Source organism: Carettochelys insculpta, chromosome 1, assembly GCF_033958435.1.
Source record: "Carettochelys insculpta isolate YL-2023 chromosome 1, ASM3395843v1, whole genome shotgun sequence".
NCBI lineage: Eukaryota > Metazoa > Chordata > Testudines > Carettochelyidae > Carettochelys > Carettochelys insculpta.
This window is the reverse complement of record NC_134137.1, coordinates 279,274,704-279,411,622: the sequence shown is the minus strand read 5'-3', so window position 1 is coordinate 279,411,622 and position 136,919 is coordinate 279,274,704. Positions and strand designations below refer to the sequence as shown.

Below are 136,919 nucleotides of genomic sequence, written 5' to 3'. Positions count from 1 at the left end.
AAGTATCAGAAGGGTAGCCGCGTTAGTCTGTATCTACAAAAACAGCAAGTCCTGCGGTATGTGATAGACTAACAGATATTTTGCAGCATAAGCTTTCGTGGCATAAGCATAAGCATAAGCAGTCTGTATCTTCGAGAACAACAAGTCCTGTGGCACCTTATAGACTAACAGATATTTTGCAGCATAAGCTTTCGTGGGCAAAAACCCACTTCATCAGATGCATCTAACTTCTAACCCCCTTAGACGAAGGGTCAATGGGCACAAAACAGACATCAAAACACTCCAGATCCACAAACCAGTTAGTCAACATTTTAATGGAATGGGACATTCTGTCAATGACCTAAAGGTATGTGTGTTACTGAAGAAGAATCATTGCACTGTTTTGGAAAGGGAAGCAGCCGAGCTGGCTTTTATATTCAAATTCGGCACATTAACACATGGTTTAAATTATGACGGGAACTTTCTGAGTCACTATAGGGGCTCATCTGCATACTTGGCTCAATCTAATTCTTGACCTTCCCCCCCACCCCTCTACTCTCTGATTTGCTCACCTTGATTATCTTTTTCTGATTTGTCCTCCTTGCTTACTGTTTTTGGTTCTCTGTGCCTTAAATATTGAGTCTGTTCTGGTCTGGCTATGGTCTGAAGAAGTGGGTCGGTCCCACGAAAGCTCACCTAATAAACTATTTTGCTAGTCTTTAAAGTGCTACTTGACTGCTTTTTGTTTTGATAGTGTATAGACTAGCACGGCTTCCTCTCTGTTACAGTCATAATGCAGCTTGAAAATTGTGTGGGATGTTTGCAAAGAGACATGGAATAGATGCTATGGGAAGAATAGGTGTTGGCTAGATTTAAGGAGGAATAAGATAGGTAAATTATGCTCAGCCCCCTATGAAGATACACATCTCACAGAGCTGGAAGAGACCTTACAAGGTCATGAAGTCCCGTCCCCTGCCCTCTTGGCAGGACCAAGCACCATCCCTTTTTTTAAAAAAATCTATTTGCCCCAGACCCCTAAACGGCCTCCTCAAGGACTGAGCTCAGAACCCTGGGTTTAGCAGGGCAACGCTCAAACTGCCAAGCTCTTCCTCCTCCCCTGAGTGTGCGGCTTTGGTATGCTGCCAGGAAAGAACTTGCCTGTGAGCAGGTGGGGTAGACTGTGTTTCTCCCTATTTCTCCGAGGCCATTAGATACTTTGATAGGCTGGCAGTGCTGGTTTTAGTCTCCTCTCCCTACTCTATGCGTAGATTATCTCTATTTTAGGTGCACATAAAGGTCTTTGAACAATGGAATCTAAGCTCTGGTAGCATTTCACCAAGGTCAAGGTTATGACTGATACTTGAAGCAAAAGTAGCTTCAGTCTCTGGTATCTTCATCTGCCGCTGCTGTCCTGAATGTGACTTGCAACTGGTTTTGCTCCATGAGGATGATGCCATGGAAAACTAACCAAACACTGAAGGCCGTGAGCTTGCACAGGGCTCGTGAAGGTCATGAGCCAACACATGCACCTCCTGGTGATAAAGTGCAAAAAGCAAATGATCCAGTTTAACTCCCAGAACACAGTGTAGTTTGCAGGGCCAGCAATTAGCGAATGCATTGTTTTATTTGGGATCCACCTGCAACTGCTAAGTCAGAGACAATACTTGGTTTCTACATGTTACCATTTCAGAGGAAAGCAACATTGTAAGAATGCCCTCCCAGAGCATATCCTAATCAAAAGGACCTCAGAAACCCCCATCCCTGGGCCACCCAGGGACTCTGACACCACCAGCTGCTGGCTGGCCCCTTATCTCTCCGGCCTCTGACATCTGGGGAGTACATGCCCCCTTTGTGCTCCCCTATGCATCATCACTGCTCTCTGCTCAATAATTATGTGAGACTGAGTGAAGTCCAGTGACTTGGGCACCCACCTGGGTGCTAGGAGACCCAATGTCCAGCTCCTTGTTCTAGTCACTCTTTTGTTATCCGCAGTGAAACATCTTAACGGGACAGACAGAAGGAGGTCCATGACAGACTACGCCAGAGCTCAGAAGCTCAGTCACACGCCTGTGAAACCCCTTTTCAAATCCTCTCTCCCCCTCTAGCAAAAGAGGGAATTGAACCTAGTTTTCCACCATCCCAGTGAGTGGGCTAAAAGTTATAAGGTCAGCCTCTTCTCAAACCATTTTGCAGGGAGCAAGGCAGATGCCTAATTCACTCCCACACAAAACAACTTTGCTTTAGTGACTAACCCTCCTGACTCCAGGCAAGCAGAGATGTCCCATTCATTGGGCGAACTGAGGCAGGTGGGCCGGGCCCTGTGCTTTTGGGGGCCCCATGGTAGCTGCCCCAGCCATCCTATGGATAGGAAAGGGAAGGATTACCTCAGGCAGGGCACAGTGGCAGCGGTGGGTGGTGGCAGCATTAGAGCGTCACCTCCCCTTGTCCCCCCTCTCCCCACACTCACCACTTCGCTCCACCATGTCCTCCTGGCCTGCTAAGCCCTGCTTCTCAGAGGGAGCAGGAAGGGGCCTCCGCTCCCCACCGCCTGTGGAGAAGCAGGGCTCAGCGGGCCAGGACAGTTGGGCAGAGAACAGCAGGCTGCCACTTGAACCGCCCATGGGGTGAGTGCTTGAGAGGTGGGGCTGAGAGGCAATCCCCTACTGCTGCTGCCACTGTCTATACTTCCCTACTCCAGGTATTCCCAGACTAGTTGGTTGGGGAGGGGAGGGGCAGGGCAGGGTCTGCCGTGCAAGGGCGTGGCCCCAGGCCCCACCCCCAACCCCCACCCCAGGACAGCCCTGCAGCAATGGAGTCTTGTTCACGGAGCACTAAGTAGAGACCAAACCTTCTCTGCAGCCCAGATTTAGGCATCTATTCTTGAGCACGGGAGAGAGTTAAGGACACCAGCATCTCCTATCAGCTTGATTAGGCAGCTCGCCCCGCCCAGCCTGTCCTTTCTGCCCGTAGCCCACCCCTCCCTCCCCTTTCCCCCACTAGAGCCCATCCCTCACAGCCACCAGCCCTCCAGCCCCCCAGCCTCCAGCTACCCAACTGCCCCTGGTCCAAGAGCCTGGGTGGGTGGCACACCCCAGCCCCCAGTTCCAGAGCATCAGACAATGCAGCCCTCCACCAGCCCCAGAATGCCAGGATGTAAGGTGAGTGGCATGGCCCCCCACCAGCCCATGTACACCCCTGGACAGGCAGCATAAGCAGCAGCTCCACCCACCCAGACAGCTGGGGCTCCAGCCGTAAGAGCTGCAGAGTGCCATCAGGAAGGAGCCCATGGGCAGGACCACAAAGGGCTGTTTGGGGAGGCACAGCCTCTCCCAGTCTTGGATACTCAGGGCCCTTGCCACCTAGTGTGCTGGCTTTTGTGAATCGCATTCTAGGCACCTGTCTCTCCCCATTCATTGCAGAGGGAGCCCAAATGCCTAACTCAGGCTTTGTGGATCACAACTTTGTTCACAGGATTTTCTAAGCACCTCAAAGTTAGGTGCCACAATATTCAGTGTTGCCACACTTAACTCACTTTGTAGAGCTCACCCACCCAACTTTTATACCTTAGTGAAAATGGCAGATATAGCACAGCACTCAAAAGTGCTGATCTCACTGCTTCGAATTTCTCTGGCTGCTTCCCCCACCCTAAAATCATCTCACTTTTCACTGGCTCAAATCTCAGCCAAATAGTTTTCATCTGGGCCTCAGTCTCTCTTGGATGCTGAGTAAGTAATCTAACTGCATAGGCAGGATTAGAACTTGAAGAGAGAAATATGTAGCTTGGTATCAACAATATTTTGAGGCAGCATAACTTGTATTTCCTTACTAACAGCTTCACCTGTAGTCTTGACATGAGGGGTGACAAAAGGGCATCTTGTAGAGTCCGCAAGACACCCTCTGAGCAGATGAACGGGTGTCTAATACGACTTCTGGGATCAAATAAAAGGGAAGGGAAAGCACCATTCTAAAGAAACGCCATTTGTTCATGTAGTTGCATCAATAAAACCTCTATCCATTCCTACACCCCACTTCAAATGCCTACAGGGAAATAGACAAATAATCAGGGCTCATGAAAGGCAGCTATGCATCTAAGAGGAACAGAAGGGAAACTTGATCTTCCTCCATCACCAAGGAGGCCAATACCAACAGCACAATTTCTGTACTACACCCAAATGAAATGGAGTAAAAAAGCTGCAAGTAAACCAAACATTGCTGAAGTTGTTTGGGGTATGTAAACATTCACACGCATGCTTAACATATACTGAGGCTTGGTATGCACTAGGGAATTAAGTTAATTCATCATCATCAACAACAACAACCAGGGGCTCAATGCCCATTCGTGGCCAACGCCTCGCTCACTATTTCCTTCCATCTTTCCTTGTCCAGTGCAGAGTGGCTTAGTTTCTGTAAACTAGCTCTGCACCAATCTACTATATAATCTACCCATTCTCTGTGGGGTCTGCTTCTCCTATTCGAACTGTCCATTATGCCAAATACCAGGGTCTTGACTTTTCACTTGTTCATTCCGCAGATATGCCCAAATAGCTGTGACTTCCATTGTATAACCTTCTGCAGTACATTCTTTCACCTGTAACTTCCTATATAATTCCTCATTGGTGACCTTCTGCATCCATCCTTTTCTCAGGCTCTTTCTCTAACAACTCCTCTCAAATGCCAATATCCTTCTCTTAGAATCTTTCATTATCACCCATGTCTCACATCCAAACAACATGCTGCTGAGTACATGTTTCAAGATGCTCAGCTTCATTCCTAAGATAATCACTTTGCTCTTCCAGATCCTATCCTTTGCTTCAAACTCGTTCTTGTTTTTGCTCTTCTAGTCACTATTTCCTTCTTACAATCTAGATCATACATCATGTTGCTCCCCAGTTATGTGAGCTTCACTACATTCTCTAGTTCGATCCCATCTACATTGATCTTCCTTCCTATTTCCTTATCTCCAAATACCATTGTGTTTGTTTTATCACTGTGCTTAATCAGTCCGTATCACTTCCCTTCCTCATTTAATACGTGCACCGTTCTCGCTAGCTTCTCTTCATCTTCCTCGATGAAAGCTATATCATCCGCGAATGTCAAGTTGTTAATTCTCATCCTATATACCGATATCCCTTCTACCTCTTCCTTGATCTTGTGCATTGCTCTCTCTTGATGAAGATACTTGGGGATATTGGATCTCTTTGTCTTGTACCTCTACTCATTCTAAACGAAATTCCCAAACCTCTGCATGTTCTCACTGCTTTGTTGTTGATATCCTTTAACAAGTGTATCAGTCTGCTATCCACTCCGTACAACTCCAACACCGCTGAAGCCATTTTCTGATCCTTACTGTTAAATGCCCTCTGAAAATCGACAAAGCAATTGTAGATGTTCTTGTTCTTTAGTCAGGCTTTCTCCGCTATTAGTCTTAGTGCCAATATCTGCTGTATGGTACGTCTATCTTTCCTGAATCCCATTTGTTCATCCACTAGATGTTTTTTTATCTGCAATCTCAGTTTCTCCTTCAGTATCATCATCAACATCTTCCTTAGATGAACTGTTAGGACAATGGTTCTGTAGTTCTTCCTTTTTTGCATATTGTCACTAGCACAGATCTTGTCCATTCCTTACGTGCCTTCCCCTCTTTCCATGATATATTACATAGTTAGTGTATTTCCTGAACCATACCTTCTCCGCCATATTTTATCATCTCTATCATGAGTCGACGGAAAATATGCAGTTCTAACTATGGCAATTGCAATGGATGTACCTATCCGTCTACAGAGGGAGGTTGACGGGAGAAATTCCCATCAATCTCCCTTACTCCTCGCAACATCAAGGAGTACAGGGGTCAACTGCCATCCTGAGATATTTCAATTTTGTGTACCTCTATGAGGTGCACAAAATCGAACTACAGCTCAGCGCTGGCTGGGTCGATCTTCCTGGTAGTGTACACATATCGTCTGTGGAACCAAGATCACTTCTTTCTATATAAAAACAAAAAAGCAGTCCAGTAGCACTTTAAAGACTAACAAAATAATTTATTAGGTGAGCTTTCGTGAAAATTCCTCTTCAGTAAAACGCAGAGTTTCAGGTCATTAACAGAATGGCCCACTCCATTAAAGCGCTGGCTGACTGGTTTGTGAATCAGGAATGTTCTTATGTCTGTTTTATGCCCGTTAATTCTTTGTCTAAGAGAGTTTGAAGTCTGTTCAATATACAAAGCATCTGGACATTGTTGGCACATGATGGCATATATGATGTTAGTTGAGGAACATGAGAATGTGCCTGTGATTCTATGAATAACCTGGTTAGGTCCAGTGATGATATCTCCAGAATAGATATGTGGACAAAGCTGGTAACGGGCCTTGTTGCAAGGAAAAGTTCCAGGATTGGTGTTCCTGCGGTACAGACTGTGGTTGTTGGTGAGAATCTTCATAAGGTTGGGAGGTTATCTGTAGGAGAGAACAGGCCTGTCACCTAGGGCCTTCTGGAGTGTGGCATTCTGATTAAGGTTAGGTTGTATGTCTTTAATAATATGTTGCAGTGGTTTGTGTCGGGGGCTGTAGATATTGACCAGTGGTGTTCTGTTATTGGCTTTTTTGGGCCTATCTTGGAGTAGCTGGTCTCTGGGTATTCGTCTGGCCCTGTCGATTTGTTTTTTTATTTCTCCTGGTTGGTAATTCAGGTTTATGAATATTTGGTAGAGTTCTTGTAGTTTTTGGTCTCTGTCAGTAGGATCAGAGCAAATGCGATTGTACCTAAGGGCTTGACTGCGAACAATGGATCTAGTTGTGGGTGCAGGATGGAAGCTAGAAGCAAGTTGGTAAGTACAGCAATCAGTGGGTTTCCAGTAGAGCATGGTAGTGATCAGGCCACCCTTGATTTGTGCTGTAGTGTCCAGTAAATGTATCTCTCGTGTGGAGTAGTCGAGGCATAAGTTGATGGTGGGGTGCAGATTGTTAAAGCCTCTGTGGAATTCTTCTAGCGTCTTTATTCCATGGGTCCAAATCATAAAGATGTCATTGATGTATTGTAAGTAGAGGAGGGGTAATGGGACAAGAGCTGAGGAATCATTGTTCCAGGCCAGCCATAAATATATTAGCATATTACTGAAGAGGAATTTTTCACAACAATTTGGAAAGAGAGGCTGCTTAACTCTCTGTTATATTCAAATTTGACACATTAACATGTGGTTTGATCTAGGATGGGAATTTTCTAGCTCATTGTAGGGGCTCTTTTGCATACTTGGCTTTATCTAATTCTTGACCCCGCCCCCCTTCTGCCCCTCTGCTCTCTGATTTGCTCACCTTGATAATATTTTTCTGATTTGTCAACCTTCATTACTATGTTTGGTTCTCTGTGCCTTAAATATGGAGTGTGTTCTGGTATGGCTATCGTCTGAAGAAGTGGGTCTGTCCCACGAAAGCTCATAACCCAATAAATTATTTTGTTAAAGTCCTACTGGACTGCTTTTTTTGTTTTGATAGTACATAGACTAGCACGGCTCTCTCTCTGTTTCTGTTCTTACTATATGTTTATACAGTGCCTATTACTTTGGGGCCCTGATCTGATTATGGCCATTGAGTGTGGCTGTAAAATAAATAAAAATAATAAAGCAATTTTGTTTAAAATAAAGAGTCCTCCACTTGCCACGTCCCCAGGTTGACGATGTGCCGACCTACTCCGGGTCCCGTGGGTGCGCGTGGGGTGTGATACAGCGGGGGGAGTCGGGTGGCCCGGGACCAACCACCCCACCTTTATAGCAGCCTGATATAGTGTAGCAGCAATATGTGATTCAGTGTATTCACTTTAAAACCTAGGTTTCCACAGTATTATGAGTACCAGGAACAATAACACTCCGATTGTGAACACCACAATGCCCTGTGGCTGTTTTAAGTCCCAATAATTCTCTATACAGACCCAGCTAGACCAGCTAGTGGTATTTACCAATAGTGATTTATTCATTTATTCGTAACTACAATTACTTAACACTTGTTATATATATATATATAGATAGATAGTTATTTATTTGGCATAAGCTAAATACTAGGTTACATATAACTATATATAATTACATGTGACTTACCAATAACATCCAATGCTCCCACATCTCACCAATAACTACGTTACAGTGGCCCTTCAAGTCAGAGATACGGCTTGGTTGGGACCTTTCGTGGTGGTGACGTCCGGGTGATCAGGCCGGGGTCTGCTGTCTGGACTGGAAGTTGCTAGCCTCCGCCTTGTGTCCAGGAGCCCACACCCTTATTCCTGCTAAATCACCTTTTATACTGTTTCTTACTTGGGGGTTCGATACCTGGCCAATTAAAGCGTTTGTTACCTAATTTGGGCTTTCTATCCTCCTGGCCTGTCAGAACATGTTACAAGATTTCCTCTGTCCTTGGTCTTTTTCTGAACCTCCCCATAGACCCTCTGATGTTGTACAACCAAGATGTTCTCTTTGGGGGGGCTTCCAGCTACTAGCCCCAGCTGTTCTCTTTGGGGGCTTACTATCTGCTTGTCAGGATGTTCTCTTTGGGGACTCTCCAACTACTTGTCAACTTTCTGATTTCTTTCTCCTGGCCTGACTTCAGACCTTCCCGCCGCTGTATGATAGCATTCCAAGATGGAGTGTATGGTCATTCTGCCTTGCGAGTGAGGCCCGGCCACCAGGTGCTCGTGCTCCCACACAGGTAAAGGCCTCTGCATAGGAACACTAGGCCCTGGTATCATTCCCATCCACTGCAGAATCAAGCCACTTAAGTCTTCCAGCTCCTTTTCAGTAATGTCCCCAGCAGAGCTGTCCCATCCATAGGACAAACTGCGAAAACCACCCCAGACCCATGCTTTTGGGGGCCCTGCAACGGCCACCCCATCCTACGGATGGGAGGGGTGTATTACCTGGAACAGGGTGGGCAGTGGCAGCCGTAGTTGTTGATGCCCCTGGGCTCCTCACTTCTCCCTGCACTCACCACATGCACTGTGCTGTGTCCTCCTGGCAGCAAGGCTCAGAGGGCCGGGAGTGCAGCACGGCAGAGCACAACGGAGCAGGCTGCCATTCACACAGCTGGCATGGTGAGTGTGGCGAGGGCCTGAGGTGCGGCTACACCCTGCTGCAGCTCCTGCTCCTGCCACCAATGCCATCACACCCAGCCCCATGTAATCCCTGAACCAGCTGGTCAGATAGGAGGTAAGAAGGTAAGGAGACAGTGTGGGGACAGAGCAGAGAAGGTGGCCTGTGGCATGGGAGGGTTGCCCTGGGCTCCACACCTTGGACACTGGAGGGGGAGGGTGTTCCTCAGGCCCTGCCCCTCCCTTGGGACAGACCTGGTCCCCAGAACTCTACTATAAACTTGTCTCCCCATTAGACTCCTTGCAACCACTCCGATCCATCACAAGATTATCTAGGATGATACTAGGTTATCTAGAATGGTATTCAGGCTTCAGAACTAAAACCCTTACTTTGCAATTACTGCTCTTACTCATCAGCCGTATCATTCATGCATTCTGCAGCCTGACGAAGTGTGGTCCACGTCCTGCTCCATGGTCCGTCTATTGATATGACAATTGCCAATCCCAATTTCCTGGGGACAATTCACAATGTCTTCCTATCTGGAGGAGTTGTGCAAGTGAAAATAACAGGGCTTCTTATAGCTGCTGGGTACAGTGTTCTTTCCCTCTTTCAGTTTGCAAGACAGGGCCTGCCCCTCACCAATCCAGCTTAATGGATAAGGTGGGGGAGAACAAAGAGAGAAAAGAGGAAATGGAGACAAAGAAGTGCTTCACTTCTCCCCAGCTGCTGAACAGGGACTCAATCCAACAAATCTTCCATGTTGCCTGCTGGGAAAATGGGGGAATACCCTCTTTTTTACTTGTTTCTCCCCCCCACCACCCAACAGCTTTACTCTTTCTGTAAGCAGGGGAAGAGTCCTGCTATTGCGGGGAACTTTTCTGGCTTACAGATTAACCCAGGAAAATGGGCTAGTAAAAAAATTGGAGGCCTCATTTCCACTTCCTTTACTCAGAAGCATGCCTGACCTCAAGGGGTCCCCTTTCAGCCCCCTGTGTGCAGAGTCCTCATAAACCCAACAAGACTGTGTCCAGGATTCCTGGGGGGCCTGACTCCCAGCCTTGCTTTGTTCACTTAGGAGAGGGTCTCAAGTGTCTGTACTCTTGGGTGCTCTCTCTGCACTGGATCTTTCCTTGGATCACAGTTCGAAGGAAACCCCATTATTAAGCAGCAATCAATTTCCCAGTGACAGTAATATCCTCCTCCAATGATCCAAGCAAGTGGGACATGACTTCTCAAAGGTCCCGTTGTACATTAGATTGAAAAGGGTCCACAGCAATTCTAGAATCTACATGCTAAGTTTTTAATTTATTAAGTGAGAATACACAAATCAGAACTGTCACCTGACCAAATCAATGTCTGACTATGTGAAGCCTAATGAACATATTGGCAAGCAAAAATGATGCATCTTTTCACCTTCTAAGAGATGCAGGCAAAGATAAAAGAGCATAATTCTTTGGCTGATTACGTACTATGTACTGCATATTCCCTCAACCTTATTGGCCAGACTGCCCTGAATTGTTGTGTTGAAACTTTCTTTTTTTCAAAAAAAAAAAAAAAAAAAAAGATTTTATTTCTCCAAGAATGGTACAATTTTTTCTCTGCATCAACAGTCATTGGATGATTCACTAGCAAACGGATGTCCAGTGCCCAAATCACTCTAAGAGACTTGGCGGACTACAAGTGCCGAAGCTGTAATTGCAGTTGTTATGGGATACGCAACACCCTTGAAGCTCTAAAGAGCATCAGGATGATGAATCTCAAAAATTATCAGCAAGAAAAGACTTAAAGATCCTAAATGTTGCAAGACAAACTTCGGAAACTGATATTTTGTGTGAGGTCTAGGATGATATATTTCAGCCATTCAGCCGGTGCAGTCTAAGCTTGCAAAGTACTCAGATTAACACTTCTACTGCTGGTAAAGCAATAAGGAGTCTTGGAACTGTTGTTCGACAAATGCGGGATAGTTTTGATGAGTATGAAATTGAAAGGGGCTGCAAGGACTGCTAAACCGTGTGTGCTGACAATTTTTCACATATTATTTCAAGTTCCAAAATCAGTGAAGCTGTCAAACATTTGTGTCAGAAGTTCCCAGATGATCTCTCAAGAGATGTAACTAAAGAATGTCTTCAATTTGTTCAATTTGTATCGCTTTGAGATATAGAAAGATGACAAAAGCAAGTCTATTTGGATGGACTGAGTTATGACTGAATTCAATATGATAGAATGGTTCCCAAATGTTGACACCACATTATAGTTGAATTTAGGGAAATAAAATCGGGATTACTTAGTTAACCACTTAAATGTTTAGTGTAACCAGTTAACTGATTTAACAGGAGAGGCAGCCCAGGGCTGCTTCCGTGGGGCTGAAATGCCCCCCCCCCACACACACCAGTAGGCCCTATGGGGCTAGATCAGCTTCCTGCCCAGGGTGGGCGAACGGCTCCACCAGCCTCCAACAGTCAGCCATAACTGGTAAGCGTCATTCATTTAAGGTGAGGCTCACTGGTTAACCATTAATATGCCTAGTTGTATTTTGTCACTAATGATCACAAATGGTAGTAGAGAACGTTCCTTTTTCCTTCTGACAAGGGTCAAAGTTTTGTCCCTCTTCGACATGGGGAATAAAACTGTCACATCTTTGAATTATGATAACTTCATGACTTTGCTGCAGTTAAAGCTCGGAGAACTCCACCATGAAGCCTCTAGGATGTCCATGCCAGTCCCAAGCCTGGACAGAGGAGGAGGGTTGGTTAGATGAGTGACAACGCGCTGACAATGAAACAACAATACAAATGAAATCTGATGCCAGTACAATTAAATGCTAAGAAATGCCAGTTCACACATTGCCCCGATAAACAATGTCCATGACACCAATTGTGATCGGGGTGGGTGGGTGAGCTGGCTACTGAAAGAAAATTACAGCTACATGGTAGATTGGTGCAGAGTTTATCTACAGAAACTAAGCCACTCCGCACTGGACAGGGGAAGATGGAAGAAAATAGTGAGGGAGGCATTAGACACCAACGGGCGCTGAGCCCATGATTGTTGATGATGATGATGAAAGCTAGGAGGAAAAACTGGTCTGTTGGAAGAATTGAATCTAGTGAGAGTATAAAAATGTGTTACCGTTACATAAATACATGTGTGTGTAGATAACTACTTGATGTCGTCACATTTTTGTAATATGTAAATCACACATAGACTTCTCCCCCTCATTAGCCAGAGGCCCCTTTTAACCTTAATCCAATCCCAACTACCCACAGGGTGGGACACTAACGCTCCCCAGCCAGGTGATTTGCAGAGCGCTCTCACGGCTCCAGTGAATAGAGATTGGCAGGCACACACAGAGACCAGATCCAGCCCAGGCCGAGATGAAGAAACTGAGAAGCGCATGTGCAGCCACAGCCGTGCAAAGCAGGGAGAGCAGCAAGTTAGCAGGAATAAGTATCAGCGAGGTAACCGTGTTAGTCTGTAGCTTCAAGAACAACAGGAAGTCTTGTGGCACCTTATAGACTAACAGATATTTTGGAGCATAAGCTTTCATGGGCAAAGACCTGCTTCAGCAGTTCTCAAACAAAAGAATTTCAAAAATCAAATGGAGAAGAGAAATCTCTGACCTGCAATTTATTTGCAAATTTGACTCCATTAACCACGGATTAAACAGAGACTGGGAGTAGCTGGCAGTTTACAAAGGCAGTTTCTCTGCTCTGGGTGCTAATGTCTCCCCATTAGACTCTGACAAAGGCTCATATCCCCCCAACTCCCAACCCTGATCTGACTTGTTTTTTCCTCTTTTGATAAGTGCTGTTGATACTGGGCCATTTCCACCTTGCTGAATAGACCTTGTCAGCGCTGGCCCTCCCTCTTACTGGGACCCCACTCTTTAAATACCCCTCTGAAACCACCACCCCCCTCACTCATGCATCTGACGAGGTGGGTCTTTGCCCACGAAAGCTTATGCTCCAAAATATCTGTTAGTCTGTAAATTACCACAAGACTTGTTGTTCGTGGGAATAGGGTCGTGCGCACGCGCGGAAAACTTGCATCACTCCACATGTAGAGCATGAGCTGCCTGGAAGAGCCTATTATGAACCGAAAGGCTTGGGCAGTCAAAGTCATTTTCCCACCCATGTTCTATCCCCCAGAACTCTGTGAGGAACTAGAGCCACACACTGGCAAGCCACTGCCTTCTGGTCCACCCACTTTTTCCAAACCCGCTTTAGGAAGTAAGTCCAGCTAGATAGTACGACCCACCGTGGTCTGTCCAATTAAAAATAGGGCATTGTTAATGTCATTAGTCGCTAAGCAGAAACAGCCCGTGCGCAGGCGCACCGGGCCAGAATTGCTGAGCTTATGACTTCATCGCCTGTCGCCGTTTCGGCCGCTCCTTCGCTCGCTATGGGCGGGGCGTTCCCCTCGATTGACAGCTAATCGCACCACTAACCCGCACGTTGCTGAACCAATGGCCTCAGAGTATCAAAGTCTCCCCAAAGGCGGAGCCCAGAGGAAAGTGGGTTCAACAGCCGCCCCAGCAGTCGGTGGATGGGCGGCACCGCCAGCCAATCGCGTGTCACAGCTGGGGGGCGGGGCTGGGAGGTTGCTAGGAAAACTGTGGTGGTCGGGTTGGGGAACATTTGTTGTGGGCCGAGTTTGAAGAGCGCGTGGGGGCCGATCTCCCCTTCCGTGTCTCCCCCGCTCGTCGGCCATTACCCGCCTCCTGCCCCTCGCCTCCTCCGGGGCCTGGCTTCTTCCCGCTGCGCCCCTCCCCCCCGTCCCCGGACCGACCCTCACCTGCTCCCCCCCTTCTGCGCCCCTTCCTCCCTTCGCCCCTGCTTAGCCTTTTGGGGACCTGTAAGGCTCCCCCCCGCCGCGGTCCGTCCTCTCGGGCAGGGCTGCAGCCATCCCCGCCACCACAACAGTGCCAGGCCCCTCTGGCAGCACCGTGGACCATGGTGAAACTAGCCGCCAAGTGCATCCTCGCAGGTGAGCTTGCCATCTCGAGTTCAGGGCTCAGTTCGGGCCCACCTCCATGCAGAGCCTTCCCAGCACCAAGGGGCTCGCTAGCTGTAAAGTGCAATAGTTGCTTGAGCGCCAGCCAGGGTTGCCAACCCCAGAAATGTCATATACGGGGAAAATTTACGGACAGGCCGATTTTTTTGGGTTTTTTACGGACGTCATTTTTATACTATATTAAGACCACATAAATGGCCAAAAGTGACAGGTAATCATAGTCATTCATACATGACAAGAACAATATGCTATTTAACGCATTTTCATGTAGTTATTCGTGCTGCTTCTAACTCGGCGGGATAAAGTAGATGATAACATCATGTGGGTCAGGTGATACGCATCATGTCATTTCAGCCATTGAGCTAAATGAACAACTGAAATGTCCAATTTCCGCCTCTCCGTGGTAAAATGGCTGAAGCAGCACAGAAGAAATTTAATTGCTAGAGAATAATTGCTGTTTTTTGAAATTTTATTGCACTTTTGTGAAATTTATGGGCACTTAAATTTTTTTACGGACTTTATGGATACCTCCAATTTTGGCTAATTTTTTACAGATTGTCCATAAATTTACTGACAGTTGGCAACCCTGGCCCCAGCACCTTTTTCTTTACAAATTAAGTGCCTTTGAGGCTGGGTGTGCCACCTGAACCAAAGTAATGGGTGAGCCAGGGGGCTGAATAATGCCCCAAAATTCTCCAACCTTTTAGACCACTGGATAGAGCCTCAGTTGCTTGATTCCCTGAAGTGCTCTGTCAACTAGATCAGAGTGCCTCTCAACAGTGCTGCTTCATTTTGTATAGCAGCCATCATTCCAGAGGCACCAACTTTCTCATCAAAACAAAAAAGCAGTCAAGTAGCACTTTAAAAACTAACAAAATAATTTATTAGGTGAGCTTTTGTGGGACAGACCCACTGCTTCAGACCATAGCCATACCTGAACAGACTCAATATTTAAGGCGTAGAGAACCAAAAACAGTAATCAAAGTTGACTGCTTTTTTGTTTTGATAGTATATAGACTAGCATGGCTCCCTCTCTGTTACTATCCAACTTTCTCATGTTTGTGAGGGGTCAGAGGGTGGTGTTGCTTGACCCCTGCTCTGCCTAAGACTCTGCCCCCTTTCCACCCCCACCAAAGTTCCACCCCTGTTTCACACTGCCCACTTTTCCTGACATGTTCTTTCCCCCTCCTCTGAGCACATGTTACCCACCTCCGGTGTCTCCGGCATGCCATGAAACAGCTGATGGAGTGGCAGACTGTCCGTGAGTACATCGGTCCTAGAGCTCCCATGGAGTCATCTAAATTAGAGCACAGGCACCTCTGCTTCATACCCATTGTACTCTGGTGAGACTGTCGTTAAATACAGTTGTATAAAAAGCTGAAGGTAACAAACTGGGAGGAACACATGAGGAAGATATATTTTCAGATGAGATATAAAATCCGATGGCAAGCCAATTGAAAGATACAAGATCGAAGAGAAAACTCTCTTCACAATAATGGAAGGGCAAGAGAAGCAGAGTAGGGTGCCAAGACCAGTTTCATGAAATAGGCTGGATTATTCCCATTTTTGCTAAAGGAAAAAAATGTCAGGAGGAAGGTTTGTAATCTTGGAATAATCAAAGGGGGTGGGAGAAGTAAGGTGTTAGTCAAGTGTGAAAATAAGAGATAGGCAGATGTGTCTGAGGAGGCTCTTCTTGCTGCATGTTTGGCCAAGACACTGTGGAGGTGTCGTGAAGTATGTACGGTTGAGTGTCATCAAGTATAAGAATAGGAAGGCATCAGATGTAGAAATAAGGTAACTGAAAGGCATAGGTATAGTTCCACTTCTGTGTTTGGGGGAGGGGTAGCTCCAGCTAGGAAAATCATGCGTCTGGCAGGGACCAAATTCCATGTGTGATGTCCCCTATACTTCCACAAACTACACTCATTATGAAAGTAGTTAGATGAAATTAAATATTCTCACTACCTTGTTGTATTCTGTAATCTCCAAAGGGGAGGGGTCTTCAGGATGAAGAGGAGCCACAACAAGTTAAGGGAGCTGGGAGGGAATGCAATTAGGAGCAAAAACATCAGAGGAAGAACAAGAAACTCAGGAGAACCTACTCGTTTGGGAGAGAGAAAGGTTCATATTGTTGTGTTGCACTGAGGTCAAAGAGAATTAGAAAAGTCTTCATTAGCAGAAAGAAGATCGCTAATTATACAGTGGACAATGATTCCTTTGTTATTTCCAGGGAAGATTTACAGGCAAGACTATTGTTGTGTTGAGCTATTGTTGAGAAAAATGGGAAGATGAAGGTTAGGGAAGTAGTTAAGGTGAAATGAATGTATTTAAAGAAGGTATAAGCAGTACTCTTTTTGAGAAATGGGGATGGTATTGGAGGGCGATAGAATTACTAGCATTAGGAATAGTACAATGAGCGATGGTAGAAAGATAGGCAGGCAACGTTAAATTGCTGTAATAAAAATTAAAATGATGGATTGAAATGCAGGGAAAGAATGGGTCAAGGGAAGAGAACATCACAAATGAGGCATGCAGTAGTGTTACAGCAGTGTTGATCCCAGGCTGTTAGCAAGACAAGATAGGTGAGGTAATATTTTATTGGAACACTTCTGTTCCTTTCCTACCCCCACAAAACAATTTATTTTCCCTGCACCACTGCTAAATGACCCAATAATCCTGTTTCAATATATGAAATAGAATTAGTACTCAAAGGGCAGAGCAACAAATCAATGTACCTAGCTTACTTTTCCAGTTACATTAAGTTCAGGCTTAATTTTTCCCAAAACCTGTGTCAGCTATGCCCAGGGTGAGAGAGACAAGCTTTCATGCATACCCCGAGTTCTTCAGATACCAAAGAAGGTCTCTGTATTAGCTTGAACGCTTATGTCTCACCAGTGGGAGCTAGTACAATAAAATATATTACCACCTATCTTGTCTCACCAATGGGACAATCAGATGGAAAGAAAACAGCAAAAATGTATCATGAAACATGGAGGTAATAGTATGTTAAATTATGCAATAGTCTCCCCAGGGAAACAATAGACTAGTCAAAACACTAGAAAACATACTGTAGGGAGCAAGCCTGAATTTGTCCAGGCTGAGCTAAGTCAACAACTCCCAAACTTTATTGGTTCATGTACTACCTTCTTAAGAAGTATTTCTGAAGTGAACTAGATGACGAAGCAGCACATTGCAACAATCATGTTGTGGACCGAATTCAGCTTTAGGGTAAACCTGTAAAGCTATCTGTATTACAGGATTTCAAGACAGTGACTCTGAAGCCTAAAATGTCTGCTCAGCTAATGGCCGCGTCTACATGTGCATGCTACTTCGAAGTAGCGGCGCCAACTTCGAAATAGCGCCCGTCACGGCTACACGTGTTGGGCTCTATTTCGAAGTTGAAATCGACGTTAGGCGGCGAGACATCAAAGTCGCTAACCCCATGAGGGGATGGGAATAGCGCCCTACTTCGAAGTTGAATGTCGAAGTAGGGCACGTGTAGACGATCCGCGTCCCGCAACATCGAAATAGCAGGGTCCGCCATGGCGGCCATCAGCTGAGGGGTTGAGAGACGCTCTCTCTCCAGCCCCTGCGGGGCTCTATGGTCACCGTGTGCAGCAGCCCTTAGCCCAGGGCTTCTGGCTGCTGCTGCGGCAGCTGAGGATCCATGCTGCATGCACAGGGTCTGCAGCCAGTTGTCGGCTCTGTGGATCTTGTGTTGTTTAGTGCAACTGTGTCTGGGAGGGGCCCTTTAAGGGAGTGGCTTGCTGTTGAGTCCGCCCTGTGACCCTATCTGCAGCTGTTCCTGGCACCCTTATTTCGATGTGTGCTACTTTGGCGTGTAGACGTTCCCTCGCAGCGCCTATTTCGATGTGGTGCTGCCCAACGTCGGAGTTGAACGTCGACGTTGCCAGCCCTGGAGGACGTGTAGATGGTGTAGTGTGCACATGTAGACGTAGCCAATGTGTAGCAAAGAAATTGGCTGTAGGAATGACTGAGAGCTGTTCAGAATGTCCCCAGGTTCAATCAGCACTGGTCCCTGTGAGAACCATGTGGAATGTTGGAGTTGAAGGGTTCAGTGACAGATGATCAGAGAAGGTTGGAAGAACAGCTATTTGTGTAACAAGGAGGTGGAGCTGCTGTGTACACACGCTTCGTGGAACCTGTACAAACAGCACTATTGCTTGTTGCAACACAGCTCATGAAATGAGCCCCTATTTTCTGTTGTTTTCTTTTTTAGATGCTTGATTTTACAGATTATACCCATGCTGTAACATAGGCTTTCAGCTTCTGCTGTTCAGCATATTTACAGCAGCCCTCAGTTTGGCCTGTGATTTTGTCAGCAAATGTCACTATCCAGATCAGTCTTCCTGCTCTAGATGCATATGTAGCTTTCCCTCTCTGCCTTGAAACATAATGTTCTATGGTAGGGTCAAAACTTACTCCCTTCCTGCGGTCATCTTGAAGCGTGTCTTTGCCCACTAAAGCTTATGCTCCAAAATATGTTAGTCTATAAGGTGCCACAGGACTTCTTGTTGTTCTCAAAGATACAGATTAACATGGCTACCTTTCTGATATGTATTAACAAAGTGACTCAACACAAAATATGAACTGTTGGTTTGATTGCTTCCTAGGATCCCTTCTTATGAACCGTTCAACCTAAATAGTTTGTGAGGAATTAATCCCTGACTGATTGACCCTTTGCTTCAGGCAGGCCAGCACAAAGGAGATGGAAATTATGCATAACTCCACTGGGAACATGAGGGAAGTTTTGTATCAGCTTCACAAGAGACCCCGATGTGAAGCATTTTTCAGGGAGTGGCCTGTGGATTCTTAAGACATGGCAATTCTGTCTCACTGCAATGGTCCATAGGAATTAATGTAGCAGGAGCTAAACTAGAGCAGCCCTGTGGGATAACCTATACTCTGGGACAAAGCAGCCCCTAGCAGCCCCAGAATAGGGGAGGCTCAAGCCACCTCCCTATTTTCCCTGCACCAGGCTTTGCTACTGTATGGGGGTGAAACAGGAGGCCCTTTCTCACTTCCTGTATGTCCAGGATGGAGCTAAACAAGTCACCTGTATAAGGAGTTGTCTCATATCGACCAGCAAATAACACCTGCTAATTGTGGGAGTGTTCCTAAGCAAACTCTATCAGCATATTACAATATCCCGGCAGCATGAATGGCCTGATCTTTCCCCAGCACAAACACACTTGGATTTGGGGAGATCTGTAATCTTGGGAGAGGATAATCCCATATCCAGCCCTCTTTCCCTTCTATTCCAGTTTTTTCTTCATGTTGAAATATGCCTGAGTACCAGAATAAGTTTGTGAATCTTTACTTGTCCATGCTAGAAGGAACAAAAGGCTGACCTGTGAATTTCAGAATAAATGATAAGTCTGGTGTGATGTTTAGGGTTCCTCTGGGCTATGGATATCGTAGACACCTAAAGCCAGCCCTGCACATGCAAGAGCAACACTCGTTTTACCACTTAAACAATTGTCCTATTTTTTTTTTACTTTTTTAACTATAGTGACTGCTATAAGTAAAATTATAACTGCAAATAAAAAGCTCTCAGCTTTGATAGAAATGAGGTTAAGTGCAGGAGAAATGCAATAGTTTCACCTTGGTTTGTCACGTCCTTTGGTTATACAGGTGACTCAACAGTGGGGAAGAGTGCCCTGGCCCAGATGTTCTGCAGTGATGGAGCTCATTTCCCGAAAAACTACACATTGGTAAGCTCTGTGCGAACATATGTCCAGGAAGGGGACTGACGAAGGACACCGGGCTCACTCTGCTATCGGGTTACTTCTCTAAAAATCCATGAGTGAAAAACAGGAAACTCCAGGACAGGATGAATTATTGAGGGCAGTTTTAGCTGTGGACGGGGCTTTTCACTGATGCATTAGAGTGTGTGTCTAGTAGGGTTTTCTGTCAAAATACTTACATATACCAAGCTATAAAGAGAAGCTGACTGGCATCCTAGTAGGTTTCTATGTACATAGGGAGCTGACTTCAAAGCTTAGAATAAGATAATGGTGACAGTTTCCTTCTGCGTCAGAATCTTAATAAGCTTGTGTGGTCTTAGACAATTGCCCATTTTCATGGAACTCCAAGTGAAAGGGATTTGCTGCAGGAGAAAACTGCTTTCTCCAAATAGACTATCTGAGAGTGAAATGTGTGCTGTTCACTGTACAAATATGAAGATGTGCTTCATGACACCAGCCTAATGGGATCTAAAGAAACCATTCCAAGAGGAAGAGGATGCAGTTTGCAGCCCTTCCATATGAAAAAGATTAATGGTGATGGATGTACAGAAGCATGATGAAAAATAATTTCTGTCATATAAACTACAGACCAAAAGGAAAACTGAAGAAATAGAAGAGACAGAAAGAAAAAGGGACTGGGGGAGGGGGGAGAGAGCAAGTAAAATAGAGAGTGGAAGAGACATAAAAAGAGGACCTCTGAATCCTGTGTGTCAGCTGAAACATAGCACCTGTGAAGGATCACGTGGTCAGTGTAATTCAGGAGGGTGCTGTGGAGCAACCAAGCAACGAGGAACCGGTGAGTCTTGACCCAGTCCTAGATCCAAAGTTGTCAACTAATAATCTGGTATGTGAGCAAATCTCTAAAGGCTGGTTCTTTTCCATCACCTCTCCCCATGTGAGCAAGTCTAGGGATTGAGAGCATCATTGACTGTAACAAAATTTAGAGAGACAGGGCCCTGAAGAAGACCTCTGTGTAAACTTGAAAGCTTGTTTCTCTCACCAACAGAAGTTGGTCCAAGAGAAGATATTACCTCATCCATCTTCTCCAATATCCTGGGATTGGTTCAGCTAAAACAACACCATAAACAACATGTAAGAAAGTTTGCCATTAAGATGTTAGGAATAGTGACTGTGAAGATGGTTCTCCACAATCTGTTTGATAGGATTCTGGTGATCTAAGAGAATTGCTGTACCCTAGAGCACAGTATGTAAGTGAACCTCTACAAGCCCTGCTGATTAGTGTTTTCTTGATTCTGCTTGACAGACAACGGGTGTGGAACTGTTGGTGAAGACTGTATCTGTTCCAGAGACGAGCGATAGTGTGGTGAGCCATGCTGTGTCACAGATAGGGGACAGAAAGAGCCCTTCAATGCACTAAACTCAACTATTATATGAATGTCTGATATGTCACATTCCCTTGGATAGACTCACCAGAGCTTTACTATTAAGTTGCATTAGGAAACCAGATGCACTAATAATGCACTAAGATAATACAAATAATAAAAAATAGTTGTGTGCAGTCGCCAGTGTTCCTCCTAATCTTTTCCACTGATATGTGGATATTTTCAATCCATGTCTGGAATAAATTTTTATGTTCACTGAGGTATGTGCACATGCACCACAAAAAGAAACATAAAATCTAGCTGTGGGCACTCTGCTAATTGGCTGGGTGGCATCAGAGTTTCTCTTGAATGACTACACAAATGCCCAGCTAGCAGGGAATGCTGATAATAGCTGATTTTTACAGTTATCACTTATTTTTAAAATAAAAATGTTTACATATGCAACTGCAAGATAACCTTTTAAACTGAAGCTCTTACCAATCTAGTTAGGGCCCTGTAGGATACTCAGGCATAATTCCCATTCCCTAGAACAGCAGAGTTCAGGCCCTGTGCAAACTCCTTTATGGTAATGCTCGGCACTACCATTAAGGTAGAGGTATACTAAGGTTAGCGTCCCAGTCTCTTGTTCCACAGATCTAGTTGATGCTCAGAGCAGAGATCAGGCCTGGTGCACTGCAGGGTAGACGATTTCACTGTTTATGTAGGAAATCCAGCTAGTGGTTTCACTTACCCTCTGGGATAGGTGCATTGTGTAGGTCATGGACTTAGCCACTTAGGCATGAGGCTATTTTGCTGTGGTTGAACAAGAAGCAAGTTTAATAGCTTCTGGCATATACCTCACTCAAACCCTCCCCCGTATTGAATCTTAAAAATATAGGGTTGGAGGGGACCTCAGAACATTATAAATTTCAGACCCCTGCACAGTGGTAGGACCATGTAATCTAGACTATTTCTGGCAGGTGTTTGTCCAACCTGTTCAAAAAACCTCTGATGGAGAGGATTCCATAATCTCCCTTGGGAATTTGTTCCAGTGCTTAAATATCTTGTAGTTAGAAAATTTTTCCTAATATCTAACCTCAATCTCCTTTGCTGTAGACTAATTCCACCGTTAGCAGACATGGAGAACAATTGATCACCATCCTCTTTATAACAATCTTTAATATATTTGAAGACTGTTATTAGGTCTCCCCATCCCACTCAGTCTTTTCTCAAGACTAAACATGCTCAGTTTCTTAAACCTTTCCTCATAGTCAGGTGTTCTAAACCTGTTATCATCTTTGTTGCTCTTCTCTGGACACTGTTAGCTGAGGCCTCACAGTGCTAAGCAGAATGGGACAGCTGCCTCCTATGTCTTATCTACAACATTCCTGTTAGTGCATGCCAGAGTGCTCTTAGGCTTTTTTGAACTATATCACACTGCTGACTCATATTGTCTTTGTGATCCCCTGTAGCCCCAGAGCCTTTTCATGGTCTGCCACCAAAAAACTTTCTGTTTTCAGGAACTCTTCCTTTTTGACTCTGCGGGCAAAGAACTGTTTTCTGAGATGGTGGAAAAACTGGCAAGTATCACATAAGAGTCTTCTGCACCTTTTGCTGTGAAAAGGATCTGAGCTACCCAGTCTGGCAGATTTAGCAAGCCTTGGTCTGAGTGGGAGGAGTGGAACTACCTCTTGGCTACCTATGGTCCCCGTTCCTTTGTTTTCTAAAGCTTGTCAGAATACTATAGGGAATCTTTTCCAAAGGAAGGGAGACGGTATCCCGAGGAAGCTTCTTTGTTTTTAAAAAAGAAATGGGATTACTAAACTGAAATAGCTGTGTGAATGTTTTGGGGGTTTGTTTGGTTGTTTGGTTGAAGCTTTTAGAGAAACTTCCAGTTTGCCAGTTCTAGAATATTAGATTTTTGCCTTCAGCCTGGTGTTTCTGTTCCACAGAGACTCTGCCTTCTGCCAGGACATAGCGCAATCTTTGACTTCTAACACTCCAGCAAGTGTGTCCCTGTCCCCTCAATATCAGGGACCTTTTCATTGTATCATCTGCTTTTGGTGCCTGGGGTCAGGTAATTGAGTGTGAGGTCCCCTTATAGCACTTGTTTTATTTCTCTCCTGGAGTGTATGTCCCATACAGACACTTCTCTGGGATTGTATTGGCCGTTGACCACACCAGTTTCATTAGAGCCGACAGTATATCTCTCTTGATGTACAGTGGGAGCAGCCCAATGCCCTGTGTATTGTGTTTGATGTCACCAATGAACAGTCTTTCAACAGCTGTGCCAAATGGCTGGAGAGGCTGAGGGCATGGACATCTGGAATGTACCTTCCAGGTAGGAGATGGAGAGATTCTTTGCATTGATTCTTGTTTTGTGGCATTATCTCTTTTCCACTCAGATGCGACATAAAATGTGATCTTAAATCCAAGCCAAGCATGATGGCTTCTTCCAACTAACGTGGTCTGAGAATAAGACAGACAGGGAACTGCCTATTCTAAGTGATTCCCTGTCTGTCCTCTCTGATGCCATCTCTAAGCACTCCCTCGCAATCCAGTTTTTTTCCTCCCATTTTCTGACTCACCCATCAGGTTTTTCAGTATATATTGAGAGTAATTTTTTGTTTTCCTTTGTTTCACGTTTTTATAGGCGTCTTAGTGGGGAATAAAGCAGACCTGATTGGTCGACGAGTTGTGGAGCAGAAACGGGCACAGGAATGGGCTGAGATCCATGGCCTGCAATACTGTGAGACATCAGTGGTGAGTGTCTTCTCCTATATCCATCTGTGGAAGTTTGTCTCTTCTCTTTTGGGGACTCTGTTACAATCCTGTAAATTGGGAGGGGGGCTTTTGAGCATTTAGAGCAGAAATAGTTCAGTGCTTCCTCCCTCCATGTTTATAACCTCTCTTCTCTCATTACAGAAGGAGATGGAGAACGTTGAAGCCCCTTTCCACATCCTGGCAAACTCATTCCACCAACTGTACAGAGAGAAGGTGGAAACCTTTCACTCTCTGGTGTGAGAGCCTGGGGGATAGCAGCTTGCTTAGCCATTGAGGCATTTCTTTGAGTCCAGAAACACCTGATGGCTAGCATCCCACAGAGCAGATGATGTGGAGAAAAGTGAGAGATGAGGTTTTTTTCTTTTTACTTTTTAACATTTCCTGACAACTCAAATTAAACCAGAAGTGAATATGTGGAGAAACGGCCTTTCTGAGGTTGAGATGTTGTGTTCTTTTAATGTCTCCTGGCTTGGTTTCTTCTCCATGGAAATTAGTGGGGAGCAAAAGATTGGAAATTGTTAGTTTCTGCTTTGAGATGGCCCTGTGTTGTCAGAATGACTTTCCTGCTGCTACATACAAGGATCAGATGTTTTGTTGGGGTTTTGAGATAGGGAAGTAGTTGGGAGAATAATGGGCATTTCTCACAATGGGCAGCCCAGCACTGACATATCTGAAGGAAGCAGGAGTGAGGAGGACCTTGCACCTTGAAAACTCATTCACTGGCAGGGCTGGAATAGACTTCAGGCCCAGTGCCTGTGCAGATGTGCCCATCATCTGTGGCATGAACTGTGACGTGCAGAAATTCTTCTTGACTGAGGTATGGTTCAGAGATGTGCTGACAGATTAGGGACTAGCATATGTGATGCTCCCAGGTTCATCAGCTTGGAGCCCATGGCACTGCTGATGTAGTTTGTGTCCCTAATCTGTGTTTTTGACTTCTCAGATTCTAGTTCTTACTCTGACATGTCTCATTTTCTTTGCCTGTTAGAAGCTGGCTGCCAGGAGCTTTTCTTCTGTACTTCTCCTAATTTGGTAATGCAGTGCCCTCTGCTGGCTCCAGGTCACAAATATGCCCAAGAAGATGCCACTGTGAGGCAGTGAACACAAACTGTATTCCTGTCTTCCTTCACCACTTCCCAGATACACTGCCTTTATCTTGAGGAGGAGTCCCCAGGCTTCCAAGTAGATCGTTTCTCCTGCTGTCCCTCCACTTATCCTTCCCTCTCACAGTTTTCCTTTTGTTTTGTTTGCATGTGGGAGGGGTGTCTGGGGGATGGGGAGTATTGCTAGCTAAAGTCAGTAGTGTTACCTCCTCTCTAGGACCAATTTTCCAGTCTCTCAGGTAAATGTAAACCTCATTTTGTTCAGTTTTCACACACCGTCTCACATTTCCTAACATCACTTTGTTGTGGTATCACTACTGCAAACAGGACACAGGAGAAAAAGGTCATCGGGCTTTAAACTATTGTGAGCCTGCAGAGGGACTTAGCCAGATTGAAGTATGGGGTAAGGAGGGACAACATGTCTATCCAGAGATCTTGTCTGTAGTATAATACTGGTGTAGCAGGTGGGAGAACCCTTTCAAATCTCCAGTGCAAGGGAAACTATCCATTCAGTTCAAGATAGGATGTAGCTCTTTTATTCCAGAAGAGGGTGAAATGCAGAAACTCATCTGCTTCCAAGGTCACAATACCCTCCCTTGGACAGGGGCAGGGTGAGGACTGATGTTTCTGGAGTTTTCACAGTCATTTCTCTGAGCCAAGCTTTCCAGGGTGGGTTAGATGTAATGCATCTTTGTGGGTTAGATGTAATGCATCTAAGTAGGAGATGTGGAGGCAGGAGCCAGCCACCTCCAGCTGCTATGAATAAGATATAATTATTTTAATACTGTGCTGCGTTAGTCAAAGAACTTCAGAATGCACGTTGACTTGATGGCCCCTCCTACAGTTTTACTAGCAATGTGCTTATGGTACGTGATGGATCTTTTCATATTTTAAATATCTTCCCAAATATGTCTTTGCCACGTATAACATGATCTGTGGAGAATTAATACCTTCGGAGATGAGTGATAAGGGGAAATCCACATGATTTATATTGTGAAACATCTTTCTCTCTGCCCCAGAAAAACTTGCCAGAGCTCTTGATGACTGAAGAAAAATTCTGAGTATGCTCAAAAGTTTCTCTCTTCCCAACAGGAGGTGGTTCAGTAAAAGATACTACCTTACCCACCTTGTTTCTCTAATATCCTGGGGCCAACAGAGCTACAGCAACACTGTCAATAGCTCTTAATAAAGAGTCTGCGACATGGAGGTGGGTGACTGTTTGTCACTGAATGAAAGCAAAAACTGGAGCATCTAATTAGAAGAAGGCTTACAGTGACAATTGCTGATTTATAAAGTAGCTGCTTCTTATGGGCTAGTGAAGAAAAATGCATCCCATTCAGGGAACGATGTAATGACTAAGAGTAAAAATGTGTTGTCTAGCTAGCTGTAAGAATTCATCTGTTGCCCCTTTTCCTCTTTGCATAAGCTATGTCTGAAGTTTAAAAAAAAACAGGTTATGTTTAAAACATATTGACTAACAGGTTTCAGTACACATTCTGAGCACTAATGTAGATGTGATTTAATGTCTTTTAAAATATTAGTTTTAGTTGTAGGTTTCTTTGTAGATGTTTCCATAACTTTTCGTTTTTACAGATAGAGTTGTTAACCCTAAATCAACCCCTTTTACCTCTGGGAGAGGTGATCCAAATTTGTCTCATCTCTACCCTTTGACCTGCCAATTTGGGTGACCCTTTCAGGAGCTGTAGCGCCCGCTGACATAGCTCTCTGGGTCACTGGGACGCACAAGCCACCTCACCACAACAAAAAATGGACCACTGAGTGGTCCACTTGACATTCAAATCAAGAGAAGAAAGTGGAGATGGCTAGACCACACTCTCAGAAAACCATCATCCAACCTAGTCCATCAAGCTTTCACATGGTACCTGCAAGGAAAATGCAGAAGAGGAAGACCTCGGACAATGTGAAAAAGACGTACTGAGATTGAAGGACAACACCTGAGATACACCTGGGATCAGCTAGCGGTTTTGTCCCAAGGCAGAGTGAAGTGGAGGAGGCTTCTAAATGACTTATGCTCTACCTGGAGTACAAGGGCTTAAGTCAAAGTAAGTCAAAATGTTAGCTGGTCATGGTCCTCCAAAGGGAGGAACTCCAGTTTGCCTATGTTTAGCTAATGAATTTCAAAGGCATTATGTCCTGTCTGTTCTAGTATTTTCAAACATGTCAGCTGAGATTTTGAAGTACCACCAGTTTTCCTAGTGTAAACATGGCCCAAATGACAAGATTGGTAGTGGCATGGAGACGGGCTGCCTGAGAGCTGGTGGGTTGAAGGTTCATTGTAGCAGAAAGGCTGTGGGTACTCAATATTTCTGTGCATGAGGAAGCATGGGGTAGCTAGGTGGGCAAGGGGCAGAGCATGAAGCAGCATAGTGCATAGAATACGTGAGGGAAGCGTTGGGGCCCATATTGGGTTCCCCAGGCCTTTTGTGATGATGTTCAAACCTACATTCCTTCCTCTTTGGAGCATTGACCTGCCATCACCTCTTCCCCAGGGTTTTTGTCCTCTGCTCCTTTTGCATCCAGGGGGGAGCGGTGAGGAGGCCAACAGAGAAGCTGCTTGCTGAACAAGAAATATGGCTATCTTCATGCAACTCCAGCACTTCTTCCAACTGTGCAGGACTCTAAATTCCCAGGGCAGACTTTTAAAAGCCAAGACAGTCCCAGCCAAACCAGGATAGCTATATAATCTTTGGAGTAAAAATCAAATAGCCCTGCACTCACCAAGTTCCTTTTAACTGTACGTAATCCTTCAATCTCCTATTTTTCCCTATTTGCTTGCATAGCTGAGCAAGCACTTCTTTTCTTCTCTGAGCTCCCCTCTCAGCTTTCCAGTGGCTCATTTTTATAACCCTGTTTCACTGAGCCCCTCGTTAGCTATTTTGCTGCTCACCTCAGTATGAAATATCACAAGTTGTTTCTGTTATCTGTCTTTGTCATTTCCCCACTAACTGTCGCAGAATACCAAGTGGCATTTCTTCTCAGCAAGGTTAATGAAAGAAAAACAAATCTGAAGGTTTCAGGCCAAACCATTTTGGAGAGATGAACCAAAGAATGGTTACATGCATTTTCAAAAATGAGTTTCCAGTGACATTTAAAAAACTAATGTTAAAACTCTCTTTTTTTTTTTCACCACACTTTCCTGAAACATTCCACCCTGGAATAGGCAGCAGCATGTAAAAATTTAGGATGATTGGCTTCTGTTGCAGAAGATAATAGGAATTTAAAAACTATGCTTACAATGAGAAGTTTACCTTCATGCACAAAAATGGAACAGTCACTGTTGCTCCATAATAAATGGCTGAACATCCTGAAACAGGGAGGTTAGAGTAGATTCTTCAAGATGTTAATTAATTTGAGGCACTCAAATGTTCAGAAAGGATATCTTGTAGATAAATATCAAATTAATTATACTCATTGGTCCAAATTCATCATTGTATAACTCCACTGATTTAGAGGGATGGATTTTGTCTTTTATGTCTTTTGACTCTCTCGGGTAAGGTTCCTTTGTACAATTCATATCTTGAGCAGGATCAACCTTATAGACCTGAAAATATATATGCAGTGTGCAGCCGTGGTCAAAAAAGTGAACAGGATGTTAGGAACCATTTAGAAAGGGCTAGAAAATAAGAGGGAGAATGTTTTATTGCCCTGATATAAAACCACAGTATACCTGATTAGTGCATACAGATATGGTCTTTTCATATCAAAGAGATATATTGGCATTAGAAAAGGTTCAGAAAAAGGCAACTAAAATGATTAGGGTTTGGAACAGGTCCCATACGAAGAAGGATTAACGAGACTAGGACTTTTCAGCTTAGAAAAGAGGAGACTAAGGGAGGATATGATAAAGTATATAAAATCGTGAGTGGTGTGGAGAAAGTGAATAAGGAAAAGTTAATTACTTGTTCCCGTAATACAAGAACTAGGGGGCACCAAATGAAATTAATGGGCAGGAGGTTTAAAACAAAAAAAGTTCTTCACACAGCGCACAGTCAACCTGTGGAACTCCTTGCCAGAGCAGGCTGTGAACGCTAGGACTATAACAGGGTTTAAAAAAGAGCTAGATAAATTCATGGAGGCTAGGTCAATTTAAGACTATTAACCAGGATGGATAAGGAACGGTGTCTCTAGCCTCTATTTGTTGGAGGCTGCAGACGGATAGCAGGAGAGCGATCGCTTGATCATTACCTGTTTGGTTCACTCCCTCTGGGGCACCTGGCATTGGCCATTGTCAGCAGACAGGATTCTGGGCTGGATGGACCTTTGGTCTGACCAGTATGGCTGTTCTTATGTTCTAATGTCAGAAGGTGCAATGTTGTTGCAGTTGAGAGAAAGAGGGTACTCCATGTGGGAAATACAAAAAATGGTTATGTTGCAAACTATCGATTCAACTGGGTGCTGTGCAGGCTCTCAGCAGGAAATAAACCATCCCAATTAGGAACTGCCCCTCCAGAGTAACTCAGAGACTGATGTAGGTGCCAGCAACAGGGAAGATCACTCCATTTCTGGTCTACATGACTTCTAGTTTCTGTCTTCTGCTCAAAGCTGAGGGCTCTGCTTTTGGCACCGCACCTAAAACATATAAGTGGGACCTACTTCCAGTTGCCATCCAGCCTTCCTGTCCCTCTGCGCTGGGAGGTCTACTGTGATGAGTCCTGTGCTGGTATCAGAAAGACATTTCCATTCTTTGCATTGTCACTCCTGGAGACTCCTCTCTGTCTGCACTGTCAGTTCCCTCTCTCACAACCTGAATGGGTGTCTCATTCCTTGCCCTTCTCTCCATGGACAGCTGCCAACTACACCTGTTCTTATCAAGTAGAATGTGCTCCAGGATGACCAGGCACATGATGCTGGGATTGTGCTGCTTTGTGCTAAGGCAGTGCCAGAACTTTCAGAACTGAAGGGGAGGGCTGAGGAGTAGCTGTAAGAGAGCTGTGTTCATGGGCCCATCCTTCCCTTTACCTAGAGGGCCCAGGTTCCTGCTGTTTCCTTCTGTCGTTGTCATCTTGCCTTGAGCATCCTGTCCTCTTGGCTACTGGCCCATGGTTCTTGACCAAGAACAACGAGAGCTGGGGTGGGGAGGCGGGAGTAAGCTGCTCAATTGTAGTTAAGGTTTCCCAATCCCTTCACAGAAAAGCTTCTGAGAGGGGGTCATTGAGTATTGGGGTGCAGCCAGACTGCCCTGAGAGCCCAAGGGTGTCGTTTCATCCCAGGTGTATTCCCCTGGTAGGATGGCCCCTGGCTAAGCACTGGCAGCCTGGTTCTGGCTCTGCTGACATTGCTGTAATGTAACATTCACGGACACTGGCTGTTCTCATTCTGACTTGGAGTAATTTTTCCCCCTTGGGGGAGTTTCTCTCATATTTCTGTCACAGCCTCACATATCTCCTCCCCTGGAGCAGTTTCTCAGCAAAGCCTGCATTTGGTCTTTTTCCTGGTCTCTGAGATCAAATTCAAGTCTGGCAATGTTTATAGGGGAAATGTGACAGACCTTGCGTGTCAGGCTGGGGTCAGAAATGGGGTCAATTTGATGAGGTTCCCTCCAGCCAGATATGCATCAACCGAAGAAATGTGGAGCCTGTAATTTCTCTGCAGTAGTACTGGAAAAACACCCACTGCCTGTCCTAGCCAGCAAGGGGCATTGAAGGAGCAAGAGGTAGTGCACAGAGGAGAATGTTGAGAGGGTTGAGTAACTTCCGTGTCTCAGACAGCCAGGGGAATTGCAAAAGCAAAGGGGAAGGGGAATATACAGGAAGGAGTCAATCTCTATCCCGCCTCACAGAGAGCACCTGGGGAATTGAGTGGAAGCCAGGAGATGCATGGGGAAAGTGTTAGTTTTCCCCCAGCTCACAGAGTTCAGTGTGAAGAACACAGTGGGAGAAGGAATGCCTGACTTCTGTCCTGGGGACCTCAGGAAACAGGACCAACACTCCTGCTTGGGCATTTTGATCTTGGAGTCTGGCTCAGCAACGTTCAAGACTGGGATGTCTGGAACAAGGTCTGTGTGAAGGTCTCATAGCTGCAAAGGATGTGGCAGTGATGGGTTTGGGCTGAAGATGTCAATGCCAGGATAAGAGCAAGGGGCGCATTGCCAGGGTCAGCATGGGACTGTTGGGAAGCTGTGTAGCATAACCACGTGTTCCTATGCTGAATACAGGACACCTTGTAAAATTGCTCAAGTTTACTGGCAATCAGTCAGAACTATGGAATAGACCCCCACCCCAACATGCTATAAAAATTTCAGAGACCAGGAGGTCTGTGGTAGGGTTCTTGAGCTCTGGCCAGCAGGGCTCAAGCCAGGTTCATATGGTGGGTCCATGGAGGCAGTGCTACTGCCACCCCAGTTCACCTCTGCAGGCCACCTAGCCTGTTCCATTGTGGCTGGGGGAGGGAGGCTCAACCAAAAATTATACCTCAAAGAGGGGACTCAGTTCAAAAAGTTTGAAGACTGTTCACAGTGCAGAGATGGTATAGCTCACAGTGTAGAAAGAGCAGTAGCTGGGGGGGGTGTGGTAGCTCAGTGTACGGGGAGGGGATGAATAAGGACTGTGTGAGAGCAGGGGGTAACTTAGCATGCAGGGAGGGGGTAGGTAGGTACAGTGGGGGCAGAGGGGTAGCTCTGGGGGCAGGGTGAGGGTGGCACAAAGCATAGAAAGGAGTAGCTAGGCCCTTTACACAGACAGGGTAGCGCAGGGTGCAGGGAGGGGATAGTTAAGGGCTGTGTTCAGACAAGGAAGTAGCCCAGAAGGCAGGGAGAGGGTAGCTAGAGGCTGTCAGGGCTCTGTCCCCACTCTGACACTCCGAGTGCAGAAAATGGGGGCCTGCAAAAACTTAAAAACACCATGTCTATACACAGATTTTACTTGAAAACTTCCGAAGGTTGCAGATTCCCTGGACCCTCAGGCATAGGGCTGCCACCACCCAAGTGGGAAAAGACACCCTATCTCAGGAAGACACACTCAGGACATCTTCCTGTGGGGCACCCCAAGCTCTTAACCCTCCCTCAGGAGACAGCTTAGACACAAAGAAGTATAATTTAATAGCTGACCTTTTAGTCTAAGGCATGAACATACACAGACTCTTCATAGGACACAGGTATCAGATCAGTTGCTTAAGAACCATGATTTATTCACAAAACAAGGGAAAATAAATCATGGGCTGCACACAGAGAAAAATATTTCCCTGTGACTCACCTTAAAAGTTACAGGGGGAAAATCTCAAATCAGAACAACAAAAAGAAACAGCGAGCAGCAAACTACAAAATAAGGTAACAAGCAAACAGCAGTAGCCAGTCCAACCAAATTCAAAATAACCATAACCTGATCACATCTAACTATACATTTCCCTTTTACTTACACCTCTATGGCTGATCTTGAGACAGTAAGGATATTTATAGGATTGATTTCAATTGCCTGGGAGACAGCCTTCTCCTGTTTTTTCTCTGTGCCTTCCCAGCAGACAAAAGCCCCATAAACTGCAATTGTTCTCAGTTCAAAAAAGTCACTCCACTCCCATCTGCTCACCTTCGCTCAAGTTACCTCAGGAAGAGATTAACCTCTTCCTGGTACTCATTCATGACAGAGGCTGTGCACCAGGAGGGCTCCCTTACAGTTCTTGTTCCCAGAGGGCTCTCAGCTGTATAGCCAGGTCCCCTGCCGCTATGGCTCTTACCAGCTGTGTGAGAAATGGGGGCTGGGAGCTGAGGGACAACTTCAGCCCCACTGCACAAGCAGCAGTGGGAGGAGAGGATGAACATCCCACACTGCCTGTGCCATAGCACGAGCCAGCAGAGCAGCCGCCCTGCGCTGCCCAGCTCCAGCTTCCTGCCCCCAAAGTATATGGGGCAGGGATAGAAGGAGATATGGGGTGTGGAACTACCCGTGGAGTGCCCAGCAGTTTCACTGCAGTTTTTTTAGGGGGCACATCCCTGGGAGCTCCCAGGTCTGCCCATGGGCTCAGTAGGCTTCTGCAACACAAGAAGCCCCAGGGATCTGGGATTCTGCCCTGCCACTCCCAGCTTCAGTGGCTGGAAGGGTGATGACAGGATTAGGGCTTCAGCTCTGTGGCTCCTGCCTTCAGCCCCTTTGGGGTTGCCCCAGCTTGGGCATTCAGCCCTGCAGCTCCTGGCTTCAGCAGGTGGAGAGAGGGGGAACATCAGGGACCAGGGCTTCAGCCCAGAGAAGAGGGTGCCAGGGATCAAGGTTTCAAACCCACAGCTCCTGCTTCAGCCCCATGTGGGCCACTGGGGCTCAGGTTCTGGGTTTCAGCATTGGTGCCCAGTGGCCCACCTGAAAAGGCTAGTGGTCCCCCATTGAAAACCCAGCTTTAGGTTTCAGATGGGGAGGGGTGACATACATGCCTGCCCCCCACACACCAGACTAGCACTTCTACCTGGTGTTGCCTCTTTCCACCTCTCCATCCAGCTGGAGGCCACCATGTGTTCTCACTGATCATCCACCTCCTGCCCACGCTCACCCACCAGCCATAAACAAGACGGGGTGAAAGCTGTGCTGACTGACCAGCAGGAAAGTGGAAAACATAGGACAATTTGCTCATTTTTTTTTAGCATGGAACACCTGCAAGAGGCTTAAATATGGGACTGTCCCATTAAAAACAGGACAGAGAGTCACTCCAAGGATGTGGGGCTGAGGCAGTGCATGTAGTCTCCAGAGCATGGGCCTGAGTCATATCAGGACCAACAACGTGGGTTTGAGATGACATGAGTAGGTTCAGGAGGGGGATACTGGAGCTGCAGGCAGTGGTACCAAGCTCAGGGAACAAAGCATGGAGGATAGGGTCAACGAATGATGCTGGAGCCTGGGAATGTAGAGCTGGAATGGGTTGAGGCCATTGTGGTGAAAGCCATTTTAGCTGTGCTGGAGATGTGGGTTGAAATCTGTCACAGTACACAAGGCCTGTGAATAGAGTTGAGTAGATACCTAAATACATATTCCATAAATATTTATCTCAATTAAAGTATCAGTTATCTCCAGCCATGTCTGCAACCCAGTTTCAGTGATCCAGTCATGCAAATACAGAAAACAATTTGTAAATTCATGTGTGAATTATTTGCCCCAGCAACCTGAATATCAATGTTATGGTCACCCATTCAGAGAGAAGAAACGAGGCCACATGACACATACCCAATCACAACTAACCCTTACATCCTGAATTTTGAGTGCTGCATACTCACAGGAAAGACTTCACAATCAGGTCTTACAGAAAAAGAACTCAGTAAGAAATATTGTCAAATTCAAAAAATGCAAACAGAAAAAATGGCTAAATTAAATGAGCAAATTACTTCCCATAAACAATTCACCAAGGTCTGCATTTATTGTCTCAAAGGGATTGCTGTGTTAGTCTGCAGCTTCACAAAAAAACTCAGCAGTCCTGCAGCATCTTAAAGAGTAACCGTTTATTTACTACCTTTAAAATGCTACGGGCCTGCTTATTCTATTTTATTTTGTGTACTTCAGTTGTTTGGTCTTTTAAGTCTAAGCAAGCTGTCACTGACTCTTTTTGGCTTCGTTTACACGGTGTGCTGCTGCCGGCTGGGTCATGCAAATGAGGGCACTTGACAATGGAAACGGAGTGCTCATTTACAAATCACATGCTCCATTTGCATATTCTCACATGGTGGCTGTCCCGGCAGAGGCTTCAGTCGCCACAAAACAAGCCATGTAGGTGGGGTCTGTTGATGAAAACCCCCCTTGTCGACATCCCCTTATCCCTGACAAAAATGAGGGATAAGAGGCTGTTGACAAGTGGAGCTTTGGTCAACAGAACCCCATCTACACGGCTTGTGTTGTGGCAACTGAAGCCTCTGCTGGGACAGCGATCATGCGAGAATATGCAAATGGCACCTGTGATTTGTAAATGAGCACCTCATTTGCATTGAAGTGCCCTTATTTTCATGACCCTGCTGGCAGTAGCACGCCATGTAGATATAACCTTTGTGTTTCAGTAGGTTCGTGTGGACGTGGTGCACTGTTAATAGAACTTGTTTTTGTGGAGATGAGGTGGGTTCAACATGAGCATTTTGCGGCTGGGAGCAGTGGGTCTCAGAAGCCCTTTGGAGGGTGTCAGGAGCAAAGCCAGTTGATGAGGCAGTCGGAGTATGGGGTCCAGAAGAGATAGCCTTGTGGCATGGGGATGGGGAGGTTCACAGCTGGTGTGCACGTGAAGACACTCATACTGGGATCAGTGTGAATTTGTTAGTGGTTGGCACAGGAGGGGTGTAGGATGAGACAAGGTTGGCGACAGTGTGGGGACCTTGTGGCAATGCATGCATGGCATGTAGGGGACCGTGGCCAGCATGATGGGTTGGACTCAGATCTGTGTGGAGATATTTGGGGTGTAGGAGAGTGCTGGTCTGGGAACGAGTAGGGAGCTGTGTGGGGTGAACAGCTAGGGATGAAAGGATAGTGCTAGGCCTCACAGAAAAGCCCCTAAACTCAGAGGAATAAAGCTCTTTCCATCCTCTGTGCTTTGCCCACCCACTGAAAGCCCCAGGATATTTCTCTTGGGCACGAATTGAGTCATTGGTGCTGCAGCTGACCCTGTCACCTGGGCCTGCCTAGTGGTGTGGCTTTTATTGTTCCTTGAGAGGGGAGACGCTGCTGAGCAGAAGTGACAGGGCCTTGCAGGAGAGACCGGGCAGAGCACGTGGCTGAGAAGGAGTCTGTTGGAAGTCAGGCAGTTGTATTTCCAGCTTCTTCCCAACACCTTTTATAGCATGGGCCGTGCCTCCCGCCCACCTTTCCGCTGCCGAGGTTATCCCTGCGTGCCTTGGGTGTGCTGTCTGTGCCACACCTCCTGCATGGAACTCCTTGGAGATGCCTGTGCCCCGCCCAGTACCCATCCTTCTGGAGTCCAAAGCCGCAGCCCGGAAGAAGCTCTCCACACCCTGGCCCTACGCTATCATGCCTGCCACTCTCCACCTGATACCCAGCGCTCAAATATTGGTTGGCTCTCTGGTCTGGCAGGAGACTGGGCGGGTATCGGGGGCCAGGACAGTTCCCAAGCTTGGCGTGTCTTTATCTCGGTGGAGGTGTCCCAGGCAGACACCCTTTCACCCCCACCATCAGGCTGCACTCGTTTATTATACCATCTGCTTTCTCAGTGCTGGAGATGATGCTGGGGATACGTGACTTGGGGCACTCAGGCGGAAGCTGGCCTGCACAAGGCCGGCCATGTGTTTGCCTCCTAGCAATGCAGTGGTCAGCAGCGCATTCTTTGCTGCTGCCTCCTCTCAGTATGGGAGAGAGAGAGCGTGGGCCTGGGTGTGTAAGAGGCAGAGAGATGGACTGTGTAGAGGTGGGAGAGGGAGATGGACAGCGTGAAGGAGGGACAGACAGATGGACAGTGTGAGTGAGAGGAATCAAAAATGACTGATGGAGGGAGAGATGGGCAGCTGGACTGTGCGGGGGGGAGAAAGAAAAGGACTGGCTGGAAGGAGGGGAGAGAGGCAAATCTTCCAGCTGCAAGCAGGGAGCGAGAGGGACTGCAGAAAGGAGAGAATGTAGGGAGAGCATTGCCAGTAACCGGTGGGTTAGAAATGCCTGAGATGAATGGATGGTCGGAGAGCGAAACAGTGTGACAGAGGCTCTGCAAGCAGAAGGGAGAGGGGCTGTGTGAAGGAGCAGGTGAGCGAGAGGAGGAATGGGAGGGAGATGGTGAGGGTGCATGGGTCAGAGGGTGGATATGGGGAGGGGCCCTGAGCACATATAAGACAAGAGAGACTAATAGTCTGTGCATCCTTCTGCGTGTGAGTATTTGAGGTTTCCTTACTGGACACACACAGGAGACTGCAAGGCAGAGTTTGGACACTGGCAGCATCTGTCTCCCTGCTTGGTTCTAGTGAGCAACACTCAGGCTGAGTTAGGCTGAAGTGACAACACAGAGAAAGGAGTGCCCAGGCATGAGTTCAGGGAAAGTAAACATCCCCTGGGCATGAGCACTGGCCCCTTTGCCTTTCTGAGGGCTCTGGGTGCACTAGAGTATGACGCTGCTGACTAGCTGATTCTGGTATTTCTGCTGAGCCATTTGGGTGCGTTTAAAATGACAGAACAGGTTTGGTTTTTGTTGTTTTTTCTCACTCTGTACCCCCAGTGTGGAATCGTTTCTTCTCCCAGCCTGTGGCAACCACCCTGCTCCTTCCTTTTTTTTTTTCTCTGTCTTTTAGCCACCATCTTTCCTCTCTCTTTGCATCTGACTCTTTAAGGCTATGTCTGCACAGCTGCTTTATTTCAAAATAAGCTATTCCAGAACAGATTTTCTGGAATAGGTTATTTTGAAATAACTCTGCTACACACAGAGGCCACGTCTACACTACTGCAATCCTCCGGAAGATCGTCTTCCAGAAGAGCACATCAGCACCTAACATGCAGCCCGAAAGAGCTACCCATCCTTTTGGAAGAGTGTGTCCACACGGCCATGCACCCTCTTTCAAAAGGACGGGCCAGCAAATGCCCCAGACGGCATCACGTGGCCAGAAAGCACTTCCAGGAGCACCAGCCACACAGTGCTTTAAAAGGCCCCTCCCAAACACCCATTCCCCGCACATGGGGCTGAGGCCTGCTGAGCTGTTTACAGTGAAGCTGACCCTGTGCTCAGTTCTGCCCCTCGCTTGCAAGACACATGGACCCAGAGCAGCTAGGAACCCCTACAATTGCCCAGCTACACCTGCTGGCTACCATCCTGGCAGTCCTCCTCCACCTCCTGAAGTGCTGGAAACTCAACCCCTGGGGCCCCAACCCACCACCGCCCCTGACGAGGCCTCCCAGGCCCATCCAGCAGGTCTGGACCAGGTCGTCCTGATGGAGGGGGACGACGTGCGCTGGCTGCAGATTTTCAAGATGAGGGGGGACACCTTCAAGGAGCTCTGCACCTGGCTCATCCCTGTCCTCCAATGCCAGGACACCCGCATGCAACCGGCCCTGTCCATGGAGAAGTGCATGGCCATCACCCTATGGAAATTCACTACCCTGCTCGGCTACCACTGCATTGGGTAGCAGTTTGGGGTGGGCAAGGTAACTGTCAGAGTTGCCATCTTCCAGATAAGGCACACTCTTCATCCTGGCCTGGCACAGGGATGTGGGAGGGGGATACTAGGCAAGGGAACCCTTGAGGACCTGAAATGCAAGGGGATGAGGTGGGGGTAAGGGGAGGCCCAGCCCCAGGGGAACCAGGATGCCCCACCCCCACACAGGATCCATGCTGGAGGGTCTGCCCTGTGAGGGGGTGTGCCCAGAGGGCTCAGGGGGAGGGAGGGCAGGGGCTGGGAGCAGGAGGAGGGCAGCCTGCAGGGGCCAGGGGAAGAGGGCAGGGAGAGGGGGCCCTGGAGGAGGCAGTGGCACCCTTGGTCATACCCACGACTCTGTCTGCTCTCCATTCCCTGCAGGTCATCTGAGGCAGCAACCAGGTGCTACTCCGGAGGCTGGTACGCGTCAGGGGCCTGGATGCGGCTGTCTCAGGGCTCGCCACCTTCACCTTTCCCCACTGCTTTGGGGTGATCTATGGCATGCATATCATTTTCAGGGCCCCAGCACACAGCAGTGACCATCAACAAGAAGGGGTACCATTCCATTGTGCTCCAGGCCCTGGTGGATCACTGGGGGTGTATCATGAACATTTATCTGGGCTGGCCAGGGGGGACACATGATGTGCCCGTCTTCAGGAACTCCGTCCCAGCCCAGAGAACGGAGGCTGGGACCTATAGCTGCCATCGGGAGTGTGCCATGGAGAATGTTGCCATGCCACTCTGCATGGTGGGCAACCTGGCATACCCCCTGCAGACCTGTGGCCCTACACAGACCACCTTATGTCCTCCCAGGAGGTCTTCAATGCCTGCCTGGCCCGGGCACACTACCCCGTAGAGTGCGCATTCAGATGCTTGAAGGCAAGGCTCAGGTGTTTCCTCACATGCCTCAGTGCTGGGGTAGAGAACATCCCCTGTGTTGTGACAGGCTGCTGCACCCCCCACAACCTAGTTGAGGCCAGGGAAGGGACCATCCCCCAGGGCTGGATGGCTAAGGCTGGACCTGCCTACAAGCAGCCTTCCATGGCCCCTGACCGCTACCTCAAACATGATGGGCTGCACATCCGGGAAGCCCTCTGAGAGGCCTTCCAACATGGGGCAAAGTGACCTGCACCTGGGCACCCCACACAGCACCCCTCCAGCGTAGATGGGGCTGGCTGGTGCAGGAGGTGTGCCAGGTCTCTCCTGGCCCTCAGATGCCACAGCGGTAACAGAGGATGTAGAGGAGGGGAAAGGGAGGGGTCAGTCCCCCAGAGTAGCGTAGGAGGCCATGCTCCTTGCCCACTGTGGCCATGTGCCCCACCTGGGGTTGGGCCATCGTCCATGTGGCTGGGTGTGGCCCTGCCCCCCTGGAGGATGAGATGTTGCACACCTACCAGAGGCTCCCTCAAATAGGTCGGGGGCTGTCTGGCCCGAGGTGGTCCAGCTGGAGCAGGGGACCTTGGTGACCAGGGACCCCTCAAATGAATCATCCCCAGGTGGAACTCCTGGCTCCGGGGCACTGGACAAGCTGGAGGGTTCAGCCTGTTCCTTGCCAGGCCCCGTCGCTCCCTCCATGGCGGATAGGGACTCTGGGGCTGCTATGTCCACAGGGCTGCTGGGTGGGGAGCTGTCCTTGGCTGCAAGGAGCTTCCAAAGCTCCCTGTAATAGGGGCAGCTGGCTAGGGGCTGCCCTGACTGCCTAGGGCTGCGCGGGGCCTGCACGTACCCCTGACAGAGTTCTTTTACTTTACAGCAGACCTGTTGGGCTGTCTGGGCAGGGTGGCCTTGGGCAGTGATTCTGGTGGCATTGTGGCAGTGGCTGGTGGTGTCCTGCAGGACCGCTTACTGCTGTCAGAGCCCCAGGAGGTCCTGAAGCTCTGCCTTGGTCCAGCAGGGGGCTCGGTGCTCTGGCCAGACTCCTGGCTGCCCTCCACTGGCTCAGTGGGAGGCCCTTCCCACCCTGGGCTGGCTAGCTGCTGGCCATGGTGCCTCTTGCCACCTCAGGGGTGCCTCTGGGGCATGTCTGGCAGGGCTGAATGTGCTCACAGCCTCCACGCCCTCAGCTTCCTGCAACGGGTTTCTGGGTCCTTGCAACATTTAAAGTGGCCAGGGCAAGGACCAGAGGTCCCCGCTAGTGCTGGCCAGAGCGTCTCTGTGCTTGGGCTGGCCACCGCCAAGTTGGCAGCTGGCTGGCCACTGGCCATGACTGGTGCAAGCAGCTGGCCGTAAGGGCGTGGTGCAGAATAGCCTGTGACCTCAACCATCCGCCTGCTCTGAGCTCCATGCCCCAGGGACCCAGGGTCATAGTGGCTGTACACGCACCTGAGGTCACCTGGCTACCCAGCCGTTCCAGGGGAGTCACACCGTGTGCCCCCAGACAGGGCTCCCTCATGTTATCAGCCTTGGTACATACTGAGGAGCCCCCAGGCTTGCATGACCTTGAGGCCAGCTGCAGGTTGCACTCCCTGTGCATTCCAAGGGGGGCCAGTGGAGCCGTCTGCCCAGTGCAGGGAAAGCAAGGCATTGCACATGGCTGAGCCCTGGGCTCCAGAGACATGGACCTCCTGCCTCCCTATGCCCACCCGTATGCCCTGACCTGGCTGCTGGCCTCTCTCCTGACTGCACTCGCATATGTGTTCCAGGTGCTGATGAATGTTCTTGTACCCCTTGGGCCAGCAACCCGGCTCCCACCAGGCCCCCCATTCCCAGCATCCATGGTTGCAGCCCCAAGGCCGGCCCAACAGGGCAGGACCAGGTGGTTCTCTGTGAGTGGGATGGTGCCTGCTGGCTGCGGGGTTTCCGCATGAGAAGGGACACCTTCATGGAATTCTGCAGGTGCCTCACCCCCAGCCTCCGTCACCAGGACACCCGCATGCTGCCCATGGTGACTGTGCAGAAGTGGGTTGCCATTGCCATCTGGAGACTTGCCACCACACACAGCTACCAGGCGTGGGGCAGAAGTTTGGGTTGAGGAAGGCAGCCATAGGCATTGCCCTCCAGCTGGTAAGGCATGCCCAGCTCCAGCCCTGGCACCGGGAAGGGAGGCAGGTGGTGCGGCTTGGCCCCAGGCACCCGTGCTGCCCCAGCCGAAGTCAGAACCACTGCCTTAAGGCTTTCCTGCCTGGGGAGGGATTTCCTGGGGGTCCTATGGGTGGCGGGGCCCACAGGGGGCAGGGGCAGGGGCAGCTGTGTGCCCAGCCAAGAGTGTGCCCACACTCCATCCCAGACAGGTGATGGCGGTCGTCACCCACATGCTGCTCTGGGGGCTGGTGCACGTCGGAGACTTGGATGAGGTGGCCGCGGGGCTTGTGCGCCTTGGCTTCCCCCACTGCTTTGGAGCGCTCCATGTGATGCACATCGCCATCCACACCCCGGGTTGGGGCCCCAGCCGCTACATGAGTCACCAGGGCTTTCACTCCATCATGCTGCAGGCACTGGAGGACCAGCAAGGCTACTTTATGGATATTTGCGTGGGCATCCCAGGCCTGGCCCATGAGGCGCATGTGTTCTGGACCTCCAGCCTGTACCACAGGATGGAAGCCAAGACCTTCCTCCCACAGTACGAGCATGTGGTCGGAGATGTGCATGTGCCCCTGTGTGTGGTGGGTACCATGGGCTGTTCCCTGCTGCCATGGCTGATGCAGTCCTACTCCAATTGCTACAAGCCTTCCCAGGGGCTCTTCAATGGCTGGCTGGCCCATGTGCTCACCCCTGTGGAGTTTGCCTTTACAAGCATCATTTTGGAGCCTCCTAACATCACAAACATGGGGGTAGAGGACATCCTGCAGGTCGTGTTGGCCTGCTGTGTCCTGCAGAACTTCATCGACAGCAGGGTCCCTTTCCCCAGGCCTGACTGGGTGAGACCATACCCGATTATGAGGAGTCCGAGGCAGCCCCTGGGCCTGAGGAGGCCCCTGTAGTGCTCTGCATTCGGGACACCCAGTGCCTGGAGTTCTATGAGGCTCCATGAGCAGTCGCTGGGCAGCCAGGGCTGGGTTCTCATGGCCACTGGGTGCTGCAATAACTCAGCCCCACCACACTCCTCCGTCCATCCTCCCCTCAGCCCACCCCCATGGGCAGGAGGGTGCTGGCTCCTTGACAGAGGTTTACATATATTGGCGTGATGGCCCTTTTGGGGCACTAAGTAACGTAATCAAATTAGCTAGCTCTTCGTATGAAATAAACAATATCACTGAAGTAAGTGCACGATGGTCGGACTGTGTCATTTTCTCCCACCTATGCATGGGGTGCCCCGTCTACATTGGGGGTGGCATGGGATGGGAACATGGGTTCATGGGGGGCAGTCCCACACAGGGTGCAACCTGGGCTCCCATGGGGATTGAGAGGGCAGTAATCCCTCCACCGGAGGGGTGTGTGGGTCCCCCCGGTCCTTGGGTGATGCGGCTGTATGGATGGCCGGGTAGGAGGAAATGGCACAGTGGTCAGGCAGCCAGGCACGGAGGGGTGTGCCCCCAGCCTCTCTGGGGAACAGAGTGGAGGGCAGGGGGTTTGCCCAGACATAGGGGTCCCTGCATGGGTGACATGGGGGCTGTGCATGGCCGATCCGTTCCTCAAGTGCTCTATGTGGACATGCCAGGAACTTCCCAGTGAGTCCCTCGCAGCAGGTTGAAGGCGCGAAGGGCCGGGCAATGCAGAGGGTGCCATGCATGTGGTGCTCATGGGATGGGAGCTGTGAACCCGTGACCATCGCCCAGCATGGCCCCTTGGCATCGCAGGGCTGCTGTGTGCTGTGCATGGTAGGGGCAGAGGTGCAGGTATCCACCCCAGAGGCCGGGGTGGGGCCGTGTTGGCGCCTGGCTCATGTCCCTGCTCATGCAAGGCCATCTGCCAGTCTGAGTGTGGCTGGAGCACAGGGCTGTGGAGTTCCACTGGTGCTATTTAGAGGATTCTTACAAAAGATGTTCCTGGGATCTTCCAGAAGAGCACCGCCATCTTCCAAAATGCATATCGAAATAGCACTCAGCTATTTTGAAATGGAGCGTCCACACCCAATAGACCTTATTTCAAAATAAAGCCCTTGGATGCACGATGGCTTATTTCAAACTAGGCCCTCTTCCCCGTCTACACAGCCCCTGTTTTGAAATACCTATTTCAGAACAGGTGCTATTCTTCATAGAATGAGGTTTACCAATTTCAAAGTAAGCCATCCACTAATTCAAAATTATTTCAAAGTAACGGGTGCGTTGTGTAGGCCCTTGCAAAGTTATTTTGAAATAGTGGCCATTATTCCAAAATAACTTTGCTGTGTAAACATACTTTAACTGTCCCTTTCTTCTGTTTTCTTCCTCTCTTTTTTAGTCTCTGTCCTTCTCTTCAACTTTCTTACAGCTTAGATTTCTCTCAGTCTCTCATCTTCCCTATACCTTCCTCTCCTCTTTGTTCCACACGCTTTCTCTCCGAGATCACACGTTTTTTTCTTTTGCGTCTTTTTTTCTTCTGGTTACGCTCTTTCAAGTCTCGTTTTCTCTGCTTCGCCCCTTTATCCTTCTCTCTCTCTCTGGCTGTCTGCCTCCTTTCTCTCACTCTCTGGCTGTCTCTCTTGAACTGGGTTGTGAATTCTATCAGCATCAGAGCAGGGCAAACTGTAAAACTGAAGTTCCCGGAGGGCCAGGTTGTGATCATTTTATTTTAGCAGTGTCCTTGGATGTAGAAAGGTGTTTGAGGGGGAGGGGCAGCATGTGTGCTGGGTGACAGAAGAGAGGGGAGTGCAGGCCAGAGCAAATGGAGCTTAAGACTAATATAGGTCAGTTGCAGACAGGAGTCCCTGTGTTCTTTGTAAAAGAGGAGTGGCTTGTTGCTTTGGGCTTGATTTGGGAAGATGGCAACTGAAGAGTTTTACCCAAAGGAGGGCTGGGTCAGAGACACAAGTGCACACAATCAGAAACATGACGTGTTACCCAAGGATGCAACTACTAGCGACCAGGATGGGACCCCGACTCTGCACAACTGGCTGCTCCTCTCCAAGGCTTCTCCCCAGCTCGGAGAGTTTATGGGAATCTCCTGCAATTCCAGGCAGCTGGTTCTAATCCTGCTTCTTCTCTTCAGCTCTGAGTCCTGTGCTCTGAATATGGAGCCCGAGGCATTGCCGGCAGACCCCTCCCTCGTGCCCAGGGCTGCGCCTGCCAGTTGTCTCAAAGGGAACAGCTGCAAATAGGCATCCAACAGTGTACACTGGCCTGTGAAACTCCGAGGAGAAAGACACCGTCCCCAATTTGGTATTGCAGTGAAGTGGCTGGGATGTGTGTTCAAGCCGCCCTTTACGGGATGAACTGCCCAACCGGGTGTCAGACCGTAACGGCGAGCAGAGATTCTCCTGTAGATCTTGTGGCAAAAGCCTGGGATTTTGGAGCGGCAGGGCCAAATTCTGTCCTTGGTGATGCTGTGAAACCCTGAGTTGCCATTTTGGGTTGCATAGCGACATCTGTGAAGTGACCTTATTAGCCACAGTATGTGTGAACAGATGCCTCTATCCCATCAGACAGCACCTAAATAAGTAGCCAGAGTTCCAGAGGTGCTGAGTTTCTGTACTTTTCTGTAAAGACAGCTGGAATTGCTGTCTGCTCAGTGCTTTTGAAAATCAGTCCTCTGCTTAGGTGTTTAAATAGGAAGATAAGACATTAAGCAGTTTTAAACGAAAAAATCTTGGTCCTCATTCCTAAAGAATAGAATAGTCGTAGCTATGACTACTCTCTACAACAGATTTTTATACTGTACCTCTTGCCATGTATTTGAGGACATCTGTAGTGTCTGACATGCTTAGCACAGTTATTTTATATGGGTTCACTTTGTGGTTCCTAAAATTTTGAATATAGGATTGTGTCATCTGACATATTTTCAGGGTTGCCTCCAGCAACTGTCTATCTACAGATCTACAAACTCCCATTGATTTAAAAGGAGCCAGGGCTTCACCCATTATGATTTGAGTTTCTATATGTCTGACCCCTCTGAGCTCCCATACTCATAAAGTTCATAAATAGTCTTTCGGTCATATTTCTCTGGATATAACAAAACAGCTGTCATGTAGCACTTTAAAGACTAACAAAATAACGTATTAGGTGATTAGCTTTCATGGGACAGACCCACTTCTTCAGCTCTAGGGTTTGGCCACGAAAACTCATCAAGTAATAAATTATTTTGTTAGTCTTTAAAGTGCTACATTACTGCTGTTTTATTATGTCAGAATACAGACTAAGACGGTTACCTCTCTGTTATTTCACTAGATGTTTTCCTGTGCAAGGTCAGATGTGCACTTACTAATGAATTCTGGAAGGTCTGCTGCTTTTTGCTTTGGCTTGTGCACTGTGCACTTTTGATATTCACATGACATTTCTTAGAACATTTCCTGTGTCCATCATTAGCTCTGACTTGCACGGCTGGACATTAGAGAAATTAGTGGATCTGTGTCTCACTGCCAGTCCCCTTAGATAGCAACTCTCTTGTGGCAAGAGGGCTGGGGATGGCCTAAAGGGAACAGAGGAATGTGCAGGTGGCCTGTGACAGAAAAGCCTGCATCACCTCCAGTGGCTGTACTGGGAGAGCAAGTCTGTTCCACAGGAGGTTCAGTTGATGAAGTTTATATGATTCTAAGAGGCTCAAACGCAGGGCCATGGCTTTGGCAGGTGAAACTGAAAAGGGTGAAGCTGTACAGGTGCTTTTTCTGCATTACTATGATAGAATCATAGAAGTATAGGAATGAAAAGATCTTGAGAAATCTTCCGGGCCAGTCCCCTGTGTCAGGACCAAGTAAACCTACAACACTACTGGCAGGTGTTTATCCAGCTTGATTTTAAAAGTTTCCAGTTATGTGGATTCCACAACCTCCCTCAAAAACTTGTTCTTGGGCTTAGGAACCCTTATAGTTAGCTGGCTTTTCCTAATATTGAACCTAAATCTCCCTTGCTGCAAATTAAGCCCATTATTTCTTGTCCTACCTTCAGTGGACATGACTTGTTCCCTTAAGTCCCTAGTGTGAATTCCAAAAGGCCCTGCTAACGTAAATAACCATAAATCAGCTAAATATCTTTAATATGTTCTTCTCTGCCTTTTACACAGGAAGAAGATCTGCTACCAGTAAATACTGATCAATGTCACTGTGAATAATCCCCATTTGTAGGACTCACTTCTCCCTGATATTTATTTTCCTACTTATGCCTCCAGGAAGCCTTTCAAAATCCTTCCATTTAGGTTCATTTAGGAGATTTCTCTCCCCCTCTCCTCACTCATATTCTCTCTCTTCCTCTTGATTACTGATATATTTACATGAAAAGAGGGACTGTGTTTCCTTAACATCTCATCCACTCCTGCATGTATTTCTCCACTGACTTTCACTATTTTCTGTGGAATCAGATCCTAAACCTGATCTGAAGGTACCAACCCCACCTCCTGAAGTGTAAAAACAATACAGGGCTAGGGGATCTTCTCACAGCAATCAATGGGAGTTTGGGCATTGGCTTCCATGGGTGTGAGGTTAAACCTTCTTTATCTAGCCTTACATGGACATGTGCTGCTCCCCCAGTGAGGCCCCATGCTTGTGTCTTCTACTTACAGTGGTTTCTGGTCACCTGATAATTCCACATCCCATTCCCAAAGCCCCTGACAACCATGGGCCTGGCTTTTTCTTCTTTGCTGGTTCTAATTCAGCAATTCCACCATTATCTCATCCTGTCCATGGAGAGGGGTAACTCAGTGGGTTGAGTATTGGCCTGCTAAATCCAGGGTTGTGAGCTCAATCCTTGAGGGGGCCATTTTAAGGATTTGGGGCAAATAGATTTAAAAAACCAAATCTGTTGCCGTGAGTGCCGGAGACTGGACTCCAAGACTTCTCAAGATCCCTTCCAGCTCTGTGAGATAGGTACAGGTATATCTCCCCAGGCCATTCTGCAGCACACCTTGGTCTGAAGTACATTTCTAGGGTCCTATGTGGCTGAGTGGAGGTGTGGGGAAAGGCAGGTGGTTAGGGAGAATTTGATCAGAAGGTTGAGGCTAAGAGAAGCTGGGACAGGTAGAGTTTCATGGGGTACTGGTCTGTATGTGGACAGATGGATTAGGTACATGTATAGGGGAGTGAGAGTAGGCAGTGGGGGTGGTGCAGGCAGGTGTGCAAAGCAGAGTATGGGGGGTGGAAGTGTAAGGAGAATTAGACACCTGTGGAGTTGATAGTACACGCTGTGTTTGCACGGCAGTGTGGGGAGGGTTAAATATGCTGGTGGGAATGAGGAAAGTGTTCTCCCCCACATTTCTTTGTGAGTCCTGCCCAATACATCAGTGTGTGTGTGGCCCACAAGGGATACTTTAGCAATTGCTGTAATTCTGGCTGGAGTGACTGAGCAGCAGCCTGCCCTCTGTTAGAGCTAATGGGTTACATCCATTGATTTCTTTCCTATTCCTATTGATCAGGCAGTTGCTGAACATACAAAACCCAGCACAGCATGGAAAGAGGGAGAGAGGTAAAAAAAGTTCACATCCCAGAAACCCAGTGCTGTGGAGAATTTGCCATGGAAGCCCTGACCTTCTCCCCCGCCTGTCTCACCCAAAGCAGGAACAATACTTCCCTGTTGGACAAAATCCACCCACAAGGCCTAAGAGATGGCACAGAGCTGCATGTGGCTAAAAAGGGATTAGAACTCGTACAACACAGAAAGGTCTATTGGGGGAGCAGCCTGTGCACTCTTTCAGAAATTCCAGAACCAAGGGGCCATTTAGACCATTTCTATTTAAATCTCACCCTTGAAAAAGTAGAGTTCTCACCAAAGAAAAGAATGTGCATGCTTGCCTGTATTTGGATGTGGGTGCATGTATTGGGAAGAGATCAGAATTAGTTTCAATTGAAGAGTGACTTCTCCTCTTACGCAGGGAAAAGGATAGGATGGGGTTTGACTGGAAGCAGTCAGATGGGGGCAAAAATTCAAGTTGTAATGGTCAGAGAGAAGAGAGACTATGACTAGAAGAGGACAAGGGAGGCAATGAGGGCAAGGATGAGAGGGAGGGGGCATTAGATTAAGAGTGGAAGACAGTACAGCCCTTATCCCATCCTAGGTGCTGTTTGTGCTGGTTTTTGATAGTCCATAGTACTCATCTTTTTCCCAGAGATTTATTTTGGTCTGTGATCTGGTAGAACAAGCAGAATAGATCCTAAAAATCGCAGGCCAGTGAGGGGTTCAAAAGACACCACTTAAATTCTGAAGAGCAAGGATGGTGTGTTAGCTAATGCATGGCAGGTAGGAGGCAGGAGATTGATGACTGGGCTACACTACAAAGTTAGGATAGCTTACCTACATTGCTCAGGTCTGTGAAAAATGTCATGTCTCCCATGCAATGTAATTAAGTCAACCTGAGCCCTGGCAGAGCCACTGTGAGGTCGGCAGAAGGATTCACACAGATTTACTCTAGTGACAAAGGAACTCTCTTTGTCACTGTAGTGTCTATGCTGCACAGCAGCACTATTTCCTGTGTAGACACACTCCTCATTGCAATTCCAGCTCTGCCAAAGACTTCTTGTGTGACCCTGAGCTAGTCACTTAGCACCTCGTCCAAATCCCACTGAAAAACTCCCACTGACTTCAGTGCAGCTGGCCCCTAAGCTCTCTGCCCCTCAGTCTCCTACATCCAAAATGTGGTTAATAATATTTTTCAAGAATTGTATGAGCATAAATGCATTAATATTTGTAGTGTACTTAAGCACTATGGTGATGGAGGCCACATGAAAACCTAGTCAGAGGGTGTGTCATGTATTCCATCTTACCTTTGCTCAGATACATAGGGTACATCTGCACTAGTGGGTAAATTGACCTGGTCAGAGTTGATCTTCTTGGGGTTTGATTTAGAGCACCCGGTGGGGACATGAGAAATCAAATTATTGGGAGTCAACAGTCATCCCCTGTACTCCTCAATCTCTCAAGGAGTAAGGAAAGTTGAGGGGAGAGTTCCTCTCTTCAGAGAGAACAGTCAGTTAGGTTGATTGTAGATACATTGATTCCAGCTACATGATTGCTATAGCTGGAATTGCATATCTACAATTGACTTTAAGGTCTAGTGTAGACGTGCCCTTAGTTTTCTCTGCTATGGCTGCACTCCTTCCTAACAAATTATTTTTTCCTCTCCCTCTGGAGATGGCTCTTTTGCTGCCCCAATATCACTCCTCTAGGGAGTCCTACAAGGTTTCATTCTTGACCTTTTTCCTATCCATGTTCTTCCTCTAAGTGATATTAGGCCATGGAGTTACACTGCAGACAATTTTGCTCTATTATATATATGTTTAATCTTGAATCATTTCACTCACTTTTATGCTTAGACAAGGAGGCTGGGAGTCAAGACGCTTGGGTTCCCCCAGCTATGTCAGTGATTTACTGTGTAGACTTGACAAAAACACACTTAGCTTTTCTTTCTGCAGTTTTCTCATTATTAAAAATGTGTATAATAGTTCCTTCCTCATTTAGCTGTTGTGAGACTGATGGTTGTAACATACTGTGAGATATTGGGATGAAAGGCTTTAATGAAGTCATGCTGTTACTAATGCACTCTCGATAGCTTTTGATACCAGTAATCAATGTTCCCTCTACTTTTTTTCTATCCGTGGTCAGAATAAACTTTGTTATGTGCACCAATGCATGTGTGGATGAGCACCACCAGTAGAAACATATACTGCCCACTGTGGGTGCTGTGGGTGCTCTGCTAATCAACTGGGCAGCCTTTGAATCTCTCCTGGGTTGGCTACCCAAGAGCTCGGCTTACAGGGAACACAGCTGATGATGACTCTTCCCTGTTCAGTCTCACCCATATCTTTTTAGGACTTCTTCCCTGATCTCTAGATGAATATCTCAGAATGAGGCATATCTTTTGGATAAAAGGAACCCTCTTAAGAATTCATCCCCTTCCACAACTTGGACCTCCCTCTTACTCGCCCTGTCTAAAACCTTGACAACATTCATCACTCTGACTTCTGCTTTTCCCACATCTCATATATCTGCACTTCTGCCTGCTACCATTTCCATGTTGCTGATGAATACAACTGCCTCAGCAGTACCACTACTCCATGTTTACATCTTCTCTCAACATGACTGTAGCAACTCCTCCATTTCTGGCCTTCCCACATCCTTAGATTTCAGCATATTCAGAATATCATTGCCTGGCTCCAAACACCTGCCAAAAAGCGATGCTGCATCACCCAGTCCTAAAACATTTCCTCATCCCTTTCCTAATGTAATTTAGAGTTACTCCCTCTGCCTTTAATGCTCGCCTTTGACCTTGCTTCAGCCCACTTCATGCATTTGTCTCTTTCTTTTACACCTTCCCCACATCCTTTACTGATGAAGGAGAGTCCTTCTCTCTCCTCCCTCAAATTGCATCACTTTTGGTGCAAGAAACTTCTCCTCTTCTGTTTCTGCCACCCGATACATATTTTCTTTATCTTTCCATTTTATCGCTCTCTCTGTCATTTGAAATAGCACACAAATCTTTTTCTCCATAGCCTATTACGTTCTCTCCCACTACTCAGAAGTTGCATCAGATAGTTCTGTTTGAAGCCAATAGTAATGTCTTATTGTAGCTCTGTTATAAAAATCTGTGCCTATGTTGTTATTCTGCAATGCATTTTTGTATAAAAATATTTCTTGCTATAAAAGAGGAACTCTACACTGCATCTGGCCAAAAGATGAGCAGCAGCAGCTGTGTGCACATTGAGATTTTGAGTGATTACAGAGATTTTGTTTCCTTTTCCTCTTTGCTCTAGTTAGTTCCATTCCTCTATCTTACCATTGAGGATGGTAGAAGAATTATTCAGAATGGTCCCAAAATATATAACAAGGATAGCAGGAAAGGAAAATTGTGTCTGAATGTCAGGAAAAACTTGGTTAGAATCCCTAATAGAGCATGAACACCTGCAATGTCCATTCCAATTCCATGGGAATTGTGGGTGTTTGTCATCCTGCCAGAATGGCCTATAGCACATTGCAGAATAGGCTCCAAAAATGGGAAGGAGCACCCATTGCTTGTGTCTTTTGGAACAATATTGGTCAAAGCACTAGAAAATGCAATGAAGGCAACAATCCTTTGCTGATGTAGGAGATCACCTAGACGAGCTAGTAGGTCTCTTTTGTTTCTGATTTCTATGATTCTGCTAATATAAATGTAATTAGAAACAGAATTCCCTCCTTTCAACTGCATTGTTCTTGTTTCGGTTTAGATCTGTGGTTTGGATTTGATTGGTTCGGGGGGGAGGGGTTTCTGTTATGTTTTATGTTATTGTTTTTTCTTCTGGTCTTTTTTATTTATGTAATGCAGTTCCAGTTGTGCAACTGGAACAATGGTTAGCACTTATCCAGTAGTCTGGAGCCAAATGCTCACTTGTATGGACAGAGCCTAGGTCCCAGTAAAATCAGTAGAAGTGAGGTAACTAAATATCTTTGAGGATCTGGGCCTAAACTCCTTGAGGCGGAGCCTATCTTTGTGTACTGTGTTGCAAGTATAGCATCTAGCATGAAGAAGTACTAGTCCATGCCAGTTCTATGCCACTGCTAGTTATACAGTTAATAATAATGAATTATACCATGTTGCGATAAGCATGTGTAGGATTCATGATCCTCAAATTTGTGTGGCAGGGGGCATGTGTCTGGGTGATTGCAGTAGTAAACATACATCTGTAGGTTTTGCATCTGTTGTTCTGGTAGGGTCTACTGCTACCTTGGGTTAGTGCGTCTTGACCTGTGGGGAGCTTTCTTCTGATGATGATCTTGGAGACAAGGAGGAGTGTTTGAAGGCCAGAAAAGGGGATTCAGGAAAGAGTGCTTTCAGGGTGTGGTCCCCATCAAATATGGGCTGTAACTTTTCTATGATACTCCATATAAGCTCCAGTGTGAGATGGTAGATGACTCCTAGGAGGTGCGATGAGCGGGCAGAGGTGGGAGGTTTCTCCCTGAATTGAAGCAGGTTCTCTCAGATCGTCTGTGTGGCCTATTCTATTATGTAGGCTACTGAGATAGAGTATCCTTATTCAATGAGGGCAGATTTAAGCACACAGGACTTTCTCCTCTGAGCATGTTCTGTGGTATCTGAGTGCCCATGGATATGTTATGCTACACATTTAATTCTAGTAATCTCTCTCTACCAGATCTCCTGGCTCAGAGCCCTTCACACAGCCAGCTGCTCTGTTCTCTCCAACCTCCTGCAAAGAGCCAGAGCAGATTCTGGGTGTAAGGAAACATTCCATGAGGACTGAAACAGATAGACACACACAGACACAGACACACAGACACACACACACACGGGGTGGGGGGCGGAGAGAAAGGAATGAAAAATGACTGCACAGAGTGGGAATGTAGCAGAACCACTACCATGGTCCCTCTCCTAGAATATCCCTGTCACAGTTCTGGAACCATCTTGTGGTGGTGCAGGGGGTGGATCTTTTTGACAAACGGACTAGCTAGGGTGACCACACAGCAAGCGTGAAAAATCAGGGGTGGGGTAGGTGGGTAATAGGCACTTATATAAGACAAAGTCCCAAAAATTGGGACTGTCCCTATAAAATTGGGCCATCTGGTCACCTTAATGCTCACTCCTGAGTAATCTTGGTGGCCCAGCTTCCAACCCCCAGGACTTCCCTTGTGATTATAGCTCCTCTCCAAAGACCCCTTTCTGGCAGCCACAGCCTCTGTCAAGGGGTATCTCTCCCTATAGGAGGCTATTAGAACAAAAAAGCAGTCCAGTAGCACTTTAAAAGACTAACAAAATAATTTATTATGTGATGAGCTTTCATGGGACAGACCCACTTCTTCAGACCATAGCCATACCAGAAGAAACTCAATATTTAAGGCACAGAGAACCAAAAATAGTAATCAAGGTTGACAAATCAGAAAAATATGATCAAGGTGAGCATATCAGAGAGCAGAGGGGCAGAAGGGCAGGTCAAGAATTAGATAAAGCCAAGTATGCAAAAGAGCCCCTATAATGAGCTAGAAAATTCCCATCCTGGTTCAAACCACGTGTTAATGTGTCAAATTTGAATATCAAAGAGAGTTCAGCAGCCTCTCTTTCCAAACTGTTGTGAAAATTCCTCTTCAGTAAGACTCATCCTTTCAGGTCATTAACAGAATGGCCCATCCATTAAAGTGCTGGCTGACAGGTTTGTGAATCAGGAGTGTTTTTATGTCTGTTTTGTGCCCATTAATTCTTTGTCTAAGAGAGTTTGAAGTCTGTCCAATGTACAAAGCATGTGGGCATTGTTGGCACATGATGGCATATATGATATTAGCTGAGCAACATGAGAATGCGCCCGTGATTCTGTGACTAACCTGGTTAGGTCCAGTGATGGTATCTCCAGAATAGATATGTGGACAAAGCTGGCAGCGGGCTTTGTTGCAAGGAAAAGTCCCAGAACTGGTGTACCTGCGGTATAGACTGTGATTGTTGGTGAGAATCCTCATGAGGGTGGGAGGTTGTCTGTAGGTGAGAACAGGCCTGTCACCTAGGGCCTTCTGGAGTGTGGCATCCTGATTAAGGATATAGGAGTCTAGTCACTCACCTGGACTCCAGGTTTGAGGAAGGGGTCTCTGGTGCCACTGGACTTCCCAGTTACTACCAGAACAAGAGCGTACCAACTGTAGTGGGGAGGGGGAACATTCCCCCTGCTGAAGACAGTGCAGAAGAGGCAGCCAGACAGGGGTGGAGCCCGGTGGTACCACCTGAAGCCAGAAAAACGCCCATGGGGCGGTGGACCCCCCCCATCCCCTCCCCTCACGCGGAGGAGAGCAGGGGCACCCCAAGCCAGCGGCTTGGGCTGGGAGGGAGCAGGACACACTCTCTGCTCGCCTGCCACACGGCTTGGTTACCACGTCCCAAAGCAAGCACGTGTGCTCCCCGCAGGCACAGAGGTACCGGTGCCCGCTGCGCCCAGCTGCCGCGTGTCAGCCCCGGGACTGATCCGGGCAGGCTCTGCAGGGAACTGTGGGGGGCGGGGGGCGCGGGACTCGCTGGCCAGGCTGAAGGGGTTCAAAACTCAGCCACGAAACCAGGCTTGGTCCCCGGGTCCTTCCCCACGTCCCACAAGGAACGGCGGCTGGGGCAGAAGGGAACAGCCGAGGGAGGCTGTGGCTCCTGCCCCCGCCGGTGCCAGACATCACCCGTCACTTGTTGACAAACACCTCCTGGGCGGTGTTTGGTGTTTGATCGCGCCTTGGCCGGCGTCGCTGGGCTCTGAGGAGGGGCCGAGGCGGGGGTGGGGGGTGGAAGGCGGGGAGCGGCTGCTTCGCGGTGGCTGGGTTGGCGATTTAAAGGGACACGTCGGTTGGGTTGGGGGGTGATCAGAAGGACGCTGGGAGGAGCTGGGGCTTTCTGGAGACCCTGCAGGAGCTGGGCTCTGCGCTAGCTTTGTGGGGCGGGGAGACACTAGCTTTGGTTTGGGAGGCAAAGGGGGAGCCCCCTGTTCCCACCCCTACTCCGTGAAGCCACGTGGTTGCGCCGTCCGTAAACTTTACTTCCCTGGCTTGGCCAGGCTGATTAACGCTCTGGGTCTGATGTGTTTACTGGGACAAGCAAGGCCATCTGATGTCGTGGTCAGTGGAGCCTCTTCCGTGGGAAAGGGACAAGAAAGGGAGAAGACAAAGGAAGAGAGAATGTGGAATCGAGGTAACCTGTCATTGCCTGGGTGGGCAAAAAGGGTTAGACTAGAAAATTAGGCTCAGACCAGGCCGTGTGGTTATTTACTTGCAAAGCTGGGAAGCGGGTGTTTTATTGTAGGTCAGTCAACTCGAGGGCAGAAGGCAACCGTCAGAGATTAATTTATACCTGCTGCAAACTGCTTTGTAATTCTCTCTCGCTCGCTCGCTCTCGCTCTCTCCCTCTCTGCTACAAACTCTTTGGCTTTCAGCAGACCGCTGAGAGAGCCTCTTAGAAGCAGGAGCTCAGCGGGGGGAGGGGCGGGAGGCCAGGCCAGAGAGTGAGTTGTGAAACTGCAACGTGGTAAGTCAAACCCTCCAACTGATTCAACTTCCTTGCACCCCCCCGCTGGCAGAAAACCAGGGACCCTGAAGCGACCCTTCTGGTCTCTTGTTCGCTGAACTATGAGGCCGGCCAGAGAGCAATTACACGGGAAGCATCAGAAGTGAGATGAAGCCCTTTTCTTCTCTTTACTCCCTTAGACTGAAGGACAGCTGCACACGTAGAATGAGGAGGTGAAGGATGTAATTAACCCGGGGTCTGTAATATAGCTCGGGGAGAGGGCACGCTTTCATGTCAGTGTTGTGCAAAGGTCTAGACCTGATTTCGGATTCGATACAAGCGGGTTACGTCTGACACAGGAAACTGAAATCCACCGGACTCCTCTGGGTTCCAACCAATGCCCCTTTCTGCCAGATGTAGACATGAGAGGGGCATTCCTTTTTGGAGATGAGGGGATTCAATTCCCAGCAACTTCTTCTTTAAAAAAAAATCCCTTTGGCGACTAATCTTTGCAAAATGTCTGCTTGTGGGAGCAGCCTGTGGGATCCCACGGAGAGCTGCAAAGGGAGAGAGAGACACCCGGAGGTTATCCACGATCAGTCATGAAGAGACAAAAAAAATGAGGGGCGGGGGGAGGGGGCGCCCACTTGTAGCCAGCCCGAGAATAAAGGAGACCAAGTGCTTTAAGAAAAAACAACAACAAATGAATGGCCCGTCCGCGTTACATCCCCCCGTCTCCTGGGCAGAGAAACGCCGGATTGAAGTTGTGTGCTGGTCTCATTGTGATGGGAGGGTTGTCTTTGGAGCGCTGGGCACGTAGCGCTGGCATGCGAAGGAGGCTGGGCTGAGAGCGAGCGAGCTCCAGCTACGCCTTTCTCCCAGCTCCTAACGCCAGGGGAGTGATCGTCTCGGGGTGGGGAAGAAGAGGGGTAAAAACCGGAGAGGACCACTGGGAAGGCGAAACACCCCCCCGCCCCTGCCCTTCCCGCTCCCCCGAGCAGAGCTGGGCCACTCGCCTTTGCAGGCGCTGGGGAAAGGGAAATAGGAAGGGATAGGAAGTGGAAGCGCAGTCCCTACCCCCGCTCCCGGTTTCCTATCCTCATCCCGGGCAAAGGGACCGGGAGCTGTTCTTCAGCACCGCGGCGAAATCGGTGCGGGGGAGCTGTCCGGTTCAGCACCACCCCGCTCATGCAGTAGGTGGGAGCGGAGCGGAACTCCCCGGGGAAGAAAGACAGAGGCAGCAACTCCTGCAGCACAGCACCGGCTCCCTCATTGTCAGAAGCTCTGCCAAGAGGAGGAGGAGGGAAATCCGTCTCGATTCTCCGGGAGAAGCCCCCCCCCACACACACACATCCGCGCCCACTTTACCAACAACAACAACCGCGGCTGCTGTGGGGAAAGCCATGGAAGGCAAGACCTTAGCACCTGGACAGCTGCAATCAAGGGCTGGCAGTATACTGGGCCGTCTGGGTTGGTGGTAGGAAAAAACGAAGGACGGAAAGGAAGGAGGAATTTGAGCCCCAAACAAGCCAACCACCAAAATCCAAAGGAAGATAACTGAGGAGGAAAAAAAGGGGTTTTCATGGCGCAGGCTGCAGAGCTAAGCAAGAAGCCTGAAGGTTGCATCTCTGCTCTTACCATCTCTAACTGTCTAGGTCCAGCTAATGAGAGATTGTGTTGAGGATGCTGCTGTGGCTGCTGCTGCTCCCCTGTTCACTGTGGAAGCCATCTCCAAATTAGCCATTACATATGGAAACTGGAGACCAGAATTTTAGAAAAAGGGATTAAGGCATCTCATTTGGGGGGGGTTTCTCGCTTTCTTATTTTGTGTTCTTTTCTTTTTCTTCTTTTTTTCTCCTTTCTTTTTTATATTACAACCGGAACGTTTCTGATTTAAAAGGCAAGCCTCTTCCCGTGTGCTCCTTATCATTTACACTGTTTTCCGTGGGCTTTCTTACCTCCCTTTTTGATATCTCTCTCGATATATGCCCATTATATTAGTAGTGGAATTATTATTTTGTTAACACGCTCACCCCAAGAATCAGCAGGCGGTTGGGTATTTGTATAATGAAGAATTATGGGGCTCTTTGACAGAGGTGTTCAGATGCTTTTAACCACCGTTGGTGCTTTCGCTGCCTTCAGCCTGATGACCATAGCTGTGGGGACCGACTACTGGCTTTACTCCAGAGGGGTTTGCAAGTCTAAAAGTGTCAGTGAGAACGAAACCAGCAAAAAGAACGAGGAAGTCATGACCCATTCTGGATTATGGAGAACCTGCTGCCTGGAAGGTATTTGATTCCGGATCTCCTCTTTCTCCCTCCCACCCCCCACCCTTCCCCAAATAAATCTCTCCACATTCCACCATTTTTCACTTCATGCCTTCCACCGTGGAACAAGGGCGGTTGGGTTAGTTGCTCAGGAAAGACAAAGCTCTAAAAGGGGTGAAACGTGCTCCCTACTCTGTTCCTTTGGCCCTCCCCCCCCCTTCGAAGCCCCCTGCTCGTCGGAGTAATCTATGCATTGTGTCAACATCAAGAGACCCTGTTCAGAGCAGCTCTGTGATCCGCCTCTTTCCGGATCATGATTGCCTGGGAAAAGCGAGGGAAAGGCTGCATAAGTGCTGCACGGTTGGCTATAATAACAGAGCCAAACAATTGCTCTCCTTGGCAATTTGCGTGCGGGGGAGGGGAGGGGTTGTAAGTCTGGGAACTGAGAGAAATTGCAAAAGGCCTCCTAGGTAAATATCAAGTTCCCTTTCTGCGGTGGGAGGACGCACCTGACCCCCGCGCTTGTTATGTCTGAGCAGCCTGGTTTGGAAAACAATGATTCCGCTGGGCTCAGGCAGGGTTCAAGAGCATTTCATAACGTCTCGGAGCAGCCACGCGCGGCTGGGGTGGGTTTTGTTTTTGCGGGGATTTCTCCCCGCCCCCACCCCAGGAGTGTTTGTTCTCTTGAAAGGCCTCCTGCGCCGTCTAAAAATAAATAAGGCTTTGCACAGCCGGGGTATAACGTGGGGAGACTAAACAGCAACTCAGCGACCCCGGAGGGGGGCAGCTCTTATGGCCACGGGAGAACCGGCACTGCAGCCAGTCCGTGGACTCTGACGCCGGTGGGGGGCGGGGGAGGGAGGCCAGCGATTTGCTTTGAAATCTGTGCTGGTTAGTGCGGCTCTGGGTGCATGTGTGCCTTGGGGGGAGGGGCGGTCTTTACCCCCCCTCCCCCCTGCAGGAGAGGGGCACGGGGGCGAACGTGTGGTGGATGGCGGGAGACCCACATGCAGCATTTCAGCGGCTCGCTCGGGTCGAAGCAGGAGGGGCGGCGGGGCTGGGAGCGAGACAGATCACGGGCATGTGTGTGCGCGTCTGCCCGGGCCCGCCTTACCCGAGCCAGCCCGGAGGGGAAGCGGCTAGCGCGGGTGGAAAGGCGGCCCTGGAGGTTTGGGGGCCGGGGGCGGCGGGCAGGGACTCAGCGGTGCGTGTCCTAGCGCCTCTCCCCGAGCCCGGCTCCCGCGGCTGTTTGGAAAGCGCCGTGGTGTGGTGCGCCCCCCCCACCCCCACCCCCACCCCCACCCCAAGTGCTTGGTGCAAGCGGCTGAGTGGCGGCGGGACATGTTTGGAATCCCTAAGTGGCTTCATTAAGCGCGGCCGGGTTTGACGCATACTGCATTCCGCGCGCTCCCCCGTCCAGCCCGCGGCCGGGCCCCGCGTTCCGCAGCGCCCCGAGCCAGCCAGCCCAGCCATCGCGGGGAGCGAATCGCGGGTGGGTTAAGCGCACCCCTCCCCCGCCACACACACGCACACACGCACGCACGATCCATAATTAAAAGCCTCCCCGGCAGCGCTCCTCGGGGTGGAGTTGGCGGGGGGGGTCTCGCCTTCAATAAACACGTACCAAAGCCAAGCGTTGCGCTGGGGGCAGCCAGCCGCTCCCGCGCTGGCCCTGGCCTGGGAGACGCAGCCGGGCGAAGGGGGAAAGGGGGAGCTGGTGTGCACCCCCAGGGTGTGCGCACCCGCAGGCGCGCGCCTGGGCTACACAGGGGGCAATGGAGGAGGCACCAATCCTCCACCCGCAGCGGGACTGGACCCCAAAGGCAGGGGGTCCGCCTGTCCTGAGCTGGGCCCCCTGGGAGATTACAGGCTCTGGGGGACTGAGGTTAAAATTCCGTGATTTCTCCCCCAGGGTGTCCAGCCCTCCCCATGTTAGGGGCTTTGTCCGATTTGGCAGCTAAACCTTTCCTGTTGCGGGGGAGAGTGTCCCTATTTCCATCCACTCCCTCTTCCCCCCAATCCCCAAACGTGCCGTCAGTCCCTTTTGCCCTCACTGACATGCTCAGGGTCTTTCCCAGGCTCTGGGAATGGGCTGCAAGGCTTGGCAATTGCAGCCCAGCACCAGGGGGTGAGATGCAGACGGACAGACAGACAGCAGGCTGACTGGCCCCTGCAGGATCCCCCCTTCCCAGACTGTGCTGGCCCAGCTTAGCACCCCACTCCTGGCAATAATTCCCCTCCCCTTTGTTGAATTGCTAGGCCACCGAGTCGTGTGAACCTTCAATGGGAGAGGAGGCTCTGCCCCCCACCATGGGCAATGCGGAGGCAAGCAGGGAGGGTGCACACCGCCATGGCTCTGCTGCTATTTAACCAGCCCTGCTGCTAACCTTGGCCCTTCTGAGCTGCAAGGCTGGGCAGAGCTTGCACTAGCACTTAGAGGGATCGCGGGATAGCAGGTGAAGGTATATTGGCTGGCAGCAGAGTGCCATCCCAGGGTTTAGGAAAGGGGCTGTGTTTTGCAATACTAACACCAGGAGGACTGGGCTTTGGCTGGGACCATTCAGCAGTGCCTTCTGCTTCCCTTGGCCTGGCCTTCCCTACTGGGAATTGGGCAGGGTTGTGTTTCTTTTCATGGTCCCTCCCAAGCTGAAGGGATTTCAAATCTCCTTGACAAGAGGGTCTGTCTAATGGCTGCCAACGAAAAGCAAGGTGTCGTTGGCTTCTCATCTCTCTGGGGTTTTTAGGAGTGTGGATGGATTCCCTCCCTGTGTCCTTTCTGGAGAGAGAGCTAGAAACATTTCTCTCACTCAGAATATTTGAAAGCTGGCTGTTGGGGGACAAGACCTGTTCCCCTCTTTGCCACAGAGTTCACTGGTGGCCTAGCACCCAAGGGAAGGGAAGGCTGAGATCTCACCTGGGGGCTAGGCTAGACCACCCCAGCAGACGCGTCTAACCTCATGGTTCTGTGATGCGCAGGAGAAGTGGAAAGGACAAAGATGGTGCTGCACTGGAACCCCCCACAGCTACAAGGTGGTGGTGAGCTGCAGTGAGACACACTCACCATAGGGTAGGAGTTTTCTCATCACCTTCAGTGGGCTTTGGGTCAGGCCTGTGAGGTAAAGGGGGACCACTGGTATATGAGAAACTATGCTGCTGGAAAACTGAGGAAGTAGGCCATGCATGTGCTCAGCTTACTGGCAGGCAGATGCTGTCCAGGCCACGAGCATTGGGGAATTGCCTTGGTCCTCCCAGGATTCAGTGAAATCTAGGCAGGTGCTGGGAAGTGGCGGAGAAAAAAACGTTGTAATAATTTGAGGTTGATTTTTAATTTTAGAAATCATTTTGTAGGTATTTATTTTTATCAGGCCAGCCATGGTTGGATCCCCCCAATGGATGCCTCCATTCCAGGTTCCTTCCCTTTCATCAATCAGTGTCAGTGATCACCTAGAGTTCCCACTTGCTCTTGTCCTTATCTCTCGCTCGGGTATTTATGCCTCCCAGTTACCATTGTGTCAGCCTCTGTAGTCAATCTGCTTTTGGCTCTCTCCACCCATTCCGCTCCCTGCAGTGATCCACCTCCCCCATCCTCATCCTGCGGTAAGAAGGAAATTAGTTTCTCTGGCCAAGATTTCAATAAGCAATCAATGATTTGGGGGAAGCAGGAACATGCTTTTCAGGGCGCTTTGGGAAAATCAATCTCTTTAAGGTATCTCCAGTTAGGCACATTGAAACTGTTCAAGCGCTCAGAATCCCTAGTCCCTTTTGGAAATCTTGGCCCTTTGTTCCTGCTGTGTAAGTGTTCCGTGCCTTTCAGACTGTAGCTTAGCTCCCCACAATGGATTCCCAAACTTATGCTGGAGACTCTGCTGTGCTGGAGTGAAAAAGGATTCCAGTCCCAATGTTCTTTCCTGGCAGAGGGTCCTATCCCCTTTTCCTCCAGCCCACCAAGGAGCTTCAGTCCAGCACTAGGAGAAGAGGGTCTCTGCTCATGTGAAATACCAAACTAGTGATGCTTTTTGATCTTCCTCCAGGAATCTCTCTTTCACAGAACTGTTCTGGCTAAGCAATTTCCTGTGTCACTTGAGAATCTTAGTGCCATTTTTCTTGAAAGGGCAGAGACCAGCCCTGCCAATATAAAAAGTATGCACTTTTTAAATTGCTCACTCACCCAACAAGCAGCTGAGATCTGCAAATTCATTACACCCATGGATCTGCTAGTCAACCCCTTTTCTGCCTTTAAGAAAGTTACTAATCCTCCAAACCATTCCCCGCTTTGCTAGGAACCTTTTGTCTATTTATTATTTTGAATGATACTTCTGGCCTAACTGTAGATTTCCATTACTAGGGACTAATTTGATTTTCCTGTACAAACCACATGACAGCAACCTATTGTGTCCTATTAGGAAAGTGCTAGAAAATAAGACAAAATTATTGCAATGCCACTGTATGAAGCCAGACTGTACCCACACCTTCAATCCTGTGTGCAGTTTTGGTTGCTCCATCTCAAAAAGGATAGAGTGGAACTGGAAAAGGTTTAGATAAGGACTATAGAAATGATCCAGGGTGTGGAACGGCTTCCGTCTCAGGAGAGGCTTAAAAAATTAGAGTTGTTCAGCTTAGAAAAGAGCCCTGAGGGAGTGGGGTGGATATGAGAGAGGCTGATGAACTCCAGCGTGGTGTGGAAAAAGTTAAAGAGAAGTGTTATTCACTCTTTCACGCAATGTAAAAACCAGGGGGTCACCCGATGAAACTGAAGCCGGCAGCTGGAATACAAAAAAGAGGAAGCACTTTTCACACAATGCACAGCTCACCTGTGTAGCTTATTGCCATGGGACGTCCTGATGGCTAAAGGTATCATTGAGTTCACAAAAGAACTGGATAAATGCCTGGAGAATAGATCTGTCGACGGCTATTTGCCCAAGATGGCCAGGAATGCAATCCCATGCTCGGCCCAGCCCTAAGCCTCTGACTCCCAGAAGTAATGACAGGTGAATCATAATTTATTGCCTTGTTCTGTGCAGTCCCCCAGAAGTGCTGGTACAGATGCTGGCAAGATGGACTATGGTCTGACCCAGTCTGACAGCTCTTACAGTCTTAAATAGCAATGAGCTGTGTTTTGTAGTTCTATCTTGTTATTGGCTCTGTCATGTCTTTATGATAAGAAACAGGACAGCTCTTGGAGGCTTTTTTCACTGGGGAGGAGGGAGAAAATAGTCCAAGGAGAAAAGGCATGAGTGATGCGTGCAGGGTTAGACATCCCGGTAGATCTCACTGGCGTGAAGACACGTAATTGAATGGATGTTGGTGCAGAAAATAATTCCTGCCTAGAGACCCTTCCCGAGGAAAATTAATGAGCTGATGTGTTTCTCTTTCCAGCTTCTTCTATCTGAATGGTACATAGGAGTTCAGTGCAATTTCAGGGTTTGTGAAAAGGAGAGGTTACCAGCAAAGTAAAGCAGGGTACAGGCAGGCATTGGATAAGCTTTCTTTGGCAGTTCTGGCAACATACCTCATCCTTGACTGGTGTAGGCCTCCAGTTGTTTCAGGCCTGGGCCACCTCATGGCTTTGTCATTGTACACTCATCTGCTCCTCAGTTTCCTGCTCTGGTCCCCATACCACTTCCTTACACACACCACTCTGCAGCCCTTTAGACCTGCCTGTTATTCCAGTCCTTGGCTCACCCAGCACAGGCAGTGCCCCTCTGTACTGACTAGGAGTTCCCCTTGCTCTTCTGCTCCTGGACCTCCTCTGAGCACACACTGTAAACAGCAACCAAGTAAGTCCAGGTCCTTGTAACTTCAAGGTCCAGGATCACAGGAGGCCTAGAAGCAGCGCTGAGTCTGAGCCAGAGTGGCCGGTGATGGCCTGTCCCATAGCAGATCACTGTTGGCTTTCTATCTGCTAAGGGGAGGGAGGGTCTGGACTAGCTGGCTGCTTTTTCATTGTGAAGAAGATCAAGGCCTCATGAGTGTGTGTGTGGCGGGCAGGGGGAGAACCACATTTCATCATGGTGAGGAACAACAGGCAGGCGGTTTGCATAAGCAGCCCTGCGGATTTGGTGGGTTTCGTCTTCCTCTAGGCTTATTTCATAGCTGACTGTACATCATGGCAAGTCGTGCAGCACTTGTATGATGTAGGTTAATGTCCAATGGGCTGAGACCAGCAAACTCATTTCATTTGCATAGGTGCTAGAACGAGGGCTGCTGAGAGGGTGTCACACCCCTAGCTTGAGGTGGTTTCTACCGCACACAAGATTTACAGTTTGGTTCAATGGTTCTCAGCACCCCCCCTCTGCCCCCAAGTACTAATTGTTCTAGCGACCCCGTTAATCTGTGAGCTGTGACAGATGAGTGCTCTCTGCAATGGTGAAGGGCTAGGAACTGACTTCTAAATTGCTCTAAAAGAATAAATATGAATCCTCCCCCGGAGGGAGAGGAGAATAGAGTTAATATTGTCCTGAAATGCACCAGGAACTGCCTTGTTGAAGGAGTGGGTGGAAATGGAGTGGGAGGGACACAACGATGTAGTGTGGCAGCAGTAACGCATAAAGAAATTACATGGGGGATAAGATAAATGTTCTCTTTTCCAGAGACACTGAGAGCTATTCTTGTGTGATGTTTCCATTTTAACCCCTGCATTCCTCCACACACCCCTCCATCCGTTCCAGTGGTGTATTGTCTAATCCAGAGCCCTCCCGTGGGACAAGGGACAGGAGGCGGAGGTGGCAGATGTTGGCGAGTTTTACATGAGCACCACTCTATTGAAAAACAAAACCCAAAGGGCATGGCAAGGCTGAGAGCAGGAAAGCCTCAGACTCTCCAGTCACTGCCTCTGTGTTCAGAACAGATGCTCACAGAACATGCCCTTTTCATCCATGGGGGGGGGCCATGGCTCCTCCATTCTGCACTGTCTCTGCCCTCGACATTGCGCTATTTGGCAGGGACCCTGCTCCTGCGCATCACACACAAGTTCCTGCCCGTTCCAAAGGGGTTACGCAAGAAAATGTGCTTCGCTAGAGACTTCGGCGCTGCCCTCCCCTTTCCCTTCTCCCAGCGTGATAGGGTGTCTGTCAGGGGAAACGTAGAACTCACAGTAAATAAAATTCCCCTCAAAGTTGGGATCTTTTTCCTTGAATATGTGACTTTTCTACCTCCCTGTTCCCAGCTGTTTCCTTTCCCTCCATCTTTGATTCATTCTAGCCATCTCCATTTTATTTTGTTCTTATTTCTCTCTGTTGTTTTCCATTTTTATTTTCTTTTTCATCTTCTTCTCCCTGCTGTCTTTCAAAAGCAGCTCTCCTTTCCCTTTGCCGCTTCTCTCCTATTCACTTCAGGTTCTCTGTTGTCCATCCCCAGTGCCCACCCCACCTCATATTACATGTTCCTGTCCCCTTGCTTTCCCTGTTCTGTTCTTAGTCCTCTCTCTGGCCTCTCTCCTCTTCTCTATTCCAGTATCCTCCCCACCCCCCATCTCTGACTCCCTTACTGAAGGACCCAACCCTTTCGAACCTGTTCCTTCTCTCCCTCTTCTGAGTTCTCCCAGCACCCCAGCCTTTGTTAAATGCTTCTTTACCAGTCTCCCCTCTTCTCTTTATCTAGAGCCCTCTGTTTTTCAGGGGTTAGGGTGCTCACCTGCTGGGTGGGTGCCCCTGGATCAAACCCCTGCTCTGCCTGTCAGGTGGGTCTGTGTCGTGTGAGAGCAAAGGCCTTGTAGCTGATCAAGAGGCCATTTGTAGGGCCTCTTGCTCATTTTTCCCTTTACCTTCAGCTGTTGCTCTCCTTCCTTCTTTCCCCAAAAGCTCTGTTGCTGTTGTGAAGGAAAAGATCCCTCGCTTCCCTGCTCTCCCTCCCCCATTGCCTCCTCTTCTCCCCTCAAGGGAAGGCTGCCACCTCTGAGAGTGCGAGACCTGGTTCCCCACTTCTTCCCCTCTCTTGTGCCAGTTCCCCACAATTGGGCCAGTTCCTCCCGTTTGCTGCCTCCAGCCCTGTGTGACTGGAGACCTCACTGGCAGCTTGGAAGGGCTTTGGGCTCAGCTGCAGGCAGCCAGCCAGTGGGCCAGAAGGCGCTCACGGCAGCCCTCAGACATGAGTTAGTCCAGGGTGTTACCAAGAACAAGGGGTGCCATGGCCACAGCCTGAGGTGACCGTTGAACTGTGAATAACCTACAACCATCACGGAGACATGCTCTGGCAAGCATTTGTTCCCAAAAATCTTTCTACTGGGGAGGTTTTCTTTGCAAGGAAGGAAATGAAAAATGAGATTAGCCCTGACATTTAAAGAGTTTGGTGGGCGGGGGGTGAGGGCAAAGTCTGCAGGCTGCTGCTTGACCCCAAATGAACAGGTAAATGAAAGACAACCTGATGACAGCTCTTTGTGGATAAAGCAATGCACATTTGAGTGGGGTGGGAACTGACCCCCTCATGCACCTTTATAGGGCTCCACATAAAAAGCATCAGCTCAGGAGAAGTGCTGGGTATTCAGAGTTGGTATCTCAGTGAAAACTGCTGCTTGGTGCACAGTTGCGGGCAAAAAAGCAAACAAGATGTTAAGATGCACAAAGTATAGGAGAGAGAATAATATGGAAATGAGAGTGCTTTTATATACATCAGTGGTGCAGCTCTCTCTCTAAAAGACTGTTCAGTGCTGGTCTCCTCATGTAAGTTATTGCAGAACTAGAAGGAATTTAGAGAATGGTGAAAAAATTATTAAGGGCATGAAATAAAACTCCCGTATGAAGAGCGATTGAAAAGCCTAGGATTGTTCACCTCAGAAAGGAGATGACAGAGGGGAGTCATGATTAAAGTACATGAAATAAGGATATGGCTAGATACAGTAGGTTGGGGGCACCTCTTCTCCCTGTACTGTGACATGTGGGGCCATGCAATGAAACAAATGAAATGAAAAGCAACCAAAGGAAATAGCTTTTTCACTTGAGACGTAATTAAAGTGTGGAACTCACTGCCACCCAAAGTGGCTGAAGCCAAGAACCTAGTAAAATATGATGAGTGAATAAACATTATGTGGATGACAGGAGTATTCAGAGTTGTTGTCATTAATGATTATAAACATTTCACAAGGATTCTGAAACCGCGTGCTTCCTGACTTAAGCCAACCTCTCGTTAGAAATAAGAATGAGACTTTGATGGGAAGAGATTTTTCTGTCATGGTGTTATTATACCTTCCTCAGAAGCATTAGTGTTCCTTGCTGTCAGAGACAGGATACTTGATTGGGTGGGCCACTGGTCTGTTCTATGTGCAAAATCCTGCTTCCAAATTCTAGCCCTGTTCAGTTGCATCCATAGTTTTAAGTAGCCTACATTTCTGCTGGTATCAATGATTGTCCTAATTTCACAAACTGACAGCAAGACTAGGTCATTTCTATCATACTTCTCTGGGAAGGGTCTGGAGACAGAGGGCAGTTGGGGTATATGGAAGTAATAGAAGTCTTTTCTTTTGTTCTATTGCGTAGAATGAGTGGTCAGCAATGAAGGTAATAGACCTGTGCAAATAATTGTTACTCTGAGACTCCTGGCTGCTAGGCAAGAGTGTAGACTTTGGTCCTCTTTGCCATCAGGACTGAATTGGATATGAGGTGGTCTCCTTTCTGTTGCCTCTGTGAGAATGATTACTGACCTGGCATTCAGTGCCATGAAATAATGTCCTGGTTTCATACACAGCAGCAAAGGGCCTGATTTTCCTCTCACTCCAACGGAATTTTGGAGTTACTCTGCTGAAGTTAGCAGAGGTGTGTTGCTTTTTACATCAGATGCAAGTGACAGGGGAATCAAGCCAATATGGTGTGGAGCTTGTGTTTAGTGAGTGAAACAGAGATCACCACCAATGTTCTCCTGTGCCTTTCCAGCACACCAGGGGTAAATTCAATCCTGATGTGAGTGGCTGCAACACCAATAAATTCAGTGGAGTCACAGATTCCCTTATACCAGCAGTAAATTGGACTCCTACCGGTGTTCCCTGTAAGCTGAGCACTTGGACAGCCACCCAGGTGAAATTCAGATGCCACCCAGCTGATTGGCGGAGTGCCCATACCTGGCAGCATATGTTTCTATTGGTGGTGCATATCTGCACATGCCACAACAAAATTTATTCTGCCCATGGATGGAAAAAATTAGAGGGAACCCTGACTCCCCACTACTCCTTTTTGGGAGCTACTGCTATTTACACTCACATCACGCTGTCTAGAGAATTCTGAAGGAGACTAAAACAAATTGGCTTCTCCAGAGCACAGATGACTTTACAAGATCAGCAGCCGGATTTTGAAAATATGCAGAATGGCAGATGGGACAGTCTGGCTTTGAGTCTCTGACCACAAACACACCACCCTTCTCTCTGGCTGCTTCCGTCCTTCCTTCTGAGCCTGTGTCTTTCATTCTGCTTTCTTCACTGACATCTCTCCCCATCTCATATTATGCTCTTGTGCTTAAGGGCACAGTCTCCCCTCCTTTTCCACTTCATGCATGCACAGGTCTCACAAGGGGGATTTTCATTCACAACAAGGCCCGGCATAGGACACGCAGGAAGCCAAATCCATTGCTGAACAATGTACTTCCTGAAGTTCATACCCCATCCCCAAAACCTGTAAGCAAACACTCTGCAGAAGTATTGTGGACTTTATTGTGACGCTCATGTCCCACAGACCATACACTGACACCAGTCAGCTATTCGAGACACAAAGTGAGGGTGAGCTATAATGTTGAAAAAGTGGCCGGATTTGGGCCCACGGTGTCGCCTCTTTCTTGTTCAAAGCTAAGGATTTTTTTCAGCTGTCTGGTTTTTGCTAGAAGCAGCCAAACCACAAATAAATCAAAGATTCAACATGTTGTATAAAGCAAACACCGGCAAATAAGAATAACACAAGCCAGCTATCTCCCCTGGGTGATTTTTATCCTTCATTTTTCTCTTCCCATTCCCCAATTTCTCTTCTCCGTAACCATGTGTCTTTTCTCCGTGTCTGTGTTGCCTTCCTACCTATCTGTCTCCATCTTTTCATTCTTCTTAAACTTGCTCTTTCTCTGAACTGCTCTTGCTTTCTCAGGCCCCGTTTATACTATCAGTTTAGCTACTTTGGGACTGATCACACTTCAGCAGAGAGTGGAGACAAGGACACATGCTGGGCAGCACCAGTTCAGCTAACCGTGGTTAAGTGAGGGTTAAAACACAGCTAGCTGAGCTGAGCCACTGTCGAACACAGATTGTTTATACTCACAGCTAAATTGTGGCTAGCCCCAGTGCAGCTAAACCAATTGCTGAGAACCAGCCCCAAAACAGGGCTATTTCTGACTGAAGACAAGCCTAAGATATTTTCTTGTCTGAATCAATTTTTATCTACTCCTACCGCCACAGTCACCGATCCACGTAGAATTTTAATTATCAGTTTGTTCTCTCTGCCCCCCTGTCTCCTGCCTGTCTCTGATATATACCGGTCCCAGCCCACCCACGCAAAACCTTTTGTGCTCTTGACCCAAGATTTCTAATCTTTTGGTCCTCTTGCAGTGTGGGTCAGAGCTAGGGCCCGGTTCACCCTCCAAATGCAACTGGCAAGTGTAGGAAGGTGAGAGCATGAAATTGTGGAGAGCCGTCTTCTTTGAAACTGCAGATAAGTTGAGTGTGCTGCTGTTAAATTGGAGGGTTTGGGGGCTTAGTGTTAAGTTCATCTCCTACTGCATGCTCCCCTCTAGAACTGGACACAGAATGGGTAGGTTTTAAGAAGCCAACCAGAAATTGCTACTGCAGCTTCGTTTAGATCCTGAACATTACCTTACCCCACAGTCCAAGGCTTTAGTATTGTCATGGCTTTTTGAAGGTCAATAGTAGAGCCAGGGCAGGGGCCATTTTTAACTTATGTTTATTTCTGAGAGGGAGAGCGAATGAACCGCGATAAATGTTCAGCAGGGATCTGTTCAGCTCCAGACCTGCATAGGAAAGGGACAGAGAAAACCGAGGAAGAGGTCTTCTGCAGGCAGCTGCCTCTGTCCCATAAGGTGTCACCGACACAAGGAAAGGTGTTGGAACAGGGACTCTGAAGTCGGGCGAGCAAGGCAAAAAAAGAATGTATAAATACTGCTCCTCTGGGGCAAAGAGACAGACAAAAGGGGGAACAAAGAAGGGGAGGAAGAACTGAAAGAAGCTGGGGATGGGGGGAGCGGTTTAGAGAGAAGATACATTGTAATGGGAACTGACTAAAGCAGCCTGGCAATGTCCCCTTAGGTGAGACGCCGCTTAAGAGGCAGATGCACTGGTGGAACTGGAGGGTTCCCTTTCCTTTGAGAAATGACTTTGGCTCCTGGCAGAAACAGCTAAATAGGGTTTGTGGGGCAAGGACTGTACCTGAAGGTCAGCCCACGGGGGTGCAAAGATGAGGTAGCTGAGTTGGGGAAAGACATCCCCTCAATAAATCCTGTTTTGTAAACACAGCCTAAGAAAGGGGAAAATTCAGGAGAGACCAAGGGGCCCTGGTCACAGCACCATCCCAGCCATCTCGTCTCAGCCTATTGCAGCCAGCTGCAGAAGACCCTAGTGCTTCTGGGGAGACAGCACAGCTTGGGCTATACCCCTCCCCCCCTTGCACCAGTGCTATGCCTGTCCAGTGGCCCTGCCGCATCTGCACAATGAGCACAAGAGAGCCAGTCATAGGGCAATTGGGAAGTTAGTCCCTAGACTGTCAGAGATGGAGACATGTACCTCTCCATCTCTGTAGACAAGAACCTACTAGAACCAGCCACCTGCATGTCTGCCAGACATGAAGAGGTTTAACAGCAACCCTGTCCCCCAAATCCTTCTCTCGTTCCCCCAGTGTCTGCCAGAGAGGGAGGCATTTCTCTCTTTAAATTAAGAGGAATTTCACAAGCCACATCAACGAGAATGCAGAGTAAAAACTGTGATTAAACTTGGGGACAGCAAAGACAATGGCTAGTGGTCATTTAATAGACTGGTGTGGGACTTTTAGATTACTGAAAGAATGGCCATTTGTTGTCTCTGCCTGAGGTGTTGCTTTATGGCCTCCATCACTGCAGTGTCTGACCACCTCACAGGCTTTAATAGATTTCTCCTCACAACAGCCCTGTGAGGTAGGGCAGTGCTATTAAATGGAGAACAAAGGTACAGGGATTTCTCCTCACAGAGCCCCTGGGAGGGAGGGCAGGGCATTAGACAGGGGAACCGAGCCACAGGGGAACCAAAGGACTTGTCCAAGGACACTGAAAAAGGCTGTGGTGGGGGAAGGTCTAAAACTCAGGGCTTTTAAGTCACAGCCTCAGGTCCTACCCATAGCAACCCCTCCATTCTATGGTATGAACTGCCAGCTTGTTCCTTTAGCAACAGGCATACGTGGTTGTGGAAGGACAGATGGGGTTTCCAGAAGTTAATCTCAGGGGCTGGGTTGAGATCACAGGACAGTGTGATTATACATAAGTGCACATGACAAGGACAGCTGCGGGGGAAGTTAAGGCACTCACCATTTCAAAGAATACTCTGTGTATGGAGAAGCAATTCCAGAAATGGGAAGATTTTCCCCTGTCCCCACTCCCCACACTGACCAGAGCAAAGAGTCTTTTCCTCCCTTCTATCTGAGAAAATAATAATAGACCTCTAGTTACTCTCTGATCCATTTCCCAAGATTGATTGTTTTTCAGGTTGTTCCCATTTGCCAGCTGTTTGATGCCCTGTGTGAAATGAATGGGCTGATCTCATTTTAGTTCCTAATGGACAGGTCTCTTAGCAGGTTCCTTGGCATGAGTTAGGTGCCTAAAAGGGAGCTGAGGTCTTTTGAAAATCTATTCCCACCTGTGAGTGCTGAGCACTTGGGAAATTGGGCCCCATGCAATGTTAATTCACCATCACAACTGGAGCTCTCATTTGCAGCCTCAGCAAAGCAAGGCCAAGGGTTGAACAAGCCAGAGACCGGGATCCCATATCACCTCTACACATTGTCCCTCCAGATCAGGGAAGAGGCTCCTTGAAGAGTCAACACTGGAGCACTGCTGCCCAGACGGTTGCTGCTCTGGGGATAAATAGGCAAGTTGAGTCTCTAGGGTTGTCGGTACAGCACCATGTACCAGCGCAAACTCATTTGATTTATGAAAACTAACCAGTGAGGGATTTCTGGCAAAGAAATGCTCTTCTGTGAAAACAAACAAAAATCTGATCTGGACACAGCCACCTGTTCAGCTCTTCTCAACATCAATTATTCTTGGTCTCCTTGATCAGTCTCACTGAGAGCACTGGAGCTTTTGTGGCTTTCAGAGACCTGGCACCACCCTCCTTGATTCCTTGAGGAAAGGGTGGAATTAGATTCATGAGCCAGCTGGTCCTTCTCCAGTGAAAAAGCCAGGGAAAGGGGCTCAAGGAGAAGAAATCTCCATGGCAAGGCCCTCATGGAGATCCTACCATGTTGTTCTATTGGTGGGAATGCTGCATTTCCCTACAGAATGGGATCCAGTCCTGAGCTCTGCGTTTCCTCTGAGCTCAGTGTGAGGAACTGGGCCTCCCCAGCAGTAACTTTTCCCAAATAAGGTACTCATCAGAAAGACTAAAAAGAGGCAGCAATGGAGCATCAAGTCAGCCTTTTGGAATGGCTGGTGAAAGGTGCTGACTGTGTTTTATGAACTGCAATGTCAAGCAATAATGTCTTCATTTGTAAACATTGAGATAATGCTAAACACCTGATAGGTGATCAAAAACGACCTTTGCTTTCAATGTTGTGAATTTTTCTACGTGCCAGTACTCTCTGGAGTGGTCCCTGATCTTCCCCTTGTTAACAGACTGGGAACGTCTGTTCTTTTCAGGGCCTACTGTAAGTCTGTTATAATAGTGCCCTTTCCCATACTACTGATTCGTGGCTCCAGGGTCTCTCATCAACATTTAATGGATTAGGGGTTAAGGCCATACTAAACAAGAGCTGGGTTGTGGGTATAGAAGAAGAGGGTGGGAACAAAAAGGAATTGGCTCAGATATGGGGGAGGTATGGAAATGAAGGAGGGGATTAGTTCAGTGTGCAGTAGGGGCGCGTTGGTGGGTGAACTAAGATTAGAACACACAGGAGTAGGAATGATAGTGGATTAGAACTGGGTTGAGAAGACACAGGGTAGAAAATAGGCAGGGCAGGGGGGCAAAAAGGAGATAGATGTTATATGTGAGAGGAGGGATGAGCAGGGCATTGGGTATTTGGTCGGGGGCACAGAAAGGAAGGTAGACAAATTTGGAAAGGTTGTGTCAGGAGTGGCTGGAGGAGGAGTAATTAGATGAGTTGTATGGGTTGGAACTGTGATATTGAGGTAGGTTTGTTCACAACAGATCCCATTAGTTTGCTGGTTCCCTTCATCATATGATGTATCAGAGTAGCACTTGTTCCAGGACTAATGAAGGGAGCAGGTATGGCTTTAAGCTACCTTTACATTCCTCTGGTCCTGAAGTTGACTAGGGGGCTGCTTTCCCTGTAAAAGGAGCAGAGGGGCAGCCACCCAGGAGAGGTGTAAATGCTGCCCAGCTGATTAGCAGATGGTCCACATGTGCTTCTACTGGTGGTTCACATCAACACATGCCTTGGCACACATAACAAAATTTATTCTGCACATGGATGGGAAAAATTAGCAGGAACCCTGCATGGGGGTAGTGTAGCTCTCTGTGGACAGTAATGGACAATTCTGCTCACCAGGCAATCACCGGTTTCCCCTTTTCCTTGACCACCTCATCTGCACAGTAAGATGGCACGGGAGCTAAGTAGGATGGCTTCTGACAGTCAGAGATTCCTTCCATACTGGAGGAATCTTCAGATGGCCACTTAAACCAGTTTTATGGCTCCTTCATGCCAGTAACTGGCCCAGAGCAGCTCCAGTGGCAGCTGGAGTGAAACAGAGGATTTGTCTTTACATTTGAGTATCAGCTGGTTTACCTTAATATCTGTGGGATTCTAATAGGGGACTTTCCATATTGTCTCATGACAATATTTTGAGTGAGGGATGTCTGCCTTTTGTTCTGCAGAACCTTAAAAAGAAGGTTCCTATGACCTCACACTATACTGTTATGGTTGTAGTCTTTTCAGACAGCTCTCTGAAACGTGTCAACTTAAATTATAACAGGGGACACCCAGCCTGACAATGCAGTTACTGGATGACAGTACAGTTATATTCTGAAGGCGTTAGTGAAAAAAAGCAAGTGATTTTCTAATAAAACTGCAGCCAATCAAACAGCAGCCAATCTACCACGAACGATGTGCTCCTACACCAGGGTGATGGGTGCAGCGGAAAAATGCAAATTGATTGATAGAAAATGCTACTTTCAAATAGAGATTATTTAATTACACTTTGGTGGATTAGCTGCTCTCTAATTGGCTGAATCACTTAATGGGTGTCTTCTAGTAGCCAATCACTGAGGGGCAGTTCAATAAGCTATCGTGAGCAACACTCTGCTGCGTCATTCAGCCTCCTCCGGTGAGAATGACTATCTCTATATCACAGGCAATAATCATTGGCACAGGGTCATTCTAATGGGTCACGCTGGGTTATACTGGTAATTTTGCTCTGATTATATCAGGTACTGTTCTGTCATGTCATGTTTTATGCTAGGCCATTTGGTCATGCTAGGTTACCTAGATTGTCTGTTCATTTTCTCCCGAGATACTCCATCTTCAGGGTCAAACAGAAAATGTCAGGCGTTTTGCTGGACTGTCTCAAGGGGGTGATGATAGTGGTGTGCTATGTAGCATCTCTAGTGCAAACGACTGCTTCCTACCCCGAATGAGGTAGCTTCTCAGGGGTACATGAATCTATGTACACTGTGTACCCTTAAAAATGTCCATCTACCTCATTTAATAATTAGAACAGCTGTTACAGTTTTTGAGATAATTTTCCATTCTACGGCTAGCCAGTCCTATCGATACTATAAAAACCAGTACATGTAGGAAACAGCATGGTCCTTAGGGCATATACTGTATGTGCATCACATATATGAAGACGAAATAGCCGTGTGATGAATTAGATAGCCGTGTGCCAGATGAACAGCAATGTGGTACGTGAAGTTATTGTGCACTTTTGGCTGTCTCATCTAGCCTTTTTCTCAATCACTACATCTAACACTCTGAACTCCTGGACCTTCACCTTCAAATAGCCATCCCCTTGCCCAGCCAAAGAAATATTTTCTCCTTCCTTTTAAAAGAGTCAATTTCTCCCGCCCCTCAAAAAAACATAACATTTGCCCAAAGCCCCAACAAGACAAGATACACGAAAAGATACAATCCTGGGCCAGTGACTTGCTTTTTGCAACCTAAAAATGGCAGGAGTTCAAAGTTCATTGCATTGCCATGTGAGTCCACAGAGATAGCAACAGAGGCCCAGATTCCATCCCCTCCTAAGGCTACGCCATTCTGCTGGTTTAACTGGCTATCTGGAGATTGCCCTGGTGTAGAGGAATTCCTAAATGGCATAGAGTTGTGTAACCACACCCATCTGGATTCCCCTAGCTTAGGTGTTATGAGCAGGAGAAACATGTTGCCGGAGTTCCATTGCCGACAGTGATCCCCAGCTGCTGCAACAGCTTGTTTGGACCATGAGTAGCCTGACACAATTTAGAGCAGCCCCATGGTTACTCTAAGTTTTACCACAGACCAAAACCAGCTTTCCCTAGTGATTAGAAATACACAAAGGCACCCTAAAGCTCCCTTTAAGTCACTATACCATCAATCCTTTTCTGAGTGCAGCTCAGCCAGACCTGACAATTAGGACCAGGTGCCTTACAGCATTGAGAAGACAGCAGTTCCCAGCTTCCTCATTCAATCCAGCACCCACTTGAGATGATGGACTTTAAAACTGTGACATCTGTATGTATATAAAAGCTAGTGTAAGTCACTTTTAGAGGTTTTTATGGCTTCCTCTGAGGCCTGCACAGTTGGATTCATATGAACTAAGATACCTAGTTTTACGATGGAAGGAATACAAAAAGAGTTTCAATAACATTTTTAAAAGTCTGATAAAGCAGGGGGATGGTTCTGTAAAACATATGTGGCATCCACAGAATACAGAATAGCGAGGGGGTGATATAAAAGTTTCACAGTCACTGATCTGAATGTTCCATATAATATACCTGGTCAGAAAAAGGAAAACCAAAGATTAAAATACAATTTTCTGAAATAAATGACCCATTTTCAATCAGAAATGTCATTGAAAATGTTGTTAGCTAGTTAGCTCGGTGAATACTGCAGCTGCCTTCAACAGATACCGATAAAGCCATCTTCTGATATGGCCCTCTGTAAATACATTTACCTCACCATTTTAATTATTTGCTCCCACATCACTTCTCTGACAAGCGCTGCAGCCTTTCTTACAACATACTACAACACATCCCCTTGTTTTGCAGGTTATCTCATGACTGCAATGTATTGCCTGTCTATCAAGACAATGCATGAACAGTAGATAGTCTACAAAGTGCTACTGGAATATCATGGATCACCATCATTTACATATGAGATCTAACCTGAGTTTTACATTACTTCTTCCATTTGCCTAGATTCTCTGATTATGGAACGACTCTGTACGAGCTGCAACACATATCATTGGCCTTCTCTAGGCGACAGCCAGAAAGAAGTTATTCCCTCTGTGATTCAAATCAAACCCACATTTTCTTCAGCAGAGCTATTTTAAGTCATTCATTATCTTTCGCTCTCCAAAGCAAAGACTGTTTGATACTCAGAGGTTACTAGAAGCAAAGGGGGAAGAAAGGACACTAGGGTATTGTTCTCTCAGCAAATTCGGACGTATTGGGACTAGAAAAAGATTTTATGTCTTGTAATAAAAACACCAAACACTTCATACTAGAAGAAGCAAGAAAGAAAAGAGAGAATTTCTTGAAGTCTTGGAGACCGTGGCTTTCTAAAGGTAGCAGAGACTAGTCTCAGAGGGGTAGCCGTTTTAGTACGTATCTTCACAAAACAAAGCAAGCAGTCCTGTAGCACCATAAAGTAGGCCTGCAATTGACAGAATGGGGCAGATCCTCAGCTGGCATGGATGAGTGTAATGCTAGGGACTTCACTGGAGCTACTCCTGTTTACACGAGTTGAAGAGGTGACCATCTGTCCCATTTTAGCCAGGACTGTCCCCTTTTTTATCTCACTGGAGAGCATCCTGAATTTAAAAAAAAAAAAAGAACGCAGGATTGGTGTAGGGAGGGCAGGACCCTATGGCAGTGAATGCGGGGCAGCCCCTTGGGGGAAAGGGGAATAGCTGCTGTGGGGTTGCACTTAGCTTGGTACCCCACAGGCAGCACCAAACAGGCAGTCACTGGCGTAAAGGGCAGCTGGGCCCAGGCCAGGGGTTAGATGCGGGATCCTGGGTTTGGAGGAGTTCCATGAAGGATTATGAGGGGCAGGGCTCAGGAGGGAGCAGAGACAGGAAGAAGGGGACAAGGAAGGTGAAATATGGAGGAGGGCTGGTAGGGCTGGATTAACTCTTCTGGAAGCCAGGGGAATTAGATTTTGTGGGGACCCCTAGGATTGTGGTGAGCAGAAAATCATGGGTTCAGAATATGGGAAGAGGAAGGTCCAGGATGGGCCAGAAGGCTGGGTTGTAAGATGGGGTGAGGGTGCTTCAGCTCAGAGTGCATGCTCTGAGGTAGAGTCTGGGGTGAAGGTTTTGGGGTGCAGCAGGATGGGGCTCCAGGCCAGGGCCCAGAAGTCTGGAGTGTGGGAGGGAGCTCAGCCTTGGGGGCAGAGGGGCAAGAGGGCAGGACCCCTAACCATTTTAAAGGGGCTGGGAGCCCCAGACCCTTTTAAAATGCTCAGGCACGAGTGGCAGGTGGACACCCCCCCCACCAACACTGGGGACGCCAGCCCCCTGCTCTATTCTTTCTGCTTGTGCCATCTCTCAAAGGCCAGAGCCACAGCCTCCCACCCTTTGACAGGAGGTGGAAAAAAGTGAGGTGATGGGAGAAATAGGGAGGGGTAGAGAGTTTGGCTGCTCCACTTTGCGTAGGTGTAAATGGTTTAGAAGGGACCACATTTTTTTACAACATAATTCTTTTGGAGTTTTGTAACTATCTGAAAATGGATTAATTTAAAAACAATCTTGTTACTTTACTAACTGATGCATGGTAAATTAAAAACTGGAAGAACTTCACCATGGATCTTGTTTGTTTGACTATTCAGTTAGAGTTGGATTTCCTCCATCAAGTTTTAGCATTTGTTTGGGAATGGGTATTTGAACCATTAGGCCGCAGCCCTTATCTTAATCTGGCCCTGCCATAGGGAATGGAAAAGTTAGCTAGGCCAAGACTGCAGAATGTGGGGAGGAAGGGATGGTCCACAGGCAGCAACTAGGCAACAAACAGGCACCGTAATGTATCTGTTGTAAATCCACTGACCCCAGTAAAATTTAAGGGGAGGGGGTGTAAAATTGGCCTAGTAGGGTTCATTCTATTTTTATACTGCTGCAAAAATATCAAATGGCTAATGCTGTTCCAGAACCTAGTCCCAAGGCTCCTCCCTGCTCCCAGTCACCTGTCCACATTCCTGCCCCCATCCGTGACTTTTGTCCTCCTACACACACAGACCCCTGATTTCCAACAGATCACTCACATACCCCAGCCCTCCCCCACATTCCCCAGCCCCCACCCCCGCCTCTGGCTCCAGCACCTCTCTCTCTCTGCCAGCCCTCACACTACCAGCTCACACTCTGGAGGACAGCAAAATGAGGACAAGGCAGGCACTTCTTTAAAACAATAACCACTTAATTGTACATACATTATATATATTTTTAATTTTTGCCCATGTTTGTTACAATAGCAGTACATCGTTTAAATGGGTGCTCGGTCAACTTAATGTTATTTTGAATGCTCGCACTGTACAGTTCTAATGGATTGCCATTAAATTCACTCAACTCCAAGCAATTTTACCATCCGTCTCATACTTCACATAGGGAAATATGGCCACCCTACCAGTTGAGGATCTGATCCAGTAGCTGTCATTTGACCTTTGTCCTGGGAGCAAGATTTAGCTTGCAGGTATTTCCGTAGTAGAGGAGTGGCAGATCCAGACTAGTAGCCAGGGTACACTTGCTGGCTTTGACTTGACTGGCAGCTCAAAACTACACCAGGGTTTGGTGGCTCATTTTCATTTGCTTCTGCAGCATCTGATAAGAACAGTTATCGGAGGCGCTCCTTGGCATGAAATGTTAGACCCAGTATACCACCTTCCCCTTCCCACAGGAAGGCTACGTCTACTCGTGAAGCCTACATCGAAATAGGCTATTTTGATGAATAACGTCTACACGTCCTCCAGGGCTGGCAACGTCGACGTTCAACTTCGACGCTGGGCAGCACCACATCGAAATAGGCGCTGCGAGGGAACGTCTACACGCCAAAGTAGCACACATCGAAATAAGGGTGCCAGGAACAGCTGCAGACAGGGTCACAGGGCGGACTCAACAGCAAGCCGCTCCCTTAAAGGGCCCCTCCCAGACACAGTTGCACTAAACAACACAAAATCCACAGAGCTGACAACTGGTTGCAGACCCTGTGCCTGCAGCATGGATCCCCAGCTGCCGCAGCAGCAGCCAGAAGCCCTGGGCTAAGGGCTGCTGCCCATGGTGACCATAGAGCCCCGCAGGGGCTGGAGAGAGAGCGTCTCTCAACCCCTCAGCTGATGGCTGCCATGGCGGACCCCACTATTTCGAAGTTGCGGGACGCGCAAAGACTACACGGTCCCTACTTCAACGTTGAACGTCAAAGTAGGGCGCTATCCCCATCTCCTGATGAGGATAGCGACTTCGACGTCTCGCCGCCTAACGTCAAAGTTAACTTCGAAATAGCGCCCGACGCGTGTAGCCGTGACGGGCGCTATTTCGAAGTTAGTGCCGCTACTTCGAAGTAGTGTGCACGTGTAGACACGGCTGAAGAGTGACTTTCACAGGGCAGCTGCCCCTGGTGATATGCTGCACTGACAAGGCATGAAAGTGCATCAAGTTTATCCTGCCCCAAAGGTCTGGCTCCAGGCGTGCTACACAAGCTTAGATAATTTTTCTCCCTCTGCACACGCATCTTCTCTTTCTACTCATTCATGCACCAGGGTGCTTTTAGTTCCCAAGGATGTCCCACATCTTTTCCATGTCAGATGCAGAGCTAAAAAGCACCTACTGAAGGTGACTGAGCAGAATAGGACTGAGCAGAGCAAGGTCAAGGCCAAGTGATTAAAAGCTCTGCACCTGGAAAAGAATCACATAGGACTGGCCTTTGGAACTATGCCAGTCCCAATACCATTCTCATTATAGTGTAGTTATAACAGCTATCATGTCCTGAGAAGAGACCTGTAGCCCCACTACTGCACTAGTACCCCTGATCAGTGCTCTTGGTTACTTATTTGGCATTGCCCCTAAGGTGACTTTTAGAGGCCAGCACTTGTCTGTCTGCATTTCTTCTACCAACCCCAACTCTTTTTAAATTATAGTGAGAATGGAGAGGGGTCAGGAGCAGAGAGGAGGCATAGATGGGATTATATGCTGGCAAAGAGGCAAGAAAACAGCAGGTAACGGATGCTGGAGAACAGTATCGTGCAAATTTAAAGAAAGAAAATATGAAGAATACACTGTCAGCGGATGTTCTGGCTTAGCTAATGTTCTATTCGCTTACTCCAGTTTCTGGGGCACTGTGAAAGCTCAATTCAAGTGCTACAGAATAGAGGACTGGGATCTGTGATGGGCATGGGAGACTTCTGGTGTTGAACTTAAGCTACCAGACAAAACCCCACCTCCCTAACACAGACACGAAATACACAGTTGGCAGATGGACAGTTTGGGTGTAGTTTTATTATAAACAGCCCTTGGCTTGCAATGTCGCTCAAAGAATGTGTGACTTTTCCTGCTCTTCTGAATAAACCTTTAGTTGGTTGACTCCTCTGTAAAGTTCCTCCCCCTACCCACTCCCCACGCTGTTCTTGGGCTGGCAGTGTGAATCCAACAATGCTCTGGATCTGAACATAGTGAAGTTTAACAAGAGAAAGATAACAAATCAAAATATGAAAGCTCCCCAAGTTAAACATTATGGTGTTGAAGGAAGTTACAGCACACTAACAGGAAGTAAACACTGCACTGCGGTATAGAAGACTGTAATGAAGTGTCATTTATAGGGCTGGGTCAAGCACATGGTGATTATAAAGCAAGATGCTCTGCAAAGATGCAACTGTTTAGAATCTGCTTGGGTAAAGGGAGCAAGGTTCAATACGGAAGAAAGATGGCGAAAACGCTGTGCAGCAAAACCTCTATTCCTGGATGCATGTCTGCAGCATGATGGCATTTTTTGCTCTTTCTCGTCAGGACGGTGCCCAGTCAATGGATCCTCCTGGGGTGGGTGGGAGAGATCTGGCTAATGAGGAACAGATGGACACCTGCACGCTAGCACTGCTTTTTCCTCAGCTGTTTCCTCATTTGCTTCGTTTCGATTCCCATATCCTCCTCCACCACTGAGCTTTGCCCTCTTTTTGTTTTTAAACAGCGAAACCCGCATCTTTCAGGATTTTCATTCAACTGGAAAAGTTGGAAACATTTTGTCTCAGCTCTTTTTATTAAAAAGCAGGTGGAATGAAGGTCCAGAGTGACAAAATGGAGGAGGAAGATAATCTGCCTTTTTGCCCTCTAGGCCAGGGGTTGCGGCATCCTCCTCTGATGAGGGGAACTTTGCCACCCATACCACTGATCTAGAACAGGCACTTGAATGCAGGTCTCTCCTCCCCCTTTTAAGGCAAGTACCCTAACCTCTAAGGTGTTCCAGGAGGGGCCGCTCTCATTCTCTTCCTCTGAAGCTGTTCCACTTTGCATAAAATGCTTGAATAATCCTTGGTGGGTAGGGATTCAAACTTGAGCCTCCCATATCCTGTGTGAGTGCCCAAACCAGGGCGCTAAATGTTACGAGGTGGGCACAGCTACTGCCTCCTCCGTATTTGGAGTGGGACTTTATCCTGAAAAGGCAAAAGGAGACATTTTGGAAATGTCAAAAATGTTTGTTTCAATTTTTCCACTTTTTTCAGTTTTCAAGGCTGGAACAATTGGCCCAAATTGTCACAAATTCACAAAATCCTGCAGTTAATCCAAATCTGCATTTTTGTATTTATTTTTATTTATTTTTATTTTGCAGGAAAAAAAGCTTCAGGTGTAAAAATTTTGGATAAGCATAGTGCCCTCTAATACAAAATGCCCCAGTTACAAAACACCTACGGCTCAGATAAGACACCTCATTTCTACTCTGCAATGGAACAAGGAGCACATGGTGTATAATTAATAAAGAGTGTTAGACTTCTATGTCCCAGAGCAGAAAAGTAGGCAGTGTGTAATGGAGGTTATTGTACTCTGGGGAGCTGTTTATTTAGGGCAACTTGCTTTAGTGGTTGGGGAAGGACTTTCCCCACGATTGTCTTGAAGGCATCCTCTGGAATAAGCAGTTTATCCCATTATGAGAATTTTCATGTCTACCCCCTCTCCCCAACTCTCTGTAGCTTGATTAGAATAGGTGCATGTGATTAGGGATTGTGACCTGAATTTCCCTTCCACTTATCTGGCTCCCTTGCTGCCTCAGGACAAGATCTGTGTCAGTTCTCTTTTGTTCTTGTCTAATACACAGCAGATTCCAGAAACGTGAGCTTGCTGGTGTTCAAAAATCGACTTTTTGCAACCTGAGAATCCAAGTGCAATCTGAGTCCTGAGAGAAGCTTGAACCCTCAAAAGGCATGTGAATGTCACAGGTCATAGGAGTGAACCCAAAGCCCCTAAACATGCTTTTGTACATAGAATATTTCCATAAGTCCCTGAGGCTATGTCTGCAACAGCAGCCTTACTTCAAAATCAGGTATTCCAGAATGTAGACACAGCCACATAGGACCTATTTCAAAATAGAGCCATTGGATGTACTATGGCTTATTTCAAAATAGGCTCTATTCCCTGAGGCTGTGTCTACACTTGCGTTCCTCTTTCAAAAGAGGAATGCTAATGAGGGAAATCAAAAATGCAAATGTGGCACTGATTTACACATCTTGTGCTTCATTTGCATAATCTCTTTTCAGAAGAGAGTCTTTTGAAAATAAACCCCGTCTTCGAAAGAACACTTCTTCCTATTTTGTTACAGGAATAAGGGTTCTTTTGAAGATGGGGTTTATTTTCAAAAAAGCCCCATCTACGCTGCTTTTTTTTCTTTTGAAAGAATCTCTTCTGAAATGAGATTATGCAAATGAAGCATGAGATATATAAATCAGTGCTTCATTTGCATTTTCAATTTCCCTCATTTGCATTCCTCTTTCAAAAAAGGAATGCAAATGTAGACATGGCCTAAATTAACAGTCCCTATTTCAAAATAGCTGTTTTGAAATAGGCACATTTCTTTGTGCAATGAAGTTTACCAATTTTGAAATAAGCCAACCACTATGTTGAAATTATTTCAAAACAGCAGTTGCATTGTGTAGATGCTAGGATAGTTATTTCAAAATAACTTTGCTGTGTGACCTTCCCTGAGTTGCAAATCATGTTGTAGAGAGAAGAGTTATTTTCCTATCAGGCTTCAGTTGGCTTTTATTAATATAGTTCTTTTTCCCTGAGATAGTCTCTCTAAGAGGCTGGAGGAGGCCAGTCCCGGAGCCTTTTCTCTCTCCTTCTGACAACAGCTTTAGTTCATCACTTCAGTTCTTGCTCTCAGGCCTGGGGTGGAACTGAACCCAGGTTTAAGACTGGGAAGGGATTTATTCCTCCTGAGGCATTCTGATGAGGTCTTTGGGGTCTTTTCCCTTTCTGTCAGGCCCTGAGCCAGGACTGTAATTGTGTTTCAGGAGCGTGTGTTCCCCAGGCTCTGTCCCTTTCAGTTGCAGAGGGCACTTACTCCGTCCATCCCATCATCTTCTCGCTTTCTCATTCTGTAGCTGTCACTGCGCCCTGAACGGGGATTTGCTTTCTTCACTGCTCTGGTTTGGATGAAAGGCTGCCACAGTTCCTTTGTGCTCTCCCTGCCAGCTCCATTTGTGACATTTCCTGATGATTATGTAGGGCACAGCTTTTCCTCATCACAGACTGCACGGATGAGGGAGACTGATGGGCGGAGTGGTGGATTTAGAGACCTGAAGCAAGGGGGACCAAGTCAATCCTTTTTATTTCATTTGACCTTTTCAGTGATGTAAATAAGCTGGGGTCCCTGCTGCATCCTCACCAGTGCACATAGCCCTTTGTCTAGTGCCGAGACCCAGATGCTTCCTGAGGTTTGGCTTTACTGCAGCTCGAAACTATCATCCAGTGTAAATCTCAGCCTAAGTCCCCTCCTGGATCTTGGTTCTTCCCAGGTTTCCCTCCAACACCTTCTGTAGGTCTCTTTTCTTGTTATCTTTTCCTAGAGGGGTGCTCCGATCTCTCTTGTTTGCAGAATCTGGTTAACACACGGTCCCTGCCCCAACAAATCAGCAGCTCTTTTATCATTTTACACAGAATTTTGACACCTCCAGGTAAGCATGGGAGAGAATGTCTCTGGGGAGCATGTTACATCTCTTGCTCTCCCCACAAATCAACACCTACCTGTATTGGGCCAAGCGTAAGCCACGTGGGGCTCAGTGGGTCCAGGCCTCAGCTCCTAAAGTATCAGGTAGCTCCTAAAAGACCTGCTCTCCTTGCTTCCTACAGCTTTTTCAAGGCTACAGCACAGGGTGATCCCCTCTGGAACCAAGAGTGGTGAGACGTGCTCTCAAACTGTTCCCACACAAGGTAATGAACTTGATCCTATCTGGAACTGGCGTGCATTTCCCCCTACTCACAGGAAGATTGCTGCCCATGAATACATCCAGGAATCCTCATGGAGATAGAATAGCAGTATAAGGTTTGGTGTCCAATGCAGCTCACCTCTAACTTAACATTTCCCTACAAGCATGTGAGTATGTCCCAAGTGTACTAGGTCAGACACAGCCACCACTTTCTAGCTGCGTGGGCACAGGATATTTCTTGTGTCATCTTGGACTCTATGGCCATGGCTACACTGTGCCCTAATTTTGAAATAGGCTATTTTGGCATTTGGCAATGTCTACACAGCACCAAATGGCAAAATAATGTGCTATTTCAAGGCATCTCTTACTCATCCTGCGAGGAGGCATAAAGGGATGCTGAAATAGCGCACCCGCTATTTTGAAAAATATTTTGAAATAAGGGACTTGTTTCATAGACGTGGAGTATCTATTTTGGGTTAGCTCGGTATCCCAGAATTGCTCTGCAGTGTAAACATAGCCTAAGTCTTGGAAGGATTTTCCCCAGGACTTTCTTGGTACCAACCTCTGGCGCAGGTGATTTATCCCATTGTGAGACTGTCTGTGTCCACCCCCCGCCCACTCCCCACTCTCTGTAGCTTGCTGGTGATTAGAATAGGTGAATGTGATTAGGTCTAGTGACCTGAATCTCCCCTTCCACTGCTGTGGCTTCGTGACTGCCCAAGAACACTGCTAGATGGGCAGAGCCATATCTCTCCTTAGCCAGAATTATTATTGGGACAGATTTTTTTCTTGTCCTTGAGTGTCCCCACACAAGACACACGCACAAGAAGGAACTGGTGATTTCCCCATAATTTGGGGGGCAGGGTCTTTTCTGCCTTTTTCTCATGCCTCTTCCTTTTTTTGATAACTCCTCTGCCTATCTAATGGAGTGTCTGTTCCTGTGATTTAGAAGGAATCTCTGACCATGGTGACAGTTTTAATGGCTCCATCCCCAGATATTCCTCCCTTTGTGGTACAGTCTCCACCAGTGTGGATGGACAGTGACAGGGCACCCAAGGGCACTTGTCCAGGCAGACTTTCTGTGTATGGCTCCAATACTATGAAGGCCATTATTTCCCCTCTTGCCAAGGTCGTGGATTTTAGACAAGTTCCCTGGTAAAACAAGGTGGAGTGTTCGGCCAAAATTCCTGGTCGGCATGAGCTGATCTCCAAACCATCACTGGAATACCTCCCCCAGTCCAAGGTAGCTACTTGCATGGCATTATGGTCTGTAGCAGCAACCGTGCTGAGGGACTGGACTGCAGCTTGTGCTTCAGCCACCAGCCAATGTATTAAATCAACAAACCAGGCATACTGAGCTGCAGGAGCTACCTGCTCCAAAATAACTGGGTAAGCCTGTGGGACAGCTTCTAATCAGAGCATGGACAGGGAAGGGCAGGGAATTCCTGGCAGCCTGGGAAGTGCTCTCAGATTTGTGAACCAGCTGGTTTTTGAACTGTTGCTGCCAATCCTTTTGAACTGCAAGCAGAGCTGGATTCTTGCCCCCAGGTCTAGCCTTCTTGCTGCTGCTAGAGAATGGCAGTCTGCTCTGCTGGTTCCACCAGACTTTTCAGGCATTCCATTTTCCTCCTTTCTCAGAGGGTTGCTGAAAAATCTGGGCCAGCTGAAGTCCCCACTCATACTCCCTGTAAGCTGGGTGCTTGTGTGGCTGCTCAGGGGAGATTCAAATGATGCCCAGTCGGGTGTGTGTTTCTGCTGGGGGTGCACATTCCCACATGCCTCAGTGCTTTTAAAACTTTTTATTTTGCCTATGGATGGAAAAGATAAGAGGGAACATTGGTCCCCACCTCATCCTCAACAGAGCACAGACCATGAGTTAGGACTCAGACGCATCTCCCACCTGTGATATGGTTCTGTTGGCACCAGTAAACAGGAACTCTTCATAAATCTCAGTCCAAGCTTGGATGTCCCTTGGGTTTCCCTTCAAGAGCTTCTGTCTTGGCTCCTCAGAAAAAATACAAAACAAAAACACTTCCCCTCTGTTATAATGAGCTACTGCTGCCTCAGCAGGGCCTCAACAGGTCAGAAGCTCTATGCAAGCCACCATCCTCTGCCTCTGAGGTATATCAGTGCCAGAACTATACCATCCTCTTAGATGAGCATTTGGGCTAATCTGGGTGATTTTCCTTATTAGTACGTGTCAAGGCTGTTCCCATCTCTGACACACCAAATACAGAAGGCGGGGGCCCACAAGAGACCTTAAAAATACTTTGCCTCTATAGTGTTCTGCTTAAAAGCTTCCCAAGGTCACAGATGCCCTGACCCTGGGAGGTAGCTGCCACCACCCAAGTGAGAAAAGCCCTCTTTAGAACCCAGGAAGACACACTTGGGATGTCTCCCTGTGGGGTAACCCCAAGCTCTTAACCCTCTCTTAGGGGAGTGCTAGAAAACAAAGAATCAAAAATTAAGCTGCGGTCTGATAGCTGACCTTTCAGTTGTAGGCATGCATATGTACAGATTTGTCTCTAGGACACAGGAGTCAAATCACTGCCTGTGTAAAAAAAGGATGATTTATTAACAAAGGAAAAGATTTACATGCTAAAGCATACTTGATTGCTAAGTATTACAGAGCAACTGAAAAAAAAGGTAGATTAAAGAACAGAGAATTACTTCTCTCGGATCCATTTTAAAAGTTACAGTGGAAGGGAGGTACGTCAGCCAGTCTGAGAAGTCCCGCGCCAAACCCAGAATAAAAAATAACCTGATCTCATCTGACTAAATATTTCCTTTCTACTGATGTATCTGTATGCCTAGATCTCCTTGAGGCCTGGATATTTACTGAACTCCTTAAGCCTGCTCAGGTTTAAACATCTCTGTGTTTCTGTCCTCCAGCTACACACAAAAAAAAGGCTCCTCAGAAGGTAACTTCTTCAGTTCAAAAAATCCTCGTCCCTCTTCCTATTGGCTCACCTGTCGGCTTGCCAATAGAGAACCCCCTCTGTCTGGGTTTAACCCTTTATAGTCATTCATTCATGACAGAAAGGAAAGTATTTGTAACAAATCTCTAGCTGTGGAATGTCATGAGATATTTGTCCTTAAATTTATCTCATTCTGATTACAGTAAAACCCCAGTTAGTCGGCATTTGTAAAATGGGAACATTTAGTTAACTGGCATGCCCAGCAGGGGCCACCTGCCATGGGCCAATGTCCCGGTTTGAGTTGGCTGCCAAAGGGCCAGCCAGCAGTAGGGGGTAGAGCAAAGCCAGCTGTTGGCTCCAGCTCTACTAACTGGCACATTTTGTTATCCAGCATCTTCAGATAACCAGGGATGCCAGACAATAAAGCTTTTACTGTACCATCTTTCCTTTTTCATTTTTTCATTTTAGGTGCAACATGGATTTAGCAGCTGATGTATAACATTTCTTGTTGCTTTATAACTACCTTTGGGGGTTATTTATGGTCTGGTCGTCATCATGGTGTTTACTTAGAATCATAGAATACTAGGACTGGAAGGGACCTCGAGAGGCCATCGAGCCCAGCTCCCTGCCCCAATGGCAGGACCAAGTACTGTCTAAACCAGCCCTGATAGACATCTATCTAACCTGTTCTTAAGTATCTCCAGCTATGGAGATTCCACAACCTCCCTTGGCAATTTATTCCAGTGTTTGACCACCCTGACAGTTAGGAACTTTTTCCTAATGTCCAACCTAAACCTCCCTTGCTGCAGTTTAAGCCCATTGCTTCTTGTTCTATCCTCAGAGGCCAAGAAGAAGAAGTTTTCTCCCTCCTCCTTATGACACCCTTTTAGAAACCTGAAAACCGCTATCATGTCTCCCCTCAATCTTCTTTTTTCCAAACTGAACAAGCCCAATTTTTTCAGCCTTTCTTCATAGGTCACATTCTCTAGACCTTTAATCATTCTTGTCACTCTTTTCTGGACCCTCTCTAATTTCTCCACATCTTTCTTGAACTGTGGTGCCCAGAACTGGACACAATACTCCAGCTGAGGCCTAACCAGTGCAGAGTAGAGTGGAAGAATGACTTTTCATGTCTTGTTCACAACACACCTGTTAATGCATCCCAGAATCATGTTTACTTTTTTTGCAACAGCATCACACTATTGACTCATATTTAGCTTGTGGTCCACTATAACCCCTAGATCCCTTTCTGCTGTAGTCATTCCTAGACAGTCTCTCCCCATTCTGTATGTGTGAAACTGATTGTTCCTTCCCAAGTGGAGCATTTTGCATTTGTCCTTATTAAACTTCATCCTGAAACCACTCAGCTATTCCCTCCCCTGCAAGTTTGCTTTTGAAGCTTTCTGATGGCAGAGAATTGACTTCTAGCTCCAATTGTGCTCAAAGCTGAACTAGAGAGGTTAACATTGGAAAAGAAGCAAGAGAACATTGTTCCAGAAAGTTCTGATATGTCCCCACTAAACTAGAAATGCATGCTGAGAGCAAAGATTCCCAAATTTTCAATGGATCCAAACAGGATAGGATCCAGAGTGACTTCGATAAATTGGAGGATTGGGCCAAAAGAAATCTGATGCGGTTCAGCAAAGAGAAGTGTAGAGTCCTGCACTTGGGACGGAAGAATCCCAAGCACTGGTATAGTCTGGGGCTGACTGGCTCAGCAGCAGTACAGCAGAAAGGGACCTCAGGGTTATGGTGGATGAAAGGATGCATATGAGTGAACAGTGTGCCCTTGTGGCCAAGAAAGCTAATGGCATATTGGGGTGCATAAGGAGGAGCATTTTGAGCAGATCTAGAGAAGTAGTTATTCCCCTCTATTTAGCACTGGTGAGGCCACATCTGGAATATTGTGTCCAGTTTTGGGCCCCCCCAGTATAAAAAGGATGTGGATGTGCTGGAGCAAGTTCAGCGGAGGGCAACAAAAATTACTAAAGGGCTGGAGCATGTGACCTTAGAGGAGAGGCAGAGGGATGTGGGCTTGTTTAGCTTACAGAAGAGAAGACTGGGGGGTGATTTAATAGCAGCCTTCAACTTACTGAAGGGGAGCTCTAAAGAGGATGGAGAGAAACTGTTCTCAGTGGTGACAGATGACAGAACAAGGAGCAATAGTCTGGAGTTACAGAAGGAGAGGAGTAGGGTGGATATTAAGAAAAAACTACTTCACCAGGAGGGTGGTGAAGCACTGGAATGCATTGCCTAGAGAGGTGGTGGATTCTCCATCCCTAGAGGTTTTTAAGTCACAGCTTGACACGGTCCTGGCTAGGATGACTTAGTGGGGGTTGATCCAGGGGGCTGGACTAGATAAACTCCTGAGGTCCCTTCCAGCCCTAGGAATCTATGATTCTATGATTCCATACACATCATACATAAAATTTATTTTTTAGTTTTGGTGCATTGTGCATCAGGCCTCTAAAATTTACTCTGGTTCCTCACATTGGAAGTTTTGTGGGTGACTAAAGCCAGCAAGTCCTACATTTCAGAGGAGTACAATTTTCATTCACTGTTCAGGCCATACACAGGTAACAAGCAAGCCACAGTAAGTGACTTTATTGGAAGCAACATAATCGAGCAAGGAGATAGTAAAGTGGAAGGTGATGGGTCCAGTGAGAGCACTGTTGTATGTATGGTACTGGAGAGGAGATCTCTCAGTTTCTGGCTTTAGGACTAAAGGTCAGAGAGGCAGCTCAGCAGCCTCACCACAGGTGGTGGAGATCAGCCAGTGGGACAGGAACACAGGGAAATGGGGAGTGGGGGAGGAGGTGAGCTGAAGCAGCAGGATATTTGGGGCTGCAACATACTTACAAAAGCTCTTTCCTTTGGGAGCCACGCCTCGCATGTGGTTCTCAGCTACTTGCATAACAGCTCCAATCAGCCAGCCTCTGGTTCCTGCTGCCAAATGTACATGGGGTCTCCCGCTTCCACGGAGGATGAGTGAACATCTATCTGAGTAACTTCCTGGGAGTATGGGGAAAACCCACACCACCTGTAAGACATGTTGTTCATGGCTAGGTTGGAGAGGTCACCACGCCCTAAAAGAATTAGGAAGGGTTGAAGTGGAAAAGGCAGTGTCGAATCTGTATCAGAGAGGTAGCCATGTTAGTCTGTAGCTTCGAGAACAACAAGAAGTCTTGTGGCACCTTATAGACTAACAGATATTTTGGAGCATAAGCTTTCGTGGGCAAAGACCCGCTTCATCAGCTGCATGAGTTGGGGAGTGGTTTCAGAGGGGTATTTAAAGAGTGGGGTCCCAGTAAAAGGGAGGGCCAGAGCTGACAGGTCTATTTAGCAAGGTGGAAATGGCCCAGTATCAATAGTACTTATCAAAAGAGATAAAAACAAGTCAGATCAGAGAGGGGGATGTGAGTCTTTGTCAGAGTCTAATGGGGAGATATTTACCCCCAGGGCAGAGAAACTGCCTTTGTAAGCTGCGAGCCACTCCCAGTCTCTGTTTAATCCTTGGTTAATGGAGTCAAATTTGCAAATAAATTGCAGCTCAGAGATTTCTCTCTCCATTTGATTTTTGAAATTTCTTTGTTTCAGGACTGTCACCCTTAAATCTGCCACTGAATGTCCAGGGAGATTGAAGTGCTCTCCCCCAGGCTTCTGTACATTACTGTTCCTGATGTCTGATTTATGTCCATCTATTCTTTTACAGAGAGACTGTCCAGTTTGGCCAATGTCAATTGCAGTGGGGCATTGCTGGCACATGATGGCATATATTATATTAGTAGATGTGCAGGTAAAGGAGCCCCTGATGACATGGTTGATGTTAGATCCTGTGATGATGTCACTGGTGTAGATATGTGAGCAGAGTTGGCAGCGAGGACTGTTGCAGGGGCTGGTTCCAGGCCTAGAGTCACTGGTTTGTGATTTGCAGTGGCTGGTGAGGATTTGTTTAAGGTTGGCAGGCTGTCTGTAGGCGAGGACAGGCCTGCCCCCCAAGGTCTGTGAGAGTGAAATATCATTGTTCAGGATGGGTTGCAGATCACTGATGATGCGCTGGAGAGGCTTTAGGTAGGGGCTGTATGTGATGGTCAGTGGGGTTCTCTTATTTTCCTTGCAAGGCCTGTCTTGTAGCAGGTGGCTTCTGGGTATCTGTCTGGCTCTATCAATCTGTTTCCTCACTTCCTTAGGTGGGTATTGTAGTTTGAGGAAAGCTTGGTAAAGGTCTTGTAAGTATTTTTCTCGGTCTGATGGAGCACAGCAAATACAGTTGTACCTATTAGGTACAGGTTGCAGCTGTTAGAATCTGGTGTCTCCAGGTCTCAAATCAGCTCAGAAGGTATTGGTTGGGAATTCCTGCATCAGCATGCAGTTCTTTGGTGATTTCAGAGAGAAAGAGAGGTTTATGTTGTCAAAGGTGATTTGCTCCTCCAATGGGAACTGGAATTTGGTAGTCCCATCATGCCATGCATATGTGCACCCAGTTTCCAAACCAGGAGAGTGCAGGCCCAACAGTAGCAATACACAGGTTGTGCAGGCGGACCAGAGGGAGGGACTAGAGAGAGCAATAAAAAAGATATAGCTTTAGAAGTTAGCTAGTACTGACTTTGAAAGAACAAGCTGGCCTGTGGTACGTTAGAGACTAACCATTTATAAGGTGCCATGGGACTTCTTGTTGTTTTTAAAGTTACAGCCTACTAACTGAGTTAGAAAGGGTTAATAATAACGACTGGCTGAGACATCTCACACAGAAGGTCTTTTTGCCCTACATTTGCTATGACATCAGAGTTAGTTAGTGCTAAGGATCTGTTATGGTAAGTTACAGTGCAACCCGTGTAGCAGGGCAACAGTTCAGTAGTCTGTTGGCCACCTATGGGGATGATAGCACTGAATTATTTGAGGTCACATGACTCACCGTCAACCAACTGGATCGTGTTGGGTAATCCAAGGGTGTAATTCTGTACAGGGGAACCAAAGGAATTGCTGGGCCCCCAGGCAAAATGGGAGGGGGTCAGCTCCCCATGCGAAGGGTGGGGCTGGTTAGCCCTTAGCACGGCTGGGGACATGCCCTGCCTCTCGGCCCTTACAGCTGCCCAGAGCACGCTGTGCAGCACTCAGACAGTGATTAAAAGCGCTCAAGGTTCTGTCCGCCGCCGTGGCAACAATACCAGTGGCAGAGACCAAGAGCTCCAGGCCCTTTTGTCAGGTCCCAGGGCAACTGCCTGCTTCTCCCCCACCCCCAGTCAGCAGGCCTGGTCATTGATAATAAATATGTCAGCAAGTAGGAGCTCCCATAGGGGCTTGTGTTGGACAAACACAGTGGGGGCCAGTTCAGACAATACTGCCAAACCCGCCACTGCAGGGGGCCCCTTGGTCATTGGTCCCACTTCCGCCAGGGCCAGGCTGAACTTCTGGTGTGAGATTTGCAGCTGTTGCTCCAGAGCCATGTGTTGTGGGATGCAAATGGTTTTAGGAAACCATATGTCCCCATTTAATAGGGACTGTCCCGATATTTGGGGCTTTGTCTTGTATAGAGACCTATGACCTATTACCTTCCACCCTCATCCTAATTTTAGACACAGGCTATCTGGTCACCCTAAATGGCTTCCAGCTAACTGAGCTCTCTGTAGTAGCTAGGGCTTTGTAGAGATGCAAAATGTCTCCCCCTTTACCACAGTCCTGCCAAGGCACATCACTGTTCCCAGTGCTCCCTTCACAAACATACACCCGTCCCCTATTAACTTGTTCCACTCGGATGGAGCTGAGTACCCACTCCACCTGGCGTGGCATAAGCATTTCTGGCATGCTGAAGGAGGGAAATTCTATACTATGAAGCCTGAGCTTTGCAGCCGGGAGCCCAGTCAAATGGCTTTGCAGATGGCCCCAACGCTGCCTGAATCAGCCCCAGAACAACGTATGCTAGGCAGGCTAAGCAGCCCACTCGGATTTATATTATACCCTCTGGCAGAACATAGATGCTTTGTTGCACATGGGCGATTATGTAACATTTATGGATTTAATATGATTTTAAATGTGTGTAGGATCCTACGGGTCTGTTATTGGTTCTCAGGGTTTTCCCCGTTTCATGGCTGGTTTCCGATTAGTGTACTAATTATTTCGTTGCATCCAGTAGTTTGATTGATCTGTAGCTAGTGGCAATGACTGTGTCTTTGCATTCTGTTAAAGGGTTTGCCTGGAAGTTTGCAAGACAAGCTTCATTACCATTGTAATAATCCCTGGCCCTGTCTCTATACAGCGGTCATGTTCATCACACACCTGTCATCAGGGAATCAAACTTAAGCATCTGCTCTTCTAGAAACCCAGGCCTTTAGCTGAGGAGATAAAAGAGCAGCTTCACTGGCTCTGACAGGGGAGAGGGAACTTTGTATTTGATGTTAATCCCAACAGATCTTACATATCAGGCTGGTAAATCTAAGACAATCTGAGCAGGTGTAATTTGCACCTTTCTCTACTCTGTCAGCATGCAATTCACATCAGAGAGGTACTTAAACTGTTATCTGAATTTGGTCCATTGCTATCCTTAAAAATTAGTGGTGCACATACTCAGATACATCATACACCCAAAACCATCCCACACCTAAAAATGTAGCATGCCCACATCAGCCAGGAGATAAAATGCATACATAGAAAGTGAGAAGTGAGTGAGCCTGAGCTGATATGTTTTCACTCTCCTGTACCCTGTTATCCTGGTGTAATGATTCTCCAGACACTTATTTTCTTATTTGGAAGGTTTCTTCATCAGGGGAACATTCGCTGGCTGTCATCAAACTAGGGCAGAATTTCTGCACCTTTCTTGGAGTGAAATGTGTCCAGGTTGAATTTTGGAGTAGTGCTGAAGACAGCTTCTTTAATCACCATGGAAATGCAGAGCTGGAAGAGACCTCCAGAGTTCACCCCCTACCCCCACCCCATGGTGAGACAAGAGACCAAGTAAACCTAGCCCATCCCTGGTTGGTGTTTGTCTAGCCTGTCCTTAAAAACCTCCCATGATGTGGATTTCACAGCCTCCCTTAAAGTTTTTTTCTGATGTCTAGCCAAATCTTCCTTGCTGCAGATCAAGCTGATTCCTTCTTGTCCTACATTCAGTGGACATGGAGCCCAGTTGATCCCATTCCTCTTCAACAGCCCTCATCATATTTGAAGACAGCTATCAGATGCCCCCTCAGTCTCCTCTTCTTAAGACTAAACATGCCCATTTTTTAACCTTTCCCCCTGTACTGACCAGGCCATAAGCAGCCAGACTGGTAGCATCCACTGAGATAAGGGTCAAAGGCATTAGTCAAGACTAGTCAACAACCTAAGCCGGAGGACAGGTACCAAGGCCAAGCTGGGCCAAGGTGAAAGGCAAGAATCAGGAGCAAGAGGCATGAGATCGAGTCAGCATTGTTGCTCAGATGGCTCCTTGGGGTAACTTCCTGGTTTAATTGGTTTATATGAACCAGTTTGTGTGATGCCTAACGCTTCAGTAGATGTTGGGTACTGGTTCCACAGTGGTGATGTGAGGCATTAGTCACCCAGGATCCACCCCACACCAGCTCCAAGCACAGAGGTCGTTATTCCCCCCAGGTCAGATTCTCTAAACATTTTATCATTTTTGTTGCTCTTCTCTAGATTCTCTACACTTTGTCCGTGTCTTTCTCAAAGTGCAGTGCACAAAACTGGACACAATATCCCAGCTGAAGCCTTGCCAGTGTTGAGCCGAGTGGGACAGTTACCTCCTGTGTCTTGCAGCATTTGGCACTCCCATTAATACAGCCCAGAACAACATTTGCCTTTTTGGCAACTGGATCAGATTGTTGACTCTTGGTCAGTTTGTGCTCCACTCTCACACCAGCTTCTTTTCAGCAGTGTTACTGCTTTGCCAGTTATTTCCCTCTCTATCTATGCATCTGATTTTTCACTCCCTTAGTGAAGTAGTTTACACTTGTGTTTATTTAATTTCATCTCGTTGATTTTAAGACCAGTTCTTGAATTTATCATGGGCCTTTAGCATTCTAATACTCGCCCCCCTATTATTTGCAACCCTTTCCAGCTTTGTGTCATCCACAAATTTTACAAGTTTGCTGTCCATTCTCTTTAATGAAAATATTGACTAGTACCAGGTCCAGAAATGACCCGTACTGGACCCCACTAGAAACACATTTCCAGTTTGATACTCTTTAAGCATGTTTTTTTTCAATCATTTTTATACCACTTAATGGTAATTTCATTTACATGACATTTCCTCAGTTTGCTAATGAGAAGGTCATGCTGGACCGTGTCAAAAGCCTTATTAAAACCAAGATATATCACGTCTACTGCTTCCCCTGCCCCATCTTACAAGGCCAGTATCCCTGCATAGCTAATATACTAAATCCTCTCCTTTTCATTTCACCACTTGAATAGTGGAGTTTTACCAGCATGTGTATCAGGATGCAGCATCAGACTGTGGGAAAAGTGTGCTGTTGTTACTGAATGTGCCAAGGGGTAAAATCCAGAAAATAGGGCATCAGATATTCGTGGGCGCTCATTCTAACTGTAAAATAAATTTACTTCAGCTGTGTTCACACTCCATTTCTGTTTGTTTTTTGTGACTCTTCTAGCAAACTTATGGGCAGGAATTTTAATGGAAACAGAAGATTTACAGTGTATGTATTTTCAGACAGCTGAAGTTGAATTGATAAGCCCGGATATTTCCTTGGGAAATCCGATACACACAATCATGATTAGAGCTGATTAAAATTTTTCACTTAAAATTGTTTTTATTAATAAAAATTAGGGTTTTAGAATTTAGAAAACTTTTATGGAACTTTTTCCTCAAATATTTTCAGAATTTCATCAAAAGATCAAAATGTTTCAGGAAATGGAACATTTTCAGTTTTTGGTTGCTGAAAATTTTAAAAAATGCTTTTTCAGGATTTTTTAACAAAATGTCAATATTTTCCATATGAAAATAAATACTTTTCTGACCAGCTCCAGTTCTAATCCCATTTAGCCTATGTAGCATTCAAATCAGAACTGAATTTCAAGTCTCAAACACTTAAATCAATATTACCAGCAAATGGTTGAAAAACAATTTATATGCTTAGCTATGTTTCCATAAAACATTTTAGAACAATTTCAACCAATCTGAGAATATTGCAGTTTCTCTTTGTAGACAGTTTGAAAACAGAAGGGAAAATGAGTTAAATATGGTGAATAAATTGCTCATGGGGCACATTTCCCTTGCCTCTAACTAAAAATATCCAGAGAGGAGTTTACTTTCTGTTGATCTTACACAAAAGTATGCTTCTCTGTTGCTCACAATTTTATTTCCTGTAATCTCTAGTCTCAGGTGTTTGGCAGAACCCAGATTGGACTGACAGAAAATACAATAGAACTGTGTTTGGTAAAATAGCTTTAACACAACCTGTAGCTCATAACACAACAGAGAAAACTGTTCAGGAACAAAGTCAAAAATGTAAATAAAAAGATCAGAGGCAAGTTAAACTAAGGGACATTGGTAAAATAGATGTTTTCAGATAAGATTTGATAAAATATGAAGAGTCAAAGAAGCAAAGAGCTATAAGAAAATTATTCTCTGAATGGGAAGTTACAGTGGAAAAAGGTCACCAGCAGGGAGAGGGGTAGCTCAGTGGTTTGAGCATCGGCCTTCTAAAACTAGGCTTGCAAGTTCAGCCCTTGAAGGGGTCATTTAAGGATATGGGGCAAATAGATTTTAAAAAAACTACAAAAGGATAGTGCTTGGTCCTGCTAAGAGGGCAGGGGACTCGCCTAGATGACCTAGCAACATCCCTTCCAGCTCTATGAGATGCGTATTCCCATCTGTGGCCTCATTGTGGGAAGGGACAACAAGGAGACCAGTGCAAGCTGGGCTACATGAGCCCGAGGTCTGCAACCAAAGTAGCAAGAAGAGCCATTTTTTTCAAATTCGGTTACAAAATCAACACTTCAAGAGCTGCGATGCATGTGAATACGAGACAGTCCTTCATACGTAATGTCAAACCATACGTTTTGTAACCCCTATTTTAAGAACACCACACACACAATGACTTGTAACAGAAAGTTTATTACTTTCGTCCCTGAATTGGAGAGCAAATGAGGACAAGGGAAACGCACTGCCTGGGGACAGGCTCTTAAGCTGGAAGGAGCAATGTTCGCGTCGCCCCTCGACACCGAGGAGGAACTGTGCAGCAAGTTCCCTGCAGGTGGCACTCAGCATCCCACCCGCTTTCCCAGCCAGAGCCAAAGCACCGGCCCTGCTTGGCATCCCAGGAACTGACGCTGCGGCTGTTGAGGCAGCCCAAGTTCCTGCACTTCCAGGAGCAGCAGTGCACGGGCACAGCAGCTGCTCTGCGCAAGACCCAGCATCAGCTCCCTGCTGGCTCGTCAGGTGGCAACAGTGTGCTGTCCCTCCTCCCTGCCCTGTGCGCTGCCCGCAGAGCAGGGAGCCTGCCTGAGGTGAGCTCTGCAGCCAGGCCTTGCCTGCAGGGTGCTTGTCACCCATGGCAGAGGCAGGCAGAGGGGCCAATTTCCCCTTCAGCCCCCTATGCTTGTTCCACCTTCCCCTCCGCTCTCAGTCCCTGGATCCACTGACCTGCCCTGGGTGGTGGGAGGAAAGGAGGGAGCCAGCCAGAGACAGCCAATGTGGAAAAAGCAGGTGGGTAGGGGAGCGAGGACATAGAACTGCCCCCTCTAGTTCCCCCTCTGGCACCAGACCGCTGTCTCCTGGGGGCTGAATGGAGTCATTGCAGCTCCCTGCCCTTCCACCACTGAAATAATAGAACTAAATTCCGTTGGTTTAATGGCCAGATCCCTCCTGCCAGACTGTCAACTGTTAAACCACCTGAATTTAGCTCCCCTGTTTCAGCAGTGGCAGGGCAGGGAGCCCCAGAGGAGTCAACAGCGGCAGCGTCTGGAGTCACAAATGACTCCTTAAAGAGCCACATGCAGCTTCAGAGCTGCTGGTTGCCAACCCCTGATCTGAACCGGGAGCCAAAATAAGGTGTGTGATGCAGGGCAGGTTGTAAGGTTGTAAACAAAAGAGGGGAATTTGCAACTTGACCTTGAAATGCACGGGAAGCCAGAGGAGGTGTTTGAGAATGGAGGTGGAGTGGGTGCTACTGTCATGTTTTGTTGTATGTGTGAGAAGACATGCATCATGGGAATCTTGGCGAGTTGGGATTTGAGGAGCTATAAAAGGGAGTGGCAACGGTCAAGGTAAAATGAAAGAAAGGGAGGGTTGAGGAGTTCAGCAGAGGGCAAGTCAAAATATTCGCGTTCATAGGCAATTTTTCAGAAGCAGTGACAAGAAGGTTTGGGGTCACAGGAGAAGGAAAGGATGATGTTCAGGTTGCAGACAGAGGAGGCGAAAGAGGGCTTTGTTCCGGAGGGACACAGAAGGGATAGAGCTATATTTGATTAGGTTGCCTTAGAAGCATGCAACTGAAAAAGCTGAGCCAAAGCCACACGTTTACATGGGTAAGAGACGGGAGAAAGGAAGAGCTAATAAAGGTGTTAAAATATATGCACATGAAGATTAAAAACATAAAGGTGGTAGCTAAGGCTTAAGGTAGGAACATGTGAAAAAGGGGATATGTGTGGTTTAGTGGGCTAAGAATGAGCAAGCCTTGATTCTTTCCCAGCTGTGATACTGACTCACTGGACCCAGCCTTGACCATGTCACGTGCAAAAGAGCTCACTGTGTTTGACTTCCTTGATGAGTGCCCAGCTTGAGACACCTGGCACCTGGTTTGCAAGGGTGCTGACTCCTGAAGTCACGTGGAAAAGCAAGCCCTTCAGGTTGGGCACCCAAAAATGCAGGCACACAAAATTGGTGAGCATTCTGAAAATGTTGACCTTACTGCCCTGTGACTCAGTTTTCCCACAATGCAACAGGGATAATAATACCACCCCTGTCAGATCCTATGAGCCATGTGGATGAAAAGTACCATGTAAATGCTAAGTGTGATTATGATTTTTATCAGAAAAATCAAAAATACCTTTTTCCAGGTAAGTAGGCTCTTGACACAGAGAAGGAGACTCCATGAGAACTGCTAGATAGGTAAGAGGTTGTTGAGAAACTAGAGAAACCTGCACACCAACTGATACTTCCCAGATGGACCAAATGGTCCACACCCTCTGTATCCAAGGCTTCCATCATGAAGCCCAAGGGAATGCAGAGAGGTTTTGTGAACAGAGATTATGAGATTTCAGAGTATACTCAGGGTTAAACCAGACTCAAAATGGGTAAAGAAAACATTTGTGAGCAGGCTGGATAAAAATGGATGGCTTTTTAAAAATTGTTTGTATTGAAATTGTAGTTTATTTTTAAAAATAAACCCATTTACAATTAAGCCTAAACTTATGATAAGCTGTTAAAGCTAAGCTGCTAAAGTTAAGATGATAAGATCTTAATTCCAAAAATAAAATAAGTAGTACATATTTGCTATCAAACTTCAGAGGAAGTCAGACAACTGAACTGGTGGAAGTCATGGGTTAAGCAGCTGAAACCAGAATTGGTTGATGTGCTAAACGTGCTTTCGATAGCAGTAGCCTCCTCTACAGGCTTTTTTTTTTTTTTTTGAGTTTTTCAGCTAGTACAGTTCAATCAATACCTCATTCAAAGTTAAAAAAACAATAACTGGGAACAGAAAAAGCAGGAAAGTGCTTTTTTTCTCTTCCAATCTCTAAATAAAAGCTAGGCATGAAAGGATTAGTTCTACTGGCTTCATCACTATACCTATTTATTAAGCAATTGTATAGCTTCGTTTACATTTATTCAGATTCTTAATTTTTACATTCTTAAAATATTTTAGAAAATGGTGACTGTTCCTTTTATTTACTAACTAATTTTTTACTTGTGATTTCTGTCAAATTCCATTTGAATAGAAATTCAAATTCAATTTAAAATGCACAAATTCATCATTTAAGTAAAACTACCTTAAATGTGTTAGAAAGTATAAGAGGAAAAGAATATCAAACCGTGTTTTGAATTGGAAACTGATTAATTGAACAAAGGCAGTGTAACCTGTAGTTAGTGAACTGATTATTTCTGGTCTCCATAGATTTGGCACAAGTAGGGCTCAGTTCCTCCTGGCCAGTGCACCAGACCAGAGGTCTTGGTCTTTCATGTGGTACCATCCAGCCAGATGTAATGGAGAAAGGACAGAGGCTGCTGGCCAGGCTGTTGGTGAGCAGAGTGCTCCAGCCAGGGACTGGTTCTCTGCCCAGTGCTGGGAGCAGGACACAGCCCATCAGGGGGATATGGAGAAACTGTGGGGCTATGGGAGGGGGTGAAGGGGCAAAGCAGAGAGAGGAAAGTGAGAGAAGGAGCACATAAAGGGCTGATGAGTTGGTGGCAGAGGCAAAACATAACTGGCTGCTCCCTGGCACCTGCTCACACTCACCAGCTGCTGCAGAGCACAGCCAGCGCCAGCCAGAAATGGGACCTTCTAATTATTTCTATCCATGTGCAGAATAAATTTGTATGTGCTTTGAGGAGTGTCTGAATGTGCACCACCAACAGAAACCAAACCTAGTGGGCACACTGCTTATCAGCTCGACAGCATTTGAATTGCTCCTGATCGGCCATACAAGCACAGAAGTTACTGGGAATTTTGGATGGGAGGCTTGAAGCCAGCACACAGTGGGGGCTGATGAACCTGCAGGCGGAGCAACCAGCCCTGCACGCTGCAGCTTTACCCCACCACTAGCATTGCATACGCCCTCCCATTGTCAGCCACTGGTCCCTCCCACTCACCTCTGATAGGTGGGCTGGTGGCAAACAGGGATCTGGTTAGCCCTACCAGTACGGATGTGGGGGAGACAGAAAATATGGGACGTTTTGCCCGTCTTTAAGAAAAAGTCAGGACAATTGCAGGAGAGCTTAAATGTGGGACTGTCCCTTTAAAAACAGGACATCTGTTCACCCTAGAAGCCCTGCATAGTGCTGGCACAAGCAAGCCTCTCCGCCCCTCAGCTAAGCTCTGGAGCGCCAGGGAAAAGTGATTTCCAGCCTCTTTGCGCCCTTACCCTGCAGGCTCCATAGCAGCCCTCTTCATTTCCACCCACCACCCACCATGTCCTGCTCCCACGGAAAGGTGAGACTTCTCTGACCCCTAGGCATCCTCCCCTTCTGAGCCACCTCTCTGGCTGGGGTCACTTGAAACCCCTTCGTTCAGGTTTCCTGGGCCCTGGTGCACAATGCATCGTCAGGGCTTAACTCTTCCTGCCCACGCTGTAGTTGAGGGACAGCAGGCAGCTGGGTTATGTTGGTGGCCAGCAGCCTGCAAGTGTCATCTGCCTCTCATTAATGTGTGGGCAGGTAGGGACAAGCTGCTTCCAGCCACAGGAGCTGGGAGATGGGAAGGGAAGGAACGAGCTCTGCAAAAACATGCGTCAGGTCATTTCTTCCCCTCCCCCACCTCCCCTGTGCCTGGCAGCAGCTCCCGTCCCTTCCCTCCAATGAAGCGCCGAAAAGCTGCTGCGGGCCACATTCTGGTGTGAACCCGGGCAAAAATCCAGGAGCACATGTGACCCTCCATGTCCCACCCATGTATTGCCTCAGAAAGGCCTGGTGCTGGGTACCAGGAGATGTGGTTCCATCTCAGCTGGCCCCAGAGGGTAGAGAGCTCCTGGCAGGGAGGATTGGGTTGGCTGGTCATCCCACCCCATGTAAGAGAGGTGTATGGGAGTGTTTGGGTCATCTCTCTCTGTGTGAGCCCTAAAGCCTTAAAGAGAAGACGCTAAATAGAAAGAATCCAACTATGGAATATTTCTTTTTAATGAAATCTGTCGACTTGATGTTAATTTTAACATTAATGTTGCATATTCTGATTGATTGCCATTGAATTTGCTTGAATACAAGTAATTTTACCATGTGCCCCAATATTCAGCATAGGGAAATATGGTCACCTTAGATATAGATATAAATGTATGCGGGTTTTTGCCCACGAAGGCTTATGCTCCAAAATATCTGTTAGTCTATAAGGCGCCACCGGACTTCTTGTTATATCCTCTTAGTTACTGCAAAGAAGCATTATATTTACTGTTAAAGTGTATATAGTGGCAAATCACCATGTTTCAATGATTGCAAACTTTTTTTAGAAAAATAGCTAAGTACACATCCAAAACTTGATCAAATTCGATTATTTAAATCAAAGGTTTCTGTGTGCAAGTATGTAAATTGTGATTAAAATTAGTGTTTTAAATTTCTTCTATTTGAATCAATCTACCATGTGTATGAGAGGTAAGGCGTGAGAGCAGGTAGTCTTCCTAACTGATGTCAGAAGCTTCCAAGGGTCTTGAAGTAAGTGGGAGTAGAGGGATGAGAAAGGTTCAGTGGAGGGAGGTATTGAAACCACACAAACTATCATCACATATGTGGTTAATTTTACATGGAAAAAAGGAAGCAAGTGTCTCATGCTTCTCTGGAGAAAGTTCAGAAGGCAAAGACAATTTAGGTGTGCTGAAAGAGACTTACTGGTCTGGCAAGGGGGAGCAAAGATTACTAGGACCTTTGGAAATGAGGCAGAAGTCAAAAGTAAGAGTATCTTTGTTAGAGCATCTGAATAGCTTTTCAGATATCATAGAGGACACGGATATGAGACACGCACCACTGTTTTTTTGAACTGTCAATGAGCTGCTGATCTGTGTGACTGACGATCTTGTAGCCAGTCTGTATAGAAGAAAATCTGGAATTTTTGGAAATAGGATAGATTTTAATTTGGGAGAATATAGGAAGCAGGCTAAGAGGGGAGAATAAGACGCAGGGTATCTTCACAAGAGCCTGGCACGGTATAGTTTAGCAAGGAGAAACTGAGAGTGCAAATCAAGCTGAATTCAAGTGCTTAGAAGAGTAGTAGACGGGGCAGCAGAGAAAATGTTCAGACACTTGAAGAATGGACTGTAGATGTTGAGGTGAGATTGTGAGACGAGTAGGAAACAGGAGAGGGGGGTTATAAAATTTTTAAATTATGAATTATAAAATAATTTTGTAAAATAAAATTATAAGAAGTTGTTAAGCTGTGGGTCTGGAGGAGAAAGGGGAAGCATTAGACAACATTACAGGAGTCTAGGAAGTTAAAGGAGAGAGAGTTAAGGAGGCCATCAACGTGCACAATGAAGTCCAAAGAGAAGAGACTAATCAAGAGAGAGTGGAAGTGGAGAAGTGGTTAAAAAAATAGAACATAAAAGACTGACAGAATAGGGGATAAAACAAAGCAGCAGAAATGTAGCACTCTATAGACTAACAAAATGATTTATTCGGTGATGAGCTTTCGTGGGACAGACCCACTTCTTCAGATCAATTTCATTCCCAATACAGAGTGACATAGAATAGGGGATGTGAAGGAGAAGGGATCTAGACATACACACGTACATCTAGAGAGAAGGGAATTTGACAGAAGAGCTCGTCACAGTTCCAGTATCTGGATCCATCTTGTTTTATAACCCAAGGGTTCGGATGCCATCTTGAGAAAATAGCCTCCCTCACACTATGAAATAATTGTGCATAGAAATAAATTTCAAACATACACATCCGAGTCAGACTCTTCCCCTTCATTGCTCTCATGTGACTGTAATCTCCATCCCTGCCTTCCCTGGAGCCACTCCTGCCGCTGGCTGTCACCTTCTCTGCACTGGGGGGAGGCTCTCTGTTGGTTCAGGCATTGTAATGACATCTCTTTCCAGATCTAAAAACAGCTGTGAGTTGTTCAGTGCTGCTTATCCATGCAGCAGGTCTAGAGATTTCTCCCAGGGATGGAGGCTGAGGGAGGATGAAGGGGCTCCTTGGGGGAAACAGATCACCAAGCTAGCTGCATTTCTTTCTCAGCTTGGCAGCCAGCGCTAGCCCCGGGCTGACAGAGAGTTCCCTTGGAAGGACGAAGCCCCGGTAGCATTACAGAGAGCTGCATAGTCTGCTTAAAAATCTGCAGACTGTGAGGGAGAGCCTATGTCTGTGACAACAAGCATCTGTCCTTGCTACCTTTATGGGGAGGCACTGGGACAGCAAAGGCACCATTTGCTGCTTCTGTATGGAGAATCTCTGACAGAGCACCTGTGGCTGGTGTTCCTGCGCTCGGCACAGTGGAATCTGTACTACTGTCACTGACTGGAAGGGTGGGCCAGTCCCCAGGGCAGGGCTATGTCGTATAAAGCTAAGTCTCCTCACGTGTTACTGACTTGTGGCAATATAAACAAGATCACACAAGCACCGCTCAGGGCTAGACAAGCACTGTGGAGTATGCTGCATGCTTGGGTGAATATATCCAACGTGCTGCAGCTAAGGGTATGTCCACACAGCAGCCTTATTTTGAAAACAACCTATTCTGGAAGCACTATTCTGGAATGGCTTATTTCAAAATAACGCTGCTACACATACCAGGCATTTAGAAATAGTGCTTAGCTATTTGGAAATACAGCTCCTGCGCACAACAGAACCTCTTTTGAAATAGAGCCATTGGATGTACTATGTATTATTTCAAAATAGGTACTATATCCTGCGACCACTTCTGTTGGAAGGGGCATGCTAATAAGCAGCCCAGAAAATGCTAATGAGGTGCGGATGTAAATTTCCCATGCCTCATTAGCATGTGGCCACATGATTCAGAGTCCGGAAGAAGCTCTTCTGGACTCCAAAATAGCTGTGTAAACGTGTGGCCTGCGGGGATCCCCCAGGAGGAAACCCTCCTTCCGGAAGCTCGCTCTTCCTCAACATTCTTTTTCCTCGTTAGTGTTTTCTGGGCTGCTCATTACCATGCCCCTTCCAGAGGAAGAGGCATGTGTGGAAGCGGCCTGTCCTAACAGCCCTATTTCAAAATAGCTATTTCGAAATAGGCGCTACTCCTCATAGAATTAGGTTTACCAATTTCAAAATAAGCCAACTGGTATTTCAAAAGTATACCACAACAGCAGTTGCATTGTGTAGACCTACCCCAAATTGTTTTCCTGGCCTGCTGTTCCACTTGTGTCGTCATCTCTCCTTGAATACCTGCATCGGTTTCCGATCCCCTTCCACATTAAAGTCCAACTCCTCATTTTCATCTTCAAGGTCCTGCACTGCTCGGATCTGTTACTGCACTAACTCAACATGCCTCAGCACTTCCCTGAGCTACTTCTCCCTTCAGCCATGGCTCTGCTCCACCTCCTGTGCTGCCTTCTGTCTCTGGAAAGCCTCCTCATACGCCATACCACCCCTACTCTTCTTTCACACACACACCCTCTCACCTTTCGGGGCTCATGTATTTTACACAGCTTTCCCCGAGTACTGTTCCACTGCCACTTGACAGACTGTGCTCCTTCTGTGAATTTAATACATTTTTAAAATGAGAAACAATGTCAGAAAAGATACACACGTTAACAAAGAAGATGTGAACATACAAGAGCTCATCTCAAGAGGTTTTTCTGTCACAGCCACTATTCTTTCCTTACCCTGGCCTCCTGTTCCTCTTAAAGTTAATTGGTGTTTTCCCATAGACTTTAACAGCAGCAAGATCCAAACTTCTCATTATTTGCTGTTCTGTGTCTACCTAAGGGCCTGGATCTGTAAGCAGCCGAGTGTCCTTATATTGTAAAATCCTGACGGCAAGCTCCTGTCTTTGGAACTCCCTTTAAAGAGCCACCCTCACACCTGTCATTGTGGAAATGTATAATAATACTTAACGTTCTGAGGAGACATCAAAACCCACCAGGAGTTCTGTGGCACCTTAAAGACTAACAGATTTATTGGGGCATAAGCTTTTGGGGGTAAAAACCACTTTGTCAGGTGCATCTGATGAAGTGTTTTCTTACCCACACAAGCTTATGCCCAAATAAATCTGTTCAGCTGCGTCTACACGTGCACGCTACTTAGAAGTAGCGGCACCAACTTTGAAATAGCGCCCGACGCGTCTACACGCGTCAGGCGCTATTTCGAAGTTAACTTCAACGTTAGGCGGCGAGACGTCAAAGTCGCTAACCTCATGAGGAGATAGGAATAGCGCCCTACTTCGACGTTCAACGTCGAAGTAGGGACCGTGTAGACGATCTGCGTCCCGCAACGTTGAAATTGCTGGGTCCTTCATGGCGGCCATCAGCTGGGGGGTTGAGAGATGCTCTCTCTCCAGCCCCTGCGGGGCTCTATGGTCACCGTGGGCAGCAGCCCTTAGCCCAGGGCTTCTGGCTGCTTCTGCGGCAGCTGGGGATCTATGCTGCAGGCACAGGGTCTGCAACCAGTTGTCAGCTCTGTGTATCTTGTGTTGTTTAGTGCAACTGTGTCTGGGAGGGGCCCTTTAAGGGAGCGGCTTGCTGTTGAGTCCGCCCTGTGACCCTGTCTGCAGCTGTGCCTGGCATCCCTATTTCGATGTGTGCTACTTTGACGTGTAGACGTTCCCTCGCTGCGCCTATTTCGATGTTGGGCTGAGCAACGTCGAAGTTGAACATCGACGTTGCCGGCCCTGGAGGACGTGTAGACATTATTCATCGAAATAGCCTATTTCGATGTCGCAACATCGAAATAAGCTATTTCGATGTAGGCTTCACGTGTAGACGTAGCCTTAGTCTTTAAGGTGCCACAGGACTCCTTGTTGTTTTTGCAGATACAGACGAACACAGCTGCCCCTCGGAGGAGACAGCATTAGTGGGGAAAGTCTCTTCCGCTTTCGCCTCCCACTCTGTCTTTGTGAAGCTGCCTCTCTCCCATTGTCAAAATTTAGCCTCCTCCACAGTGCGGCTCAGTGTTGCTTTGGCAGTTTGGAATTTATCCAACCTCTGCTCTCTGTCCCTCTCTACCTGTCTTGGCAGGTGTTCTACACACAGCTCTTCCAGCAAAGCAAACACTCCCTCCTCTGCCCCCTTACAGGAGGTCTTCCAGGGTAGAGTCTGTTACAGAATCCTTGTGGTTTCAGCAAAGTCGTGTTCTGCCGAGGGGTTTAACTGCTTCTGTGCTGCTGCAGACTGTTATGGGCTTCCACTGAAATAGGAGCACATCACTAGGGACAGGAGGCAACCCAGAAGTTCCATTTGCACCATCTGTGTATCCAGTGGCCTTTTTTTGTTGAAAACAAACAAACAAACCAGGATTCACCGACAGCCAATGCCGAGGTGTGGGTATAAAAAAAGCACTGTGCATATCTATTATGGCAGGTGGGGTGAGTGGAGAACAAAACCGAGGGTGATTTGGGTTCTAGTTTTCCAAAAATTCACGGGGGGTTTTAACTAGAGCTTGACCCAAGATGCAAAGTTAAGTGCTGGATTCAAAGCACCCCACATACAGAGCTCTCTGAATCTGGAGGTTTGATTGGAAGCTCTGTCTAGTTTTGATTTTGCAAAATCTAATCAAGAAGCAGTCAAGGCTGTAGTAACCAAGAGGCCTCTGAGGCGTAGACTTAAGGGTACAGTCATTCTGTTGGCTCCATTTTGAAAAGACAAAGAGGTGCACATAAGAGCAGCAACAGCTGAGAGAGCTGAGCAAAGACATCCCTGAGGAGATGATGGCCAGCTGTGTGTTTCGCAGCCACAGCTGTGCTGACAAGCCTAGAAGAGCATGGATCAAACCACATGAGGAAAATCACGCCCTAGTCTAGCGTCTCATGTAAACTTCTTCCCAGTATGTGCAGACACAGCCCTGTGAGTAACCCTACGGTAACAAAGCAGCACACAAAGCAGCAAGCAACCCTGCTGTGAGTAGCTTTTATGCACAGTCTAAGCCTCTGAACCAACTCTCGAATACCAAACCAGTGTACTCAATGGATGGGAAAAAAATCCTGGAAAGGTAAAACATTTTGCACTCAAACTTACCAGGGGTTATTACTGCCCACCTACAGTTACCGGCCTCCCTTCTGTGCCAAGTAATATTCTTCCTCAGCCTGTGCTCCAGGAAATCTCATCGTCAACTCCATCCTCCACATCTCATTCCTTTCAGCCAGCCTTCTGTCACTGATCCCAGCCTGGCCTTTTTCACAGGCTCTGTGCACAAACCCCAGTGCTTTGTCTCGACTAGGATAGTTGTTACTTTAACCATACTGTTCCCTTCGGGGACTACATTGGCCTTTGGGCCTGGGCTTCAGGCAAGAGCTTACGGTAGTCAAATTGCTTGTGAGCACTGTGGCCACACACACTGATTGGCTGACCAGGAGGTCCATGCAGGCATCTTTTTATTTTAGGGTCTCTCCTGAGACCATAAGAACAGCCAGGCTGGGTCAGACCAAAGGTCCATCTAGCCCAGTGTCTTGTCTTCTGACAGTGTACCATACCAGGTGCCCTAGAGGGAGTGAGTGGAACAGGCAATCAAATGATCCCTCCCCTGTCACCCATTTCCAGCTTCTGACAAACAGAGGCTAGGGACACAAACATTCCTACACATACTGGCTAATAGCCATGGATGGAATGATCCTCCATGAATTTATTTAGCTCTTTTTTGAACCCTGTTAAATTCACGGTTTTCACAACATCCCCAGCAAGTTGTTCCACAGGCTGACTGTGTGTTGGGTAAAGAAGTACTTCCTTTGTTTATTTTAAACCTGGGGCCTATTAATTTCATTTGGTGACACCCCACCCCCAGTTCTTGTGTTAGGACCAGTGTTCCATGCTGACATTATTGTAGGGATGTTCAGGAATCCCAGGCTTGTTTGGTGTGTTAATGTAATCTAGCTGTTGAGTGGTGGTTCAGAGTAGAGTTCTCGTTGCCTTGACACCAGCTGAGATGCATCAGGAGTTGCTAGAAGTAACTAAAAGACATAAATCCGTATCACTGCTTTTTAAGCAGCTATTGTGCACACTCCATTCCATGTGGTCCAACTCAGGCGTGCACAGAGAAAGAGCAGCTTAGCAAGCAGCACTCTTGTCTCTGGGCCAGTACACTGTGGATTAAATTTCAATGTAAGAAGTTGTACTCGTCCGCAATGCTACACTATTGTCAGAGTGTTCTGTCAAAGATGTATGAGTCCCCTTCTGGCCATCTCTAGTGGGCTGCTGAGGAGGATATTAAAACTCCCAGGGCACTTTTTGAACAGAATGAGGAATAACCAATATTCCCTGTCTCCATAAATGTGGGTCTGTTCTCAGAGCGTGTGTGCCTGAATGATCACTGAGCATATAATGGCTGCCATCTTCATCTGTGGAGTTGCTGCACCATGGGACCTTTCTCAGTGTAGCATGAAGGGCTTTGAGCTCCCTGGGGTATGAAAAGTGCTTGAGAAATCCCAACTCTTATTCTTCCCAAAATCCCAACTCAGATGTGCTGTATGCAATAGCAAGACCAGCACTGGAGCCTCTTTGAGGAGATCCGCTTCATCTCCTGCTGCTCCGTACCTGCATCCACTCCTGTGATACCCACCCAGAAAACGTTCAAGCAGCCAGGCAGCCCCTACTTGCTTTGTCCTTCCACCCGGGACCTGCGGGCAATGAGACGAAAGGGGTCATCATCCGCTGTGGGATGGGTCTTATTAGCTGCGTCTACACGTGCACGCTACTTCGAAGTAGCGGCACCAACTTCGAAATAGCGCCCGTTGCGTCTACACGCGTCGGGCGCTATTTCGAAGTTAACTTCGACGTTAGGCGGCGACACGTCGAAGTCGCTAACCTCATGAGGAGATAGGAATAGCGCCCTACTTCGACGTTCAACGTCGAAGTAGGGACCGTGTAGACGATCCGCGTCCCGCAACGTCGAAATTGCTGGGTCCTCCATGGCGGCCATCAGCTGGGGGGTTGAGAGATGCTCTCTCTCCAGCCCCTGCGGGGCTCTATGGTCACCGTGGGCAGCAGCCCTTAGCCCAGGGCTTCTGGCTGCTTCTGCGGCAGCTGGGGATCTATGCTGCAGGCACAGGGTCTGCAACCAGTTGTCAGCTCTGTGTATCTTGTGTTGTTTAGTGCAACTGTGTCTGGGAGGGGCCCTTTAAGGGAGCGGCTGGCTGTTGAGTCCGCCCTGTGACCCTGTCTGCAGCTGTGCCTGGCATCCCTATTTCGATGTGTGCTACTTTGACATGTAGACGTTCCCTCGCTGCACCTATTTCGATGTTGGGCTGAGCAACATCGAAGTTGAACATCGACGTTGCCGGCCCTGGAGGACGTGTAGACGTTATTCATCGAAATAGACTATTTCGATGTCGCAACATCGAAATAAGCTATTTCGATGTTGGCTGCACGTGTAGACGTAGCCCTTGTGTGCAGGGGCTGTAAATTGGAGATTTCAAATGCTCCAAAATTGTGACTGCCCCAGCATTGGGCTGAGAGTCCTGAGTTCCCTGGAAACCAGGAGAATCACAGATCATGCATCCAAGATCAAATACCATTGGGTGGGATCTCTTCCTACTCTGGAGGAATAGTAAAGTGGCTCAGAAGAGGACAGGAGGACTGGATTGAACAGTTCTTGTTTAATGGTCTTGCCCCATTCTCTGGATTATTTCCCAGGGGCTCTGGGGTATATTTTTAATTATTAATAACAAATAACTTTAATATAGTGCCTTCCACCCTGAAGGACCCCAAAGCACTTTACGTAATTTATACACTAATTACTATGGATCCAGTTTTGCCCTGGGTTACCCTGATGTAAATCTAAGGAAATCCACAGACATCACTGAAGTTACATCACAATAAAGCCAGATTCTCTCTCACGGAGATTATGTCTACTCAACAGCCCTGTTTCAAAATAACATATTTCAACATGGATAGTTTGAAATATTTTATTTTGAAATAACACAACCAACCCCAAAATGCATTTAGAAATAACACTTATCTATTTTGAAATAGCATTTCTGGTCCATAGTGCTATTTTGAAATAAGGCCATTGGAGCCCTTTATGGCTTATTTAGAAACATGAGGTTGACCAGAGTTGCGATAATGCACCCTGCAATCTGGAATTTATTTCAAAATAGCATGTGCATCATTTAGACAACGGCAAAGTTATTTCAAAATAACTGCTGTTATTTCAAGATAACTTGGCTGTGTAGACAAAGCCAGAGGCAGAGTGGTGCAAATTTGGGACTGGATGGAGAAGAACAGCATTTTGATCTCCCGGCCTAAATTAAAATTAAAAACAAACCATCTGAAAAGTGGGAAAAACAAAATGTCAAAGCATCAAGTTAACCCTCGAAAGTTGGGAAATACAAAAGCTAAAGTTCTGCCAGCAGCCTTCATTCACCCGTAGTAACATGACGACCTCTGAAATACTTCCTATTACATAAAGTGGTCCCAACTCTGTCCTCAAATATAGATCTTTAACCCCAAATGGGTGGCACAGATAGATGTGAGGAGAAAATGTCTCCAATAGGGAGAGTTAAGATATAAACTCTTTGGGGTAAGGACTGTCTCTAACTAGCATTCGTCCAGAGCATAGCCCAGCTCTGTTCACTGGGGCTTTTGAGAACTGTCACAGTATGGATAATAATAACCATATAAAATAAGAAAGCAGTCTTGTAGCACTTAAAGACTAACAAAATAATTTATTAGGTGATCAATTATTAAATCGTTTTGTTAGTCTTTAAAGTGCTACAGGACTGCTTGTTTGTTCTGAGAAGACACAGACTGACATGGCTACCTCTCTGTGACTAATAACTATATGAGAAATTTTGCATTTCCTGACTTTTGAAGGTTTAATATTGTAGCCTTACCATTATATCCATGTCAGGTTTTGAATAGGGTTTCCTTGATCATATTGCTATTTTTAATTTAAAAAAAGAAAAATAAATGAATTTACATACTAACTCTTGCCCTCTAGTCTGCCGTCTGCATCTCTCCCCCAGCATCTCCTTCTGGAAGCCCAGCCACCAGCTCAAACTCCATGTGGTGGAAGCTGCACGGTTTATCTCCTCCCCACACCCTACCTACTTCGTTTCTCTCACTCCAGATAATTACTCCACCCTTCCAGTGACTCGCCTCACAGTTTTGGTGTCACATTTGTTTTCCCCTCCCACACATATGAAGGCTGTTGCTAAATCTCGCATGTACTTCCTCTGTAATATCTCGGAAATTCTTCGTTTACGCTATCAATACAGCTGGTACTTTTTCTCCATTCCTTGGTCCTCTCACAGTCCGCTCGCTGGCCTCCCCAACTCTCAAGTTGTGTCCCAGAAGTCTACTGAACATGCCTCTGCCGAAATCAGCCTCCTTACACTACATCGAGCTATGCCACTCCACTTCTTGAATACTTGTCCTGGTTTCAGTCTCACCTTTAGGGCCTTGCATAGCTTTGCCCTTGCTTACATCTCCTCTTGAGTTGCCTGTATTTTCTCCCGTATACCCTAACTTTTAGAAAAACACCTCCTTGACGTACTGGTTCTCTCGTCTTCTCACAAACCCACTCCAGCACCTACCCTTTTATGTCTACAAAAAGTCAAGAACATTGTAACTCTATTGAAATAACAACTAAATTTCCTGATTATTTTTTTCTGTCTACCTCCACAAGCACATAGGCACAACTTCAGAATTCCATAGTGAAATAGCAGCAGAAAACCAGACCTACCTAATTAATATCTCTTCTCTCTTTCTTTGAAATATATCTCCAGTTCCAGTATGCCCATTACTGTCATGTCACTGCACCATGTACAGAATGACAAGCAACAACCCTGCATTTCTTTTGGTGAATCTACTACTCCTTTCTGTTCTACACCGCTTTTTCAAATGAGATGCCTCTCCAGCCTTGACGCATTATGCTTAAGTTCAGAAAGTAGTGTCACAACCCTGAACAGAGCAGAAAGTTTGTTCCATGCACGTGTAACATGGATTTTTCTATTACTTCTCTTGTCATGCTATTTGTTAACATTTTAAACAGACTGAAGACTAGCAATTGCAAAGTTCAAATATTTTGAGTTAAATTTTTTTTATTGTTAAAACCTCCAGAATGGGTGTACACTACAGCCTTTGCTCAACTGTTCTAGACAACTTCATCTGTTGTCTGAGGCAAATAACCTGAAATGTCAAAGATGTTTTTGTGTTAGAAAATTATGGCACTATACAAGAGGGTGTTTTACATGAAAATTTTCATTTATATGTTAATGATAGGTTTTCCTATAATAACTAGAGCGAGTTCTGACGTAGAACAACTCCCATTTAATATTACTCTACAGTTTAGGATATAGAAAATAAAGATTACCATATCCAGTGCATGAACTTGAGGAATGTTATGTGGCAATCTTCATCTGTAAAAAGGAGATAATAGCACTGTCCTACCTCACAGGGGTATTGTAAGAAAAAGTAAACTGTGGACAGCTCAGACACTATGGTAGTAGACAATCTAGAAGAAAATTAAATAATCCTAGGGGTGGTAATGGTCCTACTAGGGGTCATGGTGGCCATTAATAACAACAAGTTCTGTTTCTGATCTGTATAGGTTTTTATACCTTACTCAACATTGTAGTATCTGTGCCCTTTCCAGTACGGCATTTAGTGATGTTTGAGTCATTCCTTCTTTCATTCTATCCCTGGAGGGAGAATTATGTATGCAGTGTATTGCCCAGTTGGGTAATGTTTAATTCTGTTTTAATGGAAATCCTGCTATGCGCTTACATGAGAGAAGGCAAGGGTGAATAAGTGTACCTTGCCCTTTAAGTGGAAGGTGGTGAGAATTGTGGTAGTCTTTGGTTCCTATTAAACCTTGTTTCTCAGTCTGGAATTGCCACCCCCTACCCACCAAGCTCAGTCTCCTGCCCAGATGAGTTTTACCTTCATGATAGAAAGTTCTGTTGTGCCTGAGGAGCAGAGCTGTGGAGTACATGGGCAGCACCTCACCTACCTTTCACCTGGTGGTACCTCTGCTGGCATAGTAACCCTCTACTCTGTGCTGGGACATCGGTGCCCACTCACACGCCTGAGCCGCAATTTCTGATGAATCCCCAACATTACTTCTTGCAGCAATACCCCATTCAGCCCCACAGCTGAGGCCTTCAAAAACAGGGCCCTAAAGTTAGGCTTTTAAATCCATATCAAAACACCTAAATACGTAGCCTGATTTTAAAAGTGCAGGGCACCCAACACTCCCATTGAGGCCAGCCACTCATTTAGGTGACTGAATAAGAATTGGGGAACTGAAGCCAAGATTTCAAAAAGCTGCTTTTGGGTGCCACGTTCTGGGCTGCCCAATCTCATCATCAATACCCACGGGCACAGCACCCATTGGTGTCCGATGCCTTTCTCACTATTTCCTTCCATCTTTTCCTATCCAGTGCAGAGTGGCTTAGTTTCTGTAGACTAGCTCCGCACCAATCTACTCTATCATCTACCCACTCTGTGTGGCGTCCACCTCTCCTATTTGAACCGTCCATTATGCTGAATACCAGGGTCTTGATTTTTCATTTGTCGTTCATTCGTCAAATATGCCCAAATAGTTGTAGCTTCTGTTTTATAACCTTCTGCAGCAGGGTCTCTTTCGGCTGTATCTTCCTATATAATTCCTCACTGGTGACCTTCCGCATCCATCCTATTCTCACAATCTTTCTATAACAGCTTCTTTCAAACGTCAATGCTCTTCTTTTCGAATCGTTCACTTCGCAATCTGAGGTACCTTAAAGGGGCCTGATTTTTAGAAAGCAGGATGCTCAGCATTTCCTATCAGGGATCGCAGCCTGGGCAGTCAATGAGTCGAACTCACAAATCCCACCTGACAATGATGGCTAACAGAAGTTTCCGATATCGGAAGGTCTCTCTCGGTACATATAAATGTGAATGTCACACTTAGTTTCCCATGGTGCACTTTGCTATTTTTCATCTCTGCACAGACTTTGGCTCTGAGCCTCGCGTCACCAGCTGGTCTCACACAGACTCAGCTCCGAGATGGGGCTTGGAACAGACAGAATGTGTACGTCTCTCTCTCACACACAACATGATTTACCTACCCCTTTCACACTTCGTTTCTGGCAGCTTTCTCGTGGGTAAATATTAAATACCAGTCTCATCAGAGATCAGGATTACTAATAAAAACAGGAAGTCTAAATCTGTGTGGGTTTATTTAATTTGCTTCTAAGCCCTCGGCTACCGTAGCATCTAAGCTGCCCACAATTTATTTATTCTCACAACACCCTCTGAGGAAGTAGGACAGGGCTATAATCTCCATTTTACAGGTGAGGAACTGAGGGAAGCAAACAAAGTGATTTGTCCAACATCACACTGGGCATTTGTTGCCGAGTAGGGATGTGAGCCGTGGTCTTTCTGTGGCCTAGACTAGCTCCCTAACCACTGGATCCGTCCTTCCTCTCTGATGGAGAAAGCCCTCCCATTCTGCTCCCCTTGTACCTCACCCCAAAACCTCTCCTCAGAAGGAAATATCAAAAAGCATTGTGGGAAAGGCAGCTCTTTGTCCCTGGCTCCACCTCCGTCCGCTTGTTGCTCTCAGATGTCTTTCCCTCTCCCTCTGGCTCTCAGTCTCCAGAGGTACAGTCCTGGCTGCTCAAAATTCTTCTTCCCTTGCAGGAAGGGGATTAGTGCTTTCCCAGGGACTCTCTGTTATTTAGTGGATTTCACCGGTAGGCACAGCTGACTTCTAAACAGGCAGGGCCATACAAAGCGGTTCAGAAGTAAAGTGTGTCATTAACAATTTAGGGCCATGTCTCGGTTGGTGTAAGCCAGTATAGCTCCATTGATTTCAGTGATGTTATGCTGATTTACACCAGCTGACCCTTAGATGTGCCCAAACTATACATGTGCCACATAGTAAGGCTGGAATATTTAAAACCACAGGGGGTGGGGATGTGGGGGAGGGAAGCTTGGCTGCCCCATTCCCATTAATTCTAATATGAATTTGCCATCCAAAACCCATAGGCATCATTGTAAATCTCAGCCCAACATACTATTTCCACCTTGCCTGTCCCAAATGGCAAATCCTATCCCTCTGGTCCGTGTGCTGTGGGGGTGCCCTGGGGTGCTGGTATTAGTCATTCAGGCCACCATGTTTAGAAGCTTGCGCAGCTGCAAAGCAGACATTTGTGTGGCTGTGGGAACCCAGGGGGGTTTCCAAGATTGTGCTTGGTTGTGTCCAAGCTGTCTGGCAGCCCAGGCCCTTGAAGCCCGTAAGGGCCAGAGTGAGAACAGGGGTGGGGTCATGGTCTGGGCCAAGGAGCATTTCTAGAAGGGCCCAGGAGCGATCACGGCCCACTCCACAGGCTCCAGATCAAGTCAAATCAGAAGTGTGGCTAGCCCAGGATGGGTGGGGTTAGGTGCTGAAGGAGCACCTGACTGGCTGTACTGCAGCTAGCGAACCTGAAGGCAGGTAGGGCAGAGGAAAGGTCCCCACACTTGCACAGTAGGGACTAGGCCCTGGCTGAGAGAAGAGACAGACAAGCGGTAGTGACTGTGTATAGGAGTAACAGTAGAAAGGTAGAGGAGGGGCAGGATTGAGATGGGGCCAATAGCAAGGGCCAGGGTGGTGCGGAGAGCATTGGAGCTCACACAGCAGCACTTGAGAAGGGGCAGGTCTCTGTGGGGAAGAGGGAGATGGCACAGAACAGGAGGCAGGACAGAACCGGCCCTCTTTAGGGTTGCTTCTCATGAAGCAACTCAGGGATGGGAGGTGGCAGGCAAGGGAATGCCAGGCTCAGAGAAGCTGCCCCCCTCCTCTAACAGGGTCTTGGCCCCAACCTGGGCATCCAAAGGGTTATTTGCACCGTCTGAAAGTGTTGTCTATAGACTGGCCCACTGACGTGGGGGGGTAAAGGGGGCAGTTGCCCCCAGGCCCAGCATTTCAAAGGGTCCTGGAGCTCCAGACTCTGCTGCTGCTACTTTGTCAGAGGCTGCAGCCAGATCTCCAGGGCCCCTCCGAAGGGCTGCAGCAGCACTGCTCCAGCTGCGCACGGCCGTGAGGGAGTTGCGGGGGCTGCGTTGAGAGCTGAATGCCCTAGGCCCCGCCCATTCTGCCCTCGGCCCCACCCCTTGTGGCATGAGGAGCCGGGCCCCCTCCCACCTTGCCCCAGGGCCCACTCCAGCTGTCAGCCCCGCTGGCCACAGAGCACCGAAACACTCTCACTGTTTCACATCCCACTCCTGCAGCACCGGAGAGCAGCCTGGGGAAGGTGGCTTGTGCAGCACTCAGGAAGAATGGTGACCAGTTCCCGCCCCCACCCTGCATGTAGTGGAGGCTTTCCTATCAATGCAGGTGCAGGAGAGGTTGTTCTCCTGTCTCAGCAGGCCACAGGTGCCCCATTAGAGTCACAGAGTGACCTTGGAGCCAGGAGGGGACGTGTAAGCCTTCTCAGCTCCAGGCGTTTCTCTGAGAGGTTTCCCACTGCGGCTGGCCCAGCTCAGGCACCCATCCCGACAGTCTGAGCACCTCACAGTCTGTACTGTGCTGATCCTTGCCGTGCCCCCATTTTACTGCTGGGACCAGAGGCACAGAAGGATTAGAGGTGGGATTCACACGGGTATTTTGGCACTCAGTCCTAGTGAAATCAATGGGAGTTAGGCACCCAAGTGTCTTTGTGAATCCCACCCCAAGAGTATGTCTACACTGTTGTAAGCCCAGCTCTGTGGGATATAGGCTTGTGTCATGGCTGTTTCCAAGCTTGAGCATCCACACTGCATTGCAAGCCTGGGTTTAAAATTGCTGGCCCCAGGTCTCACAGTCAAGCTAACACATCCATACCGTGTTATGCAGACCTTCAGGGCTCTGGCTTGAGCTGTGTGTGTCCATGTTGCAAAATGACGTGGTTTGGACCTGAATGACAGCAGGACTAGGCTCTGATCAAACCCTGGCAAAGTCCTGAGTGCTTGTTGACCCAAATCAGGCTGATTCGTGTGTGGACAGAAGGGGAGCTTGGGCTCAAACCTGAGTGGAATACCCAAACTGCAATATGTAAGCATGGAGTGAGTAGCACTCAAGTTAGCAAACCCTGGATTTGGTACCTCGGGCTTGAACCTGTGAACTCATTTGCAAACACAGATTAGGCACTGTTGAGCCCTGGGTCTCAACTGGGGCTCCAGCATCCACACTGCATTATGCAGGCCTGAGTCCAAACACCCACAGCCCACCCTTCCCAGTGTCCCCTCCCCACCCTGCCCCAATGTAACTTCTTTAGCCCTTTGTTTGTAGCGCAGTCTGTAAAAACATGACTGTCCACCAAACTTGGCTGTCCGCAGAATGGAGAGGTTCAGCCCAGGGGATTTCGGGAATAGTTTTGGTGGCTGCAACTACACTGCCAAGCAGCACAACTCAAACCCTGGGCTGTAATGCCACATTTTGCAGAAATTGCCATGGTGAAGGCGGAACTTCCGTTCCCCCACAGCAATGGGCTGCAGAGCTGCTGGCTGCCACTAAGGGCTGTTGGACCTGGCAGAGTGCAGCTCGCCCATAGGAGGCACTACTATGTATGGGAGGGGGAGCTACAGGGAGAGTGACCATTCGTCCTGTTTTAGCCAGGACTGTCCCTTTTTTAGCTCCCTGGAGAGCATCCCGACTTTCAAAAAAAAGAAAAACAGGTTAATTGTCCCCTGTGTTGCAAGGCAGGAGCTTGAAATGTAAAGAGACAGTGCTTTATGCAGCAGGGACTGTCTGTTTAACCGGCTAGCTGGAGAGGCTGGAGGAGGCAGGCAGGCGGGATCTATAAACAGATTGTTTAAAGAGCTGTGGCTGGCAGCCCTCCCCAGGCAATGGGAGGGAGGCATGGAGGAGGGGTAAGAGGTCATGTTGCCTGGCTGCTGTGCACTCTACTTACACTGCCTGAGAGGGACACAGGAGGCTGTATCTCAGATATCCCCCCGGCACGCACACACACACACACTGCTGGCGGGTAATAGGATTGCAGTAGGGAGGGCAGGGCCCTATGGTAGGAAATGGGGGGCAGACAGTTGCGGGGGAAAGGGGGCAGCTGCTGGGGAGTTGCACTTAGCTTGACAGCCCACAGGCAGCAGCAGACAGGCAAGTCTCTGGCGTAAGGGGCATCTTGACCCAGGCCCATATCATGGGTTTGGAGGAATCCCATGAAAGTGGGAGACAGGACTCAGGAGGGAGCAGAGACAGGAAGAAGGGGACAAGCATGGTGAATCATGGAGGAGGGCTGGTAGGGCTGGATTAACTCTTCTGGAGGCCAGGGCTATTAGACTTTGTAGAGACCCCTAGGACTGGGGTGAGCACAAACATCATGGGTTCAGAGTATGGGAGGTGGTGCTCAGGCTGGGCCAGAAAGGTGGGCTGTGAGATGGCGTGATGGTTCTCCAGATAGGAGTGCATGCTCTGAATTGGGACCTGGGATGAAGGGTTTGGGGTGCAGCATGAGGGAGCTCCAAGCTGGGGCCCAGGGGGTTTGGAGTGCAGGAGGGGGCTCAGCCTGCCCCACTGATGGATGGAGGGGGAAATGGAGCAAGTGCCCAGGATGCCAGGTAATCTTAAAGGATCTGAGAGTTCCAGACCCTTTTAAATCACTCAGGCAGGTGTGCCAGGTGGGACCCCGTCTCCCCCTTTGTGGATGCTAACACACTGCTCCATTCTTTCTGCCTTTGCATTTCCTCAAAGCCCAGAGCCACAGCCCCCCTCACCCTTTGAGAGGAGGTGGCAAAAGGTGTGGTGATGGGAGAAATAGGGTGGGGTAGGGAGTTTGGCTGCTCCACTTTGCATAGGTGTTAATGGTTTAGAAGGGAAAGAATTCTGTTTTCAACAGTAATTCTTTTGGGATTTGTAACTATCTGAAACCTGATAAAAAGATCCTGTTACTTTGCAATTTGGTGCATGGTAAATTAAAAACTGGAAAAACTTTACCATAGAGCCTGTTTATTTGTTTGACTTTTCAATTAGAGCTGGATTTCCAGATAAGTGAGTTCCATCAAGTGTTAGCATTTGTTTGGGGAGGGGTGTTTGAACCATTAGGCTACAGCCCTTATCTTAATCTTGCTCTGCCCTGGGGAACGAGGGAGTTAGCTGAACCAGAACTGGGTGGGGTGGGAGGTGGAACTAGGAAACAAGCAGGCACCATACAGAGTGACCTGGATATATTGGAGCATTGGGCCAAAAGAAACCTCATGTGGTTCAACAAGGAGAAGTGTGGACTTCTGCACTTGGGATGGAAGAATCCCAAGCATTGTGTAGGCTGGGGACTGACTGGCTAAGCACCAGTACAGCGTAAAGGGACCTACGGATTATGGTGGATGAAAGGCTGAATATGAGTGACCAGTAACAGAGAGGGAGCCGTGCTAGTCTATACACTATCAAAACAAAAAGCTGTCAAGTAGCACTTTAAAGACTAGCAAAATAGTTTATTAGGTGATGAGCTTTCGTGGGACAGACCCACTTCTTCAGACCATAGCCAGACCAGAACAGACTCAATATTTAAGGCACAGAGAACCAAAAACAGTAGTCAAGGAGGACAAATCAGAAAAAAATGATCCCTCCACTCTCTGATCTGCTCACCTTGATCTTTTTTTTTCTGATTTGTCCTTGATTACACTTTTTGGTTCTCTGTGCCTTAAATATTGAGTCTGTTCTGGTCTGGCTATGGTCTGAAGAAGTGGGTCTGTCCCAAGAAAACTCACCTAATAAATTATTTTGCTAGTCTTTAAAGTGCTACTTGACTGCTTTTTGTTTTTATGAGTAACCAGTGTGTCCTTTTAGCCAAGAAGGCTAACAGCATATTGGGAGGAGCATTTCGAGCAGATCTAGAGAAGTTGTTGTTCCTCTCTATTTGGCACTGGTGTGGCCATATCTGGAGTACTGTGTCCAGTTTTAGGCCCCAAAGTATAGAAAGGATGTGAATGTACTGGAGCAGGTTCAGTGGAGGGCAACGAAAATGATTAAGGGACAGGAGCCCATGACCTGTGAGGAGAGGCTGAGGAATTGGGGCTTATTTAGTTTGCAGAAGAGAAGACTGAGGGGTGATTTGATAGCAGCCTTCATCCTCTTTAGAGCTCCCTTTCAGAAAGTTGAAGAGAAACTGTTCTCAGTGGTGACAGATGGCAGAACAAGGAGCAATGGTCTGGAGTTGCAGAAGGAGAGGAGTAGGTTGGCTATTAGGAAAAACTATTTCACCGGAAGGGTGGTGAAGCACTGGAATGCGTTGCCCAGAGAGGTGGTGGAATCTCCATCCCTAGAGGTTTTTAAGTCTTGGCTAAGTCCTGGCTGGCATGATCTAGTTAGGGTTGATCCTGCTTGAAGCAGGAGGCTGGACTCAATGACTTCCTGAGGTCCCTTCCAGCCCTAGGATTCTATAATTTACCTGTTGTAAATCCACTGACTCCATGTAATTTAAATGGGATGGGAGGGGGTTATATTGTTCCAGAACCTGTTCCCAGACTCCTGCTATCCTGCACACACACCCAGCCCTGATTTCCAGCAGCTCTCTCACATACCCCAGCCTCCTGCACCTCTCTCTCTCAGACTACCAGCCCCCCACTCTGAGGAACAGCGAGATTAGGACAAGGCAGGCACTTTTATAGAGCAATAACCACTCAATTGTAGATATATATATATATAGATATATATATAGATATATAATTTTTACCTATTTTTGTTATAATAATGCAGTGTATCTTGTAAATGGGCATGCAGTCAACTTTATGTTACACTGACTGTTTGTACTGACTAGTTCTAATGGATTGCCATTGAACTCACTTAATTCCAAGCAATTTTACCAGGTGTCCTGTATTTCACACAGGGAAATATGGTCACCCTAGCTAAAGGGGTCCTAGCAGCTGCAGTTCCCAGCGTGCCCTGAGAGAAGGAGAGGGTTGAGTACAAGAAACTGGGACTGATCATCAGACTGTTTCTTTCTTTGGATCCCTGAGCTTGGAGGGTGGGGTCTGGGAAAGGTGGGCACTGTGGCTGAGGTATGGGGTATTGAGAGTTCGGGTAAAGTATCTGGGCTGAGGGAAGGACTTGTGAATATATGGGCAAGGGCCCTGTAGCTGGGTTCTGGGAGAGGACTTCTGTAGTACTGGGCAAGGAGTCCTCCTGGTTGTGCTCGTGGGAGGGGACAGAGAATGTGGGGCCTACATGAAAGGCCTCCCCTGCTGGGAGGAGAGCAGAAGAGGAAGTTGGAGGGAGGTGAGAACAGAGGAGTTGGGAGTGAGGAAGCAGAGAAGATCCCCAGCACTGCCAGAGACAGTGGAGGGAGATGAAGAGCTCCCATAGGGAGTGTTGGGACTCCCCTCCCCACAGGTGATCAGGGGGCCCCTACCCCAGACCTCTTCAGCCAAGGGGAATCGGGGCAAGCTGTGGCTAGGACACATGGGACCCAAGCTACATGAGAACAGAACATGGGGCCGGGGCCCAGGAATGAGGCTGACTCTGCCACACTCTGTAGCATACCCAGAGGAGGCCTTACAAAAACTGTCATGCACAAGATGCTTCATCCTTCATCAGCTGCCTGGTTTTCACGCAAGAATTAACCAAGCTAAAAGCACAAGGTGCACACATGCACGCACGCACACAGGCTACATCTACACTAGGGAGGGAGTTTGGAAGATGCTAATGAGGTGCTGGCATGAATATGCAGCACCTCATTAGCATAGTGGCAGCCCAGTGCTACTGGAGAGTGCCTCTTTCTGACAGCCACTGTCTGTGTAGATGGGGGCGTTTTGAAAGGACCTCTGACTGAAAGCCCCTTCTTCCAAAAACCAAATAGGAAGAAGGGGCTTTCAGAGTCCAGGGGGTCCTTTCAAAAGGCCCCCATCTACACAGATGGCATGCATTCCGAAAGCAGCACTCTCAAATCATGCACAGCTGCCATTATGCTAATGAGGTGCTACATATTCATGTCAGTACCTCATTAGCATCTTCCAAACTCCCTCATTACCATGCCCCTTCCAAAAGGAAGGGGCTAGTGTAGACATAGGTACAGAGAGAGAGAAAGAAAGAAAATCTTGGGCTTGTTCCTGGCTGTTGCCATCTCCCAAAAGGCTGTGGTCATCTGTTTTGCTTTATTCGCTGGGGCACTGAGTCTGTCTCCTTTGCCCATGGCGTGGGGTGGGAAGGGGCATTACCTATTGAGTGAGGTGGAGGGAGGTGAAGAGCTCCCATAGGGAGCCAACCAGATGGGTCAAATCTGCCTCTGGAGGCTTTTCTGTTGCTGCCAGTAAAAGGGATGGTCCGCTGAGGTGCTGCCGAGCATGAGAGCATCAAAGGGTTTAGAGTGGCAAAAACTGGAAGATGAGCAATTTAAGATCAAGGGAAAGGGGTAGGGCATAACTATAATGGGGACAACACAGTCTTTGTTCCCTGTGACTCTGTGGGCAAAGTTATGCCACCGGCTGGTTGCTGAGAGTTGCTTTTCTGCAGGTAGGGAAACCAGGGGAGATTGGGATTGAAGAGCAGAGAGCCCCAGTCAGGGGGCCCAGAAAACAGCTTGTAGGTCAGAGGTGCTCCTCTTTCACAGACTGCTGGCCATCGCAAGCAGTCAGGAGCAAGGGAAGGAAAAGATGCCCCTCCACAGCAAACAGACGCACATCATCTGGGGAGAGGCAACTGATGACTCAGCAGAACTTGACCATTTGCAGACTGTGTCCGGGCATCCATAAAGACGAGGGAAGGGTTTGTGCCACACCTGGGCAAAGGCATCTCAAGTGCATCGTGCTTTAGCTGCCTTCCATGCGGGAGAGGGGTGCGCAGGGCATGGTGTGGGAGGAAGGGGCAGTGGATTCTTTTGGCTGTGAGGCATTCCTTCAAGGAGAATCGTGGCTGCAGATCAGGTACTTCCTGAACGGGGGAGCTCTGTGTGGTAAGAGAGGCATAGTGGTTTCCCCCTGCAGTCCACAGGAGGAGATGGGGCAGAAAGGAATAAGCTGCTCTCAGTATGGATTAGTGAGGAGTGAAAACTTCAGTAGTACCGAAAGGTATTTTGCTCCTACCTTCTAGTAGACTCAGATCTTAGATTTGCCTCTGCCTCCTTAATGGGAGCTCCGGCAATTGGTTGTTAGATACCATGGTGCCTTTAAAATAGCAGAGATAAACGGATCAGATAGAATCAAAGCAGAGAGATTTGATATTGAGGAGCATAACTATCAGTACTGCATGGACAGCTACACAGCAATGACTTGCCTTAAACTCCCAAAGCCCTGCTGAAGCAGAGTCTGGGCTCAGAGTAAACCCTGGGATGATTCTTTGTGCTCTATCTCCATCTTCAAATGTCCCAAAGTCCTGTCCACAAATGTGGAGAGAATCTTCCCAGGATGTTCCTTTTACCAGGACACCTGTGTTGTTTCTTGCATGGCCTCCTGCTGGGAAAGGTTGGGACTGGAATATCTCATATGTGCTCCTCACAAATAATACCATTCCCTCTGCATGGCAGATAGGGCTGTAGGGGACCCCACCTCCTCCATTTCTGACTCCTCCAGTCAGTGTTGTGGGCATTGTTAACATTATTCCTTTTAAGGCAATTTAGATCCCTAAGGACCCCCAGGATTTGTTGCTCTCCGGGCTGAGATCTCCCTTCAGCCCACCTCAGTGTGGGGCTGCTGCCAGGAGCATAGGCCTCAAGAGCAGCTATTCCATAAAGTTAAAGCATCTGGGCCCAGGGCTCTTGCACAAATACCTCTGCACTGGCTGAACTCCTGCTGTGGAGCCTAAGGGATGGGTGTCTGCAAGCCAAATGGCCTCAGTCACTGTGCAGACACCACAGCTTCCCCTTCTCAGCTAGTCCAGGTCAATTAGTTTTACTGTTCAACTTGTTCATCAATGATCTAGAAAATGAGGTAAGCAGTGAGGTGGCAAAGTTTGCAGATGACACCAAGTTGTTCAGGACAGTCAAAACCAAAACAGATTGTGAAGAACTACAAAAAGATCTCAGCAAACTGAGTGATTGGGCAGCAAAATGGCAAATGAAATTTAATGTGGGTAAGTGTAAGGTAATGCATGTTGGAAAAAATAACCCAAATTACACGTACTACATGATGGGGTCAAATTTAGCTACGACAGATCAGGAAAGGGATCTTGGAGTTATAGTGGATAGTTCTCTGGAGACATCCACGCAGTGTGCAGCGGCAGTTAGTAAGGCAAATAGGATGTTAGGAATTATTAAAAAAGGGATCGATAATAAGACAAAAGATATCATACTTCCCCTATATAAAACTATGGTACGCCCACATCTTGAGTACTGCGTACAGATGTGGTCTCCTCACCTCAAAAAAGATATATTGGCATTAGAAAAGGTTCAGAAAAGGGCGACTAAGATGATTAGGGGCTTGGAACGGGTCCCATATGGGGAGAGGCTAGAGAGACTGGGACTTTTCAGTTTGGAAAAGAGGCGATTGAGGGGCGATATGATAGAGGTATATAAAATCATGAATGGTGTGGAGAAAGTGAATATAGAAAAATTATTTACCTTTTCCCATAATACAAGAACTAGGGGACACCAAATGAAATTGATGGGTAGTAGGTTCAAAACTAATAAAAGGAAATTTTTCTTCACACAGCGCACAGTCAACCTGTGGAACTCCTTGCCCGAGGAGGCTGTGAAGGCCAGGACTCTATTAGGGTTTAAAAAAGAGCTTGATAAATTTTTGCAGGTTAGGTCCATAAATGGCTGTTAGCCAGGGATCAAGTATGGTGCCCTAGCCTTCAGAACAAGGGCAGGAGATGGATGGCAGGAGATAAATCACTTGATCATTGTCTTCTGTTCTCCTTCTCTGGGGCACCTGGCATTGGCCACCGTCAGCAGATGGGATGCTGGGCTGGATGGACCTTTGGTCTGACCCAGTATGGCCATTCTTATGTTCTTATGGATGACACCACTGTGAAGACCCAGGAGAAGAGAGGGACACTGCATGTGGAGGAAGGGGCCTACAGAGATGAGCAAGATTGTCCCCCTGCTGTCATTTTGCAATAGCGTGAATGCCCCATTCCCCAAGGCAGGGACAGTGTGAAGCCAGATGTTTAAAACACGGTTCTGCTACCCTGCTGCAGTTTTTGCTCGGGTTCAAGGTGTCAGCAGCAGGGCTCAAGGAGCTGTACTTCCATGCTCCTCCCACCATAATGTAGACCATGGGGTTGGAGGTTTGAGGCTCTGTGAGTATGTGTGTGTGCATGTGCATGTTGTAATATCTTGGGCCTTGCTTACTTGTACTGCTGGTGGCTGGCCTTGTGTGGGTAAGAGCCCTATTACTAACAGTTCAGGGAGATTGTCCTTCTGCTCAAGTGCTAAAATCCTGAGGTTTTTGAAGCTTAAGGTACACCCCACAGCTGCATGCATGCAGTTGGACCAATGACCATTGGATCAGGATAGAGCCCCCAGATTCCTTACCATTTATGTGTAAGTGGGGTGCTATGGAAAAATGAGATGGGGTCAGAGCAGATTGAAAAGACACTAAACGCATGGGGAAAGAAGATTTTTAAAAAGACTTTGTTCGCTTTAGAAGAGGACAAATGGGAATGGACATGCTGGAAATCCATTAAATAATGTATGATCTAAGAAGGTAAATCAGGAACATCTGTTCTCCCTGTCTTGTCACACAAGACAAAGGACAGGACATGAAATTTTAAAATGGCAAACTCAAAACTGATAAAAATAAAAAGCTTTTCACACAACATGTAAAGAGACTGGGAAATTCACTGCCACAGGAAGGCATTGAGGCCAAGGATTTATCATGATTCAGAAAAGGAATGGACATTTATACGATGCCAGGAAAGACCTAGAGTTATCATAGTTGATGTTAACAAAAAAACTGTGAACAACCAGTCTCTGCAAAGGATCAGGATGAGATGGAATGTGGGGAGATAATTCCACACCTGCTTACTGTGAAGTTCTGACTCTTTCCTCTGATGTCTCTGGTGCTGGCCACTGTCACACACAGGATACTGAGCTAGACAGATCTTAGGTCTGACCTAGCACAGCAATTCCTATGTTTCCATGTGGATATGGAGATGTGAAAGGGGGATGGGCGTGTATAGAAGGGAATAGCTGAGAGCTCAGTGCACAGACATGTAAGGAAGGAGGCAGAAGAGGGCAGACAGAATGGCCCAGAGGGGAGCAGTTTGCCTCGGCTGGTTTCTGATGTTCTCATTTGTTTTTCTTCTCTTGTTTTGCAGGGAATTTTAAAGGTCTGTGTAAGCAAATCGATCACTTCCCTGAGGATACAGATTACGAAGCCGACACAGCAGAATATTTCCTCCGTAAGTCTGCGGGCTCTTTTCCTCGGCACTGATTGTAGGTGCTAGTGCTGGGTGCCCTTTGCTTCCTGGAGATGACGCTGTCCAAAGTCTGGTTCCCTTGAGGATTCACATGCCAAATGAGGAAAAAATCTCGAAGAACTGACGGAGCATCCCTAAGACCATCTGACTATGTGTGTCAGAGGGCTCCCTGCCTCCCACTAACAAACCCACTCCTGCCTCTACAAAACCAAATCTACCAGATGCTTCTAGATTCAATTAAAGGGTTTTTTATTCAAGGTATTTAATTGTGATAAGATTCTGTAGCCCCTCAACCTTCCTCCCCCCGCCCACCCCCACCTTTGAAAAATATTGACAGGAGAAGGAAGCATCTCCGAGATGCAAAGAAAATACCCTGTCAGGTCAGAAAATCAAAACAAATAATGGACTTCCAGTGAAAACAACCCTAAGGAGGAAGGGAGACAGCAGAAGCATTAACTGTCGCTAGCTGCAATCATCTCTCAGGTGGGAGGGATGGAGTATCCCTGTGGATTGAGAGTTGGTTATAGTTACTTCTGCATAAACTGTAGCTCACTTGTTCCATCTCGTCCCTAGGCAAGGAGATGAGAGTCTTTGAGTCTGAGGTCACAAGACTTTCGCTTCTGCCTCACTGAATCTAATGCGGGCCAGGTCATTAAAGACCAGGAGTCATTACCCGCTAATAATTGTAGATGCACATAAAATGAGTCAGTGGTCTTAATCTATTTCTGGAACGAGCAGTCACCTCCTAGGAACAATCACCATGAGACGCTAATTAGCAGTCTTGGCAGCAGTGGCAGTGGCACAACCGAGGATTGAGTGGATCATAAAGACTAAATTCCCTGACATGTAGGAGCCTTTTCACGCGAGGGGGTAGGCGCACTAGTGAGGAGGCTGGGACTCTGTGTGTGTGTGTGTGTGTGTGTGTGCAAGAGAGGAAGTAGGCACACTAGTGGGGACGCTGGGACTCGTGTGCGTGCGTGCGTGCGTGCGTGCGTGCGTGCGTGCGTGAACAGGACAGGAGCATGAAAGCTCACACCACTTCTTATGCTGTCCCCGTTAGTAAAGGGTTCAGATACTGAATCCTTCTACCGTAGTCATATCAGATTTCAAAGTCTAAGTAGGTTTGTGCTGGGCAGTGCTTAGATGGGAAAGCTCGCAGCAGTACCTGCTTCTGTCACCAGAGCCACTGATCAGTCGCCTTTCACAGAGAGAGCGTTCGCTGAAGTGGGCTGTGGATAAGGGCTGTAGAGTGGCTGGCACAGGGAACAGCATGGTTAGACCAGAGGTTGATGTGGCTAACGCTGCTCTTTGGAGCACAGAAAAGACTGAGGAATGTGTACCAGGGCCACTGAGAGAAATGTTGCACTTAGCGTGGGGCGTATCACCACAATGTCGCACAAGCGGAAAACAGAGACAGCAGAGATCAGAGTTCAACCTGGGACACGAGGGCTGAGGTCACAACGCCCATGGATAGGCAGATGGAGCCAGCCTGGAAAGCTGTGTAGCTCTTTGTGGTCTGTAAAATCCTCACTGGTAAAAAGAGAGCCCTTCTGTTCTGTGCAAAAGCAGAGGCTCAGTCATCCTTTACAACAAAGTATCTTTTTGTCCCAGGCTCCCCCAGCTAATCTCCACCTCTGTGTCCCACCGCCCCTCCACGAGCACAGAACCTGTTGATAGTAAGAGAGGAGATCTTTGCTCTAATGGCGCCCAAAAGACATGGCTTTTAATTGTGCAGGCTAAGCGTCAGGGATCTGCTAGGGCTGGGGATCTCTGCAAGTTGCCAGTTTCTGACTCGTGTGTGTTTGGATCCTGCCGGAGGCCCAGCAGCATCGTGGTGTTAGACAAATTTGGGATTCTTTCAAGATCATCTGTGGGGATGAAAGAGGGAGACCGTGCTAGGATTTTCTCTCCTGTATTTAAGCTAAAATATTTACCCACACTCTGTGCTTTTAAACAATTCCAAGGAGAATGTTTTCTTAAAATGTATTTCTGTTGCATTGCTTACCAACCAGCTCGAGTGCCAGTGCTGCAAAGGTGGATGACCCTCCTTAGCAGGGGATGGGCATGCTGGTGTATTGCTGTAGGGTTACCTCTGAGTCCAGGTTTGCTCGTGAAGACCTGCATGCTGGCGTTGATCTCTTTTTAGCAAGAGCTTTGGAACATTTGTTTTGGGGAAGAGCCCACAGAGGGCTACAGATTGCTGTCTCCTCCGAAAGGAGACAAGTGTAGATCAAACGGCCTGTTTTCCCTCTCATGTCCCCTTTAAAACAAATCCCCAAGGCAAAATCCCTTAGGAAGTAGCAATGTTCAATGAAGCGGGATATCGGGATATGGTGAGATGCTTGCTGGGTCATGTCTGGTAGAAGGAGCCTCATGCTGATTTGGAGGCAGCCTGATTTGGGCAGGTTCTTCCCAGCCCTTCTTCCAAATTGGAGTATGTTGAAGCTTCACCTGGGCTGGGCTTGGTAGCACTGATATGATTGTCCAAGAGAGTGGTGGGCTATATATGGCCCATGGGGGTTCTATGTATGGCTCATGAGATAGTTTGTTTATTGTTGCCTGTGGGCAGTGTTGCCAGATTCCATTGGTTTCTATCCACACAGGGCTTTTTTTTCCTACCACTATTATTAAAGTGACGCACATGTAAATCAAAGGCACATGACATGAGGTGCACCTCATTACACAGAACATGGGCTGTGAGAGCCATGCGCTCCCTCTGCAGCCAGTCAGAGTGCGGCTACAGCTCTATCAGCCCATCCCACAAATTTGAGGTAGGCAAGTGCGGGCAGCAAAATTGCCCTATCCCAGGAGACCGCCTTGGTTGCAACAAACTTGTGGCCCACTGAGATAGAGGAGGGCCGCTCGTGCAGCCCACTCACCAGACTAGACTGATCTGAGAAGTTGTTTCTGATCTTTAGATTAGGTTGCTGCCTGGATCAGAGTAGCCAGGAGATAGGGAAAGCAGGAAATCTGATTAAGACTCAGTTTTGTTTTGTTGACCATTGAGGGAAGATGGCTCCGGTTCTTTACAATCAAATGGCCAGTGGCGGGACGAAGGGTGTGGGGGATGTCAGTGTATTTCTGTCCCACAAGATTCTAAGGCTGGGCAGAAGACCTTCCAAACTCAGCTCTCCTCCCCGTCAGACTGCAGGGTCTGGAACAGTCTCCTCTGTTCAGTGACAGCCCCTCTCTTCTGTGGTTATTTGGCTCCGTGGAACTTCAGAAATGAATAAGGCCCTTAGCTCAGCTCAGTCACAAAGAATTGTGGTTTCACCCCTCACCTTATCCTCTGGTCCCCATCCGAGTTTCACGCTGTGACCTTGAGCTGGAATGCTCAGAATCTCCATACGGCCCCTCCCTGCAGTGGGCATCCACTTGGTATTTACTCACTGTTGCCTGGCTCCCCATTCTTAAATCTTCCCCTGCTTTCCCAAAGCCATCCGAACAACTATTTCCATCCATCCCTGACATAGCGCTAGGTAGAACTGGAGAACAGTGAGTGGTTCCTCATACCCTTTGGGCTTACAGCATGCAAGGGTTGTGCTAGAGATGGCATCAGCAAGAATTCAGCACTAGTACCTCTTAGAAGGGATAGATTCTCCCACACAATCTCTGAACCAAATGTCCCCGCTGGCTAGGGAAACCCCTTTTTTTGCTTTATACAAGTTAGTTCCCCTCCTGTTGCATTGAAAGAAAATTTGCATTGGGCTGCTCTTGCATTGATGCATGTTCTTTTCAAACTGTGTGTTTATTTCACACTGTAACATCTTCGTCTTTCCACTGAAGAAGAGAGGCCTAATAAATAGGAAAAGATGCTCACCTTGTAGAGCTAGAAGTTACCTTCAGAGGTCATGGGGTCTGGTACCCTGTGCTCACTGGTGGACCAAGCGACATGGTAGACATTTTTTTTAAACCCCCTCAAGGACTGAACATACCACTCTGGGTTTAGCAGGCCAATGCTCAAACCACCAAGCTATCCCCTCCCTGTCTCCAAAAACGCAATCATGGAGATAGACATATCTCATAGAGCTAGAAGGACCTTTCAGTGGTCATTGAGTCTAGTTCCCTGTCCTCAGGGCAGGATCTGGCACCATCCCTGACAGATTTTTTGTTTTTTAAATCTGACCTCCCCTAGACCCGTGAAGGAACCCCTTGAAGATTGAGCTCACACCCCTACATTTACAAGGGCAAGGCTCTAACCCCTGATCTCTTCTTTCCTGCAAGGCCTTGGTCATAAAAATACTGACTAAAGCATCTGTGATGTGTTGTACAGCATCTTTCAAACCATACCAATGCTCTCTGCTGGGCAGAATATTTGAGGGGGGGGTTGTACAAAAGCACATCACCACACTCTGTTGGCTGAAATAAGTGTGAGTTCTGCCAGGGATGGGGTGTGCACAGGTGTATTTGTGTGTGTGTGTGTGTGTTTGCATGTCTGTCATCTGCTGGCTGGAACATGCATGAAGTTGTGGAGTTGCCCCTTTAGCTCGCCACTGGGAGTCCTAGGCTGCTGAAGAATTAGATTATGAGTTTTATACCCCAGCGCCGGGGATGGCTGCAGCCTCTGCCAATAGCCACAGACTGTTCTCCTGCCTCTTTGGCGGCTTTCCAGCTTTCTACAAATCTCTTCATAGGAGGCAAGTACAGTTTCCGAATCATGCGCCATTGACTGATTCTTTGGGTGAGGCATTTGTGATGTTGGCACTGCTCTTTAAAAACCCAACTGCATCAAATTACAGGTGGGAATAATAGAAGAAGGGCCGCACTCAGTGTGGACAAAAGCAGGCGTGAGATGCCTGGGAGGGAGTCAGGTTATGAAAAAGTCCCAGGTAAACATCTGCCATCAAACCCCACTGACTGCCACTGAGTTTTAATAGTCTTAATGACAACCCAACACATGGACAATCCATTTGTGACCATTCTCTCCTTCTGTCTCCTTCTCTCCATCCCCTTTGTCTCTTTATGCTTCCCTAAATCACTCCTCTCCACGTTACTTTTCCTCCTGTATCTTCTTTCTCCCTCATGCTCTCGTCTTCCCCCCATATCTGTTCCCTCCCCATTCCATCTCTTTGTCTCCTGGGTTGTTTTCTCTTACCTCTTTCCTCTGTCTCCCACCCATGCTGTTATTTCTCTCCCACCCTCTCTTTTTCACAGGGGCTGTAAGGGCCTCTAGTATTTTCCCAATCCTGAGTGTGATTCTGCTTTTCATGGGTGGACTCTGCATTGCAGCCAGCGAGTTCTACAAAACTCGACACAACATCATTCTTAGTGCCGGCATCTTCTTCGTGTCTGCAGGTAAAGAGAGAAGGGACGAATGGGTTGGTGGGATAGAAAATTTAAGAACAAGAGCAAGGAAAAAGAAGAGGGAGAGTGACAGGCTCTCCAGGTGATGAGCAGCAGGGAGTAGAAATGAAAAGAGATGGTTTGTTTGCACAGGCAAAAAGCGCAATGTATATTTTTCAGTCTAGATGAGCTTTATTTCAGATGAAAGATAACATTCAACAAGAAAGAGTAAATGTAAAGTCTCTGTGTGAGAGAGAGAGAGCGCACACAGTGACTCGCTCTGATATTCTGCATTTGAACTGAAACACAAAATGGCACCTGGTCCTTGCAGAGAGAGAGAGAGAATCCTCTACATGTGCAAGTGCAGGATTCAGAAAACAGAATGGCCCCATCTCCCTTCAGTTACATGACGGCTTCCACCTTGGACAGAATATGACATCAGAGAGACGAAGCCCTGGAGCACGTCCACAGGCTGTAACTACCTTGGGTTGAAAGAAATATGGGAGATAAATTTCATCAGACCAGGGCTAGTTTGCTGTAAAGCTGCAGGCCTAGGAAGGCTGGATCTCAAAACTGGATTGTGCATGGAGACCAAGCTCCTGTCTACATCTGCTGGGGCAGGTGCGTGTCTCATTGAGAGAGGCAGGACTGACTGGGGTGCCAGCACAGGGTGAGGCTTAGGGTTTGGGAAGCCTGCAGAATAAATTGCTCTCTCATTTGGAATCCCTCGAGAGGTTCCAAGCGGGGCAAGGCTGGAGGCTCATTTGGGGAGCTGTGAGCAGACAGGCCCTCGCCAGCATTGGACTACTCTTGGGAAGACAGGTGGAACCCTAGGCGTTAACCCTGCACTTTCTGCTGTCCTTTCCTTCAAGGATGTACTAATATTTTCCCCTCTCTCCTACCCTCATCCACAGGTCTGAGTAATATAATTGGCATCATTGTGTACATATCAGCCAACGCTGGAGACCCCTCAAAAAGCGACTCCAAGAAGAACAGTTACTCCTATGGTTGGTCCTTCTACTTTGGGGCCCTGTCCTTCATTATAGCTGAGATGGTTGGAGTGCTGGCTGTCCACATGTTTATTGACCGGCACAAACAGCTGCGTGCCAACGCTCGTGCCACGGACTACCTCCAGTCCTCTGCCATCACCCGCATCCCCAGCTACCGCTACCGCTATCAGAGACGCAGTCGCTCCAGTTCCCGGTCCACTGAGCCTTCACACTCCAGGGATGCCTCCCCCGTCGGGATCAAGGGGTTCAATACCCTCCCATCAACGGAGATCTCGATGTACACCCTTACCAGGGACCCCCTGAAGGCCGCCTCCACCCCCACCGCCACCTACAATTCTGACAGGGATAACAGTTTCCTCCAGGTTCACAACTGTATCCAGAAAGAGAACAAGGACTCTATCCACACTAACACAGCCAACCGCCGGACCACCCCGGTATGAAGCTGCCACCAGGAGCTGAAAATGGGGAAGGAGCAGGCGGGTGGTGGGGAGGAAATGGAAGAGGAGGAGCGGGGGCAACAGGGAGGGCAGGGGAGGGAGAAGAGAAAGCAACCCTGGGGGAAACCTTCCGAAAGCAAAAAACAAACAAAAAACAAAACAAGAAAGGAAACAAAAGAAACAATAACAAAAAAGTATAAAAAAGAAAAAAAAGAAAAAAAACTTTAAAAACCAAGAGAGATTTAAAAAATAGAAAATAAATTTAAAAGAAAATGCATGATTTCCCATGTACCATTATTTTAATAAAAACAAATTGAAAAAGAGAACCAAGAAACAACAAAACCAAACCAATCAAAAATTAAGTGGGAGGAGGAGCAGCAGGCAGCTCTTTGGATTTTTCCAGGTTTCATTCTTTAATTTTTTGGTTTGTTTTCTGTTCAGTTTTAACCCAGTGTGGACTCTCAGGTTCCGGAAGAGGAAGCATAGCGGGCGGTGTAGCAGTGATGTGCGTATCTGTGGAAGTTCTAGGGTTTCATGATGACCCTGGAGATCTTAGGGGTGACATGTGACCTACTTAGACTTGCCAAGATGCTGGGATCAAAGGTGATTCATGTATCTCTTGTGGATCCTTGAAGGGTTAACATTGACTTTCCTGTCTTTGGGAATCCTAGGGGGTTAACGCTTATTCCCTGGTCCCCAGGGCTCCCAGGGAGTTAATGGTGTCCCACCTGGACTCACTAGTCCCTGGGGATCCTGTATTTAACAGCAACATTGCAAAAAAACAATAGTTTATAAAAACCAAGTGGCAATTTTTTAATAAAACAAAACCAACTATAAATAAATGTAAATACAGTAAGTGGATTTACTTGCAAGCAAACCAGATAGTATTTTTCTTTTCATTTTTGTTTTCTCCAGCTTTAAACTGTGAAAACGTGGGCTTTAGAGGTGGGGAGGGAGGGAAATACAAATTAGTGGTTGTGGGGGTGGGTCTTGTAAAAAGCAAACAGCAATTGAATCCCTTTAGCAAATCAAAAATCACAGAGAGGCCGGAGCACACCCAGCTGGCAGGAGGGGAAAGGCTCCCCGCCGGGTACAGGGCTTTGTGCTTGACACACATCTCTCCCTGAGGAGAGGAAGATGCTGCTATTTGGGGGGTAGGTGGCAGACGGTATAAGGACCGGATGCTAATGAGGAGACTAGCACTCGCACACACACCCCCATCAGGCACGCAGTGCATGCGCCCCAGGGTCAGCAGGCATGAGATGCCTACTGCTGTATAGACCTTTTCAAATATCAGTTTTGCCTAGTCAACAAGAGCCTGACCCAGCCCCACTGAAACCAATGAGAGGCTGTCCATTGACATTAGCGGGCACGGGATTAGGCTCCAAGTCTTGGACCAGTCTTCTAGTCAAGGTCCTATTCCCCACTGCCTGGCCCTGGGGCAGTCATGTACACCCAGCAGGGTGGGTCCAAAGGGCCAGCAGATCAGAGGTGCCGAGTCGCTTGCCCCGGGGCAGTGTGTTACACTTGCTCTGCCCTGAGGCAATTATTAAAAACAGTGCAAGGCAGTGAGGCCCTTGTGTTCCTACGTACGTGCGCTCCTCCTTCTCATGCACGCATGGTGCCTGATTCTCATCGCTTGCTGGTGTGACCCCAGATACTCCACTGCCCACAGTGCAATCAGTCCTGGTACACACCACCTCCCACTCATATGCACCCTTGCCACACCTCACCCCTTCTGACACCTGCCCATCCCTCCCTGCGTCCTTCAAGAACGTCCACCCTGCCAACCCCCTCATCATACCTGCCACATGACACATCCCAGGGCCTATCGCACGCAACAGGGACTTGGCCTGACCTTGAGCACCAAGGCTTTGTGCTGAGGGGAGCTGACATGCCAGAGGGCCCAGAAACCACTTGTAATTCAGCTCCCTTTATAATGCTGCTACCAGGACACAGCGAGGGATGGCAGGGACAGTGGGCAAAGCAAACAGAAGGCGAGCGTGGTCACTATGCTTCTGTGTGTGTCACTCAGCAGCAGACCAGTCCAGGGCCAGCACAGATTGCGAGAATTCTCCATGGACAGGCAAACAACAGAATCCCTTCTGTTGCATCCCAGGGGAGATCCAGGGGTGGAAGGTTTATGAGTGGGTCAGATGACCCTTTCAGCTGCTCAGCCCCACTCTTGATTCTGTTCCAATTCCTGCTGCTCCAGTTTTAAGGATCTTTAAGTCCCACAGTTCAGCTCACACTGGAGAGGAGGCACTGTTCCTAAAACAATCCCTGGCCCAAATATTGCTGCTTTATCCTACTTCTCCTCAGCACAGAAAAACAGGGTCCCTTTCCAGGGCAGGGGTTGGGGAGCAGCATGTGAGAAATTTCAGTCCAAGGTGAAATGAATTCTCCCTAGGGCTCAAGGGAAGGTCTGGTGCTGATGGAGAAGCATAGAGAAAGCTTAAATGATAGTATCAAAACAAAAAAGCAGTCTGGTAGCACTTTAAAGACTAACAAAATAATTTATTAGGTGAGCTTTCGTGGGACAGACCCATTTCTTCAGATCATAGCCAAACCAGAACAGACTCAATATTTAAGGCACAGAGAACTGAAAATAGTAATCAAGGTTGACAAATCAGAGGAATTTTCACAGCAGTTTGGAAAGAGAGGCTGCTGAACTCTCTTTTATATTCAAATTCGACACATTAACACGTGGTTTGAACTGGGACAGCAATTTTCTAACTCATTATAGGGGCTCTTTTAAATACTTTGCTTTATCTAATTCCTGAAACCCACCCCCCACCTGCCTCCTTCTGCCCCTCTGCTCTCTGATTTGCTCACCCTGATAATAATTTTTCTGATTTGTCAATCTTGATTACTAGTTTTGGTTCTCTGTGCCTTAAATATTGAGTCTGTTCTGGTTTGGCTATGGTCTGAAGAAATGGGTCTGTCCCACAAAACCTCATCACCTAATAAATTATTTCGTTAGTCTTTAAAGTGCTACTGGACTGCTTTTTGTTTTGATAATATATAGACTAGCACGGCTATCTCTCTGTTACCACTTAAATGATACTGATCATCCAGGTGCATTCCTCAGTCTGTACCGGGTGTCTGGGATTCCTGCTGAATTCCGTACCCCTCCCAGCCTGCCATCCCCACCTGGTCCTCAGGCCTTTTAAAATGTGAAAGAACAGATGAAAAACAACACACACACACACACACCCCAAGCACTGAGTTATAATTGGTTTCCAAAGCT

General features: G+C 47.5%; 2 protein-coding genes across 3 annotated transcripts; both read left to right on the top strand.

Moving 5' to 3' along the window:
• Nucleotides 1-13,640: 13,640 nt before the first annotated feature.
• Nucleotides 13,641-24,378, top strand: IFT27 (intraflagellar transport 27). Of its 2 annotated transcripts, none has more exons than XM_074983854.1 (7): nt 13,641-14,032; nt 19,715-19,794; nt 21,092-21,151; nt 22,670-22,729; nt 23,373-23,490; nt 23,803-23,912; nt 24,075-24,378. In XM_074983854.1, the coding sequence occupies exons 1-7, from the start codon at nt 13,999-14,001 to the stop codon at nt 24,171-24,173; spliced, it is 561 nt and encodes a 186-aa protein (XP_074839955.1). In that variant the 5' UTR covers nt 13,641-13,998; the 3' UTR covers nt 24,174-24,378. The 2 variants fall into 2 exon arrangements, with proteins under 2 accessions (XP_074839955.1, XP_074839956.1); XM_074983855.1 differs by lacking the exon at nt 13,641-14,032 and adding an exon at nt 15,299-15,320.
• Nucleotides 24,379-57,102: 32,724 nt separating this feature from the next.
• CACNG2 (calcium voltage-gated channel auxiliary subunit gamma 2) lies at nt 57,103-133,672 on the top strand. Its single transcript, XM_074983853.1, has 4 exons — nt 57,103-57,313; nt 126,838-126,921; nt 132,094-132,234; nt 133,137-133,672. Exons 1-4 carry the CDS (start codon nt 57,103-57,105, stop codon nt 133,670-133,672), a joined length of 972 nt encoding a protein of 323 aa, XP_074839954.1.
• Nucleotides 133,673-136,919: the final 3,247 nt, after the last annotated feature.

Coding starts and splice junctions, on each gene's coding strand:
- IFT27 (XM_074983854.1), top strand. CDS start 13,999: ATGGTGAAACTAGCCGCCAAGTGCATCCTCGCAG. Junction 23,491..23,802: donor ATCTGGAATGTACCTTCCAG/GTAGGAGATGGA, acceptor ACGTTTTTATAG/GCGTCTTAGTGGGGAATAAA. Junction 23,913..24,074: donor AATACTGTGAGACATCAGTG/GTGAGTGTCTTC, acceptor CTCTCATTACAG/AAGGAGATGGAGAACGTTGA.
- CACNG2 (XM_074983853.1), top strand. CDS start 57,103: ATGGGGCTCTTTGACAGAGGTGTTCAGATGCTTTTAACCACCGTTGGT. Junction 57,314..126,837: donor GAGAACCTGCTGCCTGGAAG/GTATTTGATTCC, acceptor CTTGTTTTGCAG/GGAATTTTAAAGGTCTGTGT. Junction 126,922..132,093: donor CACAGCAGAATATTTCCTCC/GTAAGTCTGCGG, acceptor TCTTTTTCACAG/GGGCTGTAAGGGCCTCTAGT.